At 36.2% G+C, this 109,152-nt stretch overlaps 4 protein-coding genes and 1 long non-coding RNA gene across 5 annotated transcripts; all 5 read right to left on the minus strand.

Moving 5' to 3' along the window:
• Positions 1-15,217: 15,217 nt before the first annotated feature.
• LOC127165925 (uncharacterized) lies at positions 15,218-21,730 on the minus strand. The gene is made up of 3 exons (XR_007827838.1): positions 20,831-21,730; positions 20,359-20,444; positions 15,218-16,069 (listed from the first exon to the last, which is right to left on the minus strand). It is a non-coding gene; the product is annotated as an uncharacterized LOC127165925 (long non-coding RNA).
• Positions 21,731-26,609: 4,879 nt separating this feature from the next.
• Positions 26,610-68,396, minus strand: dnah10 (dynein axonemal heavy chain 10). The gene is made up of 79 exons (XM_051110888.1): positions 68,074-68,396; positions 67,847-67,942; positions 67,631-67,737; positions 66,635-66,740; positions 66,431-66,546; positions 66,116-66,335; positions 65,670-65,827; positions 65,304-65,534; positions 64,129-64,319; positions 63,263-63,461; positions 62,949-63,143; positions 62,695-62,865; positions 62,420-62,596; positions 61,042-61,215; positions 60,698-60,864; positions 60,384-60,535; positions 60,111-60,275; positions 58,825-59,032; positions 58,586-58,742; positions 57,797-58,276; positions 57,528-57,686; positions 55,595-55,711; positions 55,399-55,501; positions 55,135-55,313; positions 54,828-55,039; positions 54,525-54,681; positions 53,382-53,615; positions 53,168-53,290; positions 52,850-53,083; positions 52,377-52,600; positions 52,021-52,290; positions 51,740-51,923; positions 51,527-51,661; positions 50,802-50,954; positions 50,501-50,689; positions 48,852-48,998; positions 48,547-48,738; positions 48,348-48,466; positions 48,041-48,199; positions 47,823-47,958; positions 47,620-47,742; positions 47,341-47,472; positions 47,036-47,252; positions 46,764-46,883; positions 44,891-45,036; positions 44,641-44,793; positions 44,293-44,553; positions 43,903-44,075; positions 43,404-43,497; positions 43,057-43,221; positions 42,135-42,323; positions 41,806-41,977; positions 41,141-41,344; positions 39,855-39,935; positions 39,580-39,777; positions 39,079-39,240; positions 38,811-38,985; positions 38,306-38,487; positions 37,252-37,388; positions 36,934-37,151; positions 36,589-36,810; positions 36,367-36,514; positions 35,120-35,399; positions 34,655-34,884; positions 33,838-34,111; positions 33,506-33,610; positions 33,260-33,414; positions 33,010-33,164; positions 32,506-32,689; positions 31,004-31,204; positions 30,708-30,917; positions 30,511-30,606; positions 29,986-30,157; positions 29,781-29,912; positions 29,446-29,657; positions 29,148-29,315; positions 27,224-27,404; positions 26,981-27,126; positions 26,610-26,871 (listed from the first exon to the last, which is right to left on the minus strand). Exons 1-79 carry the CDS (start codon positions 68,297-68,299, stop codon positions 26,725-26,727), a joined length of 13,842 nt encoding a protein of 4,613 aa, XP_050966845.1. The 5' UTR covers positions 68,300-68,396; the 3' UTR covers positions 26,610-26,724.
• A 1,099-nt stretch (positions 68,397-69,495) lies between these two features.
• Positions 69,496-75,558, minus strand: vamp5 (vesicle-associated membrane protein 5). Its single transcript, XM_051110861.1, has 3 exons — positions 75,367-75,558; positions 72,595-72,738; positions 69,496-70,621 (listed from the first exon to the last, which is right to left on the minus strand). Exons 1-3 carry the CDS (start codon positions 75,367-75,369, stop codon positions 70,427-70,429), a joined length of 342 nt encoding a protein of 113 aa, XP_050966818.1. The 5' UTR covers positions 75,370-75,558; the 3' UTR covers positions 69,496-70,426.
• A 3,201-nt stretch (positions 75,559-78,759) lies between these two features.
• Positions 78,760-84,501, minus strand: vamp8 (vesicle-associated membrane protein 8 (endobrevin)). The gene is made up of 3 exons (XM_051110566.1): positions 84,301-84,501; positions 80,917-81,081; positions 78,760-80,419 (listed from the first exon to the last, which is right to left on the minus strand). Exons 1-3 carry the CDS (start codon positions 84,325-84,327, stop codon positions 80,246-80,248), a joined length of 366 nt encoding a protein of 121 aa, XP_050966523.1. The 5' UTR covers positions 84,328-84,501; the 3' UTR covers positions 78,760-80,245.
• Positions 84,502-84,917: 416 nt separating this feature from the next.
• ncaph (non-SMC condensin I complex, subunit H) lies at positions 84,918-92,796 on the minus strand. The gene is made up of 18 exons (XM_051110565.1): positions 92,660-92,796; positions 92,025-92,243; positions 91,841-91,931; positions 91,652-91,741; positions 91,448-91,565; positions 91,142-91,287; positions 90,226-90,415; positions 89,968-90,047; positions 89,570-89,772; positions 89,138-89,283; positions 88,919-89,025; positions 88,341-88,460; positions 88,078-88,185; positions 87,864-87,998; positions 87,672-87,782; positions 87,451-87,527; positions 87,246-87,321; positions 84,918-85,352 (listed from the first exon to the last, which is right to left on the minus strand). The coding sequence occupies exons 2-18, from the start codon at positions 92,234-92,236 to the stop codon at positions 85,293-85,295; spliced, it is 2,070 nt and encodes a 689-aa protein (XP_050966522.1). The 5' UTR covers positions 92,237-92,243; positions 92,660-92,796; the 3' UTR covers positions 84,918-85,292.
• Between the last annotated feature and the right edge of the window lie 16,356 nt (positions 92,797-109,152).

A 109,152-nucleotide genomic window follows, 5' to 3' on the forward strand; every position in this document is an offset into this window, starting at 1 on the left:
ACCTAATGTCACCCTTATTCTTAAATAGCACACATAAAACCGACGCTGTGGAAAAAACAGTAAGAAATTAAATTGTGAACGACTTTATGGATTCTGCTCTGAGGTCAGGACAATGCTGAGATATATACGCATGCAGAATTATCTCCCCTGTAGTGTTTCCTGCTCTGTGCACAAGTGTAGTCTATACATCATGCTAATACATCCACCCAGAAGGCTGATGCTGTGATCTGAGAGCTCCCTCTAGCACGCAGAGAGCTGGAATCATTGGGAATGCAAAACAGGAACGTTCATCACCTTTCCTATAAGAGTACTGACTTATTTATCGCCTTCGATGATTTAATACATAAATGTGCCAGAGGGGAAAATTCCAAGGCAGCGACTAACCACTTCACTGATGCTGAAACTAACATGACAGGTGTAGAAATAACTGTAGTGTACAGGGGAAAATCATATACGATTATTCCCCTATTATGCCCCTTTTCACAAGCTGTAATATAAGTCTCAGGTGTCCCCAGAATGTGTGAAGTTTCAGCTCAAAATACCCCACAGATCATTTATTATATCATTTTGAATGCCTATTTTGAGAGCACTCTGTTTTTGTGCATGTCTCTTTAAATGCAAATAAACTGCTGCTCCCCGCCCCCTTCTCCAGAATAGAGCTGTGCCTGTAGAGCTCCTACCTCACATACTCTGAAAAAAAACATGTTTGGTTTTGATTAACATGTCTATCACGCTGAAATCATGCGCTTTAAAGCTGTATTAGTAGAAACTTCTAATATAGGGTTTTCTGAGCACACACATCTGAAGCATCACTTTCATGTCTTATTGCGCTTAAACTGTCAAATACACACAAGTTTATGTTAAAAACACAAGAGTTACAAAAACAGTTGGTTATGTCTGTCTGTCTTTAAAGAAAGCAGGTTTTGTGAATGAAGCACAGGAGAATATATTTGGTGAAAAACCAAAAAAGCTGTCTTAAGGAAAGTGACCTATCCTTGTCGTCATCTTTTTTGATATTTTTAACTTAAAAAATACATTGCTTATGTATTTAAATTTAGCTTGGTGATGCTAATGCAAACACTCAGCCCCGTTCTTGCTAAACAGCCTCCAGCAAGGCAAGCGGGCATGTTATGATTACTCCTGCGGTTTGTTGGGACAGAGTAATGAGATTCTGTTTTGGAATTGAGACAATTTCAAATTGAGGCCTTTGTTTCAGCAAATATTATATATTCAGTGCAGCAGGTTGAAACAAAAACACGCGCACACACACAGAAGGACAGAGAAAACACCGTAAACAAGCAAAATAAATTGGTGCCTGAGAGAGATGAGGTGTAGTGAGATTTCTCTGCAATAATTCGAAATTAATTTTCACTGTATCAGAGATGTCTCTGGTTTACTGTTTGCTGAACTGACATGGGTAGAATCCAAAGATAACTTAGTTAAAATGAGAGACCTTAATCAGATTACGGCACATACTTGTCTAATTTCATCAACAGAATGGAGTGTGACTTTTACCATGACCTTCAAGAGCAGAGCATATACACTGCAGGAGACTTGCAGATGCAATATATCTTGGCATGTCAACTTAAAGACTTTCTTATTGAGCAAACACAATTGATTGATATGCAAGTCAATAACCATTTGAGGGGTGATCTGTTTGTTTGTATGACTGTAATGATTGCATCCACGTGATTGGTTGCTGAGAAGCGCAAAGCGGGCGAGCGGAGGAGGAGTGGATTACATATCAAGACATGCGATGAAATGAGGACAGACAAGAAGTAGACAGATGGACATGAAATGAGGTGAAGGGAGGTAAAGGGAGACTGATGAGACAGGTGGAGGATAAATGAAGAGAAAATGAGGAAAATAACGAGTAGCCTGTTAAATGGATTGGCGGCACGTTTAATTAAATCAGCCTTCTGTCCTGTTGTGGAGAAACTGACAGATCAATGTCAGCATACATGTACAGTATCAAAAGTTTGGATACGCCTGAATGAATTTGCTGTGCTTTTGCACTAAGGCTTATGCTTAAAGGAATAGTTCACCCAAAAATGAAAATTCTGTCATTAATTACTCACTGTCATGTCGTTCCAAACCCTTAAGATCTTCGTTCATCATCAGAACACAAATTAGGAATTTTTGACTAAATCCGAGAGCTTTCTGACCCTGCAAAGACAGTAATGCAAATGACACGTTCAAGGCCCAGAAAGGTAGTAAGGACATCGTTAAAATAGTCCATGTGACATCAGTGGTTCAACCGTAATGTTACGAAGCTACAAAAATACTTTTTGTGTGCGCAGAAAACAAAAATAACGACTTAATTCAACAATTTCTTCTCTTCCGTGTCAGTCTCCACCACCATTTACAAGAGTACCACGACTAATGGTAATCCATTTCTGAACATATATGCTAAATGGTCACCGTTATTTTGTCATTGGTGTGGAAAAGCAAACAAACATGGTTAAATTCAGTGTAATGGAAACAGTTACTATAGCAAACTGAAGATTGCTTAAAAGACTTCTTTTTCTTTTCTTCAGACAAACAGCCCTATCAAGTATAGAGTGCTTGAGAAATCACAGTCTTAGTATCCAACCAAATTCTATAAATCAAATCATCTAGAACATTTTTCAATCAACAGTAAACAAGAAGCTCATTTTATCTCCCCCAAGATCTTGGTAAAAATATCCTCACTCTAATTTTCACACTCTTTCAGTCGTGACACGACACACTTGATCCCATCAGTTTCCTCTGAGTCATCAAACTGAAATCCCATGGTAGCTGAGTGACCTAAATATCTCCAGGAGACTGGCAGCATAACAGGTGAGCGAGGGGAAAAAAGGCGTATGAATGCGAGTAAAGCGAGCTGGCAGGGTCTCAGACCTTACGGCCTTCTTGGCTGTTTCAATTGGCCTGTGGATCAGGCGGTTACAACAAGGAGGCAGAGACAAAACTGAGATATCACGTGCTCGCAACAAGTTTTTGTTTAGAAGTGTTGCTGAAGAAGATTTACACTGTTTTCATTTACGTCACAATTTGGGCAGTTACCCAGATGTGGTAAATAATTTACCCACCCCCTTGTCATCCAAGATGTTTGTGTCTTTTTTTCTTCAGTCGATAAGAAATGATGTTTCCTGAGGAAAAAAAATCAGGAATTATCTCCATAGTAGACTTTAATGGTTCCCCTAAGTTTTAACTTCCAAAATGCAGTTCAAATGCAGCTTCAAATGGCTCTAAACGATCCCAGCCGAAGAAGAAGGGTCTTATCTAGCAAAACGATCAGTCATTTTCGAAACAAATTGACAACTTACAAATTGACAACTTTTCAACCTCAAACATGAACTCTGCATGAACTCTGTTTTTTTTTTCCGGTTCAATACGGACAATACAGTTGGGGTATGTCGAAAAACTCCCACCTTGTTTTTTTCCCCAACTTCAAAATCATCCCACATTGCTGCAGAAGTACCGACCCAGTGTTTACAAAGTGAACATGCAAAGAAGATCAAACACCCTTTACAAACAAATGGTAAAACAGTGATGTAGGGCGATTTTGGTGTTAAAGAAGAAAACGAGACGGGAGTTTTTCAACATACCCTAACTGTATTGACCCAGATTACACAGACTACACATATGCATCACAGAGATGAGACAAGACAAGCATTTGAGGTTAAAAAGTATATTGTCAATTTGTTTCGAAAATGACAGATCGTTCTGCTAGGTAAGACTCTTCCTCCTCAGCTGGGATCGTTTAGAGCCCTTTGAAGCTGCATTTAAACTGCATTTTGGAAGTTCAAACTTGGGGGCACCATTGAAGTCCACTATATGGAGATAATTCCTGAAATGTTTTCCTCAAGAAACATAATTTCTTATTGACTGAAGAAAGAAAGACATGAACATCTTGGATGACAAGGGGGTGAGTAAATTATCTGTAAATTTTTGTTCTGGAAGTGGAATACGTGGTAAAGATACATATCAGAATACGAGCAGTATTAAGTAAGATATTCAATTAAGAATTTCACCTACCTGACCGGAAGTGATAAGAACAAACACAAATGTTGTCAAGATTCTTGCCCTGGAAATCCTGGTTCAGTTTGGCCAACCACAAACACCTTTTGTTCCTCAGACAGTTTTTAGTACTCTTCTCCTTGATTTGCTATAACTTTTGGCAGTCTATAGTACTTCAACTGGTTTTCCTGGTCCGACCGATTAGTGCATCCAAAAACATGACAATAATTGACCATTTTCAGCAGCAATAATCAGCAAAATATGCGAGTTTCATTCAGTTCAGTGGTATTGCTTACGTTCAGTGCTGCCAATATGGCCGACTGATGACGTGTCGTAAAACACTGGAAACCTAAACTGTTTGTATTCCCATTGATCTCGTTGCCAATAAAAGTCCATATATTTTTATATTCCAAATTATATTATAAATCCTTTTTAATGCTTTTCTGAGTACTTCAAAAAGAACCTGTCAATTTTAAAACATCTAATGTAGGGTGGGACGATAAATCGTTTCGTGGATCGATTCTGCGATTTTGAGAATGCATCGCGATTCTCTCTCGAATTGATTCTGATGGCACTGCGTGCTTTAGAAACAGCCTGAAACAGCTCTGCTTGTTTCCAGTTCCTTACACACACACCACTTGAACCTAAAATAGTTATTCATTAAGTTTAAAGCGAATTACAAGAGTGTTCACAGTGGGCTGTGTTTACATTTAACCAAACATTACTCAGTCAAACTCACAAGCACTCTTCTTCGTGACCATTTGAGTATGCGGTTAAAAACCAGCCTAGAGCGCCATCTGCTATTAAAAACTAAGTTAAGAATCGATTCCAAAAAGAATCGCGATGCATTCGGAAAATCGCAGTATCTATCCAAGAATCGATTATTGTCACACATGTTCATCACGATATTCTTCACAAATGAACACAACTTTTAATGACTTTTTAAAAATCTAAATACAACCAGCAGAAGCAAAAAGCTAAATGTAGGCTAGAAACCAACTACAATATGGTTGCGTGACTTCCATGTGATAACAATTATGCTTAAAAGAGCTCTTTAGCGCCAGATTTACTAAACAGGACAAACTAGCATGAGCGTGAAATTCTGTGTGATCTACAGTCTCCATTCATTCATTTATTCATTCAGCTTTTGTATTCCTTGAAAAAAGGTCAGACCAGTTTAAATGAGAGTGAGTAAATGATAACAGAATTTTCACTTTTGGATTCCTATTCCTTTAGAGGACAAGCAGGCCATCTGCATGTGGTGAAAACAGAAGATCACATAGTTCGATCTTCATAAACTTCACATCCCCCTCATATTTATCACAGTTCACACACAGACCTGTTGTTATAGGATCACGCTTCTCAGAGATGCTGATGAGAAACAACCAGGCCACAGAGAGTTGTTTTTAACACCTCCCACATATCTCAGGGTCGTCACCCTTGCAGAAGTGGGCCGTGTCTTAACTTGAGACGCAGCTGTAGTCACGTCTCAATCATGTGATTTTTTTCAAATTCCCAGCTCGGGAAATGCACATTTGTGACGCAGGTGTCTACAGTTTTAAATACATCCTCATTGTCTGTGATGTTTATTCGTTGGAGAACCCTGAACAGGGTCTTTAAAGCGTATGAGTCATCATGTTCAAAATAGTAATACCAAGCTAAACTCTTTCAAATACCAGCGGTGAATCAAATTTTGTGTTCTAGTTCTTTTGAAACGGTTGCCCTCAGGTCATACCTCCAGCTTTGACTCAGCCACTGAGAGGAAGCTGCTGTTTTATCTTTGATTACAGCACTATTAGATCAGGTCTAGGTGTCGCAGGATGACTTTAAGGCTGGTGTCATGTGGATTTTCACATTTTCTGGGCTGTTTTTAGCGCTCTAGGTAATTGGTGACGCACATCAGGAGATTCATCCTCGTCTGCCCACCTTCGCACCAAAACATCAGTGCGTATAAATAGCAAGCGTGTCTAGGTGCTATTATTACCTGCGACCTCTTCCCAGAGCTGGAAATGCGGATTGATCCAGCTGTCTCCCCCTGAGAAGCAATAGGAGGGCTGCAAGAGGTCATGCCACTCGTTTTAATTGCATACCACTCAGGTTAGATAGGATACTGACGTAAATGATCAGTTTAAACTGAATAGATCTAATTTGTTGTCATAGAAATGAGAGATTTCTGCATTATTTTACATGTATTTGCATGAAAAAGAAACATTTAGCATTTAGAATGGAAAGATGCACAACTTAATATCATTATGGACTTTAATCTTATGTTTTAGAATGTCTCTTATGCATAGTAGGACACTTATTTGATCTATAAAACTGTAAAAACAGAACTATTGCAAAATATTATAACAACTTAAACTAAGGGTTTTAATATATTTAAAAATGTAATTTATTCCTGTGATAGCAGAGTCGAATTTTCAGCAGCCATTACTCTAGTCTTTAGTGTTACATGATTCTTCTAAAATCATTCTAATATGCTGATTTGGTGCTCAAGAAAAATATTCTTAATATTATCAATATTGAAAACAGTTGTGAGATATTTTCTTTTGATTATTTGATGAATAGAAAGTTCAAAAGAATAGCATTATTTGAGTTAAAAAAAAATTGTGACTTTACTACCACTTTTGATCAATTTAAGATAGAAGATAAATGAACAAAAACTTTCAAACAGCATTTATTCAAAAATCAAAAACGTAGAACAACAATTATAAAGGATTATTTGTCTTGATATATATTCTCCAAAAATGTTTTGATGTGCTGAGTCTTTCTAAACAAGCAGTCATGATACCGTACAGTATCATATCTGAAAAATAGTACTTAGTATTTAAATTATTGATCCATGATACACTATGATTCATTCTCTGCATCCTCAGAGGCTTCACCTACTATAACCTTGGATGATTTATGTACACAACTCCACATTCAAATTTCACACCAAAACCACATTTCACACCAAAATCAAATATAGCTGCTGTGTCTCCTTAAAGTTCTGTGCTGAATTCACCAAATGGTAATTGTTTTGACTCACAGTTTCCACAAAAATATTAAAGGGATCATCGGATGCAAAATTCACTTTTACATGTTGTTTGAACATAAATGTGTTGGCAGTGTGTGTAGACATCCACAGTATAATGATAAAAACACACCCAGTGTTTTTTTTTTTTTTTCAAATCCGTATGAATCATAACCCCTTTCTCACATCAAGCCATTCTCTGATTCTTGGCTGTGACGTCACACAGACCAATGTTGCTCCCACGACTGTTGATTGACACGGCCGTCTTACCTTAGACCCACCCTGAGTGAGCTCTAAACAGTCCGATTGTTTCGACACTGGAGCAGGAGTAGGTGTTTTATTCTTGGATATAACAATGAACATAGCAGTCACATTTACTCCCGTCATCTGAGTGGCTGAAGACGCAGTGGATTACTTTAGTTTTTAAGGGAATGTGCCTCACGTTCTGCATAAATGCATCTATGTTTGTGTGAATCATTAGTGATCCAGCTTCACCTGCAGAAGAAGTGATTATAATTTTTTTATGAATCTTCAAATCACCTTTCCTAATAATGTGCCAGTTAGCAAGCTCCGCGGCTAGTGTACAGTCTCTCAGAGAATGGCTGGTCACCCCAAGGAAGAGAGGGGCGGGGTGAGCAAAGCTCATTAGCATTTAAAGGGACATTCACCAAAACAGCTTGCATTGAACAGAGCTGTTTTTGTCAAGGTAAAATGGGTGTTGTTTTACACTACCACTGAGAAATTTTAACCAAAGTATGTAATAGATTTTTCATCAACTTGTGGAAAAAGGGCATCCGATGACCCCTTTAAGCAGCATAACTGTTTTCAACATTGATAATAATAAATACGCTGAATACAACAAGACACTGTGCAGTGCAAAGTGTGGAAAAACACAGTCTTTGCATTGCCTTCCTTCTGATCCCAATATTAGGAAAGAGTGGATGAACTTTCTCTTTATTTAAGTTACAGACAGCATCAGTAAACTTGGTCATTTGTTCACTTCATTTTACCTCAGATTTGTGTACAAAAAAGGCACAATTCAGTGCGGGATTTTCAGAAAGACTGAAACTAAAAGACGATGCTGCGCCGACTATATTGGATCTGACAGTATTGTTGCAACACACAAGTGTGAGTAATTGTTTTTATTACATGGTCACTACTGCTTGTCTGTTATTACAGATTGTTTGATATGTACTGAATATTTATGCATCCATCTATGATGGATGTAGGTTGTCAAACACAACTGTTAGCTAATCATAGCAGTGGGCGTTTACTTCCAAGTCTACAATCCAGCACACCAATTCAAACAGAGTCCCGATGAGGGTGGTCAGAAGAGGACAGAAAATGACCTGTTACTTCTAAATTATGATGTGTTTTTTAAAGTAAAAATCTTGATAACATTACAAGTGGAAATCAGAGAACAATACAAAATAAAAAAACAAAGTTTTTTCATGACCCCTTTAAGTATCAATAACACAAGCATAAGTCAGAGTATAATGCAAAAACACTAAGTGCAAATTAGCCTCCAAGCACAAAGGCGAGTCAGTCCTTTAAAAATATTTACTTGAGGTTTTATCTATATAACGATAATTGGCCTTAGTCAAGGCTTCTTAGTAAAAATAACTTTCTTATACAATCCTGTTTTCAGTTACTTCTTGTAAATGTAAATTATGAACATATCATTGCTCTGTTCAGCTCGATTCTGATGTGATGATTTATGTAACTCTGACACAACCATTCAGGTCAGAACTGTTTGGCTCAGTTGGAGCACCAGCTCTAGTTCCTTGGAGGAAAAGGGGAGGATGGGGAAAGATCCATAAGGAAAACTCAATTTAGCTGCTCATTTTCACTTTTATCCGCCCTCTGTGCCACCTGTACGTCAGAAGGGGGCCCAGTGGTGGGTAAACGCGTCAGGCCCAGCTGTCATTTACCCAAGCCTGTCTGCTGTGATCCCTCCATGGGCCACTTTAATTACTCGTCACCTCCTCCTCTGTCCCTGTGCTGCCTTTTCCTCCAACCGGTCTAGTGAGATGGGTCACACAGCAGGTGCTGGTAATTACTCATCCAGAAGCCTTCAGTGTGTCCAACAGCATGAAAAAAACATGGCCCTTTTTCCATCTAGAGCAAGGCCTGTCAGGACCCAGATGACCTGCTTGTTCAACATGGCTGAAATATCGTTGACATCATAAGACTAGAAGCTTTTATTAGCTTTATGTAAATTCTGACGCACAAACAAACATAACTGTGAGCCATTTTCATTCATATTTGAATAAACAGCACTTCCCTAGATGGCTTGAGATCCTCAAACAGGAAATTTAAAAATAGTAAGGCCAGAAAGAGATGCATCATTTTTGGGGGGATAAACTGAATTTACAGTAGAATTACTTTTGGCCTTCTTCTATATTTATGTGAAGATGCAGAATTTTTTTTTTTATCAGATTGAATAATAAGCCTCAGTTTCTATAACTGTTTGCCACCCACAATGTAAATGAAGTTGCTCCTGATGTAAATTCAGAATAACAAAACTGTGTGGTCTCTATAGTAAAAAAGGTCACATACCTTGGTGATGGTTATTGATGTCCCGCAGCTATTTCTACAATTTAACATACTGATATAGCTTTGAATGTTAGCGAAATGGTGCTGCGATAAAGATGTTTGGAAAGTGTATGGGAAAAAATATAATAATAATAAAATATAATTCTCAAATGTAACATTATTATTCATTTTTATACAGAGTAATATAATTAGGGGTTCAAGCGTGTAGCGCTGAAACCCTATTGTAATTGTAAAGAATAAAAAGAATAAATGGGACACACAAAGTCAGTGTCCCAAAAGGTATTTGCAGACTAGTTCTAGGTTTTTCACAAAATCAAAACCAAACCAGAGATTCTCTGGAGAGTGACTATCAACAATTATCAAAAAAAAAAAAACTGAACTTTCGAATCACCTTCACAAAGGGATGCCAATACGTTCGAAAGGGGCAGGGCCACTTTTAGTAAAATGCCTATAACTGAGATATCATCACCAAACTTAGAACACTTATGTAAGAGCTCAATCTAAGGTCACAGGAACAGAATCACAGAACCTGACCACTTGGTGGCACTATTAGAGGGGAAAAACATAAAAATGGCTATAAATGCACAAACATTTGTCCTTTCAACATGAAAATCAGTGTGCATAGTCTTGATCTAAAGTGCCACAAGTGTCAATAAGGACATGTGCGTATCTCAAAAAACATGGCCGCCATTGGCCGACTAAATTTGAGCACCTGTTAGACAAGGTTAATGGAGTCCAATTGGAATGAAACTGGGCCTGTTCGACTCACGACACCAAAGGTCTGAGAGAAATTTGAAAGAATTTGAAAGAAGTGCATATTTCTATGGTAAATGACCCGGATTTGCCAAAAATGTTTTTTTAATTATTGATCTAGGTGGGTACAGCCTTGCTAAATATATAATGTAAACATATAATGTAATGTCTTTTTCCTTATATGCTTAAATGCCTTAAACACTTGAACCCTGGTAATCGCTGCTTGCAGCTATATTTATTGTAATAACTGGTCATAGATCATGAGATTAATCACAATTATTTAATCTCTTTTGACAGCTGTAGTTTTATTTCTATATATCTTTATATAGCTAACAGTATGCTAATGGTGGGAAAATAAACAGAACTAATTATTCACAATACAGTTGCGTTAAATGTTTAATTTACCTCAAATATTGCTTAAATGACAATACTTCTTGCTTAAAATGATTGAATGATGAAAATGATGAATTAACACTTATTTTTATTTATTTACTTTTTACTTATGAGTTAATGTTCACCTATTGATTATTGCTGATGCCTCTAGTAATTATGTGTCTGATTTTCGACCTATTTTGGGTTAATTTTATGCCATATGGTCATTTTTAAACAATAGGTGAGTTAAATAAAACTACTCAGAAGGTTGGGTTAAACATGTTGCCTTGACTGGGTCAAAACAACCCATTCGCTGGGGTTGGCCCTATATTTTACCCAGTGCTGGGCTGCATTTAACTGCATTTTTTAGAGTGCATATAGAGGCAACCTAGTAACACAGACTAATTGTTCATAGTTTTTTTTTCTTCCCTAAATGCATATTCAAGGCAACCGACGAACCTTGAAATGGTGATCTTACAAATTATTACACTGTATTACGCTGCTAAAATAACATTTACTGCTCATGGTTGTAAAATAGAAAAATGTTGCCTGATAAAGCTGATTTATGGATCACTGAAAACAAGAACATGCTTAGGATAAAGATATAACGCAAAATAAAAATGAAAAACACAATTGCATAAAATATAGTCTGATTTTTTTAAAGACACCATGGTACTAATTAAATATAACTGTTATTATAGCTTACAGTCCCAGTATGTAAGCTATATAACAGTACAGACATGATAAAAATCAATGAAATTTCAGTTCTTTCTTTCTGAATTCCATTGATCCTGCATGGGCAACGTGTGCCGTATTCACGTGAGTGACTCAGGAGAGCAGTTGACCCTCGTGCAAGCATACGCCATTGAGTGGAGCCTGGATATGAGCCAGCTTTATCTGGGCACTGACCCAATTACCTGCTCATGCTTTTATTACTTTTAAAAAATACAGGATGGGGAAGGAATAGCTTATAGCCTATCAGATACTGAAGAGGCACCATGAAATGCCCTTGACTGTGTGCACATAACCCCAATGGAACCAACTCATTTTATCTTTGACTTTGTGTGTCCCATTTATTCGTTTTATGCAAGTGCAGTTCACTACATATTGGTCTGATAGCCAATATGTCACACCCCCTTTTTCCAAATTCCCCAGTGCTTGAGCATTTCCTCCTCATTTGGTTCAATCCTCACATCTATCGTCGATCGGGTCTGTCACGCTTGTGGAATGTATTGATCTGTATCACTCGTGACCTGCTGCCTACTTAATCAAGGGTGAACTGCACTACCCCGAGGGATTTCGCTCGCACTCAATTCACAGCCAGAGATAGCGACTAGACCCTCTTTTGCTGGAACTCTGCCAAATGACGCCCCTGCACAATTATATTTACCCGGCTTAAATTTAGCAAGCTTGACAAGAAAACAGTGATCAACAAAATCTGTGCAACTGTTTTTTTCCCCATGTAATCTGAAAAGAACTGACTTCCAGTTTCTTTCTCTGGCGTTCTTTCTCTTATAATTTGTATGCCAATGTCTCAATTTTGGATTGGTAGACATAGTAGCTCCATGCCAGAATGCATCTCGGAAGAGAAAGCAGTCCCTCTTGAGTACAGAACTGAAAGTTGTCTTTGGATAATAAGTAGGAGTTGGAGAGTTGTAGAGACATATGCAATTACAAGTCTTACATCCCATGGTGATGAGAAATGAAATCTCAAGAGAGGAATGAAATCTTAAGAGAGAAATTAAATATCAAGAGAAAAATTGCCATAAAATGTTTTCTAAATTCCATCACTTTTACAACCAACTGAAACCACCTCTCAGTCGCCTTTTTGATAGATTGGTATACATACAGTGCTCTCCACAAATATTGGCACCCCTGGTAAATATGATCAAAGGTGGCTGTGAAAATAATTCTGCATTGTTTATTCTTTTGATCTTTCATTCAAATTGAAATTCACAAAACTCTAACATACCATTGAAGTAAACAATGGAAAGTGGGGGGGAAATCTTATTATGAATTAAATGTTTTTCTTTAGTTCACATTGGTCACAATTATTGGTACCCAACGTCCTTTTCCCAAGATAACAGTGCCAAGTTTTCTCCTATTATGCCTGATGAGTTTGGAGAACACCTTACAACAGATCAGAGACCATTCCTTCATACAGAATCTCTCCAGATCCTTCAGATTCCCAGCTTCTTCTCTTCCGTTCACCCCACTCATTTTCTATAAGTTTCAGGTCAAGGAACTGAGACAGTCTTAATTGGCAGAACATTTTTGTACTGATTTTGATGTATGTTTTGGATCATTGTTCTGATGGAAGATGCAGTCAAGTTTTTTTATCTGGTGTTTGATAGAAACCATGATGCCTTCTATCTGAACAAGATGTCCAGGACCTCCAGCAGAAGATACAGGCCCACAACCATCAGTAAAGTAAAGATCCAGCAGTATATTTAACCGTGGGCATGGAGTACTTTTTATCCGTGTTTGCACCATTTTTTAGTTTCATCTGACCATAGAAGCCAGTTCCCGTTTGAAGTTTCAGTCATCTGACAACTGAATATGCTGGAGTTTTTTTTTTTTGGTTGAGCAAGGAGGATTTTTCTTGAAACCCTCCCGAACAACATGTGGTGATGTAGGGGCTTTTTGATAATTTGTTTAGGCTTTCTGACCCCAAAACTCAAATAATCTGCAATTCGCCAGCTGTGATCCTTGTAGAGTCTTTGGCCACTCAAATTCTTCTCCTTACCATGCATTAGGATGATATAGACACACATCCTCTTCCAGGCAGATTTGTAACATCTTGAGTTGATTGATTTTTTAATTATTGCCCTGATGGTGGAAATGAGTATTTTCAATTCTTTAGCTATTTTCTTACAGCTACTTTCTATTTTGGGCAGCTCAGCAATCTTGTTCTGCACATAAGAACTATATTCTTTGATTTTAATCCTTGTGATGGATGATTAAGGGAATTTGGCTATTGTGCTCTTCATATTTATAATAGGAATGCAATTTTATGCTCCTAGTCTCCCTGGTGTGCTAAAAAATATAAATATAAATGGGAATAAACTTCAGAGATATTTTACTTATAAGAATTTCTAGGGGTGCCAATAATTTTGGCCAACATGCATTGGAGAAAAACATTTATTTCAGAATGTGAGTTTCCCTCACTTTCAATATTTTTACTTTAATGAAAGCTTAGAATTGAGTGAATTGTTTGAATGAGCGATCAGAAAGATAAACAATAAAGATTTATTTTCATAGCCACCTTTGCTTGTATTTACCAAGGGTGGAGGCCACTGTATATACAGTAGCCTATTACTAGGAATGCAATAAATAATCGATTCTAGTCTAAATTATGAATTTTTTAACAATAAATAAAATAAAAAAATTATATCATATGCACAGCTGTCAAAAAAAGGGGGGGAGGGGGGTCAAAAATGGCACACTCGCGTTAGGCAGGAATACACTACATGATTTTTAAAATCTGAACTGACAAGATTGTAAAACTTGCTGTCTAGTTACAAGGAAAAACTGGGCATCATACATTAAACAATTGAAAAGTTGCCTCTGTGCTAGAAGACACAATAAGTGCTCTAAAATACAATGTTTACTATCCTTCAACTGGATAGAATCATATGCTGTCTCAATCTGGAGGATGCATCCTTCTTTTTTTTAACACTTTTAATAGTTTTTTTGCACGAAAAGTATTCTTGTAGCTTTATAACATTACGGTTGATCCACTGATGTCACATGGACTATTTATCAATGTTCTTACTACCTTTCTGGACCTTAAAGGTGATAGTTACGTTGCTGTTTATGCAGGGTCAGAAAGCTCTCAGATTTCTTAAAAAATATCTTAATTTGTGTTCTGAAGTTGAACGAAGGTCTTACTGGTTTGGAACAAAATGAGGGTGAGTAATTAATGACAGAATTTACATTTTTGGGTGAACTATCCTACAAATAGTATATGGTTTCGATAAATTCAAATATCTTAAAAAAAAAAAAAAACACTTTACAGCAGTTCAAATGTTGACCTATATTTAGACAGGTTGTGAACCCTGTTTTGTTTTCAGACAGTTCAAGTGCTTTGATCAAGCCGAACATTGTTGATAAATAATCTGTCATTTATCAATATTAGAACAAGGTGCGTAAGTTTTAGTTTTGCTGGAAACTGCGCACACAAACAGACTACAGAATAGAACTGAACACTATGTATCTCTCAACACTTTTCTTCAAAAGTTCAAACTTTTTTTTAGCTTAACACACTGTCTTAACAAGAGGCTGAGAAGAGAACGGTGGGTTTCACTGTATCTTTATTTATGGGATTTTGTGTTCTCTCCAGCTCTTCAAAAATAGCACTTGGAATGAGGATGTAAGCCACAAATCTCTTCGACCAACAAATCTGATGTGTGCAACAGATTTATTTGCCTTTCAAATCTCCACACATTTGCTGCCAGACAGCTCGCAGTAAAGATTCTCCAGCCTCTCGTCTCATTGGCTGCAGTTCACCTGTTCTTGTGCCAACTCTAGATCTTCTTTCTAAACCTTCAACCTTCCAGTCCACACATAGATTTCTGAGACCTTATTCAGCTTTTGTTTCATCATCCTCCAAGGTTTTAAAAGGGCTATAAACCATTGCCCTAAACTACACTAAATGATGTCTTTAAAGGCATTATTTAAACTGTCCCATTATACCAACTAGGCCCATAACTTCTGTCCTCACTTCAGCATAACTGCTGAACTGCTATTCTCTCTGTTAAAAGGCTTTTGTGAGCTAGCCAGGGTCTCGTATCTGATTAGATTATGACTTTAAGTGGAGCTCTGGGCTGTGACTTTGAATATGTTGCCAGAAGGTAGTTAATCTTGAAGATAGCTGGAGGTGAAAGGGACAAAGGAAGGAGAGGCGCCTCAATACTAATCAGCACAAAAGTCAATCAAAACTGAAGACTCAGCCATGGGGCAAATTTCAAAGTGATGTGAGGCAGATTTTAGAGGATGTGATCTCAGGCCAATAAAGAACGAGTCATTCATGCCAAATAGAAACATTAAACAACTCAGAAACAAAAGAATCACTGTATCGACATCAATGGGGATTCAACTACAAGTATTTCTTTAACTTTATGGTTATATTTGTATAAACTTTCAAACAGATTGTCTTAAGTGAGTAAGTCAGTGAATCAATCAGTCCACTAAACGAAGAAAGAAAGAAAAGAAAAGTTGTTCCTCAAAGAGTGTTGTGGTCATAAAGAGAGGCTTCCTGTTTTATTTAAGTGCAGATGGTCTTACTCTGAGATAAGTATTTTGGATTTTCTCAGCCTTTGTGATCTTGATATCCATTTTCTCCACCTAATTCTCCAGCTGCTGCTCTGTCTGGAACACACACACACCAAAACAACAAAATTACTACTGCAATGATTACTGAAATCCTCATGAAAACAGAACAAAATCATATATTATACAAAATCAAGGTCAATGTTTCTTAAAGGGGTCATCGGATGCTAAGTGTGTTGGCAGTATATGTACAAATCTACCCTAAAATGATAAAAATCCAAGAGCTGCTGAAGATGCAGTTGATTACGTTTGTTTGTGAAGGGCATGTGCCTCCCGATCTACATATATCCGTCTATGTTCAGGCGAATCATTCGTGATCCAGCTTCACTTACAGCAGAAGTGAGTATAAGGGTTTTTTTTATGAATCTTTGCGATCGCCTTTCCTAATAACGTGCTAGTTAGCAAGTTTGGCGGCTAAACGCAGCTAAAGTAAAGAGGCTCGTCACTCCACAGAAAGAAGAGAGGGGCGGGGCAAGCAGAGCTCATTTGCATTTAAAGCAGCCTCGACCAGAATGAGACATTTTTTGCAGAGCTGTTTTTGGCAAGGTAAAAAGGGTGTTGTTTTACACAACCATTGAGAATTTTTAACCAAAGTATATTATAGACTTTTCATTAAGACCCTAAAGAATCATATCAACTTGTGGAAAATGGGCATCCGATGACCCCTTTAATATCAACATTATCACAGTTAATTCCCTAAATTACAATGCAAAATACATTGAAAGCACACTTGTTTTTTGTCCAAGCTCTTGTCCAAGGTCCTGAAAATCAGCTTAGCCTGACTGGACTTTTTGTGGTGCTGAATTCTGAGTAAAAAAACTAAAGCATGATGATTTTGTTTATACTTTCTTTATCTGTTCATATTACCCTTCATAATTAACAGGCAGACATTTCCGATCTCTTTTTTCAGTCCTCTTAATTAGCCACTTTGAGCTCTTTTATATTCAAATGTTATCTCTGATGCTCTGGCATATTTAATTTACATGAAACTTCTAATGTTTCCATTATGCTTTACTCCATTGTACAGACACAGTTTGAAGTGCATTTCTTTCCACATATTCCTCACATCTGAAAGAAGAAAGGCTGATTGAGCTAAAGCACATTTTCTTAATGGTATTATGCAATAATCTCTTGTATAAGCACTTAGATTCTTCTACTGTAATTCTATGCACGATTCTACAAGTAAGAGGAACAAGAACAAGGATTTCAAAAAGCAGTGCATCTATAATTTTCATAAAGTGTTCCTCATTTAAAAGATTATACATGGCCAAGATGTCATAATGGTCTATCTACTATTTAAATGTTTTAGAGTTTGATTCCATAGTGTTTTAATAGGTATAAGATTGGTCAGTTGTTTGTGTGACTATTTGTGACCCTGTACCACAAAACCATTCACGAGGGTCATTTTTTCAAAATTACGATCTGAAGAAATAAGCTTTTTATTGATGTATGGTTTGTTAGGAGAGGACAATATTTGGCCGAGATACAACTATTTGAAAATCTGGAGTCTGAGGGTGCAAAAAATAAATTAATTAAATACTGAGAAAATTGTCCAAATAAAGTTCTTAGCAATGCATATTACTAATCAAAAATTAAGTTTTGATATATTTACAGTAGGAAAACAGAATAGCAAAATTTACAAAATATAGGATTTACAAAATATCTTCATGGAACACAATCTTTACTTAATTTCCTAATGATTTTTGGCATAAAAGAACAATTTTGACCCATACAATGTATTATTGGCTATTATTACAAATATACCCATGCTACTTAAGACTGGCTTTGTGGTACAGGGTCACATCTGTCAAGCAGAACAATTCTTACACAGCTGTTAATAAATTAGTTTAATAATAAATAATAATTAATATTAATGAATATAAATTACCTGCACTGTAAAAAAGTGAAACTGTGCAACCAGTTGCTTAATATTAATTACTTTAATAATTTATTAATTATTTTATCTATGTTAACTTGAATAAACCATACAATTTTGTGCTAAGTTACTAAATAAAAGTGTGTGCTGTCTCCTAGATATCTACACTCCTGAATACCTCAAGGCTTTCCGTTAGACAGGTACTTCAGGTTTCAAAATTTGTCCTTGTAGTAAAAAAAAATAATAAAAAACCTTGCAGACAGTTTTCTTGGCAGTAAGTTTGAAATATTCCATTTTTGCTGATGTACTTGTATATGTAGTCAGCTGCATATTTTTGCATTTTTGTGAATAACAGCATCGTCAGCATACATTTGACAGACATTAGAGATTTTATTAACATATATGCTGAACGCCAATATGGAGACCCGTAATTGACCCTGTGAGGGGCATCATAATCTAAATATCATGTAAAGTTGCACTTCTCACACTGTTCACTGCTGCTTAATTGCAGTTTCATGGTGACACTTGACGAAAAGCTAGTGTGACGACTGTTTTATTTGTTTATTTATTTATTTTTTGAGGAATATATAAACAGCCATTTTTGACATTCTCCAAAAAAAGGCAGTAGGCAAAAAGAGGCAGATTTTTTTTAATTTACTTACAAATGACAACTAAGAGGCAAAACTCTTTTTTTAAAAACCACACAATAAAACTTGTTTTTAAAAACACAATAAAAAAGAACTTACAGTTTTTGAATTGTGCTTTTTTTGATACCAAAATAACAGTGACAAGGAGGAAAACTACATGAACCAGTGGTTCATATACGTTATGGTTAAATACATATACAGTTGAGGTCAAAAGTTTACATGCATCTTGCAGAATCTGCAAAATGTTAATTATTTTACCAAAATAAGAGATCATAAAAATGCATGTTATTTTTTATTTGTGACCCTGGACCACAAAACCAGTCTTAAGTTGCTGGGGTACATGCAGTAGCCAAAAATACATTGTATGGGTCAAAATTATTTTTTGTCTTTTATGCCAAAAATCATTAGGATCTAAGATCATGTTCCATGAAGATATTTTGTAAAATTCCTACTGTAAATATATTAAAAATTCATTTTTGATTAGTAATACGCATTATTAAGAACTTCATTTGGACAACTTTAAAGGCGATTTTCTCAATATTTAGATTTTTTTTGATATTCAAAAAAAAATACTCAGATTTTCGATATTCAAATAGTTGAATCTTGGCTAAATATAGTCCTATCCTAACAATATACATCAATGGAAAGCTTATTTATTCAGCTTTCAGATAATGTATGAATCTCAATTTCAAAAAATTGACCCTTATGACTGTTTTTGTAGTCCAGGGTCACATTTAGTACTGACCTGAATACGATATTTCACATAAAAGTTGTTATATATTGTCCACAAGAGAAAATAACAGTTAAGCTGCCTACTGTTCTTCAGAAAAATCCTTCAGGTCCCACAAATTGTTTGGTTTTTCAGCATTTTGTGTATTTGAACCCTTTCTAACAATGACTGTCTGATTTTGAGATCCATCTTTTCACACTGAGGACAACTGAGGGACTCATATGTAACTATTACAAAAGGTTCAAACGCTCACTGAGGAAAAATGATAATAAGACCCAGGGGGTGTAAACTTTTGAACAGAATGAAGATGTGTACATTTTTCTTATTTTGCCTACATATCATATTTTTTCATTTAGTACTGCCCTTCAGAAGCTACAGAAGTTACTTACATGTTTACCAGAAGACAAAATAAGTTAAATTTACCCTGATCTTCAAATTCAAAGTTTTCACCCTCGGCTCCTAATGCATTGTTTTTCCTTCTGGAGCATCAGTGAGCGTTTGAACCTTCTGTACTATGCCCTCACTTGTCCTCAGTGTGAAAGGATGGATTTCAAAATCATACAGTCACTGTTGGAAAGGGTTCAAATACACAAAAATGCTGAAAAACCAAATAATCTATTGGACCTAAAGGATTTTCCTGAAGAACAGCAGGTAGTTTAACTGTTCAGGACAAACAAGGGACTCATGAACAACTAACACTAAACAAAAAACAGCTGTGGAATATTCAGGTAACAACACAGTATTAAGAATCTAGCACATTTTAAATGGGGTAATTTTTATAAATTCAACCAATTATTTTCTCTTTTGGACTGTATGTAAATGTTTTTCATGTGAAATATCTTATTCAGGTCAGTACTAAATAAAAAATAACATGCATTTTGTATGACCCCTCTTATTTTGGTAAAACAATTAACATTTTGCAGATTCTGCAAGGTGTATGTAAACTTTTGACCTCACCTGAACATTTGCAGACAACAACCTCAGACTTGTTCTCCATTTGAAAAGGTTAATGAAGAGCAGAATAAAAGCAGTATGTGAATGTGGGTGTATGCTAAATACGGTACTCATTCCTCACCTTCCATGACAGCCTGCTTCACTGGCTCTAATTCTGGACACTATTTTGGTCAGGTCACTGAAAGAAGCATTGGGACAGGTCACCACCTGTGAGAAAGATAATAAGAAAATTAGGTCTCTGCCATGAGCTCTGAAGAAGGGTAAGAAGTTGTATGTTACTAAAACTTACTGTACCTCACATATGAAGTTTTGGAGGATTGATACAAAACTTAATTTCAGAAATCTGGTCAACTTAAAGTGAGTTCTCTTTAATTTATAAGTTGTTTTTTACCATGAACAGTTCACAAAGACAAGTTATTGATCTGAATTAGTCTGAAACACTACCATGTATTATTAACACCATTAGAAGTGGTAGAAATAATTCTGTTCAACTGTAAGAAAAAAATGGACGTGGTTTCTAAAATATATAAATAAATGAATTGAGGAATCAAATCAGAATTGATTCAGGAGTACTAATAAAGAGGAAAACTTACTCTTTTTTTTGAGACATCAACTCTCACGGTTCTCTTGATTTTGTGGGATTCATCAAACCATGTTGGTTTGTCCACTCCATTGTAGTAGCACACATCAAACACAGTCTTTCCATGCAGGTAGCCAGCTTCTTAGTCAGCACAGAAAGGCCATTTATATGGCTGAAAGCCAAGAAAAGCAGAAGCAATGATGAGAAGATGAAAGGACACTCACAGCAATCTAATCAAATCTGCCAAACTCCAGTGGGCCGATTGTGATCTTTTATACTCACAGTCGTAGCTGTCTTTCAAGATGCATAAATCATACCCATCTCAGTCTTCAGACTTAAAGAACCATAAGTCAAAAAAGAGCACATATCCACCTGTCTCATTTATAATTCTGTGCAAAAGCTTAATCATCTTATGGCCTCAGGAGAGCGTGTCTGAGTGGTGATTACGCAGAAACAAAAATGATATGCTTACAGGCAGGATTTATACCACTTTTGAAGCCAAGCAATCTTGGATTTTAATGATCACTAATCAGTCCACATCATTTTTGTATCTACACTTCCATCCATATAATCAACGTATAAATATCACAAGTCAGTGTGAACTGAACAACTCTCTGCCTGAAAGTAAGACTTGGCCACGCATAACCCTGCATTATTAATTCTGTATTCAGTTATCAGTATTTCTCTAACCTTCACTCTTTCTGCCAGTGTTTCCATAGCAGCCACTACCCAGACAAAGAGTCTCCATAGTGGGTGAGATCTGTGTCATTCTGGCTTCTCACAGTCAATGTAATCACCACTGAGGCACCTATCGAGTGAACCACAGATGCTGTATTTGAGAGAGGAATTATATTTCAGACTCTGTATTATTAAGAAATTATGAAAAAGTTTGGACTCAGTAGGCTATTTTTTATTTTTTGTAATAAATTAATACTTAGTATTAATACTTGTTATTTAGCATGGGTGCAAAAGTTAATGTGAAGACATTTATAAATCTTTCAAAAATATATACATTTTAACATTTAAATATATGTTTCTTAAGCACCAAATGACCATATTTAAATAATTTCTGAAGGACTGCTGAAGACTGCAGTAATGTAAAGAGTAAACGTTTTTAGAAAGCATAGGAGACTACCTTTAAAAATATTTAAAATTTTATCCAACCCTAAACTTCTGAGGCAGATACAGTAGCTTGCATAAATACGTACATACATACTTACATAGTGAGGATAATCAGTGTACATTCCACTAGTATGGTATATATCACAACATGGCAGCAGGCAACTTACAGAATTAGTGATGACAATGAAGGCAAAACAGTAACTGGCCTCAACCTCCAAGCCATTACGTCACCCGTCCCAAGCCAGCCAAGAGAACTGAGTGTGCCGGAACAGGGATTTTGAACTGTAAGGGGACTTTGCCGAACAGCTTACATCTGGTATCTGTTCCTACAGTTTGAAGATTTAGAAACTAGATCATCTTCTCTTAGATGCACATACAAAGAGCCAGAAAAGCAGACTTTGAAAACTCCTAAAATTATAATTAGCATTGTTATTTGCAGTATTACTGATCTTAGCATGCTAGTATTAACCCTATTAACCTTACGAGCACGGAAGTAAGCCTTTGGGCTAGAGATAGTGGAGTGTATGATGGTTACAGACTTCGTTTTTTGTTTTTGGCTTCAGACTATGATTCCATTCAGCTGGAGTATACCAAATAAATTTTGGTTTGACTATACATTGTTGTACCAGACTAAACTGTTACTTTAGAAGTAAAGATAATATTGGTTTTACACTGCCCTCCAAAGTTTGGAAACACCCCTGGCAAAGTGTGGTTTTGGACGATATCAGCATAAATCCTTGTCATTTTTTGGTGCAAATACATTAAAGTAACTTCACATTATCACTGAAGACCAGCAATAATAATTTTTATTTTGATTACATAAACATGTCGAAGTCAGACATGCCCCTTTGCCAGCTGTGATGCCTGGTTACTGGTTTAAACTTGGCCCAGGTTTTCAAAAAGATTTTTTGGGTCAGTACACCTTAATAGCTTCAACAATTGATTGCCAATTAAGAACACAACGAATTTAGGCCCAGATTATGCAGAGCTGTAATAGCTGCGAATGGCGGATATTTTGATGAATCGAAAATTTATGTATAACCTGTTTATGTAATAAAATATGTTTTCGTGTGTGTTGTCCCTTATCAGTGCAAAGTTATCACAAATTAAAAAGGATTCATGCCAATATTGTCCAAAACCCCACTTTCTAGGGCATTTCCACTCTTTTGGAGGGCAGTGTACTTTTTAATGTCAAACGCTCGTCTTGTCTTACTCTGCCTAAACTGTTTTTGTTCCGGGTCATGACAGTTAGGGTATGTCGAAAAACTCTCATGTTCTCCCTCAACTTCAAAATCGTCCTAAATCAATGTTTTACCTTTTTTGTTACGGGTGTTTGATCTTCTTTGCATGTTTACTTTGGGTCGGTACTTCTGCAGTGATGTAGGATGATTTTGAAATGATTTTTGAAGTTGAGGGAGAAAATACGATTGGAGTTTTTGACATACCCTAACTGTCTTGAGCCAGAATACACAGAGTGCAACGAGAGCAAGGCAAGACGAACATTTGAGAATAAAAAGTATTTAAATTGTATTTTTTTATGAAAATTACCAACCTCATTGGGATCGTTTGATCAATGTTTTTTCCTCAGAAAACATAATTTCTTTATGACTGAATCTTCATCTTGGATGACAATAGGGTGAGTACATTATATGTGAATCTTTGTTTTGGAAGTGGACTTCTCCTTTAACAGCTGATAGAAAACAAACAAAATGACTACTAAAAAACTGTCAGTGAAAATTATCCTCAGACCATTATATTGTAAACTCTACTGACACAACAATTTATCAGTGATAATTTACACAGTGGTATTTTACTGGGATTCATGCCCCAGCAAAAACGGTCCAAAGACACCCCTGGCCAAAACGTTAGCCAAACTACTCTGAACGTTCCCTGTTAGCTGGGATACTACATTAGCTGCAGTATATAGTATGTATACTGTACATAAGTACCAAAAATGAGCAGTATACAACAGAGTTTTAGGTGTTAAGTACTGTATCCCATAATGCAATGCACTTGACCTTCCATGTCTAGTGTGAGTGATGAATCATATTGAAATCAGAGGTTTTGCATCTTTTTCTTGACTCATCATTTGATCAGACTGCCAAACTTTAAGATATTCAAATAACTAATTCCTTTTTTTATGTTCCTCAGTTGGTCTTCTGAGATTTCATCACATGTACTGCCTAATAACACAAACAGAAAAGGGCAAGAGAGCCAAGCTCATTTGTCCCCGAAAGACTCCCTTGAATTGTTGTCATTAAAGTTTAACGCTTGTGGCACAAGCTATCACAGTTTGACGGAATATAGCAAGCCGCATTGCCGAATGTCTCATCAAAATCTGCTGAATAAAATAAGTATAGCTCTGCTTGTTTAATTCAGTCTAAGTCACATCAGCAAGATTGATCACCTCCCCAAAAGTGAGCTCATGTTCCCTAAACTTAACATGATGATGCTGTCTGATGTAGTGCTGGGTCAAGGAAGCACAAGAACAGCCTGAGGATACATCTGATTAATGCACTGAAAAAAAACTTTAGACATCTCACCTGTCTAAAGCTTCTACACCTGATGCTGTCTGATGTTGTTACTAGATAGAGCAAAGTGTGGCAAGATAAGGCAGCTTAGAGAGTATGCTCTCAGTGTCATATATAAATGATAATCATAAGAGGGGATTAAGGCCATGAGGATAAAGATAGGCTGGTCAGCAAGACCCAGTTAGCCCCTGCTGTTTGATGCTCTAACTACAACATCTTGCTCCACTAAACATAATTTTGAGTTTTTAAAATGTGTTTAGTATAAAACCTAAACATTTAGAAAAATGTAGTATATAACCTTTATGATTTTTACTGTTTTTCATCTAGTATTGATTTGATCAAGTGACTATAAAATGGAAATATTTTTACTTAAGTAAAATAAACCGTGCATCTTAAATTGAATTACTTCGTTTATATAGTTTGACCTGAAGCTTCATAATCATTACCTAGTGTTTGTTGGCACTCATTTTAATAAGGCAAATGTGGCCTGATCGCCCCCTAGTGTCTGATTAGTGGAACAGCTGAGGAAGCATTCTGCAAGTCTAAGAAACATGAAGAATTTATCATTCTAAAGCATTAAAATGATTTAATCTATTTATATGATTATCTGTAAGTTAGAGGAGGAGGGCCAATCTCTTCAATTCCTAATGAACTACCTGCACAAAAAAACTATTGCATTCTGGTAAATGCTAGTTAGCTTTTCTAATTAGTTCAGAGCAGTGTTATTTTAACAATATTTATTTACTATTAGTATTCATTAATATCTTCAATTTAAATTTACATTTTAAACAATATTTTAAATTAAAGTTTCTTTATTTATATATTTTCAGTTTTCATAATATTTGTAATTTTTAGTAATTTAGTTTGTCTTTTTTTTTTTTTAAAATAATTATATTTAGAATGTTTTATATAGAATGTTTTTTTAAAGAAGTCTCTTCTGCTCACCAAGCCTGCATTTATTTGATCCAACGTACAGCAAAAACAGTAAAATGTTGAAATATATTTACCATTTAAAATGACGCTTTTCTATTTGAATATATTTTAAAATGTAATTTATTCCTGTGATTTCAAAGCATCATTACTCCAGTCACATGGTCTTTCAGAAATCATTCAAATAGTTGCTGCTCAAAAAACATTTATTATTATTATTCTGAAACCAGCCGAGTAGAATTTTGCCAGGTTTCTTTGATGAATAGAAAGTTCAAAAGAACAGCATTTATCTGAAATAGAAATCTTTTGTAACATTATAAATGTCTTTATCATAATTTTTGATTAATTTAAAGCATCCTTGCTAAATAAAAGTATTTATACTTTATTATACTGACTCCAAGCTTTCGAATCGTATAGTGTACAAAGCTTTTTATTTCAGATAAATGCTGATCTTTGGACCTTTTAATTCATCAAAGAATCCTGAAACAATAATATTAATAATAAAAATGTTTCTTGAACAGCAAATCAGCATATTAGAATGATTTCTGAAGGATCATGTGACACTGAAGACTGGAGTAATGATGCTGAAAATGTAGCTTTGATCACAGGAATAAATTACACTTTAAAATATCAAAACAAATAGAAAAGAGTTCTTTTACATAAAAAAAAATCTAAATTTTATTGATTTTGCTGTATTTTTGGATCAAAGAAATGCAGGCTTGTTGAGCGGAAGCATTAAAATCTTACTGTTCAAAAACTTTTGGCTGGTAGTGTAAGTTTATGTTTTTGAAGAATATATTTTGTATCTAATATTTACATTTAATATTTATTGTATTTAATATTTACTTTATCTCAACAAAATTAGCAAAAAAAATTTAATAGCTTTAGTTAACAATAACAACATTGGTTCAAAGTACCTTCACAAAGAGATAATACATTTTTTGGCAGGTTTTATAATAATAAATTGTGATTGGCTTAATATAAAATTTTGAGGTTTTTATACTCATTAGCAACTCATAGGAAGTGCCATTAAGTAAAATGATTCTTATTTAAAATTTAATGTGAAATTAAGTAAAAAGTCACAAAATCTTATGATCTTCTCTGAGCACAACAGGTCGTAGCAGTAGTAATTGGTGTGCTGCCACCTTGTGATGAACACTTCAACAGCAATACAGGTCTTTTGGCATTGTAAATTAAACAAACAAAACATTCTATTATTTTATTACTTTATTAATCATTTTAAAGTTATTATAAATCATCTCATAAATAATTTCATTCTATAACTGATAGTATAATAAAAAAAATTCATACTATTTCACGACTATCAGTCAGCATTGAGACACAGGCATACTCCCTGCAGTACCCAGTGAGAAATGTGCTTGGTGGTAAAAAGATCAGCCTCAAACACCAGTCCAACACCCATAGCGTTCCTCCTCATAGAGGTGGTGTAGACTGGAGTCCTCAGTGTGTTCTACAAAGTAAATCAAACACTTACACATTACAAGTATACCCAAAAGAACATTCAAAGACGTTATGAACTGGACACCTGATTAAAAAAAGAAGAAGAAGAAGCATCTTGCCTGGAGTTTGAGCCGGCGTGCTTCAATGGGAATGATTTTGAGAATAGGTAGTTGAGACACTAAAACTCTGGGTTTGCTCCGCACCAGACAGCCCTTTTCAACGTCCCAGTCTGCCCCCTCCAGATACAGGCCTGATACAAAACATCCTAACAGAGAAAAGAAAGAACAGGTGTTTTTAACCTGTGCTTGAGTCTCAATGTCCTCATCTTAAATTTTTATGCGCAGGGTGTTGCATGCTCTCACCCTGTCCTGGTCGCTCTTTAACCTCGTCCTCACTCCTATAGTGTGTAACCTGTGTGTAGAGAGTAGAGTGATCCAGAGGCCAGCCGTTCTTTCGGCAGGTGGCCTGGACCAGTGCTGTCAGGTATGATTCTGGGATATGCAAGCCTGACAGCCACATCACAAAGGGCTCTCCCTCTTCCACCTACATAAATGAAAACAATGAGAAAAACATTTATTTATTTATTAAAAGAGAAGTTCACTTTCAGAACAGAAATTTACAGATAATGTACTGACCCCGTTGTCATACAAGATGTCCATGCCTTTCTTTCTTCAGTCGTAAAGAAATTATGTTTTTTGAGGAACACATTTTAGGAACTATCTCCATTTAGTGGACTTCAATGGTGCCCGCGAGTTTGAACGTCCAAAATGTAGTTTAAATGCAGCTTCAAAGGGCTCTAAACGGTCCCAGCCGAGGAAGAAGGGTCTTATCTAGCGAAACGATTGATCGTTTTCTAAAAAATATACTTTTTAACCTCAAATGCTCGTCTTGTTTAGCTCTGCCATGCGCATGTGTACTCTGTGTAATCTGGGTCAATACAGTTAGGGTATGTCAAAAAACTCCCATCTCATTTTCTCCTCCAACTTCAAAATCATCCTACATCGCTGCAGAAGTACCGACCCAGTGTTTACAAAGTGAACATGCAAAAAAAGTTCAAATGCCCTTTACAAAAATAGGTAAAACTAGACAAGATGAGATTTTGAGGTTAAAAAGTATATACATTTACATTTTTTTTTAGAAAATGACAGATCGTTTCACTAGATAAGACCCTTATTCCTTGACTGGGATCATTTACATTTTGGACGTTCAAACTCGCGGGCACCATAGAAGTCCACTATACAAAAAAAAATGCATGAACATCTTAGATGACAATGGAGTGAGGACATTATCTGTAAAGTGTTGTTCTAGAAGTGACCTTCTCCTTTAAAGTATTTATTTAGTAGCCCATTTGATAAAAATGATAAGAATTTCATTTATAGGAGCTGACATAAAATGACCATAAGATGGGGTTCAAAAATCCACACAAAATATTTGGCATTCAAAATCTAATACAAACCTGGATACATGATGTTTAAATTAGCGTTACATAAAATGAATAAGAAATATTTAAGATTCTAAATATATATTTAATATTTAAAAATGTACAATAAAATAATAACAGTTCTAAAAACAGACAATAGGGGGCAATAACACTTCTGTTGTTCATCCAAGTGCACAGATTTTCAAAAGTACTGCTCAAAGGTTCGGGGCCAGGAAGTTTCTATTGAATTTTTTTAAACAAATTAATACTTTATATTATTACCAAAATTTCTATTTCAGATAAATGCTGTTCTTTTGACATTTTTATATAAGTATCACTTCTGCCTCAGCAACATTATGCAGCACAAAGCATAAAGAAATGTTTCTTAAACACCAAATCAGCATATCAGAATGATTTGAGGTCACATGAAGGATCATGTGACACTGAAGACTGGAGTAATGATGCTGAGAATTCAGCTTTACCATCACAGGAATAAATCACATTTTAACATTGACATAGAGACGTTATTTTAAAATTGCAATAATATTTCATAATATTACTGTGTTCACTGTGTTTTTGTACTGTGTTTTCAAATAACATCATTGGTTAAAAATATGTAACTTACAAGAGAAGAATAAGGTGAAAAAAAAAAACATTAAAAAGTCTTACCAACACCAAACAAAAAAGTAGTGTATCAGCCATTGCAAATAATCAGGCAATTAATTGGTCTGTCTCTACTATAGACTGATCTATCCTATCCTTGCTGGTACATTTTAACAAAATAATAGGTCAATAAGTAACAAAAAGCTAAAAGAGTGTCTTCAAAAACAAAAAGTTTTATATATGGTGAGATATTAGATTCTCACCCATGAGCTGTACTGTTCATGTCGTCTCTTGAAATGGATCATCCAGTTTCCCAGAGATTTTAGAGTATCTGGTGCCAGTTTCCTCCAGATAACAGGAATCTGTCCGTTGAACAGAGCTCTCGCCACCTCATCTAACTCACTGCTCATACCAACCTCACCAGCCAGGGCCTGTAGACAGAAAAAACACAGTCTGCTGTGAAACCTACCAATTTTTAATATCTTATTTAATGAAAAAAAAGGATCATAAACAGTTAGAACAGTTTTTTTTTTTTAATCTCTTTATCTTCACGTCACTCACTCGCTGTAGTTCAGCCAGAGAACGACTCATCCTGAGGATTAGTTTGTTAAAGCGTTCCAGCTCTTGTAGCAGTACTACAGATGTTGGAGAGATCTCCAACCCCAGCTTCTTGCGAATCACGTCCAGGTCAAACACTTCGGGTAGTTTGTTTTGAATGTCTCGTCCCACCTGGCTGATGTACTCATCTCTACTAATGCCACCGCCAGAATCACCTTTAGATTTTACATGGCAGTGAATACATTTAAAGCATTTCTAAAACATGGACTGATATGTCAAATATATTATATAATATAGTGATCATATTTCAGTATTGTAAAGTAATGTAAACCAGGTACCCGTCTGTGGTTGTAGCTCAATAAGATGAGTCCATATGTCTCGGGCAGCCTGTGTGTAGTATCCGATCTCAGCATTAGGGTGCAAACCAAACACCTCTGCTGTGTTAGCAAGAGGCAGCGACTCTATCTCATCTGCAAAACATGGAGAGTTTGAGTATCTGTCACATTCAGTCTTTCTGATCCTAGATTGTAGGAAGTGACATACCAACATAAACCTGCTTGGGTCCGTCTGGTGGGATCTTGTAGTCCACATCTTTATTGTGAAAGAAGTGGAAGGGCTGGAAGGTGTCGAAGATGAAGTCGCCCAGATACTCATCCATGTAAACTGTGAGGATCCTACGATCAAAGCTATCAATAGCCCTGCCGCCATACATCACCTGAGACAAAAGAGACAAAATACTTAAAACTATATTTGACAAATGTTCCTATTTTAGTATATTTTAAAATGTTTTTTAATCCTGTGATGGCAGAAGTCATTATTCCAGTCTTTAGTGTCACTTGATCCTTCAGAAATCATTCTAATATGCTGATTTATTGCTCAAGACATATTTACTATTAGTTGAAAACATTTTTTTATTTTATTTTTGTGGAAACCATCATTATTTAGGATTCTTTGATCAATGGAAATTTAAAAAGTACAGCATTTATTTAGAATAAAAATCTTTTTTTTTATCATTATAATTTTTTTCTACCTATGAAATGACATGATTCACTTAAATGTGATTTTTACCTCGCCAATTAGGTATTTGAGACTTCCCCATGGTATGATAGCATCTCCTTGATTGTGAGCTTTGGTCAGGTAGGTGTCCAAAATTTCCATACACACCTGAGAGACAATGAAACAACATTGAAACCAGTGAAAAGTGTATTAAACTAAGCTTAAACTACCTGAACGTTTCAATGACTTTTGAGTTAGAGCAGACTTACCAGGAAGTCAGACTCGTTGAAATCATAAGGCACATTCCAGCCAATCTTGCCATACTTGCGCCGTTCCTGAACCACAGCGTGGAAGAAGGCCAGCACATAAACCAGACTGCGAAAGGCTGGGTGAGGACAGTTCATCAGCTTATCATTGGGGATCTTAAAATACGTCGCCCTCATGTTCAGCTTCAGGCCATTTGGTGGTTCTGTCACAACCTGAAGGTGACATGAAAAAACAAACGAGTTAACATGGAAATGAAATATTCACACATTAAATGTTCACACATTAAATGTGTCCTGACCTTGAGGGACTTCTGCAGGATGCCGATGGGAAAGTCTTTAATGGGCTCCGTGGTGAGCCACAAGCGGAAGTCCGGATGGGGTTTGGTGATTCTTTCCAGTGCTTTCTCTAGATCCTTCAGCCATTTCACTAACAGGTGACAGTTTTGCAGCATCAGCCACTGGCCTCGTGCCACTGCCGTTTCCAACAGTTGCAATGCAACCTGAAACAGAAATGCCATATTTGTACCTTTTTCAGATTGTGTTCTAGAGTACAGAGTAGATTTCCCAATTATATCTGTTATCATATTAATCAAATATCATAACAAATACAGTTCAAAAGTTTACATACACCTTGCAGAATCTACTAATTATTTTTACCAAAATAAGAGGGATCATACAAAATGAATGTTATTTTTTATTTAGTACTGACTTGAATAAGATATTTCACATAAAAGATGTTTACATACAGTCCACAAGAGAAAATAATAGTTAAATTTATAAAAACGACCCCATTCAAAAGTTAATATATGCTTGATTCTTAGTACTGTGTTGTTACTTCAATGACAGTTGTTTTTTTTTTTGTTTAGTGATAGTTGTTCATTAGTCCCTTGTTTGTCCTGAACAGTTACTGTTCTTCAGAAAAATCCTGCAGGTCACACAGATTCTTTGGTTTTTCAGCATTTTTGTGTATTGTAACCTTTTCCAAAATTTTTGACCTCCATCTTTCACACTAAGGACAGTTGAGGGTTCAAACGCTTACTGATGCTCCAGAAGGAAAAACAATGCATTAAGAGCCAGGGGTGTAAACTTTTGAACAGAATGAAGATGTGTACATTTATTTTTACTTGCCTAAATATCATATTTTTTTTATTTAGCACTGCCCTTCAGAAGCTTCCCAGAAGACAAAATAAGTTAAATTTACCCTGATCTTCAAATCCAAAAAGTTTTCAAAAAGTTTCCTTCTGGAGCTTCAGTGAGCGTTTGAACCTTATGCAATAGTTGCATTTGAGTCCCTCAGTCATCTTCAGGTTAAAAAGATGGATCTCAAAATCATACATTCATTGTTGGAAAGGGTTAAAATACACAAAAATGCGAAAAAAAAAACAAAGAATTAGTTGGACCTGAAGGATTTTTCTGAAGAACAGCAGGCAGTTTAACTGTTCGGGACAAACAAGGAACTCATGAACAACTATCGCTAAACAAAAAAAAAAAAAAAAAAAAAAAAAAAAAAAAACAGCTGTGGATCATTCAGGTAAGAACACAGTACTTAGAATCAAGTGTATGTAAACTTTTGAACAGGGTAATTTTTTATAAATGTATCTATTATTTTCTCTTGTGGACTATATGTAAACATCTTTTATGTGAAATGTCTTATTCATGTGAGTATTAAATAAAAAATATCATGCATTTTGTATGATTTCTCTTATTCTGGTAAAATAATTAACATTTTGCAGATTCTGAAAGGTGTATGTAAACTTTTGACTTCAACTGTAGGTCTGTATGTGTGGGAATACACATTTACCTTCTCTTGTCCCTGCCCCATAGCAAGAAATTTGAGTCTGTTGGCCCCAAAGCCAGAGCGTTTGGCTAACTTCATCAGATCACTGGCTGGTTCTGAGCCTGGACTCAGAATAAATACAATGGGAGAGTTTGGGGAGCTCTGGTCAAAGATGGCTTCAAAACTGATCACAGGAGGCTGCACGTATCTGAGTGACATAGTAAAGAAGTGAGAAAGAGCAAGTTAGCACTTATCCTCCTAACAAATGGCACTGTTTATGATTGTCGGACATTAAAATCTTTAATGTCTGTAATATTAAACATTAAGGCCGGAATTTACTACATGACTTTTGTCCTCATTTTGTCTGGAAGAGTCAGTGCTAGTTGCTGTAAGTCAGAGCCAGTCTGCAGATTTTGAGATGTCAGAGTTGACAGATTGCACAGAATTGTACAAATGTTTTGAAGATGTCTTAAGAGTTTTTTAATATGCTAATGTTGGATGTATAAGTGAATTTCTGTTTCCTCTTACTTCTCTCCCATGGTAAGCGTGACGTAATCACTGACGGCTCGATAGACTCGGTCCAGCCTAAAGCAACGAATCAGCAGAAGCTTCTGGAAGGGAGTGAGGTTGTCCTTGTACTTCGTGGGGAAAGAAGCCTGCTCTGGAGCATCCAAGTCATACCACTGCAGCAGAAACAGAAAGACATTATGGGTCAGACTCTGTAAGTGATCTCACAGTGGGTTCGTCAAGCAGGTATTTGATGATTTCTTCCACTCACTTTCTTCCATTCTTCAGGATTCTTTTCTATATCATCAGCTAAAGTGCCGAATTCAGTAGGAAAGAGTTCCATAAGGCGCACTATATCCTCCCAGCCCTGATCAGGCAGCCATTCGCACAGCTTCTTACGTTTGCTCTTTTCCAAAGAGAGATTACCTGGAGAGAGAACAAAGATTTGGTTTTGGTTTTATATTGTGAAAGATAAAGATAGAAAAAGAGAGGGAGACAAGTCTTCTGAAGCTTTTACCTTTGAGGAAGAACTCTAGTTCATCCTGGGGTGCTCTGCCCTCAGCCTGCTCAATCTTAATGGTCATGTTGAAGGAGAAGAGAAGTTTGTGTCTTTCAAACAGACCTAAACAACAATGCAAAACGAGGTTTGGTTGTAATTCACTGAAGAATTAACAGTGATTTCATTTAAAAATGTTCCTGTTATCACTAGCTGGTAATGTTCATGAACTAGAAAATGTCTTAATCAGATGCCATGTTCTTTAGCAGTTAATTATATAACAAAACAATTTATTAACATTTCAATTTGTGATAAAAATCCATCAGACTTTAACAGAACTTTAGCAGGCTCACCAGTGCAGCCATAGTTATAGACATTCTGTGTAAGTGCATCCATGATGTTTTTCAGTCTAGTGGGCAGGATTGCATTGGGCAGAGACTTGGAGAGCGAGAGGTCAAACACCTCTAAAAAGGAAGCAAGTGAATACTGATACATGGTGTTGACCAGAGCCATCTCAGCCAGCACAAAGAACAAGACAGCTCCCCGCTTGGCAGCCGGACGGTAGCCGTCTCTGAGTGTCTCAATATCATTGGCTGTCTTTTCTGCCAGCTTCAGTTTTTCGAACACCTGGAGTAAAATAATGATTGTTAAAATTCTAAACCACCTCTATCCTGTTTAATTTCATTAATCAGTATGTACACTACCATTGAAAAGTTTAGTGACAGTACAATTTCTTTAAAAAGAAATTAATAATTTTATTAAGCAAGGATGCCTTGAATTGATCAAAAGTCACAGAAATATTAAGCAGCACAACTGTTTTCAACATTGATAATAGTACGAAATATTTCATGAGCACTAAATCAGCATATTGGAATGATTTATGTAAGATCATGTGACACTAAAGACTGGAGTAATGGCTTCTGAAAATTCAACTTTGCCATCACTGGAATACACAACATTTAAAAATATAATAAAATATAAATATTTGTAATTTTGCTGCTGTATGATTGATCAAATAAATGCAGCCTTGTGAGTGAGCATAAGAGACATCTTTCAAAAACAATTAAAAATCTTACCAACCCAAACTTTTGAACGGCAGTGTACTGTGATAAATATTTAGGAAATAATTAGCAGGCCATTATGCATGTGTGTGATGTGCAATGAACTAACCTCACTGGCTTTGGTCTTGGTTTCTTCCAGAGTCTGTATAAGCTCTACATTATCCAGCATGTTTCCTGTGGAGGTGGCCAGCTCTCTCAACAGGGAGTCCTCTAGGTCTTTCAGCAAACGTTTGTTCTCACTAGTCTCTTGAATAAGCTGCTCTCTCTGCTCCTCCTTGTCTTTCTGCTCAAATCCCACAATAACACTCAGCAGCTGGTCTTCCAGGCCCTTTAGGGTTACTGAAAAGCAGTTTTAACAGAGAGAAATTAAATGATAAGCTGTGAAGTCCCAGATTAAATGCATTTTCACATCTAAGTCAGAAAAAAGATCTTGACTTCTAAAAACCAGATGATTTCAGATTATGATCCAAAATTGGCACTGGACTCAGTGTGGGTACATTTGTGATAAATTGTGAATGTTGTATACTTCCATTTGCATGGAGACCTGTGTGTATTGCATAAAGTTTGCTCTTACCTGTATAATTGATAACCATGGCCTTCCCAAACACTGCAGGAGAGAATTTGGGGTTTGCAAGTTTGGTATTGAGGTAAAGTTTAAAGTTGGGATCATAGTCAACTTCCTTATCTCCAAGTACGACAACCTGACGTTCTTCTGGCCCTTTCACATTCTTCTCAAGGACATTGTCAATAACCGGATCAATATATTCATCCACATCTTGGAAAAGGAAGGGGAAACCATACTTAATGGCCAACTCCAGCCCCTTTAAGAAGTCTGGGTCATTGAATGATGAGATCTGCAAATCAGAAATTTATTATTAAAAACACCAAGACTGATTACAAATAAATTAAGCAGACTTAAAAGATTAGTTCACTTCCAGAATAAAAAATTTCTGATAATTCACCCATTCCTGACATTCAAGATGTTCATGTCTTTCTTTCTTCAGTCAAAAAGAAATTAAGGTTTTTGAAGAAAACATTCTATGCTTTTTTCTCCATATAGAGAACTTTAATGGTGCCCAGTGGGTTGAAGGTCCAACTTGCAGTTTCAATGCAGCTTCAAAGTGCACTACACGATCCCAGCCGAGGAATAAGTGTCTTATCTAGTGAAACCATTGGCCATTTGCTAAAAAAAAAAAAATGATATACTTTTTAACCACAAATGCTCATCTCGCACAAGCTCTGTGTGCGTCTTCATGCATTCCGCATGGAATCACGTTGGAAAGGTCATACACTGTTTGTTCTACATCTGTGTACTTTGGTTAAAATGTAGAGTAGGGCGAAAAACTCCATCTCTGTTTCTCCTCCAACTTCAAAATCACCCGACATACCTTTTTTTTTTTTATCTTTTTTTCTAAAGGGCGTTTGACTTTCTTTGCACGTTTGCTTTGTAAATACTGGGTTGGTAGTTCCGCCTACGTCACACATGCATGATTACGTAATGTGTGAGGTTGAGCTAGTGCAAGACGAGCATTTGTGGTTAAAAAGTACATTTTTATTTTTTTTTAGAAAATGACTAATCGTTTCACTCGATAAGACCCTTATTCCTTGGCTGGGATCGTGTAGAGCCCTTAGAAGCTGCATTGAAACTGCAATGTGGATCTTCAACCTGTTGATCCCTATTGAAGTCCACACCTGAAATGTTTTCCACAAAAACCATCATTTCTTTTCAACTAAAGAAGGAAAGACATGAACATCTTGGATGACATAGGGGTGAGTAAATAATCAGGATTTTTTTTGTAAAATAATCACTGGAAGTAAAACCTTTAGATTGTTCTTCTCTTCCTTCTTTTTGACCCAGTTGAGGGCTTGCTGCTGGGGGTCAATGCACAAGGGGAAGCGGCTGGATCTGGTAGTCAGGATGCCATTTTGCACTGAAAGTTCATCTGGAGGAAGACCTTCAGATCCCCATCTAAGAGAATGCACAGTTTTTTTCTCCATAAACAGAATGCACAAATATTTATTCTTCATCGCCTGGTGACTCACCTGCTGATCTCCACCTCATCAGTGAGGAGGTTTTCTATTCGGAAAGGCTGGCTCAGGGGAATGCCTCTCTCCAGGACATCTGCCTGCCACACTTCATACACCATTTCATTACGAAAGTCCCAGCTGAATGCTCCCTCGTAGCTGAGGAAGGCAGCGCAGATAAGACAGTCTCCTAGAAGACGCACTCGCCGCTGCTTCAGCTCCTCCAGGTCCTCCGTCCAGCTACACACAGATAGACATACAGTACATGACTAATGACTAAAATGTCATTTAGCTTGGAGAGAATAATATAAGCCATGATGTCAGGAATCTGAAGATTTTTAGGGTTTTAATGAGTAAGCTGACCGCTTATTCTCTGATCCCAGGCCTGAGATGAGTTTGTCTGCAGCAATGAGTCTTCTCTCCATGACCTCAGCCTCCTCCTGCAGAAGTTGCTTTTCTGTCATGGCAGCCTCATATTTGTCTCCAAGAGCTCCAAGCTCTTTCTGGATGGCACTGAGCTCATTCTGGATTCGCTCCAGCTCACGTTTGCTCTGGAAGAAATTCCTCTCCAGACGAGCTACCTTTAAATGTAAATTTGTGATTTAACATCAGCTCGCCTTAAATGAGATCATGCAGTTGAATTCATGCATTTATAGTGTCAATTATATAAGCATATCAGACCTTCTCTCTCTTAGGTTTGATGTCTCTGGCCACATCACAGAAACCCATGACTGCCTCCACGAACCTTAGCATGCCAGAACCAGCTTTACTGATGGCTTGCATCTCCTCCAAACTGGTGTTGAGGTTTCTTAGGTAGGCTGGTTATATGGCAAGGAGAGGGCAATACAATAGATCATCAGAATTTAGGATTAGTTCACTTGCAGTATAAATAATTTAATAATTTAGTCACCCCCATGTCATTCAAGATGATCATGTCCTTCTGTCTTCAGTCAAAAAGAAATTAAGGTTTTGGAGGAAAACATTCCAAGATTTTTCTTCAACGGGGATCAACGTGTTGAAGGTCCATATTGCATTTTGAACGCAGCTTCAAAGCACTCTAGATGATCCCAGCCGAAGAATAAGGGTTGTACCTAGCGAAACGATTGGTTGATTTCCAAAAAAAAATTTAAATGTATATACTTTTAACCACAAACGCTCGTCTTGCACTAGCTCTGCGATGCACATCTGTGATTTCACGCATTTGTAATCACGTTGGAAAGGTGACGCATGGTTTGTTCTTCATCTGTGTACTCCAACATCATAGTTTTACCTTTTCTTGTAAATGGTGTTAGACTTTCTTTGTATGTTTGCTTTGTAAACACTGGGTCGGTATTTCCGCCTACGTCATGCATTACCTTTCTAACGTAACTACGTGATGAGTATAGACGAGCTAGTGCAAGATGAGGATTTGTGGTTAAAAAGTATATCAATTTTACCAATCGGTTCGCTACATAAGACCCTTACTCCTCGACTGGGATTGTGTAGAGCCCTTTGAAGCTACATTGAAACTGCAGTTTGGACCTTCAACCCTTTGGCTCCCATTAAAGTCCACTATATGGAGAAAAATCCTGGAAGTTTTTCCTCAAAAACCTTAATTTCTTTTCGACTGAAGAAAGAAAGACATGAACACCTTGGATGACATGGAGGTGAGTAAATAATCAGGAAATTTTTATTCTGGAAGTGAGCTAATCCTTTGAATAGCATTAAGAAGTTCAATACATGGAGGGTAATTTACCTTTGACAGTCTTGACTTGATTGCCACTGATTGAGTCACAGTCCATTTCCATAAGCAAACGCAGGAAGTTGGCCTCTGACATCATGCCCTTTGCTGACTTCCAGTTAATCTCTTTATAGCCCCGCATCACCAGGATGCACTCGCAAACAACCTGCACCTGTTTGGGTGGCTTGGCAAATGATCTACAACACCACAAACAAGAGGGTGGAGGACATATATAAGGGAAAAGCACAGAACCATAAATCTGAGATAACAACGGCCTGCAAAGAAACTGAACTAATAGACCAGAAAAGTACTTTCCTGTCATATAAAGGAACTTAATTTTCTGCATTACACCTAATTAGAATTTTATGTCATTATAATATTTAAAATACAAATGCAATATATTTTATTTAAAATTCAACAATGAAAAAGAGTCCTGCATATGATTTACAAGAGTGATTTACAAGATTACAGGATTGTTTTGTTCTGATTTAGTGTTAGAGTCTAGAAGCACAGTGGCCACCTGATTTCCGTGACGTCAGATTTGTCCAGGTCTTGCAGGGCGAGACGAGCAGCCTCTAAAGCAGGAAGAGCATCAGCTAGAGAATTTTCAGCATCTTTCTTTTCCACCACTATCACCTTATTTTGTTCCTCTATCTCTTTAGCCTTCTCCTCTGCCAGGGCTTTCTTCTCCTCCGCTGAAAGAGACAAAGTTTACAATCTATTTTTATCTTGATCTTGAATTACCCATAGATACACATCAGAAGTGTTTGTATGTGATGTTTACTAACCGACAGCAGTATTAGAGCAGATCTCTTCTAGAAGGCTCTCACAGGCTGAAGTCTTCTCTGCCAGCACCACTTTCTGTTCAGCTAGCTTGGTGTTGAGCTCTGCTAGCTGCCCACTTGCCTCCTTCAGCTTATCCAAACCTCCTTCTAGACGTTTATATTGTGCTGGATAGTGCATACAGATCAGTGTTAAGTATTATTTCTATACTATTATAGTCTTTATTAATATTTGGACATTTGTGTTATTTTTTCATTATATCAATTTTCTCATTTTTATTTTTATATTTTGTTTTAATTTCATTTTAAATTTCTTTCTTTTTATTAGTTCATTAGTTCCAACTTATTTTAGCTAGTTTCTATTATTTTCTCATTTTTATTTTTTATTTTTATTTTTTTGTTTTAATTAAAATAACATTGAACACTAAAAGCACTGATAGATGCAGTATATTATTTCAAAATCATAAACAAATGTTCCCAAACAGCTCAAGAGAAATTTGCTTTTACCCAGTATGTATTTATCTTTATCGTCCAGCAGGTTGGAGTAGGTGCTAATGAAGTCCAGGTAGTTTTTAGGGGTGACGTAGTTGCTGCGACGCAGTGTCTGCTGGAACAGCTTACTATAGTCGCCCACAGAGCTGTGCACCATGCACACATGAGCAATCACCGCCTCTGAGTGACACTCTGGGATCATTGGATTCTCACCTGAAATGATACACGATACTTAAACTAGCATGAATGAGTTACATTTTTGTTGGATGTACATGGCTTTATAAACAAACCTAAGAAGGACTTGGCCACTGCGTGTAGGGCCTGAGGGGGCCAAGGGGAGAACCAGTCAATGCTTGTATTATTAACCAATCCTGGTGTAGGTGAAAAAAAAACAAAAAACAAAGAACACATGAAACTCTGAAATGTGTTTTAAATCTCTAAAGTAGGGCTGTCAGTTGATTAACATTTTTAATCTAATATTATAAATTAATCACAAAATAAATTTGATTGTGAAAATACTCACAAAAGATTATTTAAAGCTATTTTTGTGTTTAAATGAGAAAGTATCAAGGAAACATTACAAATTGTAGCTTTAGAAATATTTAATTTGATTCAACATAAAAAATTATTACACAAAAATGTAGGCTGCAACAGCCTTACGTGAACTATGAAACATAAAAGAAGTTAATTTGAGAAACATTTCAGTATTTTAGTTCATATAATGAAAGTCATTGGTAACCAAAACAGCTTTGTTACCAACAGTCTTCAAAATACTTTCTTTTAGGTTCCACAAAAGAAAGGTTTAAAATGACATGAGGGTAAGTAAATGATGATAGAATAAAATTTTTAATGTTTTTATTATTATTATTTTTTTTTTAATGAAATGATAAATAAGAAACTAAATCTGCCAGCAGGTGGTAAATGTCTTTATGAGTCATTTACTCATTCGATACAATTCATTCAAATAGCTAATTCATTCAGGAATGAAGTAAATGGCTCTCTTTATGAACTGGCCTTTGAATCATTGATTCACATGATTGGTTCAAAACGTGGATTCATTCAGAAACTTAACACCACTGTGTTGGTCGGAGACGCGTAACAATTTTGTATTTTTTTACTTTAAAGGTAATATGTTCTCTGCAAAATTGATCAAGAACACATAATATAGTGTTTAAAATATATTACAATATCAACTTCTTATTTACTGAACTGTTGTATAAAATCACATTTAAGCTTGTGATAGATCGGACAAAATCAGCACTTGTGTCATATTGCTCTTGCTGCCAGTGTGATATGTGATATATATAAATATGAGACAAAACACATACAGGGGCATTTTTTTTTTGCACCTATATTTTGAATTTTAGGCCATTTATGGAGTTGTTGCCCTGCATTATATTTATCAACAGTTAACTGTATGAAATTTAAGATAATGTACAGGTCTGGGGGTAGGGCTAGCATGGTAACTGTGTTAAAATATTTTAATCATGTTACTTTTTCATAACTAATTAATTAGGTTAACATGTTAAACTGACATCCCTACTCTGAAGTAATTTTTGATATATTGTTCACGCACCTGGGAAATTCCTGCAACGGGTTCTGAGAGTGTCTCCTACAGGTGACATGGCCAGCACTATGTGCAAGTTGTTGGCACTCTTATTGACAAAGTATTGCCATACACTCTCTTTTGACGGACCAGAGCCATTTTTCATAGCCTCATCTCGCAGCTGGTTCAATACTGACTCCTTCTCGTCATCAGGGAACAGTGCTGGAACCATTCCTGACAACACACAGTAACAGCTGTTAGCATTTCATTTTAACACAATCCATAAAACTGTGACATTCGTCCATGTTTACATCCAAAGGATTTCAAGGTCCCCTTACATGGAAGTCTTCACCACATTTCTACAGTAGCCCCAAACGGACAAGCTGCTCTACAGATCGTGTACTGTCACTGTTGTTCTTGCGAATAGAACACCGACACGACGAACAAGTAACAATGATATTTGCAATAACATATCGGTTTACTGAATAATTAAGTACATATAACTCCTTAAGTTACCACTGGCTACTCTCTGCTGTCTCAGACGACAATATCTTTGTCCTGTGTTGGGCACCTTAGCTTCTCTATATGCATTTCGCACCCTCACCCGCTAGGTGTGGCTAAAATTTACACACTGCACCTTTAACAAATGTGTATCTTACATCATTAAACTTCTTTAAGTCAGTTGTTTTAAATACCTGATGTAAGCATGTTGTTGATGAGCTCCAGAAACCCTTCCTCAGCCACATGGGCATCGGTAAACAGGAAGACCATTTTCTTATTTTCTATACCCAGTTTAAGGTACAGAGTTTTTAGATCCTCACGAAAGTTAGTCTCTGAGTATCCTCTACTAAGCACAATTTCATACACCTATAAACGAACAGCATAAAATGATTCATAGCATTCATAGTTAGAAAGAATGAAGGGAACGAAATAGATCAAAATGGAAAAAATACAGGAAAAATTAAATTTTTGCATTTTAAAAATATATGAAAAATGACAGAAATAGTTTGAGCCAATGAATTACCTCATAACCAGCAGTGAAGGCAGCAAGCTTTGTAAGAGACTGTTTTCCTGAACCACCTACGCCAACCAGCAAGGCATGACTACGGTCCATTCTGATGATGCGGTGAATGACAGTCAGGTGTTCCAGAGCATCATCAAAGAGCACCAAGTTCATTCTGGTTTTATTTTCATTATACTCCTCCAGGATCTCCTACAGGTGTCAGAGAAAAAAAAAGTGTTACAACCAATAATAAAAGCTTCAGACTGACAAGCCTGTTCATTTTCAGATATACTAAATATATATATATATAGCTTGAATACAATGTATGTCTCTTTGGATAACATCATCTGCCAAGTGCGTAAGTCAAAAGTTTACATACCTTGCACAATGTGCAAAATGCTAATTATTTTTTACCAAAATAAGAGGTATCATACAAAATGCATGTTATTTGGTATTTAGAACTGACATACATATAGTCCACACGAGAAAATAATAGTTGAATTTATAAAAATGACCATGTTCAAAAGTTTATATACACTTGTTTCTTAATATTGTGTTGTTACCTAAATGATCCACAACTGTTTTTTTTTGTTTTTGTTTTTTTTGCTTAGTCATAGTTGTTCATGAGTCCCTTATTTGTCCTGCACAGATAAACTGCCCACTGTTTTTCAGAAAAATCCTTCAGGTCCCACAAATTCTTCGGTTTTTCAGCATTTTTGTGTATTTGAAACTTTTCCAACAATGACTGTATGATTTTGAGATCCATCTTTTCACACTGAGGACAACTGAGGGACTCATATACAACTATTACAGAAAGTTCAGACACTCACTGATGCTCCAGAGGAAAAAAATGATGCATTAAGATTTTACTTTAACTGTTCAGGACAAACAAGGGACTCATGAACAACTAACACAAAAAAAAAAAATAAAGACATCTATGTACCTGAAACAGAGCTTTGGATGCATCATAGTCCAGTATATCCTCATAAACTCTTGGCTCAGACTTGAGAGCTGTTCTGTAATCTCCAAACAGAATGGGGTCTCTCATGGCTGAATCAAGGTCTGATCTGAAGTGCTCTTCAATCAGATCTTTTATATGCCCCTGGACCTGTAGAGAGCAAAGTCGTAGCATGTTACAATAAGTGTGTAGTTTAAGATGGAGTCAATTACAGGCTTTTGTAACATGCTACTTTTGAAAAAAAGAATTATCTAAAAAAAATTTCTATAAACATTACAGATACATTTATCATTTTTATAGAACTTATTACGAGTGTCAGGAAGGACGCATACCGTGATTTTGTCAGTTTCATTGATAAGTCTGTCATGGAAGACTCTTAAGCATTCATTTCTCCATACACGGACAAACTGGGTGACTGTACAGAACCTGGTGCGGGAGTTAACACATGGTTATTATTAAAATAAATCTGTCACAAACTGGTCATAAAAGACACTGCATAATGTAAAATAGTGAAGCATAGTGGTATATATAGCAGTGGTTCTCAACCTATTTAAATATAGCCCCCAGTGTAATATAATATTAAAAGAACTATAACTATGATGAATCTATTAACTATTATTAATTATTTTAATTTCAAAGCATAACACTGTTTCAATATATTAACACTAATATTAAAACTAATTAAATTAATATTATTATTATTATTATTATTATTAATTTATTTAGGTTCATTTTTTAGGGTTAAGAACCACTTGCACTTGTATGTAAATATTGCAAACATCATACTAAAAAGAACTTCCTCAGTTCTTTCTAAATCAAAAAACTCTTAACCTTTCAGGATTGGTCAACGTCAAGCCATGGTAGACTCTGGAGAGATCTCGCAGGTTAAAGATGTAGTGGAACTTGGAGGGTGTTGGCGGTAGGTCCTTAATTATGGTTTTGTACAACTCCAGAGTACAGAAGGTCAACTTGTCACAGATGTTTTGAATGCATTCCTCAAAGGGCTAAAAATATAAAAGTAATAATCCTGATTAGAATCTTTCATTTCATAAATAAATTAGGGCTGGGTAAAAGACTAATACAAGGATCCAATCACAAGTGTAAAAGAACTGCAAAATATTAATAAGATATGATTGTGTTGGCAAAAAATATTTTTTTGTATGATTGCATGACAGCAAATTCAATTTGTTCTGATATGGAGAGCTGAATTATTTCTCGCACCTTGGCGTGTCCTTTAAGAATAGAAGAGTAGATGAGATGCAGGGACTCTTCCTGAGGGAAGGGGATGTTGAACACACTAAAAAGAGAGATGAATCGAGTGTCCACTTCATTCCTACCGCCCCCAGCCTTTCCCATGGCTGCAATGAAGCCCAAGTCCTTTATGAGTTTATAGTTAAGCTCCTTTCCTCTGTCATACATGCCTCCTCTGTCCAACAGCAGCTTTAGGAGAGCTATAGGCTGCTGAGTGCCATATTCATCCACCTGAGATCAAATAAATGTGAATACATGATGAGCAGTGAGGTGAAAGCTCAGCTTCAGATATGACCTTCAGATTAAATCCAATCTTACCCTTGGCATGTTGAGATCATCCATAAACACAAGGAGCCTTTTGCCCATTGGAGGACCATACGTGTCCTTGGTTCTCTTTTCAACACTTGCCTCCAGAGTCCTCTGCAGGTCCATAGATGTTGTTCTCGATGAGAAATTAATGGTCATCATTATCTGGGAAAAGGTGAATCTTGTTATGATGTGTGTTAAGGTCAACTGAAGTGCTTTTATCTTTAAATAGCTTGTGTGATAGTCAAGGCAATGGACGTACAGTTGTGTCTGTATTGAGATTACTCAGGAAGTTCTGAATGGTGGCTGTTTTAGAGGTGCCAGACTCTCCAACCAGGACCACTGGCCTTTTCACTTTCACCATCTGTTCCAACAGCCAGTTAGCACGAGTGGTGTCCACTGTCGGGACTGACAGAAAGTAACGGATGAAGCAAGACTTTATTGTTGAAGCATACTGAATAAAAATAACTACACTACCTGTCAAAAGTTTTTTTGTTTTAAAAAATTCTCTTCTGCTTACCTAGTCTGCATGTATTTGATCCAAAATACAGCAAAAGCACTAATATTGTGAAATATTTTCACTATTTAAAATACCTGATTTCGATTTGAGTATATTTTAAAATGTAATTTATTCCTGTGATCAAAGTTAAATTTTCGGAATCATTACTCCAGTCTCAGTGTCATTCTAATATGCTGATTTGCTGTTCAAGAAACATTTATTATTATTATTATTATGTATTTAAAAGAGTTGAGTACATTTTTTGCAGGATTCTTTTATGAATAGAAGGATTCAAAGAACAGCATTTATCTGAAATAAAAATCTTTTTGTAACATTATATACTATACCTTTCAAAAGTTGGAGTCAGAATATTTTCTTTTTTTAAATACTTTTGTTTTTATTAAGCAAGAAAGCTTCAAATTCATCACAAGGAATGATAAAGATATTTTGTTGCTATAAATGCTGTTCTTCTTAACTTTCTATTCATCAAAGAAACTTGAAAAAATTATACTCAGCTGTTTTCAACACAATAAATGTTTTTGAGCAGCAAATCAGAATATTAGAATGATTTCTGAAGGATCATGTGACTAGAGTAATGATGCTGAAAAATCAGCTTTGAAATCACAGTAATAAATTACATTTAAAAATATATTCAAATAGAAAAAAGTTATTTTAAATAGTAAAAAATTCTAAATTGTATTGGTTTTGCTGTGCTTTGGATGAAATAAATGCAGGCTTGTGAGCAAAAGAGACTTCTTTAAAAAAAAAAGATTATGGAAAATGTGATTTGTTTTTTTTGGATTCAGTGATAGTTCAAAAGAGCATTTTTTGAAACACAAGTCTTTGGTAACATCATAAATGTCTACTGATCAATTTGTGTTCTTGCTGAATAAAAATATTCATTTCCTTTTTTTCTTTTTCTTTCTTACTTAACTCAAACTTTTTAATAGCAGCGTACCACAGTTCCCACAAAAATATTAAACAGCAAAAACTGTTCAATGTTTATAATAATAAGAAATATTTCTTAAGCACCAAATCAGCATATTAGAATGATTTCTGAAGGATCACATGACACTGAGAACTGGAGTAATGGCTGCTGTAAATTCTACTTTGCCATCACAAAAATAAACTAAAATATTTTAAAACACAGAACAGTTGTTTTAACGCAATATTCCCCTTTTTGATGAGCATTAGAGACCACTTTTCAAAAAATAAAAACACAATATTTTCAATCTTTTCACCGGTAGTGTAGATTAGTAGGGAGTTTAGCGTTAGAGGAGGGGAAGGGACATGAAACAAAATGTCACAACTACGTGTGAAGGATAAGCATGAAGACGAAGGTCAATGAAATCAAGTCTTTAATATACTCCAAATGGGTAAATCCACAAGCAAGGCAGGAACACACGTACACATAGACAAGACTGGACGACAAACACTGAACTGAAACCAACTTTTAAAGACAGGTGACACAAGGCTGGAGGCAACTTAATTAAGACACAGGTGACACAAGGTTAACTAATAATGACATAATGAGGGCAGGAAAAAAAACATATATGGGCACATGAGGGAAAAACCAATACAAATAGTCCAGGGGTGAGAAGCAAAGAAGCAAAGAGAAGAAATAAAGCTGCCTTACCAAGGATGTCAATGAATTTCATATCAGGGTTATGAATGTATTTTGAGACCATGGAGCTCCAGGGAACCCACTTCTTTTGGTTTCCGTCAAAATGAAAATCATAGAGGGTTGGCAAGTAAACTGCAAAATTATATAAGAGTACAAAATAAATTAATTATACATTTTATAAAAGTATGCATACAGTTTTAGGTGTCATAAGAAATACTTCTTCAATTCACTGCCATTGCCAAGCATGGCCAAAAATATAATTTTAAACCCTGCTTCTGCCTCACCTGGAATCTGTCCAGGGCCAGCAAGCACCTTCTCATCATGAACACTGTTCAGAGCGGACAACTTTTTTATGAACTCATCAAACTTCTGTCTGCCTTTGTCCAGGAGCGAAGCCCCAAGTGAACAGTAGAGTGCCTCTAGAAAATAACACTCCAGCTCCTCAGAAATAAAGTCCTCATTCTCCAGCAGCGACTCCAGCATGACAGTCAGCTGCGTTATCTAAAAAAGAGAAAAAAGAGGAATGTGCTACATGCCATAAAAATCACTTACACTGTAGATCTGTTCAGGTCTCTGTTGACTCACTCACCATGTTTAAATCTGTCTGTGGGATGACAGTCTTCAGTTTCTCTGTCTGTTTACCATCAACTATACCATCCACTATCATATCAATGGCACTCGGTACGTACTTTTCAAACAGTTTGCGAAGATCTGTCTGTTCCTGTTGAAGCAGTAAAGTCATGTTGAAAATATAGTCTTGAATATCAGTGCCAAATCAAGTGGAAACATAACCGGAACCGTTCCTTACTGTTCTTAGAACTGTTTTTGACAAAAGCGGCTAAATTTCAGCTGTCAGAAAAAGTCTTACTTTGAGGGCTCTGCTGCTGACCCATTTTTCCCAGTAGGGAGCATAGCGAAGGTTTTTGGGGTCCACAAACACCATTCCACAACGAGAAACAGTAGCAGGGGAGGCATACTGCAGATCTCCAACCTAAAACACATCACTTATCAAGACCACGACAGTTACATTGAGTTCTTGTCCTTTGACAAAATGAAGAGTTTACATGGTACCTCAAAGAGCAGAGCACAGTGGCTCTGTAGGCGAATTCTCTCTCCATTAGCCAGTGTGAGAAGCTTGTTATCATCCATAACTGAATTCATGTTCTCCACCCATAGAGCATCCACATCTCCATCAAACAGAATGTACCTATGAAGCAGAGCCAAGGTCATGGATCAGAATTCCTTTGATTTAAAATACATGCAGATGAATTATTTATTAGGATTTTCACCTCCTTTCTTTTTTGTCTGTAGGTTTATTGATGTCACGGAATATGTTAGACAGGATCCCATCAGTCCAATCTCGGGTGACTGGATCAAGGATTCCATACAGCTCGATCACACTCATAGCTTTAGGGTTCAGGCTGTACATTTTGGTCAGCAGGCCCAACCTACAGATAAAATTTAAGAGTTACGTGCACTTGCCTGGGAGAACAGCTTGTTTCTGAACATGTTGCAGAACTTCTAGACATTCTGTATAAAAACAGGTGTCTCACAGGCACTGTTGCATAAATGTAATATTTATAAGTAGACAAAGACCTAGTCTGTGATTGGCAGAGTGTGTTGATCACCACAGATTTCCCTCCTCCTGTCGGTCCAACCACCATCGTTGTGTGTCTGGTCATCATGGTCTCATACATTTGCACCACTTTGTCCACCTACATTCACAAATTAGTCAAGAATTATTATATTCAATCATTACAGTCCTTTTAGAATGAGCTTTGAAGGGAAGAATCACCTGGCTGGGCAACACAATATATTTATTCTCTTCCAGGGTGGCCTCTACGGCATCATTAAAGCTGGGGTAACGCACACGTGGGCAGTCGAGCCCGGGGAACAGATCTGAGATAAGGCCCAAAAACAGAGGAACATCCTCAAATACAAACTTGGGCAGGTTCATATCTCGAAGAGCCCTCATCAGAACTACATCCTAGTAGGAGTAAAGAAAAGAGAAATGAAGAGGAAGAAAACAGGAGTAAATTTTTGATGACAGCTCACTGAGGTGGGTTGGAGGATGAGAGGATGATGCAGAGAGATCAGTACCTCACTGAGATCAGGTGAACCTCTCTTCAGCTCCCCTGCCATTACTAACACGGATTTCAGTGCTCTAAGCCCAAAGTCATAGTGTGACTGTTTAGACAGCTGCTCCCGAGCTAGTTTGTACAGCACTGTCATCTTCTTTGCCAAAACCTGCAAGTAAACCATCTATGAAATTAGTTTTTTGTTTGACTATTTACACACAATGAAAAACGGCTGTCTGAGGACTACTCTTCAATGTTCATGTGAATGTTTTTGATTTAAAATTTTTTTGTTAATTATTCTATATTTATATTTGTGACCCTGGACCACAAAACCAGTCATAAGGCTCAGTTTTTTTAAACTGAGATGTATGCATCGTCTGAAAGCTGAATAAATAAGCTTAGGACAATATTTGGCCGAGATACAACAATTTGAAAGGTACAAAACAAAAAATCTAAATACTGAGAAAATTACCTTTAAAGTTGTCCAAATGAAGTTCGTAGTTTACTAATCCAAAATTACATTTTGATATATTTACGGTAGGAAATTGACAAAATATCTTAATGGAACATGATCTTTACTTAATATCCTAATGATTTTGGCATAAAAGAAAAATCAATAATTTTGACCCATACAATGTATTTATGGCTATTGCTACAAATATACCTGTGCTACTTAAGACTGGTTTTGTGGTCACATTTATTCTGATTAGCAATGTTTTTGTGAGATCTTATTGATACCATTTTAGAAAATTATTCAAAAGTTGCAATGTCAACTTTTTTTGAATAAATGTTTAACAGCTTTTTATCGCTGTATTTCCACACAAGTAGGGAACACAACACTTACACATGTTAGTTTTCTTTTTTACATAGACATTTTAAAGTGACAGTTCACCCTAAAATTTCAATTCTGCCATCAATTTTTTACCCTTTTGTCATTCCAAAGTCATAAGACTTTTGTTTATCTTAAAAACACAAATCAAGATATTTTTAAACAGGACATTGGACGCCCATTTTCCACAAGTTGATATGATTCTTCAGGGTCTTCGTAAAATCTCTGCAACATACCTTGTTTAAAATTCCTTAATGGTTGTGTAAAACAACACCCTGTTTACCTTGTCAAAAACAGCTCTGTTCACAGTGACCCATTTCAGTGCATGTCCCTTTAAATGATAATGCTGCTCATTCCACCCCTCTCTTCTGTTTTTTTTTGTATTCGGTGGCGCATTACCATCAAAAACAAAACTAATCCACTGCGTCCTCAGTGGCTCTGATGTTGAGAGAAAATGAAGACTCTTATGTTCACTTTTACATCCAACTACAAAACACCTGCATTGTTTACAAGACATGATGCTACAGCTGCTCAAGCTTAGAAAAAATGACGGGCAGCGTACAACTGGCTGAGGGCAGAAATATGCTAATATGAGACAGTCCATCAGTGGTTGTGGGCGGGGCCTGCTCAGAAAATTATAACAACTTGATGATTCAGACTGTCTATGTTCTTTGGGGATTAAAAAATAAGTAAATTTTGATTTACTAGATTTCGTATCATGGTAGGGTGGTTGTGTCTACACAGTGCTAAAACACATTTATATCCAAACACCATGTAAAAGTGAATTTTGGGTCCGATGTTAATGAAATCTTTCATTATCAAAGTGATGGTTGAGTCCCCACCTTAGCCAAGAGGAAGCCTTCAGAGAAGAGCATGATTTCACAGATCTGCTGCAGGTCTGGCACAATGACTACCACTGGTCTGAATAGAGCTTTCACTGACTCGGGAAGTTCTGTGCGACCAGCGTAGCCAGGGTTCATCGTGATGAAGATCCCAATACGGTTATCTAGACTGATTTCTTGACCTTCAAACTATCAACACAAAAAACACAAGACACACAGAGTCTGAAATAATTATAACAATTATATTTCAGTATTTCACTACAAGAGTGGCTCTGGAATAAAATTTAATTAATAAACTCACATGAAACCTCTTGAGGTGCAGCATGAGAGCGTTTCGGATGGTTTGGATCTGGGAGGAGATGACTGAGAGCACTGAGGCGTCAATGCGGTTGAACTCATCAAAACAGCCCCAGGCTCCACACTGAGCTAAACCAGAGAGGATTTTCCCAACAGCCTAAGGGATAAGAAATCAAAATCTAATTTAATAACACACATTTAAATGACTAGGATCAGTTACATTTTTTTAAAGAAATTAATACTTTTACTCAGCAAGGACATGTTAAATTGATCAAAAGTGACATTAAACCCTTCTAAACATTTACAAAAGAGTTCTATTTTTAAAAAAATGCTGTTCTTTTGATCTTTCCATTTATCAAAGAATTTTGGAAAATAAAAATGTGTCAGTTTCTGCAAGAATAAAAAGCAGCACTTTTTTTTTAACCATGATAATAAGAAATGTTTCTTGATCAGCAAATCAGTATTTTAGATTTTATGTGGGATCATGTGACAGTGAAGACTGAAGTAATGACTTCTGAAAAAAATTCAGCTTTGCCATCACCAGAATATATCACATTTTTTTATATCTTAAAATAAAAAACAGTTGTTTTAAATCATAACAATAATAATTAACTTAATTTGAAATACATCATAATAAGTTTGTTGAACTAAACTGAATTATTCCTAATGTTAATGTAAGCAAGCAAAGCAATAATCTTACATTAGTGTGTTTAGGCTGAGATCTCTTACCATGTAGTCCATTCCCTCTCCACAGTTGGTGACCACACACAAAAGCCCCAAAGCTTTGGCCAGATCTTTAGTGGATTCAGTTTTCCCTGTACCCGCAGGACCGGCTGGTGCTCCACCCAGGAACATAGACAAGGCCTGAGAGCACAATAGCATGTATTAATTAGGAATACAAAACAGGCCATTTAGTGCCAGACAACTGTGTTGTCAGAGTACCTGAGTAAGTGTGAGATAGATACGGTCAGTCAAGGGAGTAATGACCAGCCGGCCGTTCAGCCCCATGTACTCATAGCCGTAGGAGAACTGAGCACTGCACTGCCGCACAAACAGCTCATCAGGCTCTTTAACCCAGTAGAATCTCAACTGACTCTCCCATTCGAACTCACGTGCATCGGTGATACTGCCCACAGGAAAAAGTGTGTGTTAGGGAGGAAACTGCAACCATTTATATTACAAACACTTTGGAGGTATCAGGTGACATGACTGTAAAGTCTTACCTATCTCTGACAAAAGTGTCCACAATGTCTCTAGCATGGACATCAATAATGAGGACAGTGTTGATTTTCCGTCTGTCGTTTTTTTTTAAGGGTTGTGTGATCCGCCTCACCAGGTCATCGATCTGCTGGTGCATTCTTTTTGCATACTGTTTCAATGCCTGTTTTTCTCCTTGACTCATCCTTTTGAAGACGTCTTCCACCTCCCAGGTCCACCACACCTGGTTTGCCGCCAGCACCACCATTCCCTGGTAGTCAAGCATCCAGTCCACCCTGACAGGCAGGCAGAAGACCAATCAAAAATTTTGATTGATAGCATTGGCACATGATGGTTTAGTCCAGTCTAGTAATGCCCTCACCTAGTCTTTCGATGGCTGTAGTAGTAAATAGCTTCTTTGGTGATGAGTCTGTTGGTTCTCCTCATCTCCAGCAGCACTCCAGTCATCCAGTCCTCCACACGGCCCTCTGCAGGTACAGACTGTTTGAGCTCCATCACCTCCCCCTCGGCAGAAACCATTGCATTTGCCACTATCTCTCCATTCATTCCCGTATCAAAACGCAAAGCTGCTATGTTGTCGTACATCTGTGGATGAGGAAAAACAGGATGAGCGATTCATGGTTTGCCATGGAACAGCTTTTTTTTTTTTTTTTTTACTTTTTTTACTGGAAGACTGAGTTATTTTTGTTAAAAATGACATGGTCAAAAGAATTTTCAAAATTAAATGCATTGGAATCATTCACAATAAGACCAACAACCTGCACTTACAAAACAGATAAATTCTATTTCAGGCCTACTTTACAAGTGATGCTTTTCTTTTGTACACAAAAGTACCTTGATCATGTGCTCCTGCACACAAGTAGGCTCACTGCTGCCCAGAATACTGAGCAGCTCATCGTCAGAAATGAAGAAAAACCGTGGGAAAGCGTTCCGCTTGGAATCAAGGTAATCATTAAGACTCTTTTGACACCTCTCCAAACCATCGCTTAGGTTTTGCAGGTCAGCCAGACGATTTGGAACCAGACAGCATCTCTTAATGCCAGGATCCTTCACTGTGTCGGTCATTATCTGGTGACATCCAACAGAGGATAAGGAATTTACATTCTTTTTAAAATAACACAGTTGAATATTCTTTGTTGGTGCAGAACTCACCTTTTTGAACATTTTGTCAATATTGTCAAATTTTTTTGCTTCCTCGGGTAACTGAGAGCGAATGTCACCTCCAATGAAGATGCTTTCGAGGTACATCCATTTTTGCTGTACTAACATCCATACCTACACATTTCAGAAAAACAGTAAAGAAACATGAACATAAGCCAGTATGGTTTTAAAGTCAAGTCACTGATTGTTGATTGTTTCCACTGACCTCAATAATCTCGCTGATGAGTGATAGATTCTTCTCCCACTGCTGTACAGTGGCCAGGAAGGGACCAACATAGTGGCTGCCTGCCATACTCTGCAGATTCATTGCATCATCATCCAGGCGCTGAAGGATATCATCCACAGCGCCAAGAATGAAACCATGCTCCTGTGTGCCTTTTAAGAACCGCTGCACATTGAACTTCATAGTTTCCCATGCTCCCTCCACTTCTTTTACTCCCTGCAAATATGCACACAAGCAAACTCTGTAATCTAATATCACAATCACTTATGGAAGTTTACTGTCAATGGCATAATCTCAATAAACAGCTCAGTCTTTCTAGGGACAGTCCACCCAAAAATGAATAATCTGTTCATTTGAATAATCGGAATAATCATGATATCTGAATAATCATTTACATTTATTTACCCTCACAGTGCTCCAAACTGACTTCTGTGGAGCATAAAAGATGATATGTGACCCTGGACCACAAAACCAGTCACTAAGTAGCACGGGTGTATATTTGTAGCAATAGCCAACAATACATTGTATGGGTCAAAATCATCAATTTTTCTTTTATGCTGAAAATCATTAGGATATTAAGTAAAAGATCATGTTCCATAAAGATATTTTGTGAATTTCCTACTGTAAATATATAAAAAGGTCATTTTTGATTAATAATATGCATTGCCACGAACTTAATTTGGACAACTTTAAAGGCGATTTTCTCAGTATTTAGATTTTTTTGTCAGATTTTATTTCAGATTTTCAAATAGTTGTTTTATAATTTGGGCCAAATATTGTCCTATCCTAACAAACCATACATCAATGGAATGCTTATTTATTCAGCTTATTTCAGATAATGTATACATCTCAATTTAAAAAACTGACCCTTATGACTGGTTTTGTGGTCCAGGGTCACATATTTAGAAGAATGTTGATAACCAAATACAATAGAATGGAAATCTAAACTGTTTGGTTATCAACATTTTTTCTTTCTATAACAACTATCTTCTTCTGTGTTCCAAAGAGGAAAGGAATGCATAGGCTTGGAATGACATGAGGGTGAGTAAACAATGACCACATTTTTAGGTGGGATATCCCTTTAACACTATCCCTTTGTTGAAATTCAATAATGAGATTTCTAACCTTCTCAATGCCGAGCTCCTTCACAGCTGAGGTGACGATTTCACTGATGACATTGCCATACTTGTGCAGCTCCATTGAGAACATGTTCTCCAGAGTGAAGGTGTTTGGGTTCATTTCAAAGCTGGTGCTTGTCCTCTCCATGAGATCCTTCCAGTGCCTGCAGAAACCAAGTGAACACTTGAGTTTCATAAAGCTTAAACATATAGCTAGTGCTTAATCTTACAATTAAGCTACCTTTCTGAAGATTCCTTAAGGCAGAGACATGTTACTTTAAGCTGAAACATTGTAAAACAACATCTTTACCTGTCCCTGAGAGCCTCATTTTTTAGGTCCAAGAGGAGAGGAAGTGACTCTTTAAATTCCTTCATGCGGCCCTCCAGGAAGAAAGATACAGGAAGAGCTCTCACATCCTTCGGCAGCTTCCGCAAGCTCTTGATAAGTCCCTCTATACCCTCCTGCAGGAGCTTGATGTCTAGATTCACCCAAAGAGTCTCAGACCACTCTGCCTTAGCCTCCTAATGAAAATATACACACTTGTGTTACAACTGTTCAGAACATTTGACCAACATAGTAATTAGTCAAAGTTTACATAATGAATTGTCATTCTAACCTTCTGTTTTTTGTAAATCTCATAGATCTGTCTGAGGCCTTTCATCTCCTTCTGTACATTGAGAAGCTCTGGGTACATAGTGATGGGCAGGTTGAACAGTTTCTCAGCTTTAGCCAGTTCCTGACGGCTCGCCTCTACCCTAGCCAGCTCTGCCTCGTAGGTAGTCATGATCTTCAAACCTATAAGAGTACACATAAACAAAGGTGATGTTATACTATGTGGGTAAGATGTGAAAAACAAAACCCAACAGGATAATGCTCTTGCCTTTCTCTAGATCGTCTCCCACAGCTCCAGGCCCATGCATGTTGAAGCTCTCTGCAAATATGGAGAGCTCCTGTTTATACTCTTCAATTTGGTTTAGAGTGATCTGAGAGAGAATGAATGGAACATTTAGAAATCAAAGATCAGATGTGTTGCTTCATACAGTAATTTAGCTTGATTGGTAAATGATTGGTCCTACCTCTGCAAAGGTCTTTTTTACTTTTCCCAGGCTGCGGTCAACCCATCTAGATTCTTTAAAAAGTTCACTCCACAGAATGAAGATGTTTGCAGACAGCTGCACCTCTTCCTCCGTAGTCTTGAATTGTAAAGCAGATTAAATGTATACTTTTATTAGGCAAGTATGCATTAAACTGAACAAAAGTGACAGTACCAACACTTATAATGTCAATAGATTTCTATTTCAAATAAATTATGTTTTTTTAAACTGTGTTTTTAAGGAACCCTGAAAAAAAATGCTATCACAGTTTCCACAAAAATAAGCAGCACAACTGATTTCAACACTGAAAATAATAAGAAATGTTACTTGAGTACCAAATCAGCAAGATATAGCAACAAATAAGAATATAGCTGCAAACAGCGATTACCGGGGTTCAAGCGCTTTAAGGCATTTAAACATATGAAAAAAAAAACATTATCTAGCAAGCTTGTAACCACCTAAATGAATGATTTAATAAAGCATTTTTTGGCAAATCCAGGTAAAGTACAATAGAAATATGTTTTTTAACATTTATGACTGATACAGCACCAGCTGTGTTCCAATCTCCTTAAAACGTTGCATGCTTATTTAGAATCACCTGTTGCATGTGCTCACCAGCTTTCTTTTAGGCTTTATAGGATTTTAGGTAAATTTGGACAGTCCCCTTTTCTAAACGTTTCCACATCTTTTCAGTCATTTAACAAACGATTTGATTGACAGCAGTGGTTCTAGAGGCAAATTTGTATGGAATGAGGAGTTGTATCATTTGATACAAATATTGTGTGTATTTGTGAAAAACTGTGCAATGTACAATCGTTTATGACCTTGAAAAATGCAATATCGCCCCCCCATTGGGCGATTGCTTTCAAAGTTCTCACAGACCTTTGGGGCCGTTCAGTCATTTTACTAAAAGTGTCCCTGCTCTTTTCGAACGGTTTGTTGTCCATTTACAACGGCTTGATAATTATGAATATATCCAAAATACCTGAAAATTTCGCCAGCCTCACGATCGAATCTGAGGCATGCATTTTGTCTGACGTGAGCCAAGGATTCCAATGACATAAGACAACTGAGCCTGCGCCTGACGGTTTAGGAGTTATGAACGTTATCGTATTTTGGTCGCTGTAGCGCTGTCAGGCCGATTGGGCCGAGCCTTGGTGACATTGTTGGCAGTGTGAATACTACCATCCCTCCAAGTTTCAAGTCTCTACAACTTACGTTTTGGTCTACACGATCAGTTTTACGTGGAGATTGCTGATCTGTTTCTGATGTGACTGCTTATCTAGTCATTGGAAATATACAGTTGAGGTCAAAAGGTTACATACACCTTGCAGAATCTGCAAAATGGTAATTATTTTCTTAAAAATAAAAAGTATCATACAAAATGCATGTTATTTTTTATTTAGTTTACTGACCTGAATTAGATTTTAAATAAAAGATGCTTACATATAGTCCACAAAAGAAAATAAGTGTGGAAAAATGACCCCATGTTGTTACCTGAATGATTCACAGCTGTGTTTTTTGCTGTTGTTCTGTTTTGTTTGATTAGTGATAATTGTTCCCTTGTTTGTCCTGAACAGTTAAACTGCCCACTGTTCATTATATAGTGTGAATACTACCATCCCTCCAAGTTTCAAGTCTCTACAACTTATGTTTTGGTCTACACGATCAGTTTTACATGGAGATTGCTGATCTTTACCTATTCTAGCAAATACCAAACAGGGTTTCATGGCTACTCGCTTGAACCGCTAAAAAACTTGTAATGACTCTTTTTGAACAGTAGTTTTAATTTTAGTGGCTTGACTGGTACAAATTGGGTTAATACAAGCACATTTTATAATCTTTCATGAAACAAATAGGTGTAGGACCAAAGGAAACATGGACTGTTGCTCTAGCATCTGATAAGTCTACTCACCTCCACATTGTACATGCTCAGGGTCCTATACCTCTCTTGAATATCGCTGATTCTCATCTCCACTGATAGAGACATATCTCTAATGTCTGTGATAGTGCCCAAAACAAATTTCAGGTCCTCCAAAGTATTGGGGCTCCTCTTCAAATTATCTGATAATTTCTGTTCACAGTAAATTCATTCTTTAAAATCTCACAATCTCAACATTTCACTTACACGATACTTGAAATGATGCAGAAATAACATATAAAACATGCAACATTTGTCCTCACCAACAGCTCATTGCGTAGGTTGAAAAGCTCCTCTCGGGCTGAGTCATTGAGTAGCCTGCCCAGAGAAGTGACCCATGCTTGAGCGTTCTCCTGGATGGCACGGGCCAGTGGCTCCAGGTTCAGTCTGATTATGTGTTCGTGCTTCACCAGAGGCTGCTTTGCCACCTCATTGCTGACCCTGACATAGAACTGAAACTTCTCATCGTACATCACGCATGAAGGCTTCTTGGCTGCAAACTTTTCCATGACTATAGCCTTGTCGAGTTTCCAGAGAGAGCGATAGTTCATCCAGGTTTTGAGGTAGACACTAATTCCATTAAGGAGACGCTGCATTGTCTGGGAGACGACTGTGGCTTGTTCATTTATCTGTGGAAGCTGACATATTTCACTGTAAAAAGTGAAGATGAACGGTTTGTCTTCACCATCTACATTTTGTGGAGGGCACTGGATGCAACTGCCATGCATCCAGCGAACAAACAGCTAGAGTTACAAACAGGGAAAAAAGTGATATGAGTGACAAAAGATCTACTTTGCACTAAAACTGTGCTAAATATGTGAAGTAGTTGCTTTCTAATTGCAATTTATGCACAGCAGAGCAGTGCTTTTAAAATATATTCAAATAGAAAAGAGTTATTTTAAATAGTTAAAATATTTCAGAATTGTACTGTTTTTGCTGTACTTTGGATCAAATAAATGCAAGTTTGGAGAGCAGAAGAGACTCCTTTAAAAAACATAAAAAATTGACATAAAAAAAACTTCTGACAGGTAGTGTAGTTCATTGTCACTTACCCTGGTGCTCTCCACACAGTCACCGACACACTGTCTAATAAGCTTGTACACTTCACTGCTTTTGGGAAGCAAAGCAATCTCAGGTGCAGCTAGGATGGTATCGATTTGGAAGAGTGGAGTAGTGCCCATCAGTGCGGTATTAAAAGCTTGAATATTCCTGAAAGACAATGGCAGTTGTAAGCATAAGCATGAGACCTTCAACGTAAATGCAGCTGAGAAAAACAATCAAATAAACCTACTGAAGCACCATCTTGGTAAGTGAATCAAATATCTTACGCTCCCAGTAAGCATAGAACTGAGCCATTTGTTTGGATTTGCCAGTGCTGGTTCCCATGATCAGACTCTCTATCTTGGTGAGGAGCGGACTGATAGCTGCATACTTATTTACAAGGAGGTTCACTGCCTTTGCCCTCTCAGACTCAATGAAGTCACAGAACTCCTTTATTCCTGAAATAACAGGCAGATAATACATTGCCACTTTATTCTTGATGTGTCTGCTTATTGCAATGTTTCAGATGTGACTGCTTATCTAGTCACTGGAAATATACAGTTGAGGTCAAAAGTTTACATACACCTTGCAGAATCTGCAAAATGGTAATTATTTTCTTAAAAATAAGAAGTATCATACAAAATGCATGTTATTTTTTATTTAGTTTACTGACCTGAATTACATATTTTAAATAAAAGATATTTACATATAGTCCACACGAAAAAATTAGTGTGGAATTTATAAAAATTACCCAATGTTGTTACCTGAATGATTCACAGCTGTGTTTTTTGTTGTTTTGTTTTGTTTGATTAGTGATAATTGTTCCCTTGTTTGTCCTGAAGAGTTAAAGTGCCCACTGTTCTTTAGAAAAAAAATTCAGGTCCCACAAATTTGTTGGTTTTTCAGCATTTTTGTGTATTAGAACCCTTTCCAACAACGACTGTATTATTTTGAGATCCATCTTTTCCCAGTGAGGACAACTGAGGGACTCATGTGCAACTATTACAGAAGGTTCAAACACTCACTGATGCTCCAGAAGGAAACACGATGCATTAGGAGTCGGGGGTGTAAACTTTTGAACAGAATGAAGATGTGTACATTTTTCTAATTTTTGTCCATTAGGACTGCATTTCAGAAGCTACAGAAGATACTTACATGTTTCCCAGAAGACAAAATAAGTTGAATTTACCCTGATCTTCAAATTAAAAGGTTTTCACCCCCCAGCTCTTAATGCATTATGTATCCTTCTGAAGCATTAGTGAGTATTTGAGTAATAGTTGTATATGAGTACCTTATTTGTCCTCAGTGTGAAAAGATGAATCTCAAATTCATACTTTTGAATGGGGTCATTTTTATAAATTCATCTTGTATTTTCTCTTGTGGGCTATATGTAAACATCTCTTATGTGAAATATCTTATTCAGGTCAGTACTAACTGTATGATCCCTCTTATTCTGATAAAATAATTAACATTTTGCAGATTCTGCAAGGTGTATGTAAACTTTTGACCCCAACTGTAGCTCATAAGACTCTTAACCTGGTAGGTATCCGGTTTTATCTGCCACTGGGAATTTGAAAAGGTTTGCCGTTTCAATGGATTTAAGTTTATCTTCAATGTCTCGTTCATTCTTCTGAATTTGGTTCACAAGGGACTCAAATTTTGAAGTGGCCTGGTTTCCACGTTGGATGAATTGTGGTATACCTGTAAAACAAGTTTAAATGAAGTTCAGTTCAAGAAATTACACTGGTTAGAACTTTCAGAAGTCAAAACAGTGGGGCAGCAATAACAGGTATCCCCTGTGTAACGTACCCAGATGATTCCAGTTGACTCTTCTGCACCCAAAACTTAGCACTCGCCTCAGTTCCTGCACCTGATCAGTCATTAGTGAGAACTCGGCATCATTTAGATTATCCATCAGAGAATGGTAACGGTTTACTAACTTCTTCAGTCCTTTTATGTACCTGCATGCAAAAGAGACAGATTATATAGTATATAAATAAAGAAGTAATAAAAAGTGTCAAAACACACTTAATAAATAAGTCTAGTTAATAAGTTTTAGTAAATCTATTTAGGAATTAATTATCCATGTAGTACATTTTTTAGGAAAAAGTTAGGGAGACTACCTCAGAAACTTGTCTTCCTGCAGAGCAACATTTTGTGCCTCACTTGGTGTTAAGATGCCCAAGTGATCCAGATACTTGGTCTCAGATACGATCTCCTGCAGTTCAGGTGCAAAATTGACAGAGTAGCGCACATCCCGTTCCACATCCTTCTCTGAGCCCTGAGCAGTCTGCAATCACAGCCATATTCACACATAATAACATTAAAGTCATTTCAAAGCACTTTTTATGTGCATGTTAGCTTCAGAGTACAAGGGGAACATAAACCCTGAGAATACTGGTCTTAATGTTGCAATGGTCATTATACATCTTTTTCTCACAGCTGACAGACAGCCACTGCAACGTACGTTATTGGGCTGTGAGGTGTCTAGACAGACAGCCCCAGCACTGTCGACCATGATCAGCACACTTCTCTTCATCAGGAGGGGCAGAGTCTGAGTAGTCTCTGCTTTCCATTGGTTAAAGAGTTCCACCTCATAGTCCCTCATACACACAGCTGCCTCTAAGAATTTGGATACCACCTGCAAAATGAAAAATAAAAAAATGTCATGACATTTTCATACACATGCAAATGTAAGCAAGAACGTTGGCGTATGCAAAGTTTTGTGAACTAGGAATTGCAAATAGAGCAAAAGTACACATTTTCCAAATTGACATATCACAGATTCCTTGAACGTGGGTTGCTGTTACCCTGAATACAATGTTCTGAATAAATATGATGGATCACCTGACCCTGACTAGACAGGCTTTTTGAAGGCATTTACATAGAAACTACACTGTTCTAACAGTAAGTCACAATCTTGCGGTTTTTTGCAAAACATATTGGAACAGAATACAGGGGCATTAAGGTGTGTTTTAAAACTTGGGATTATTTTATTTAACCAAACCAACTTGAAAATGCAGCACTGGTAGGATACTTAAAAAACGGTACCATGCAATGATCAAAGCCTACTATGCAAACCCAATGAAATTTTATAAACCTCTTTTTATATTTATGTTGAACACCTTCAAGGTTTAACACTCACCTCGTCATTCAAAAAGTAACAAAAACTTTACTTAAATGAGAAGTTCACTTCCAGAACAAAAATGTACAGATAATTTACTCCCCCTTGTCATCCAAGATGTTCGTGTCTTTCTTTCTTCAGTCATACAGAAATTATGTTTCTTGAGGAAAACATTCCACAATTTTTCTCCATATAGTGGACTTCTATGGTGCCTGCAAGTTTGAACTTCCAAAATGCACCGAAACAATCGGTTATTTTCTAAAAACCTCAAAGGCTCGTCTTGTCTGTTCTCTGCGATGCACGTGCAAACTCTGTGTAATCCGGGTCAATACAGTTAGGTTATGTCCACAAACTCCCATCTCATTTTCTCCTCCAACTTCAAAATGGTCCTACATCGACAAGACAAGCGTTTGAGATTAAAAAATATATTAATTGTAATCTTTTTTGGAAAATAACCAATCGTTTCATTAGATAAGACCCTTCTTCTTCAGTTTAGAGCTCTTTAAAGTTGAATTAAAACTGTATTTTGAAAGTTTGAACTTGTGGGCACCATTGAAGTTCACTATATGAAGAAAAATTCTGGAATGTTTTCCTCAAGAAACATAATTTCTTTACGACTGAAGAAAGACACAAACATCTTGGATGACAAGGGGGTGAGAAAATTATCTGTAAATTTTTGTTCTGGAAGTAAACTTCTCCTTTAATCAAAATGAAGACTTACTGCTTTGCCTTCTTCACTGTCCATCATCTCATGTGCCTCCTTGAAACGTCTAATGGGACACCTCATGCGGTCTAGCAGGAAACGCTCCCAAATAATGGCTCCTGCCACAGGTGGATGATTCTTATTGAGAGGTGGGTTATCTTTGAGCTGTATAAATATGTCCTTTAGAAGGTCCATCTAGGCAAGAACAACACCAAAGAAGACACATGAGAATACCATGTCAACATTTAAATCAAACATGTCCATCAGATGTTTTTTGTAGCGTCCTAGGGCACCTCTTTGCAGTACTGAGCAAGAATATCATTAAACTTCTTCATCAACTGATTGTTGATGGCATCTCTGGAGCGGATGTGTTTGAATTTCAGCAGCAGGTCAAAGGCTGACGAAGAGGAGCGCAGCGTCTTGAAGGAGTGATCAATGAAATTGATAGCTTCTCTTTCAATGGCCTTAAACAAAAAGATACTAATCAATACAGCATAAATATCAAAACCAAATTAAAAAATGAGTACTTGTTGTCACAAAGTTGTACCTGAACATCCGTTTTAAATTCTTGCATGACCATTTTCCAACTGCTCATTTTGCGGATGTCAAAAGGGTCAAAGGTAACTTCTTCAATGGGTTCGACGAGGCAGTTTACACGGTGTAGAACCTCATCTATTCGCTTTGGATCACCCGTCACTGCTTTTAACTCCGGTCCAAAAATAATGTAGAACTCATCCAGAGTCTATAAGTGATTATTCATTTGTGAGATGGTTACTGTCTGTGAGGAATATTTCCTTGGACAAATTTCTTTGTGTAAAATAGAGTTATTACATTAAAAAAACTTGTTCTGATTTGGCTTACCTGCAAGATGTTATAGAAGTCCTGACAGATCGAAGCCATGTAGTCTGTTTTTTCAAACAGCTTTTTGCGATCAAATTCCCAGCGGGGATCTCGGTCTGATTTCTCAATCCATGAACGGACCTCAAAATAACTGGCCCTCCACTGATCCAGGACTTGCTTTCCATCCTGAGCCTTGGCTTTGGCCACCACTCTCTTGTCCCTGCATAATATTAATGAATGTGTTTTTTACAATCATTGTGTGATTTTAATGTAGTTTTGTGTGGAACTTCTAAATTGATGAAACATTTAAAGGGTTAATTCACCCAAAAATAAAAATTCTATCGTTAATTACTCACTCTCATGTCATTCCAAAACACCTAAGACCTTTGTTCATCTTTGGAACACAAATTAAGATATTTTTGGTGATATCCAAGAGCCACGTGATATACCACGTTCAAAGGTAGTAAGGACATCATTAAAATAGTCCATATAACAACGTATGGTTCAACGTAATTTTTTGTTTTTTTAAAGAAAACAAAAATAACTTTATTCAACAATATATGTCCTCACTACCTTTCTGGGCCTTGAACAAGGTATTTGCATTGCTGTCTATGCAAGGTCAGAAAGCTCTCAGATTTCATCAAAAACATCAATAATTTGTGTTTCCAAGATGAACGAAAGTCTTACAGGTGGAACGACATGAGGGTGAGTAATTAATGAGTAATTTTTGGGTGAACTATCCCTTTAATAAAAAGTATTCTTATTCTTTACATTTACCCCAACAAAACTCATTTCAAACTCAAGTGCTACCTGCAACATTTTCATCTTTTTGTGTATTTCACTGCTGGTTGTGGTTTAAACTACTTTTACAGATTTTGCTTACTCACTTAAACAGAACACGGACATTCACGACCCTTGCAACCCGTTCAGACAGTTCCCAGGCAATGCGTTCCATCAGAGACTCCAAACGCTCATCTGTGTTGTAATGCCTGGACAATATCCAGATCATACGCAGCCCGTTCATCAGTTCAGGAATAGTGTCCAAGACCACTTCGAAATCTAGTCCAGTGACAAGGTTCTGTGAATAATAAAACATCGATGAAAAACACTATATTTTTTTGCCTTGTTGCTCTGCTGGCAAGGGGAACTCAGCAAATTCTGTCATTATTTGCTCATCTTTTTCCAAAATGCATACAGGTTTGAAATGTGAACGACGAAATGATGAATTTTGTTATTGGGGTGCTTTGTTGTATTTGTACCTTAAAGGGATAGTTCACCCGAAAATGAAAATTCTGTCATTAATTACTCACCCTCATGTCATCCCAAACCCGTATGACCCGCAAATGAAGATATTTTTGATGAAATCCACGAACTTTCTAGGCCCTGCATAGACAGCAACGCAACTGACACACGTTCAAGGCCCAGAAAGGTAGTAAGGACATCTTTAAAATTCTCCATGTGACATCAGTGGTTCAACCACAATTTTACGAAGCTATGAGAATACTTTTTGTGCGCAAAGAAAACAAACATTTCCATACTTTATTCAACAATTCTTCTTATTCAACAACTCTCTATAATGGCGGAATAAGTGATTTGGAGGAGAAAAAATGCTGAATAAAGTTGTTATTTTTGTCTTCTTTGCGTAAAAGTATAATTGTAGCTTCGTAAAATTGCGGTTGAACCACTGATGTCACATGGACTGTTTTACAGATATCCTTACTACATTTCTGGGAACATTTTAGCTGTGTTGCTGTCTATGCAGGGTCAAAGAAATGTCAGATTAATCAAAAATAGCTTAATTTGTGTTCCGAAGATGAGCGAACATCTTGCAGGTTTGGAACAATATTAGGGTGAGTAATTAATAACAGAATTTTCATTTTGGAGTGAACTAACCCTTTAAGTTGTGTCTTGAAAATTGAAACTACTGATTCCTGAAACTAAATTTTGAGATGTTCACATTGATTACTTTACTGTAAACCTGCTTTGAAGCAGTTGGTGTTGTAAAAAATGCTTTATAAACTTGACTTATTTCTTTAAAAGACTACCCACAGTTACTCCTCACCCTGAAGTGTCTCTCCATCGTGGTGAGGAACTGTACATTATTTACAGACTCCTCATGGTATTTGCTAAGCTCAGCTGTGGTCTTTTCCAGCTCCTGCATTATAAACGAGTCGGCACGGGTCATCACATAAAGAATCTTTTTCACCACTGGTAGGCTCAGCTGCTCACTCAAACTACTCAAGACAGCAACACGTTCACGCCAGAACTCAATTTCCGCCAAAGGACCGGGTCCCTTTATAGTAAAACAACAAGAAGTCAGTTAATTGTGTAAATGTTCTGTTTAGGTTGCCCATCACTGATCTACTGAGTAGAAAATTTCAACATAACAAGAATTTCATCCTGATTAGTTCATCTGAATTTCACAAACCTGTGGTTTCTTCCTTTTCTGCTCTTCGATGACAATTGTGATTTGTGTGTGCCAATTCATTACACACTGCTCTAGCTTCTCCACCATGCCTGGATTAGACAAGAGCGCCTCCACTTCACCCTGCAAATCCAAGTCTGGAATGTGCAATTTAAACTCGCCTGCAACACAGAGATCAAAAATATTAAGTAGCTCAACTGTTTTGAACATTGACAATAATCAGAATGTTTCTTGAGCACTAAATCTACATTTTAGAATGTTTTCTGAAGGATCATGTGACACTGAAGACTGGAGTAATGTCTGCTGACATTCTAATTTGCCATTACGGGAATAAAGTACATTATTATTGGTTTAATTTTCGATTAGGTAAATGCAGTCTTGGTGAACATAAGGGACTTCTTTTACAAACAACATACATATTCCTGACTCTGAAAGTGAAACTATAATACCTTCCAGCTGTTGTAGGGTTTGGTCTATGACTTGCAAGAATTTATGTGTGCTGTGGAGCAGATCGTCCCGGACCTCAAAAGCCCCACGGGTTTCTGGAGCCTGCTGTTTCTCTTCTCCTGTAGTCTTACATACTGTGTCCCCATCTTGAGAGCCAGCGACACCATGATAGCCACCATCAGAGAGCCTCAGCTGGTTCACTGAGAGAAGAGGGATGTACACCTGCAAAGAAAGCATTCAATAAAGATATGTACACTTAAATAGCATAATTAATGAAAACTTATTTATATGGGCAAATGAGACGTTTAGTCACTCACATGGTTGAAAAGCCCTCCAAGCGTCATCAAGGGGTGGTCATTCATCATGCCAAACTCAATAAGTTTGGGCATCAAATTATTAGCCTCATGTATATCTGCAGGTTCAGTGATAGTTTCTAGATAGGATAAAACACCAGACACGTCTGTTATAAGTGCAAATTAAAAAACACACACACATATTTTAAGAGTATGCAATGCACCTACCATTGGTGTTCCTCAGGAAGTAGAGAACATTGTATTTTTCAAACCTCTGTGGGATATTATTCACATCCACATGAAGCTCTACATGATACACAATCTGAACCTCAATCTTGTGATAGAAATAACAAAAACAAAATTTATCAAAGCATTAAAAAAACACAGCTGATCAGATCTCCTAAACATGTCCGAAAAATTATTTAAATAAATAATACACTACAAGTCAAAAGTTTTTGAACGGTAAGATTTTAATGTTTTTTAAAGAAGTGTCTTCTGCTTACCAAGCCTGTATTTATATGATCCAAAGTACAGCAAAAACTAAAATATTTTTACTATTTAAAATAACTGTTTTCTATTTGAATGTATTTTAATATAATTGTAAATTTATTCCTGTGATCAAAGCTAAATTTCAGCATCATTACTCCAGTCTTCAGTGTCACATGATCCTTCAGAAATCATTCTAATATGCTCATTTGCTGTTCAAGAAACATTTATTATTATTATTATTATTATTATCAATATTTTAAAAAGTTGAGTACATGTCCAAAGATCAGCATTTATCTGAAATAAAATTTTAGAACATTACACACTATAGCATTCAAAACTTTGCTGTTCTTCTGAACTTTCTATTCATCAAAGAAACCTAAACAAATTCTACTCAGCTGTTTTCAACATAATATTAATAAAGGGTTTTTTTTGGCAGCAAATCAGAATATTAGAATGATTTCCGAAATATCATGAGACTAATGATGCCAAAAAATTCAGCTTTGAAATCACAGGGATAAATTATATTTTAAAACATATTCAAACAGAAAGTCATTATTTTAAATAGTAAAAAATATTTCAGAATTTTACTGTTTTTGCTGTATTTTTGATCAAATAAATGCAAATGCAAATAAATTTTGATTAGCAGAAGAGAGTTATTTTAAAAACTTTTAAAAATCTTACTGTTCAAAAACTTTTGACTGGTAGTGTAGATATAATTAATAAATTGAAAATTACATTGGGAGGTGGTTTATTCCCATTTGTTGCTTCTGACAGCCCCTCAACTGCAGGATCCTGACTCTGAGAGTCTTCTACATTTAGGGTGTCTTGGCCGTTTCTGCTCTCTTCAGTCATGTGTGGAAAATGGAGAAAAAGACAAAAACAATTTGTAACTTAGAAGAATTTCTATTTATCATATTGATAATGTTAACCATTTAGGAAGCACACACTCACTGTCAGCAGGGGTTTTCTCTCTGTTTGAGAGGAGGGAACCTTCAGATAAAACAGACGGACTTCTCTCCAAGTCATTTTCTGCATTTTCTATGGGTTCTTGAGGTGTATAGACAGGGATTTATACGTAAATAACGCGGTACCATTTTGTTGTTTAACATAAAAGAAAGTCGTTGACAACTGTAAACTGTGAGTGGCAAACATATATTTGCATTGACATGAAAACGTACCAACAGGAATTTCCACTTCAATCTCTTCTTCTCGTATATTCTTGAAGAAAAACAGCGCTGAAGGCGCCTCTTCCTCTGTGACTATGTTTAAAAAGTGTATGATTTTCTGCTCGTCCTCTCCATCACCACGACTGAGTAACTCCTCAAAGCAGCCTGAATCAGGCAAGTCAAACATCACACATACTGCGTTTTTAATCCACTCCACTCGAGGGTCATCGTGAGGCATTTTTGTTCTTCTTTGGGTGTGAATAACTACATAATAAAAGTTTGTAATTCGTGTGAGGAACTATTTAGACTTTAACTGTAGCAACCGAAAGCGTGCTCTGGCTTTAGTTGACGTTGCTATAACAACAATAACAATGCGCTTCACGCATGCGCTGTTGCCGGTGTTGTTACCAGATTTTGTTTATATAGAATATATGTATGTATATATATATATATATATATATATATATATATATGTATATATATATATATATATATATATATATATATATATACATATATATATATATATATATATATATATATATATTATAGCTATGTTTTTATTCATTTTATTCTGAACCCCATTGGTTATTAGAAATAGAAACAGGAAACATATTATATAAAATCTACCATAAATTTATTTTTATGTTCTGCATAATCAACATTCAAGTCACCTATAATTGTGTATTGTGTATATTTTAATTTTTAAAACCGTCGTCATGTAGTTAGACCCATGTAATTTTTACATGTATATTTGCTTTCGTATGAGCTCCCTGCTGGAAAAAAAAAAAAAAAAAAAAAAAAAAAAAAAAAAAAAACAGGTTGGTTGGCTGGTTTTAGCTGGTCATCCAACCTGGTCTGGAACAACCAGCTAAAACCAGCTACTTTCAGCTTAAACTAGCTAAAACCAGCCAACCATCTTATGCCGGATTCAGCTTTTTATTATTATTATTATTATTATTATTATTATTATTATTATTTATTTGTTTGTGTGTGTGTGTTGTTGTTGTTGTGGGGTTTTCCCCCCAGCCTTGATACGTTCTCTGCTGTCATCCACCTCTTTTTATATCAGGGCTCTTCAACAAAATTCCACCAGGTGGCGTTTTACCTTCTAACTCGAATTTAATATTTATTTAGCTATACTCATGAAAATGGTTAAATCGATAATTATGACTGGTAAAAGCTGTACTTTATAACGTGCTTCTTATTTTGACTCTTGCATAACACATGTCACTGTGGACCAAGTCATTATAAAAACTCAACAAGCATTAGGAAAGGAAACAAATGTAACAAACATAAGACACAGGAAAGAAAAAATGTCAGATACAATATTTTCACTTAAGGAACATTTATTTATGCATTTATATATACACACATACACAAAGAGCTGTTTTAGCAGCAAATTTTGGACTGTCTATCTCAAGTTATGACTACTTTTACGGTATTAACCTGCTTATACATTGTAATGGCTAAGGATGAAATTATTCAAGATTGGAAGGAACAAATGTTACATTTTAAGAACTGGATACTGAAATAAATTCACAGAAATAATCCCCTGACAAATACGAATTCTGAGGGAATAGTCACTCCTCAATTTCTATGTTTGTTATGGTCATAATAATTAATAATAAGACATTTTAAAACCTTTAGATACGTTTTAGCACAAGCGTGCCAAAGACACAGAATTTGTGTCTAAAATCAGGTTACTCCCAAATGCACATTTTGTATGTCTCCACAATCAAACACATCTGATTAAACTCATCAGCTCATTGATAGAGACCTGAAATGGGTCAGTCATATAAGGTAGACATCCAAAATGTGTACTGCTGTGAGTACCAAGGCTGGGAAACAAGCTTTTATTCATCTGTAACTAATATGCGAAAAACCAAACGCAGTGGAAATTTTTCAAGATTATTACATACATTTCACTGATGAAAAACAGAATCAAAAAAGTGTTCTTTGAAGAACAAGATTCAATGCCCTACTCCCTGACAAAGTCTACACAGTTTTCCCTGCTATACTTTAACCCGCATTTGGCACTGATTTGATCGAATTTGTGGCTAAAATGTGTTTAGTCCAACAACCATGCATGTAAACTGCTACCATTAATGCCACATACTATGTGTGTTACCATTAAAAAATGAAAGCATAAATTATAGTGACACCATGGTACCATTTTTATCACCCACCACATTATTTTTAAGCATCATTCTGACAGAAAGTTGCATCACAGATTTAGCTTGTACATTTAACGATCTATGAAACATCCCTCTTCTTTGCTTTTACAAAAGTACTAGAAGCAAGACTTTCAAGGGGTATTCTGAAGAATTTCAAACACTCATCTTCTTCTCTGCCAGCTTATCCTTTAGCCTGGAGATTGTGTTGCTGACGTGTCTTTGGATGTGTTGTTACTGTCCTCACTGCTTAAGCTCACAGCCACAGCCACAATAATGCCAAGCACAACTGCAGCTACAACTGCTCCGACTATGATTTTGTACTTCATATTCTCCCAGCGCTTCTTCTGTTTCACCTTCGTCGAGGTCTTTGAGAATTGTTCGCTCTAAAAAGAAAGAGGTACGATCATTAAAATAACTTAATATTAATGTATAGATTCTTGATGACACAAAAATTGAGCTTTTTTCAGAATTCGAACTGACTTTTTTGACTGTTACTAAAAGTCTTCATCTGAAAAATGAGAAAGGAAAAACATGCAAGGCTTTGTGCTTTTGTCTTGGGTGTTTTGTTTTCTTAACTGTAATTATAGTCTTTGTTTGGATAAGTAACTGACACCAACCACACACAGTGTAAATCAAAAATCACACTGTTTTTGTTTACTTAGGCCATAAAAGAACTGTACCTCTGACAGAGCCTGGTTTCTGCTAATTTTTTTTCCACTGCTGTCACCTGACAAGAGTTTTGGTTTCTTGCCACTATTGCCTTTAGCATACTCAGTTAGGGTGACATCAACACCGAACTGAATTGAATCAACACTGAACTGAGTTGAATAATGACATTACTGCATTCTGCTTACCACTGAATTGAACCCTTTTCATAATTTAATAATTAACTTGTGATATTGATAGTTATTCAGATGAATTAAAGGAGAAGTCCACTTTCAGAACAAAGATTTACAGATAATGTGTCATCCAAGATGTTCATGTCTTTCTTTCTTCAGTCGTGAAGAAATTATGTTTTTTGAGAAAAACATTTCAGCATTTTCTCAATATAATGGACTGCTATGGTGCCCCGAGTACAAACTTCCAAAATACAGTTTAAATGCGGCTTCAAACGATCCCAAATGCGGTTGTAAACGATCGGTTATTTTCACAAAAATAATACAATTTATATACTTTTTAATGTCAAACGCTCATCTTGTTTTACTCTTACTTTGTTAAGTGTGTTTGACCTTCTTTCCATGTTCACTTTGCACAGACTGGGTCGGTACTTCTGCAGCGATGTAGGATGATTTTGAAATGACTTTTGAAGTTGAGGGAGAAAATACGATTGGAGTTTTTTGACATACCCTAACTGTCTTTAGCCAGAATACACAGTTCATGGAGAGAAAGGCAAGACGAGCGTTTGAGATTAAAAAGTATTTAAATTGTATTTTTTAATGAAAATAACCAATCGGTTCACTAGATAAGACCCTTCTTTCTTGACTGGGATCATTTACAACCGCATTTGGGATCGTTTGAAGCCGCATTTAAACTGCATTTTGGAAGTTTAATCTCGGGGCACCATATCAGTCCATTATATGTAGAAAAATGCTGAAATATTTTCGTCAAAAAACAATTTTTTTACGACTGAAGAAAGAAAGACATGAACATTTTGGATGAAAAGGGGGTGAGTACATTATATGTGAATCTTTGTTTTGGAAGCGGACTTCTCCTTTAAACTAAACTGAGATGAATAACACAACTGTCCTCTGTGCAGTTTCTTTACAGCTGAAATTTGTTGCATAACTGATGAATTTTACAACAGTTAGACTATTTCCCTTTTTATTATTGCGTTTTTATTCATTTTTATGAAGCTGCTTTGATGCAATATGTATTGAATAGAGCGCTCTATAAACAAATGTGACTTGACAAAGACTTCCAGTGGGATTTTTAGTATGTTTATATCATAAAACATGAAACCAAAGTGAACTTGTTGCCTGACCTCATGCCATGTATTGCACAAACAGCCTGCTATACTATTGCACAAGTTTTGTTCATTTCATAACAAAAGGAAATGGCTTTCTAAAATTAACAAGGTAAACTAAACTCAGGATGCAAATTGTACACTCTTTTTTCCGTACACCCCACCTAGACACTATTTATAGACTTCAATTTGACATGCCCTTGCTTTACCTAGAAACACTTGAAATTCCAGTAACCCAGTTTATGGTCATAAGATTCTTCAACAAACCATAAAAGACCACAGGACCATAGAATGTATAAATAAGTGGCCATGCTTTTTGTCAAGCAGTTTTAAATAATATTTATTACATGATAAAACTATCAAGTAAAAATAAGCATCACATAAAAGTTCCACCTTTTCAAGTAGTTTATCAGCTCTGTCCTCAAGCTCCCCGAGTTTTTCTTGACGCTCGTCAACCTTGTTCATATTATCCAGCATGATAACTTTGATTTCCTCCACATCCTCCTGGGCCTGACGGAGGCGGCTTTGCCCATTCTCCTGGAGATAGATGAAATAGATGAAATAGTCACACAAAATGAATGGCAAACATCCTCTATGAAACATACATTATCAATAGCAATAAATTTTGCAATAACATAATTTTCCAATGAAGGACTTAATTGTGCTATTAGACGTTTAACAGAAGAGAAACGCAATCAATGACCCATTAAAAACAAAAAGACTTCCTGGATGCCTCCCATGATAATGGGCTTAGAGTTCTGTTTACAACAAGCACTGGGAATGGAATTCTGGAACACAGCCTCTGCCTCTCTCACAGTTTAACATGGAAAAGCGCAGGGGAGAGACATAGAAACTGTGCATTTCTTCAGGCTATTGCATCTAAACCCACAATGAGGCCCTTTGTGAAAACAACATGGCTGAGATCCACGAAATCCATGAGATCCATTTAGAGACTGTGACCTCCCTGTCATTAGCAGTCTCTCTACAGCATCAGCCATATCAGCTGAGTCAGAATGTTAATTCCTCTCTTTGTGCTCAGAAGGATGCAAGTGACTTGAGGTCAAGGTTTAGTTGATGAGTGGCCTGTCGTAGATGGGAAACTGTCACACAAAGTTCAATGAAATTATTCATTTTACAGGAAATTCCACTTATTATTCATTTCACATAAGAGCCGTACACAATAGAGCAGTGGTTCTCAACCGGTGTGTCACAGCCTAAAAGCGGATCACGAGTCTGTTCTAACAGGAACAGCAGGGATAAAATGCAGCTAACATAATAGAACTGTGTATAGGATATTAAAATGAATATGTTTGTTATGTTTTACAAGAAAGGAGAAACCCATATATTGTTTTTGTTGACACTGAAGGCTCTGAATGAATTTTAAAACTACAGTAATCCAGTGAACAAAATTTACACTACTGGTCAAAAGTTAAGATTTTTAATGTTTTTAAAAAGTCTTACCAAGCCTGCATTTATTTCATACAAAGTACAGCTAAACAAAATTTTAAATATTTTTACTATTTAAAATAACTGTTTTCTATGTGAATATATTTTGAATATATTTTAAAATGTAATTTATTCATGTGATCAATGAAATGATATGAATTAATACCTTTAAGGATGCTTTAAATTTATCAAAAGTAATGATAAAGACATTTATAATATTACAAAAGATTTATGTTTTAGTTAAATGCTGTTTTCTGAACTTTCTATTCATCAAACCTCCAAAAAATTCTACTCAGCTGTTTTTTTTTAACATATTAATAATAATAAATGTTTTTTGAGCAGCAGATCAGAATATTAGAATGATTTCTGAAAAATCATGTGACTAGAGTAATGATGCTGAAAATTCAGCTTTAAAATCACAGAAATAAATTATATATTAAAATAAATATTCAGTAGAAGATTCAAAAAGAAAATGTTTATTTTAAATAGTAAAAATATTTAAAAATTGTACGTTTTTTGTTGCACTTTGGATCAAATAAATGCAGTCTTGATGAGCAAAAAAGACTTTAAAAACATTAAAAATCTTACTGTTTAAAAACTTTTGACTGGTAGTATATATATATATATATATATGTGTGTGTGTGTGTGTGTGTGTGTATTAACATGATGCTAAAGCAAAACCAGTGATATAGTCTTGAATGGAAAACATCATAGAAAACAAGACATCATAAAACACAACCATAAAAGGTGCCTCAAACCGTAAATAAATAAATATTGCTGTATAAATAAATATGTAAATATCTGAGCGTTAAAGCAAAATGATGGTATAGTCTTATGGATTGGAGTTGGGTCTCACATTGCATAACTAAGTAAATATGGTACAGAAATATTCACATTTAAAACAGCAGAAGCACAAAGGATCAACCAAAAACTTAAAACAGTAGATTATAAGCATGTTATAACAGCAAGTTTATAACCAGTTTTTCGTCACTCTTTGCATATGAAAAGAACTACAGGATACACATCTCTTTTCTTTGCCTCCTTCCTTCCCTTCCTTCCTCTCTCATTTTAACTGCTATTATGAATATGGAATTTCCTTGAGACTAGGCAAAATCCCCTCTCTTGTGTGTTTCAACTCAACACTTGTAATGTTGTCATTTCAAGCCACCTGAGTTGAACCAACAATATGGGTTAAAAACCTTATTGCTAATGACATTCAAATGACATTTAACATGGGGGAAAACCCTAGGCATGTTCAGACAACCCATAAACTAAATGTTGTCTGACTTGAGGAATCAGTGCTATTTAACTAGGGAAGTACTGTATCATAACCCTTAAATTAAGTTTGAGTGAAAGCTGTAAATCTATATATAGACTGTCAAAACAATAATCGTCTAGTCATCAAAATGAAAAGTCAATGTATAATTTCACTTTCATAAAGCAAAGTGGCAGCTGGTATATATGAAAAGAGACGAGGAAAGGAACTAATCTGTTTAGACCACAGCATTTAACGAATTAAAAGTTACTGTACTAAAAACAGTTTACAGTTTTCAAATCGAGTCGTCAGCATTTAAGTTGCCTAACAAAGTTTGATTTAAACAGTTTGCTTTTAAGCGTCCTTCTGCTCTCACATGGCCATGTTTTATTTAAAGTACAGCGTAAGTATGTCCAGCACAAAACGAAACAAAAAGAACGAGCTTCAAAGACAAAACAACTTACCATTGTTTTAATCTGTCGCTGTTAATACACCACAAACTGTCACCGAATATACTGCATCTGAAAGAGACACCAGCAGCTGATAAGAGAAAATAACACAAGCTCGATATCTTAACAGCTCATGCGCGTCTTTACAAAACTCTTCCAAAGCTTTAATCTTCTGCTCGACTGCTGTAAGGAAGCGCCTCCTTTATCTGACTGGCATGAATTCGCACTGCGCAGCTGCGTGACATACTCGTACGCCCATCTCCTGACTTGCTATACTGCCTCTGTAACCGTGCCATTGTTCTTGGTCGTGTACCAAAACGTGCATTTTAAAGTGAGTGCACGTCAGCATTCGTAACATATTCACAAAAACCAAATCGAGATGTCTCACAAGGGTATACACAGTGTTGGGAACGTTACTTTGGAAATGTAATAGGTTACAGATTACAAGTTACTTGATTAAAATTGTAATAAGTAGTGTAACTGTTCAATTACTTTATTAAAGTAATGTAACATTACTTTTAATTACTTTTTGATTACTTTTCTAAATTTCTAATATTTTCAACTGTTAATCATTTTGAAACATTTAAACCAGGCAGAGTTAACCTTACAGTAGTGTTCAACACTGATTACTGTCAGACTTTCAAAATACTTTATCACTTGAATTAAGATTATAATAAGTAAGGGATGATATACATCTTTATTTTGCGATAACAAAGCCTCCATGAAGAAATCAGTTGCTAGCAAACGGCAAGTTCAAACTAGACATTTTAGGGATACAGTGCAGCCATACCAGTTTTCTTACACAACATTTCACCGCATAAATAATTAAGTAGTAGTACTAGTTTGTTAGTTATCTTATAATCCATTACAATGTACAAAAATAAAAAATGGCAGCGGCTGCGTTTGTATGAAACAATAGAGCAAGCCCACGATACCAGGATGACAGAATTAAGAAACTGCCCACATAATATTGAATTAAGCTTTAATATTTTATTAGCTAACCAAACGCAAAGCTTCCGCCAAGAAAAATTATCAAACATATAGCACTGACTTAAGTTGCCCCGAAAGAGTCTGAGCTGTGTAATAATTTAATTTAAAGCACAGCCACCACAAATTCAGACTTTTTTTTTTACTTACATTTTTGGGCTTCTTATGCCTTTTATTGTGATAGGACAGTAGAGAGATGACAGGAAAGAGCTGGGAGGAGAGAGGGGAGCGGGATCGGCAAAGGACCTCGAGACGGGAATCGAACTCGGGTCACCGTGAGCACAGTTGCGCTATATGTCATAGCAAGATCATAACATAAATAACCTCATAACAAGAAATAGTTTAATAGCCATGATACTGGGTTTGAAATCAAATGTTTGCATATTTATGACAGAAAACACTAGCCTCTAACAATGCCTTGGAAAAAAACAATCTTAAAAAATAAAGTTTATGCATAAATCCAAATAGGAAATAAAACAGTTATCGAATAAGCATGTGTCCTAAACTCCTGAAACATTGGTGTCTCATTTTAGAGCAGTCAATGCAATAAAAAAGAAGTCAATTAAATTTGTAAGTGGGGGTGGGTGTGTGAAAAAATTCAGATGTAATCCCCTTTGTAATCACTGGCATTTTTTAAAAGTAACTGTAATTTAATTACATATTTTTCTCAGTAACTGTAACTAATTACAGTTACATTTATTTTGTAATTAAATTATGTAATTCCGTTACATGTAACTAGTTACTCCCCAACACTGGGTATACATAATGTTAATCACTGCTTTTGTGAATCGATTCTTTTTAAAGAATCAGTTGAACCGATTCACAAACTATGCTAATAGAAAACTTACCACAGAAATCTTGAGGGGAAAGTTTGTTGAAGATGGTGTAGGAAAAACAAGATAAAATCACAGCTGGGGAAAACATGCTGGGATGATGATTTGGCTAGTGCACAGGCCTGTCTGTACTTGATTTTCCTTTGACAGTTATAAGATATAAGAATCTAGAGTACACAATCCACTTACCATAAAAACACATTTTTTTCCTATTGGTGTATCATGTAAGTTTACGTTTGGTGGCTTTTATTTCAGCTAATGTCAAAACTTGCTTTTCATCCCTCTCTAGAGATGCTACTTGGTGGATATACAGTAGAGGTCAAAAGTTTACACCCCCCCTTTTAGAATCATTCAAAATGTTATTTTACCAAAATAAAAGGGATCATACAAAATGCATGATATTGTTTATTTAGTACTGACTTGAATAAGTTATTTTACATAAAAGATGTTTACATATAGTCCACAAGAGAAAAAAAATAGTTGAATTTATCAAAATTACCCGGTACAAAAGTTTACATCCCCTTGATTCTTAATACTGTGTTATTATACCTGAATGACCCACAGCTGTTTTTTTTTTTTTTTTTTTTTTTTTTCTTTTGTTTAGTGAGTTGTTCATGAGTCCCTTGTTTGTCCTGAACAGTTAAACTGCTGTTCTTCAGAAAAATTATACTGAGATCCATCTTTTCACACTGAGGACAACTGGGGACTCCTATGCAACTATTATAGAGGGTTCGAATGCTCACTGATGCTCCAGAAGGAAACATGATGCATTAAGAGCCTAAGGGTGAAAAGTTTTGAAGATCAGGATAAATTGACCTTATTTTGTCTTCTGGAAAACATGTAACTAACTTCTGTAGCCTCTGAAGGGCAGTACTAAATGAAACAAATATTATATTTAGACAAAATAAGAAAAACGTACACATCTCCATTCTATTCAAAAGTTTTCACCCCCAGGCTCTTAATGGATGGTTTTTCCTTCTGGAGCTTCAGTGAGCATTTAAACCTGCTGTAATAGTTGCATATGAGTCCTTCAGTTGTCTTCAGTGTAAAAAGATGGATCTTAAAATCTTACAGTCATTGTTAGAAAGGGTTCAAATACACAAAAATGCTAGAAAGCCAATGAATTTGTGGGACCTGAAGAATTTTTCTGAAGAACAGCAGGCAGTTTAAGTATTCAGGACAAACAAGGGACTCATGAACAACTATCACTAAACAAAAAACAACACAGCTGTGGATCATCCAGGTAAGAACAATGAATTAAGAATCAAGGGGATGTAAACTTTTTAACCGGGTCTTTTTATAAATTAAGCTATTATTCTCTCTTGCGGACCATATGTAAACATCTTTTATGTGATCTTATTCAGGTCAGTACTAACTAAACAACATGCATTTTGAATGATCCCTCTTATCTTAGTAAAATAATTAACCTTTTTAACAATTCAGAAAGGGGGGTTTAAACTTTTGACCTCAACTGTACTAACTAAATAAATTAATATAAACCCATGCAATAATATTAGAAAATTGTTTCCTTTTAGTGTATTAACATAGTAACATCGAATAAGAGGAAGTTTAAAAACATGTCGAACACCGTTTTACTGAGAGATCAAATCTTTATTTACAAAATATCACATTTCCCAGATATTACAGGCTGTTTATGCTAAATAAGACTCAAATCCAAGGCACTTAATGAGTTTTTAAATTATTACTTGTAGTAGGTGATTTAACAAATGATTCAGTGTCTTCATCAGAAATGTTTTCTTTGATTAAAAGGTTTGTTTAATCAGGGAGAATAATACATAAAATGCTTAAAACCCTCCTATTTTTACATACAGGAAGATGTTAATGGAAGCAACAAGAAACATAGCATAATAAGACTTAGGTTAACAAACATTCAAACAGTCAAGTCATTCTGACTACATACAGACATCCAGTGTCTTGACCTCTCCAAAGCAAAGTGCAAAAAGCTACCCAGCAGACTAATTTAAGATCAGCCAACAATAACATTCAGAAAAGTGATTTTCATTGGCTGATTTGAGATATGTAAAAACTGCAACTTGAAAAGTACAGTACAGGCTCTAAAACATTCCTCCTTTCTCTGTTTATGAAACAAGAAAAAGGTATGCGTCTTGACTTTTGGAAAGCTCCCACAGTGCAAGGCCAAACTTTTGATGCAGTACATTAATATTCTGATTACAGTACTGACTGCATGTGGTACAGTGCAAGTGTTACACTGCATGTCAAATTCAATGCAGTGATTTATGAGAATATGGAAAATATCCATTGTTCCTATCTAAATTTTTCCCATCTAAATGACCTTGTTCAGGTGCTCTTGTTCCATTAAACATGTTTATTTATTCTATAGGACGAAAATCAGTTTCTCTGTTTTGAAGTTAGGGGGCACTGCCAATGTAAGACAGAAAAACTTACTCCAAACATCTAACAATTTTATAATTTCCTCAATGAAATGGTGTGTTTGTCTATTGCAACAGTTGTAAACACATTTTTGTTTGACCTTTACAAATAGCAATCATGGGTAAAAGCACAAAGACAGTAACCTATCAAATACAAAATAGAGACACTTCGAGATCTAAACGTTTTCCATTACAAGTAACATCTTATGTGATCTAATCTAGTCTTAAATATACTTCATAATTCAATAGATAGAACTTTCACCCATAACCTTCCCTGGATCAATGCCAGTGTATGTCTATTTCAAGGGTACCTTCATTATGAACAATATTCCAAGTACTTTTATACAGCTGTGGCATTTAATCAGGCTTTAGAGAACCATAAAGACAGCTGAAGTGGTCACTAGGATGATCTTTCAGGAGGAGAGAAGTACAAAAACAGCATTTTGTCAACAGACTTTTTTTTAAATCCTCCACTTCAAGGTTTTCGAAGCTGTCATTATGAAAGCTGCTCATTATAAGGGGTTATGTGAGATAAGAAGGTATGTAAGCAAAATGTGCAAATAAAAGGCATGTGTGTGTTATGTGGGAATTCCTGAAGTTTTGACTTGTGTTGGTGTGTGGACATGGTTGCATATATCTATGTGTTTGTAACTGATAAAAATCCTATGGTGGTGTGGGTTTGGGTGCGGGTGAACTGGTCGGGATCACACCAGTAGCAAGGAAGATGATAATCAGAACAATGATGAGGACTATCACAACAATAACCACAATCAGCTTCACGTTCTTCCACCAGTAGGCACGAGCAACCTTCTGAGATGTGTGCCTGAAGTTCTGAGCCTAAGAAGCAGAAAAAGACCAGCAGAGTGTCAGCTAGTGTGGGGACTATAGCTGCATACATTAACCTATCAGTTAAAAGTTTTTTTTTTTTTATTCAGCAAGGACACATTAAATTCATCAAAATATACAGTAAAGGCATTTATAATGTTATAAAGACTTCTAGTTCAAATAAATGCTGTTTCTAATCATTATAAATGGAAGCACAACTATTTTTAATATTGATAAGTATCAAATCAGCATTTTCTAAAGGATCATGTGACACTGAAGACTGGAGTAATGGCTGCTGAACTTTTAGGCTTACCTTTAAAGAATTATTTACATTATAAAATATATTAAAATAGAAACAGTTATTTTAAATTGTAATATTATTTCACAACATTACTTGTTGTTTCAAAAATAAAATTATAAAATGGTAATCTACATAGTTAAAAAACAGTTTGCTGGATAACAGCTGTAATGTGTGATTAGAATCAAAGTTTTTGTACTGAAAGACTCACCCCAGCTTGCAAGTCTTCAGATTTGCCCATCAGATCATCCAGCCTTTCTCCACGGGCCAGGATCCGATCTACATTGTGGGTCATAATGTCTTTGACCCCATCCACTTGAGACTGCAGAGCTTTAACTCGATCCGCATCCTGTGAAGACTCTCCTTCTTTTGGCTCCTGTGTTGAGAGGAATTAAAAAACAAAACATGATCAAAATAGCACCAAGCATATGGTTATACAAATCCGGAAAGTTTGTAAAAAGTTCTGTTGTGCAAAAGCCCATAAACTTAAGTTATAAAATGCAAGTTTTAAAATTCTACAGAATTGGTAGAAAGTCAGAGTTGAAAAAGAGATCTTGGAAAAAAAAAATCCACAGATTTTGTATGTATGCAAATTGTATAATGTCCGAGGTACACATTTCTAGTTACTGTGCAGTTAATTCTCACATTGTATTTTCAGAAAGTTTTGGAATATTTGTCCTCTTCCTAAATTTGTCACCACAAAACAAAGTAATATATAATTTAATAAGAAGGGTTATATTGACCTATTAAGATCTACCTGGTAATATATTTTTTGCTATTTTATTAAAAAGTTTTCAGAGGTAAATCAATATTAATTATAATTTTAACAATATTTCAAGTGTAATTTATGAGATTTGTTGTATTTTGAATCCAAGTTTTCTTTGTAAAAGGCAAAAAGTTAAACATACTGATTTCAAAGTCAAGGATTCATTAGTTTGAATATAGACTAAACCAAATCATATCACCTTAGTTGATAATTCAATTTACTTTATTTTCGACAAAACATCCCATGTTTTGGTTGTGACTGAACATTTTCGGCAGCGACAATAATGTTTTGGCAGCTAACTTACTAAAAACTTACTAAACTTACTATACTTACTAAAACACTAGTAAAACATACTAAAATACTAAAAAATTTGCATAACTGTACTAAAATTTTGTTTATTTCCCCCAAATAAAGCATTATGCATTTCCTTTTGTCACTGCTGAAACAAGGATGACAAGTCATGGTCGTAACTGTTACGCAAGTGACAATTTTACATAGCCTACTTTTGGGCCCAGCTCAAAGATGCTAATCAGCACATGGTTAGCTGGCACAGTTTTGAACGGTTGTACACACAGAAAAACTACATTTTATGGAATAACTCCCAGAAAAACAGAGGTCACTAATGAAACTTCAACAAATGTTTTGGTCATGACTGTTATGGTAGTGACAATTTTAGATTTTTTTGTGCCCAGCTCAAAGATGCTAATCAGCACATGGTTAGCTAGCACAGTTCTGAACAGTAGTACACATAAAAACTAAACGTTATGGAATAACCCCCCCCCCAAAAAAAACGTGTGCATAATTGCAGAAAAAAAATGTGTTTGGTAGTTTGGACTTTTTAACACGTTTACCTCAAAATGATGGGGTCTATCTACTGACCATGTAGCTATGAGAGAGTGACAAATGAATATTTCCTGATCATAAATGCAGGGGTGTAGTTAAAATCAGTCTCACTTTTTTGGTAGTGATATGAAAATGTGGGACACATTTTTTTTAACATAAAGTTTTATAATTTACAAAGAAAATATAAAATATTTTTTTTAACTTCACTCTTTTACAAAATCAAAAAAAGATATTTTTAAAAGCAACAACGGAATAAAACGCAAAAAATATTTCAATATCATTTTTATAAGTTAAAAATGTAGGGGTTAGAGTTTGGGACAACCATCTCCAAAATTGACAATACTAAATAAATGATGATTTTATATATATTAAGCTTACTGATCTTTTAAATATTATTGTGAGTTTCAATAAATAACAGAAGGATCTTAATAAACATCTTAGATTTGTATACTTAAATGCTTTTTAAATGTGTTTTTTGGTTGTGTGTTTGTATGTGTGCAACACTGCACAATATATAATAATTGACACACACAAAAAGTATAAGATAACATTAAAACCTTGTCTTTGTATGATTTTTTTAATGCTTATGAGTATATGGAGAGCTGCATTTAATCATTCTGATAGAGAAATTCATGATTTAAGCAACTAAAAAAACAGTAATGGCTGTTATACAGTGCTGCCCATTTCTATATTCAGTAAAAATGTCTCTCAATTAAATAAACTACAGTACATTATATAAAAAACAGTGCTCAGTAATGGCTTCAGATGTGAGAACACATGTGTGATATTGACAAAAGCGATGCAAGATAGCTTTACTGCATTCACACATCAAAACACCAATAAATTACTGTAACGCTGGTAAATGCAGCATAAGAACCATAATAACCATCATTGGCATGGTTCATTTTACCATTTGGGTACTTTTCTCATGTTAAGCCACGTTAAACACCTTTAATTCCTTATGCACTGCTGAAACTTCATAAACAAAAGGTGTTACCAGGAAACTAAAAGCAATGCTGCGTCACTACCTGTTCTGCCCTTTCTATTCTAGTCAATGGCTGTGTCACAAGGGCCTTCAGAATGGCTGAAAGCTATTAGGTAACACTGTATACTGACAGCCTGAAGTACCATTATTGTGGCAAAATGGGGCTGTGTGATATCTATTACTATAATGTGATGGCAAGAACATAAAAAAGTAAAAAAAGCCTCCATCTAGTCATCCATCTTCTTTTAAAGTCCAATACCAGCAGCCAAATGTTTTCAAGAACAAACATCACGATTTCAAACGACCATTTCCTCAAAATACTGTCGAAGAACGGTACTTTAACCACAGTCTCACCTAAAAATACAGAGGGTTTCTTATATTGTGGTACTGTTGAAATTATTTGAAAAAACAAACGGTTGACTGTTGATTAACTTTATCTCAAGCAGCCCAGCCTGCGGATCTCACACTTCAACAGTCAAGGGGAACGTGTGATCTGATCAGCATATTTGTATACTGTAGTTAAAACATACAAAAGTAAGCATTTAATAAGTGTAGAGCTCAATAGTCAGTTGTGTCTTGTAAACCGGTTATACTCCACAGCTCAAGGTAAATCCAATCCATCTGTGTAAACAAATCTGTACAAGAAAGTTGCAATGCAAATTGGATGGAGCTTAAGTATAAAAGTGTTATCTAAACAGCACATTTGTTTTAAAAATCCCAACCAAATTATCTACGTTAACTCAGCAGGAACGTAGAAACTAAGCATAACTTGAAAAACGAGCTTCGCCCTGTTTTGAGTGCGTCAACCCACAACCGGTAAAACTAAAATAAAAAATATCAACCTAGTCTAACGTTAACTTTTCTACCACTAAAAGTAACATGACTTACACGGACACAGACAGGAACTGAGTTTACATAGTTGGTTAGTTAGTTTTACATTTAGTAAGCGATGCAACAACAAGAAGCACCTGCTGCTGACTGTCGTTCGTTTCTTAACTTACCGTATTATTTGGATCAGCCAACCCCATGATTGTACTGTTTGGTGTTTTAATTTACTCCACGAAAAAAAAAAACTTTTACACTTTATCCTTCCGAGTTAAAATGTTTGTAACTGTTTCTTCGAATGACCGACAGATGCAAACCGCGTCAACACTTCCTGGTCTCTAATTCAGTCTTTTCCTCCAGCGAATGATTTGGCTTCGGTCCACCTCTGTGGCGCCACTTCTCATAACATCCTCAAGAGGGCGCTGGACTGATGACGCATAAACACCTCTAAGGTGCTATCAACATTTTTGCGTTTCAGGTATGACAACATTGTTCTCGTAAGACCAGACAAGTCAGTGAATCATTTGATTTTCTAAAAATGCTGATGTGGTTTTTTTTTTCGTTAGTGTTTATGTCATTAAGTTTGTTTTTAGAGTAGTTTTAACGTAAGTGACATCAGGGCAAAACGATTAGACTCCTATGAACGAAACTAAACTTTTCTTCCGCCAGTGTAACAATTGGCTCCACCTAAATGCCTCAAGCATTACATGTATTCACGTCAATGTCATATACTAGACACAATCAATGCATAAACTGATGAAGAATTATCCAACAATACTTTAATAACTTTTATTTTTCAAAATCAGATGTGGAACATCTCAAAGAAACCTCAAGTTATAAAATGAAGTTTTACAATTTAAATAAACATTTTTAAAAAATAGACAACAATAGCTTCATATTTTTACTATTACAGAAGCTGCTAAAACAAGTTATCAAAACAGGCCAGTCTTTTTTTGTTTCCTGGTGCATGCTTATGACATCTTTTAGTTTCAATTCAAATTCTGTGGTAGTTCCCTGTACAACATTTTTAACATGATCCTGACATCATCCTTCTCCCGACTACTGTTTCGGCCACACACAGGTATTTTACATGACATGAAGACATAAGAAACTGCATTTACATTTTGATACAAATAAAGATTCGTGTATAAAAGATCTGCATCACTTTTCAGTGGCCTTGTTTAATGATGATATCAGTCATGCCGTCAATCTTGTGCAGCTCCAAGTTCTGTAAAGGAAAAAAAGAGTTTTTAGATTTACAGCAATCAAATGTTAAGATGATTCAGGAGATCAGAAATACATAAAACATAAGCTACAAAACATTCAATGCATACTAATGCAAGACAGAACTAAAAACAAATATAGCTGCAAGCAGCGATTACCGGGGTTCAAGAGCTTTAAAACATTTAAAGGGGTTCCCACACCTTGGTTAACTTCAAATTCAAGGAACTTTAAAGGACTTTCCAGGTCCAATACCCTCAAGGACTTAATGTGTGGATATATTTCAAGTGAGAGCAAGGTTACATTGTGTTACCTTGTAAGATACATTTCAATGATGTTCAATAATGAACTGCCTTTAACTGAAAATTGAGTGTTTACTGTGGCCTTTTTGCATTATTAATGCACTATTCTCTATTTAATACTGTACAGCCACTTTGTCACAATTCTGTATTGTTAAAAGCTCTATATAAATAAAGGTGACTTGACATTGTTACAGTTTTCATGTGTCAAACACAACTATGCAAAAAAGCATTTTATTCAAACTTCACAGCCTATTTTTGCAATGTCTCACTGTGTGTCTGTGAAATGTTGAGGTACTATCATAGTAGTAAAATAAATTCAAGCACTTTCAAGGACCTGTATCTATGTATGTTCATTTCCAAAAACTTTCCAACGCCTTAATTTTTTTTTTTTTCAGATTCACAAACTTTCAAGGATTTTAAGGACCCGTGGGAACCCTGATTTAAGCAAATATGGAAAAAGACATTGCTTAGCAAGTCTTTAACCACCTAAATCAATGATTGAAAAAAAAAAAGCATTTTGGTCAAAACGTAATTTGCCATAGAAATATGTTTTTTTAACGTTTATGACTTATAGTGCCAGCTGTGGTCTGAACCCCTTAAAACTTTGCACGCTTGTTTAGAATCACCTGTTGCATGTGCTCAGCAGGTTCGTGAAGTTTTGAGTTTCCCTTAGGCTTTATGGGATTTTGGGTACATTTGGACAGGGCCCTTTTCTAAATGACCCCATTATACCCCCAAAGGGAAAATTTATTATTGGCCTAGAGAGTCCAGAGAATTGTACTGCAGTGTTTTTTCCAGATTGAGCGAATAACCTAGGACTATTGTTTTTTTTTTTTTTACATCTTCTCAATCATTTAACAAACGATATGATTGACAGCAGTAGTTCTAGAGGCAAAGTTATCCATAATGAGGAGTCCTATCTTATGACGCAAATATCGGGTGTATGTGCGAAAAAACGCACAAAATACAATCGTTTATACTCCTTGAAAAATGTGATATCGCATTTCAAATTTCTCTCAGACCTTTAGGGCCGTAAGGTGAACAGGCCCTCTGAGTTTCGTTCCAATCGGCCTCCGTTAACCTTGTCTGACAGGTGCTCAAATTCCGATATGTCATGCCGTCGAAAGTTCAACTTTTTTTTTGATAACTACTGATATCCACTCTCAACAGAATCTTTCTGCACTGGTTTGATTCCGATTGGGCCAAAAACCTAGGACTAGGTCATCAAAGTAAGTTTTTTTTTTTTTTTTTTTTTTATATGCAAAATACCTGAAAATGATGGTTTAGGAGTTATGAGGAGTTACGATTTTCGTACTTTTAATCGCAGTAGCGCCCACATTATTCCGATTGGGGCGAGCCTTAGTCATGTTGTAGGCGGTGAGAGCACTACCATCCCTCTAAGTTTCAAGTCTCTACGACTTATGGTTTGGGATGCAGGATCAGTTTTACACGGAGATCGCTAATCCGCGAACATTCTAACAATTACAATAGAGTTTCAACACTACACGCTTGAACCCCTAAAAAACAACCTGCTAATATCAACACTGAATTTTAAACAGACCTTTTTGAAATCATTATATATAGCAAAAAGTACCCACTTTCTCATTAGCCAGGTGCAGAAGGGCCACAAAAGCCAATGGTACTGAGAGATTGGTAGCCATTGTGGAGGGAAGCCTGGGGGAAATGAGAAATGTATGCACAGTACATGCAAGAAAAATGTCAGTCCTCCATAGATATTATTTCTTCTATGACCAGCAACAGCGAAAACATACATAGCATAGCACCAAGTTTTGAAAACTGTACCTTTGTACAAGATTCCTGACAGACTGGCTGAATGATTTTTCTCCAGGTACTTCCGTCGTCTCCTCAATGTCTACCTTCTAGAAATAGCAATTTAAGTAAGTCATTAAAACAACAACAACAAAAAAAAATCTAACATAAATATATAAATATAGCTTCTACACTTAACTGCTGAAAAATAAAAATAAAAAAGCTTCATTAAGCTCAAAGTTACAACTACAAACCTTTGCTGGTTTTTCAGGACTCTCTGTTAGGAGACCCCACATAGTGGTCTTTAGCTTTTTCATGTCCATCTTCTTGGCTGTCTTGGCATAGTTTATCTCAATAGTGTTTACCTAGAGCAAATACAATTAATTAATGAGTTATCTATTCAAAACATTTGAAATAAAAACTAATAATAACTGTAGTGTACGTACTTTGTGAGGCTCAGGGACGAGACAGTCCTCTCCGTATGTAGAGATGTCATCTGTGTCCAGAGAGAATGGTGTTGGTTGGTCTGTTGGGGAGTCAACAGATCCTCCAAAGCCGTCAGCATCCTCACTGTCAACTTCCTGTTCACAGAAAACACTAACTGTTGAACAGACCATCTTCAGGACTAGCCGTGACATCTAACAGTAGTGTGCGGTGTACCTGAAGACCAGGGCAGAAGTTGGCTGTGTCATTGGCGTTATTGTAGTCATACTCTCCTATGTCCTCACTCAGCTCTCCCGATAATCTCTTCTTTCCTTCTGCACTGAGCTGGAGTGAGAAAATAAATGATTTGTAAGATGAACAACACAAACCTGGCAGTCAATCTCAGCACGGCATTTTTCTAATGTTGTTGTAGATTTGCCACAACCAATATTCTGTAGGGTAGTAATCCAGACAGGAATATTTGACATTCAAGCACTTACTGTGTTGGAGGGTTTAAGGCTGAGCTGTGACAGGTTACTGGGTGGATACTGGAAGTCTGCTGGAAGTGTGGTTTTCTTGTTACTGGTGTTCAAAGCTGATTTACTAATAGTGGTTGCTGCCTGAAAATAACAAGCATTTCACTGTCAGTTTGTCACCAAGTAATCTGCAGCTACGATTACGACTAATCTACGATTAAGCGCAATGGTCCAAAATAAATGTTTTTATTTACATATTATTACATACTGTGTGCGTGTTTATTATTTACATATAAATACATGCACATGTATATATTTAGGTTTTTTATATATTAAAATTATTTATATATAAATTATATGAATATAAATATATACATGTAATTACATGAAAATATTTTCAAAACATAACTGGATGTGCGTGTATTTATACATAAATATACGCAGTACGCACATATATTATGTAAACAAAACCTTTTATTTTGGATGCTTTTAATCACAATGAATCGTTTGACAGCACTAGTATGAATTGCTGTTATAAAGTGTTTGTTCATTATGGAAGTCATGAAAATACATAATATGAGAATTAACAAATGCAGACTTACTCTAGTTGTTCGAAAGTAATTATGAAAGTTGATATCTCCTTTAAAGTCAATTACGAGAGGATTCTTTGGTGCTCGTTTCCGAGGTTCTTTGTCTGGTTTGTGATCCTCTATACAGGATAAATTAGAAATTTGTGAAATGGCACAAAGCAAGCAAGAAATTAAGAAACTGATCAAATCAAAACTAGGAGTTAAACACTTCTAGACTAATCTTTGACTTACGCTTATGTCCAGGTTTAAAGAGCCAGTAGCCAGGCCCGACCCAAGTGGCCATTGTCCTGGGACTGAAGTATGAATACTCTCTGGGCTGATCAGACAACTGCAGACACATGGTGGCAATATCCACCTCGCCAATAGGAATAACACCTCTGTCAATAACACAAATACAACTCACAGTGAATGGACATAAAACAGAAGACATTCTGATGCAAAAAAAGACTGGTTATTCTGAATAGTCAGAAGCATAAAATAATAACATGAAATGTAGCAGCTAAGGTAAGGTCGAGCTTAGCCTTCGGAATGATGTCTAAATAATTGAAAATGCACAATATTAAACTGCAACTATTCACTTATTGTGAATAGAGGGTGAAACAGTCGGTTTGCAACACAACAGTTAGCAAACACGATGGTGCAATACATTTTGTAAGTACTAACCGTCCTTTCTGAGGGCTCTTTGAACAAGCTTCTCTGTGTTCCTTAAACTCCTCACAGTCTCCCTGTCTGCCCTCGTCCACATCTGCATCAAAATTATCCCCAAAATCTGGAGCCTCATCCTCATCTGGCTCAATGTCTGCATTGACATCAAATGCATGCTCTCCCTGCTTCATCTTCTCAAGCAGCTGGTTGAGGTTTGTGCTCTATATTGGCAATGTGAAAGAGACGATGACATCAATATAAAACACTTAATATCACATGTACACCACTGATAGGTACAAATAGGATCATTTTTTTCCATCAAGGACACATTAATTTGATCAAAAGTTACAGTAACAACATTCATAATGTGTCCACTGTGTCCAAGAAGGGAAAAAATATATAGAGAATGGTCTCACCTGCTCAGGAGTCCATCTGGTAAAAGAGAAATCCTCTAAGGATGGACAAATTGGCCTGTCCTCTAGTGTCTTTAGATGTCCTGGAAGAATCAAAAAGGCATGATTCCATTCCCTCATGTTGTCAAACACCTCAGTGTGATCATACCTCACAACACATGCAGAAATGTTTAGGCTATGAATACAGAATGTTACTTTGTAAACCCAAGAGCAAACTGTCCCACGACTTTGAACAGAGTGTGATGAGCAAAGACAGTTTACCTTTAAACGGCGAGGCAGGAACATGCTGATGGGGCACCCGCTCAGGAGGCGGCTGTGACTTCAGCAAGGTCATATGTGAAGGAAAGCGCAGCTCACAGCGACTGTCTTCACTGAACAGCACAGAGAGGAACACTCCTGCTGTACTGTTTTCATCAAAGGAAGCAGCCATGCGCTGGAACATGGGGTCCACCTGCACAAAGAATGTTTTAAGTTTTCCTGTATATTATGCCAACTACAAAAATGCTTGGGGACCTCACAAGATAAATTAGCTTGTTTAGGACATTAAAGAAACACGCCCAGGCAAGTCACACTTTTCAATGTATGTACTACATAGCAATCTCAACTAAGATTCATGACAGTTAGGGTAGGTCAAGAACTCCCGGTTCATTTTCTTCTCCAACTTCAAAATCGTACATCACTGATTTACCTTTGTTTGTAAAGGGCGTTTGAACTCTTTGCACATTCACTTGTAAACACTGGGTCGGTACTCCTGCAGCGATGTAGGATGAAGTTGGAGGACAAAATTAGAGTTTTTAGTTTTTCAATATACCTTCAATATAACTTGAACCAGAATACACAAAGTTCATGCAGACCTAGACAAGATGAGCATTTGAGGTCGAAAAGCAACCGATTGTTTCGCCTGGGATTGTTTAGAGCCCTTTGAAGCTGCATTGAAATTGCATTTTGGAACTTCAAACTTAGGGGCACTACAGAAGTCCACTATATGGAGAGTAATTCTCAAATGTTTTCTGAAGTAAGAAAGACATGAACATCTTGGATGACAAGGGGGTTAGTAAATTGTTTGTATATTTTTGTGAACTTATCCTTTAATATCACAATTTTCTATAAATCTACTTTGAAAGAATGTGTATTATGAGAAGTGCCATACAAATAATTTTGACTTGTCTCGACTTGCCTCACACTTCATCTCTGATTCAGAGAGATTGATGTTACTGAGGTTCTGCTCCACTGTCTTCTTCTGAGGTCTTTTTTTAGGCTGTTTAGCAGCCACCTGCTCCTGACCGCCCTCGGCTACCTCACCCTCCTCCTCACCATCTTGACCTGGAATGAGATAAGATTTTAGTAATACTGTGCAGGGTCCTAGGACAGAGCATTACATCATTTCTCCACCAAGAAGACAATCAACTAACCCTCTCTGATCAATCCAATCTATGAAAGTTCTAGTAATATTTAGAAACCCATGAACTGAACAAATACTCACTCTCTTTTGGTTTGGTCTCAGATCCCAAGCCTCCCAGGACTCTGTAAGCATCAGCGTGGACCGCATCCACCCTCACCGCATAGATTTTCGTGCTGGCGTCCAGGGTCCCCGCTGCCACCTAGATCAACACAAACACACATTTGCAAAGTTGTTTCCGATAATGCATGTAAGCTAGTGCTAAATACAAATTTGCCAAGTTTCTACCTTGAAGTTGAGCTCAGAGTCTTTCTGCTTGAGAATATCTGCCATGTAATCAATGAGGTGTAGGCCAAACGCATTCTTTGTGGTAATTTTCTGCAAAGGAAAGGTGACAAGTAATAGTCCTGTTGCATCCCAGATGCACACAAAGCAAGAAAACAAAGTAAAATGCAGCGTACATAAATATCAACTCACATTTTCAGTGGAAAGCTTGATGCAGGTTGAATAATGCTCAGATATCTGTGCAGATGACAGCTTGGGAACAGCAGCAGGCGTGCCCGTAGTACTACGATGAAAAAAAAAAACAAGTTTCTTTGTTGTCATGTACTCTGTATTGTCTCACTTTCATTTGCAGCTGAACACCAGGGTTTTAATTTACCTGTGGCTACCGGCCTCGTTGATAGAGGAGTCGGTCACTCCGTGAAGGTCAATGACCCTGGATCTGCGTCTTTGACGTCTCTCCTGTTCATCATCGTTTCCTTGGATATTGTCCAGCAGAGGTGTGCTGGTGGCTGACAGAGCGGCTTTGTGTCCTATTGCCGGTGAGGACCACTGTCGTGGCCGTGGCGTCGGGGTACTGAATGCGCTCATGACGAAACTATTAAATAATATTAATGTGTTATACATCCATACAACACCATAGAGCGAATTCATCAAGTGCAGCTTGCTAAATAATACATTCGGTCTACTTTAACACGGGTAAATCCGGAGACCTCACCATGTAAACAACTTCTAGTAACATTCATTTAGCTGCTTCAGATAAGAACGAACAGCTAACGAACATATCCATAATATAAATGTTATAGAAAATCATTAGGTTTAACCCCAGAGCTATTTTTCAAAAGCGTAATTCATACACGCACACACTTCAGCCTCAGGATTCAGTAAAGCGTTTTATGAACCCATGTTAGCTAGCGCTAAGCATGCTTCTGAATACAAAACAAATTGAAATTACAAACTTAGGCTTTGAAAACGTACATCAAAAGATATACAAACAACAAAAGTTCAAGTTACCTGCGATTATCTGATTATTTTGAAGCAGTACAATTGATTCAAAGTCTCTCTATTCCGTCTGTTCAGACAACCATTTGAAAATTAGCGCCGAACGGTTACAAGCGTCATCCGTGACGTCATACGCACAGACGTAAAAGTGAGATTGTACGCAAAATACTTGATACTTTCATTTTATTCCACAATAACAGTCAATAAAATACATATTTTATTAGATTCCATTTGTTTTATTATAGGTTATATTTGTTTTCTTTAACTAGTATGCATTAAAAGGTAAACGTGAATAATAAACATAGTTAAAGTAATGTCTTTGAACAAATAACTTGCTTTTATTTCTACTGATTTCAAGAAGGTAATATTGGAATTTGGTAGTAAATGCAATATGAGATAGCAGCATTCTACCAAACTCTGTACTACAATGTAGTATCGTGTTGTTGACCGGTGTAGACTAAAAAGTTAATGGATTTCTTGTTATCCGCTAGATGGCAGTAAAGTCGCAGAAAATGACATTCAAGACACATAGTGAGACTCCTATTTCTGCACCCGGTTTCACAGACAGGGCTTAAACCTAGTCCCAGACTAAAATGTAAGTCTGAGCTGTTTCAACTAAAAGAAACTTGCACTGACTTATCTTAAAATATATCATTTTGTCTCAAGATGCGCATCAATTTCTAAGGCACATTATAAAAATTACTTTATTGTCCTAATTGAACTAAGGCCTAATCCTGGCTTAGTCTAAGCCCTGTCTGTAAAACCAGGCCCTAGTGTTTAAACTGAATAATTAGATAGAATAAAAAAAAAAACACACACCAAATTTCCAATCTTACAGTCTTGTCCTTAAGATCGTTTAGCTATACTCGATGCACCTAAATATTTGAACAACATTTTATGCTTTTGATCTTTAGATTATTAATTTCACATTATAGGGTAAGATGGGCAAAGAAATCCCAGTAAAAGATATGTATCTAAAGATATATCTGAGATTTAATAGAAGATATGTCATAATAGGAACACTATGAATGCAAATTGAATGTAGGTTTTAAAGAAAAGCAAAGATCTCTGAAATGTATAGCCTATCTAGTTCTAATTCATGGAAATATTGTATAATAACCCCATTAATTACAATAAATATTAAGTGTAAAAACAATAATGCTAGTAACAGGATACAACTTGGGGCCTTATTTGCCAATTCTGGGGGGGACATCTAATCCGAAGGGTTTAATTTCTTTTTTATTATTATTATGAAAAATAAAAACTACAATTTTTACTTCATAAATGTAAAACCAGTGATGTGTCCACAAATCCCTAATTAACAACCAGACACAAAAACCTTTAATATTCAACATAATAAAATGTCAGAGATCACTATTTTCCAGAGACACAAAATTAGATCAGTTAACCTCAAAACTGTTTCGACTGACGCGTCCACAAATCCTTCATTAACAAACAGACAAAAAAAAAAAAAAACTTTAATATTCAACATAATAAAATGTCATAGATCACTACTTTCCAGAGACACAAAATGAGATCAATTAACCTCAAAACTGTTTAGACTGACTAAATCTCACAAACACTGACATTCAGATGAAATGGCAAAGTTAAAAATGGCATAGCCATTTATCAAAAGTGTTGTGATTAGATTTTGTGCCATCTAAGGTCAAGAAAAAAAAAAATCTGTCATCTTGTCCCATCTTACCCTATATTATATTATATTATGCTGAATCTTGTAAAAATATCATATAATTTTGGCCTTTAATTGTAAATAAATGTATTAATCATGTAATAGACACCTTCTGAAGTGACCACAAGATCTCATTTAAAAGGGCGGTTGTGTTAAGGCGAGAAATGTGAAATGGGATTTTCAAAATCATTCTAAATTGTTTTATTGGGTCAGAGTCATGGATAAACCAAAACTCCTCCGTTTACCTCTATTTAACAGCACAGTAGATAAAAGAGGTTTATCTACAATATTGCACCTTTAGGTCTGCATTGGTAACCTTCTTGGATAAGAGGCAAATACCTGCAGTGTGATTACTGTGATATATTTTAAATGGATTGCTGCAGGATTTAATCGAACCATCAAGAGAATACCTTCCTCCAAAACTGGAAAACCGAATAGGCAAGCAAGGGAACAAGTGTGCACATGGCCAGTGTATATCATTAACTATGGCATTTACCCACGTTAAATGTCAGTATAAGGCTAGCTGGCGGGACTGATCGTGAACAAGCTGCTGATAAAACGGGCCCACTGATTGCAATAAATGAGCATAAACAGATCCACTTCATTAATTAATGCTGATTTGGCTTTTCTTTTGCTTGCTTGTGTTTCTGTTTATCTTCAACCTCTCCGTCTTTCTTCTTTCTTCCTTCCTTCCTTCACATAGAACCATATAATCTCACTTTTTCCTGTGAGCTATAATGGCTTAAGCAGCTTATTTTAACCTTAAAATCAACTGATGTGTACTAAAGCGAACTATAAGCCTGCTAACATTGACTTTGGTGGCCACACCGCTTCACACCACAGAAACCCAACTCCTGCAGTCCTGCAGATAAAGATACATATTGATTCTTTGTGGACTGTGAATTGCTTGAGGAAGGAAGATGCCTCAAGGTCTTTACTTTCTGAGTCAACTGGTGAGCGACCTCTAGTCAGTCTTGGGATTGACATATTCATTGCATATGTTGCTACAGCAAACCTTCAAGGATACACACTGATAATCTATCAGTGCAGGAACTGATAATGAGACCACAGAAGATTTACAGGGCGAATCAAGGCTGACAATGTTTTTCGCAGTGTTAAAATGTCACTTTAGAGTTGCAGAAACAAACGTAAAGGCAGTCACAGCAGGTATGAGGAGAAGATAAAGGCCTTGAACTCCCAAGTAACAGCAGACAGCATTTTTTTTTTTTTTTACATATAACTAGTGGAGTAAGCCTGTGGTTAAAGGTGAGAACAGCATGAAAGACATTTCAGAATTGTTTATGATTGCCATAGTCCTCTTCTGACACAGCCTTCAGTTATCAGATATTTCAGATATTTATCTGTTGTAAATATCTTAATATCCCCTGCTTAACTGTAGGCACAGTGCCAGTTATTTAAGAACATTGACACCTTGTTCTGTTTTTGTAGAGAAAATATGGAACATTCTAAAACTGGCTGAAACCCTAACATTAACATAATACATAATTGTTATGTTGTTGTTTCCTTATTCTGGCTTCAGTAATTTCCTTAACTGTAATTTCCTGCTCTGCTAGTTTTTTCATGTGCTCTTTTTTCCCTGAAGAGTTTCTGAGGAGAAAAAAACCCAAAACAAAACACTGAATTAGAAGGATAGGCTGAACTGAATTACTCTGAATTAATTAAGATAATATACAGTTGTTTTTTGAGCTATAACTCAATAAAATGTTTGGTGGACAGACTTTGTTCATCTGTTTTTATTCCGGATTCATTATAGTCTCATCTGACAACATTTCTCTTTCAAGTATGTTAATTTTGATCTGCATGACTTTACAAAGATAAAGAATACAATGGCCTATTCACTGCAAAAGCTCTGGAGGTTTCTCATGAGTGATTTTCCTCGCAGGTGAGAGGTTACATCTTGATTTTAACAGGTTTTTCTGCTGAGTGCAGAGTTAATTAAGGGGGAGTCTGAGAGAAAGAAATGTCATTGTGCTCCTTGTGTCCCCACCAACCAGCAAAATGCAGTTTATATCAGACTGTATTATCGTCTCCTGAAGCTTGGTATTATTGGATCAAGCTGAGTTGTGTTTTAAGCATTAAAACAAATGTAAGATGTTATGTTTTCCAGGTTCTAATATATATTTGAAAAACATTGCTCTAAAATGTACATAAAGGTTACTAGCCCTACAAGCCTTAAATAAGCAGTTGAAGACACCAATGTAAGTTAAACAAGACATAGAGTGTGTAACGTTAAGTTAGTTCAAGTTAGCAATTATATTTGCCCCCTGGAATTGATTTCCAGGAAACTTTTTTTTTTTACATTTGTGAGGGCAGTTTGTATAATCATATTATTATAATAACTATATGATGATTAAGTTTACCCATTTACTTTAATCACTATTTTAAACTGTTGTCAATAACAAAAGACTGTTTTAAATTGTATCTAAATTATAGGCCTAGATGTAAAACACAGGAGCTCATAGGCCTGAAATAAAATCATTATTGTACATTATTGCTCTTTATATTGTAATAATAGTTATTAAAAATCGACATAGAACCAATATAAAACGTTTTTGTTTCGTTTTTGGGCACGTCACATTCTGGCTTCATAGTCAAACATGTCAGTCCATGACATTAGCCAAGTCTAGCACAAGTTATGCCAAAACTCTCGTTAAAATCACTGCAGCTATGGAATTATTTTTATATTTGCATCGTATCTGCACTGTTGTTTATGACGAGCGAATTCGCAAGCGTGCGCACTCATCAACAACTCCGGCATTTTCACCTGACTAAACTAATGTAGACGCCTCTGATCTGCCAATATATTGCTAAATTCAACAGAAACGCGTTTGATTGGTTATAAGGTTCAACGGCGCTCAAAACTGGGCGTATAAGCAATTTGATGAAGTGTATGCAAATCTAAATGTAATTTCGCGAATTGGCTTCTTTCTATTCGAACTGATTTCGCTTTCTATTCATTTTCAAATTTAGTTTTAATCGCGACAGCCGTAATAGGTTGTATACATAAATTGTGTAGGGGCATTTTTTGGTCCGTGTAACGGTTTGCGGTCCGTGTAACGGTTTGCAGTTCTTTGTTCAATTTGCACCATCAAAATTAACCAGATAAAAATTGGCTTCAAACTTTCATTTTCCGTTTTTTTCAAATACCTCACAAACGAATAATTGTCTCTCTGTTTAATTTTCTAGTCTACAAGTTTAGGTTGTGGCATCCGAATAAGATTTTTGAACAAACATAAAACATGACTCGTTATTCTGATTTTCCATTTTTTTGTGTTTTGCGCTCGCGGTTGGTCCATACCATTACCGCCGGGGGAGGGGATGGGGGATTAGTTTACAGTCTGCAGCGGACCCAGAGCGCTGCCGCTTTATGCATAAGAAGGGTGCGATTTGCCAGTCTATGCATCCCTGCCTCTGCTGAATTATTTTTATCCCTGGTGGGGATAAAACATCCTGCGAACCTGCTTCCAAGTCCCGATCTAAAACAAATGATTCGCAATACGGGCTTTAAAGTCCCGTTTGAATCAAATGATTCGCGATACGCGCTTTAAAGTCCCGTTTGAATCAAATGATTCGCGATACGCGCTTCAAAATTCCCGTTTTGAATCAAATGATTCGCGATACACGCTTTAAAATTCCCGTTTTGAATCAAATGATTCGCGATACACGCTTTAAAGTCCCGTTTAAATCAAATGATTCGCGATACGCGCTTAAAAGTCCCGTTTGAGTCAAATGATTCGCGATACGCGCTTTAAAGTCCCGTTTTGAATCAAATGATTCGCGATACGCGCTTCAAAATTCCCGTTTTGAATCAAATGATTCGCGATACAACTCATCCATCTTTTTGCCTTCTTGTATTAAGTGTGTCTACGCCCAGTCGTTGGCAATGATGCAGATTGCGTAGCTTCTTCTGTCAAGAGCGCGAACCGCCACCTACTGTTCTTAATCTATTGTTAATCTATGTTTATTCTGGATCCCAGCCCTGCAGTGTTTATCTTAAACCCTAGTTAAACACACATGAAAAGAACAGAGACAGTGCTGAAGGTCAGCTAGATCTTCAAATATAAATTAAAATGTATCTAACATGAGCATACATAAAAATGAGAAGTGCATTTATAGAACATAAGGCACTTGCATTGGTAATTACACACACAAAATATCGGATAAGAAGTAGATATCACAGTCCTCTAATGGTTTAACAAATAAAAGGGGAACAAATGTGAGCACAGGTGTCATTTATAAGGCCTGTGAAGGTATCCTATTTGGCATGAGATTGGGTGGGTGGAGGGACTAAAAGGGTTTAGCACTTGCTCTGAGGATGCAGCACAGAAACAAAGAAAACTTTCAAATAACACCTGATTCAGCTATGAATCAGAATATTATTTGAAAACTACAGTGTGTTGGAGTAGGGATGTAACTAAACTCTGAAAGTCTGTGGTCTGGATTAGACGGCATTTCTTAAATTTTGAATATTTCTTCATGGCTGTATATTCTGTCCCCTTACCTTAACCATACCTCTAAACATAAAAAAAACTCTATGCATTTTTTTGGTTTAACAAATATATGAATAAAATAAATAAATAAGTAAAACATCATTCTGTATAACCTATAAGCTAATTTAGGTTACGAATAAATTGTATAGATAAAGCGAGCAAACAACACAATATCAAAGGAGCTTGAAACTCCGAATCAGTAAACCACGTGCGTCGTAAAATGATTTACTGTTTCGAAGCGCTTCAGTCGGATCGCGAATCAGTTGATTCAGAACGGGACTTTAAAGCGAGTATCGTGAATCATTTGATTCAAACGGGACTTTAAAGCGCGTATCGTGAATCATTTGATTCAAACGGGACTTTAAAGCGAGTATCGTGAATCATTTGATTCAAAACGTGACTTTAAAGCGAGTATCGCGAATCATTTGATTCAAAACGGGACTTTAAAGCCTGTATCGCGAATCATTTGATTCAAAACGGGACTTTAAAGCGCGTCTCGCGAATCATTTGATTCAAAACGGGACTTTAAAGCGCGTATCGCGAATCATTTGATTCAAAACGGGACTTTAAAGCGCGTATCGCGAATCATTTGATTCAAAACGGGACTTTAAAGCGCGTATCGCGAATCATTTGATTCAAAACGAGACTTTAAAGCCTGTATCGCGAATTATTTGATTCAAACGGGACTTTAAAGCCTGTATCGCGAATCATTTGATTCAAACGGGACTTTAAAGCCCGTATTGCGAATCATTTGATTCAAACGGGACTTTAAAGCGCGTATCGCGAATCATTTGATTCAAACGGGACTTTAAAGGCCGTATTGCGAATCATTTGTTTTAGATCGGGACTTAGAAGCAGGTTCGTAGGATGTTTTTAACCCCACCAGGGATAAAAATAATTCAGCAGAGGCAGGGATGCATAGACTGGCAAATCGCACCCTGCTTATGCATAAAGCGGCAGCGCTCTGGGTCCGCTGCAGACTGTAAACGAATCCCCCATCCCCTCCCCCGGCGGTAATGGTATGGACCAACCGCGAATCAGAATAACGAGTCATGTTTTATGTTTGTTCAAAAATCTTATTCGGATGCCACAACCTAAACTTGTAGACTAGAAAATTAAACAGAGAGACAATTATTCGTTTGTGAGGTATTTGAAAAAAACGGAAAATGAAAGTTTGAAGCCAATTTTTATCTGGTTAATTTTGATGGTGCAAATTGAACAAAGAACTGCAAACCGTTACACGGACCGGTTTGCAGTTCTTTGTTCAATTTGCACCATCAAAATTAACCAGATAAAATTTGGCTTCAAACTTTCATTTTCCATTTTTTTCAAATACCTCACAAACGAATAATTGTCTCTCTGTTTAATTTTCTAGTCTACAAGTTTAGGTTGTGGCGTCCGAATAAGATTTTTGAACAAACATAAAAACATGACTCGTTATTTTGATTTTTTGAGTTTGCGCAGCCTGTACAGCATGCAGCGGACCCAGAGCGCTGCCGCTTTATGTATAGGCAGGGTGCGATTTAGCATGTGTCTAACGTGATCACAATTTAATAAAAACATTGTAAGTTAGGCCTATTAATTGTAATGATTTAATTTCAAACAACGAATAAATTGTATAGATAAAGCGAACAAACAACACAGTATCAAGGGAGCTTTTTGAAACTCCGAATCGGTAAACCATGCGCGTCGCAAAATGATTTACTGTTTCGAAGCGCTTCAATCGGATCGCGAATCAGTTGATTCAAACGAGACTTTAAAGCGCGTATCGCGAATCATTTGATTCAAACGGGACTTTAAAGCGCGTATCGCGAATCATTTGATTCAAACGGGACTTTAAAGCGCGTATCGCGAATCATTTGATTCAAAACGGGACTTTAAAGCGCGTATCGGACCAACCGCGAGCGCCAAACACAAAAAATGGAAAATCAGAATAACAAGGCATGTTTTATGTTTGTTCAAAAATCTTATTCGGACGCCACAACCTAAACTTGTAGACTAGAAAATTAAACAGAGAGACAATTATTCGTTTGTGAGGTATTTGAAAAAAACGGAAAATGAAAGTTTGAAGCCAAATTTTATCTGGTTAATTTTGATGGTGCAAATTGAACAAAGAACTGCAAACCCTTACACTGACCCATTTTTTGCCCCTTTACTTTGAATTTATGGGGCAGTTTTGTTAATTTTGGTGGCATTTTTGCCACAAACCCTCGTTCATTTCCGAAAGGTGTTGATGGTATAACTGTTTTACCACCCAATACGTACCCAACAAACATGAGACGTCCACCCGACGTGCAGATCATGTCTATATTCCGACAAAGACGTTGAAATGACGTCGTTTGGACGTCGTTTGCTCAGTGGGTATCATCCAAAACCCCAATATTTTTATTGTTTTACTATCCATTACATTTCACCATTCTAAAATCCAATGTTTATTTTTCATAATAGTCCATATATTCCTCAGGAGTAGAGATCACTGGCCTCCTTTCACTTAATCAACCTTAAACAGAGTTTGTCTTAAGTTTGAAAAAGTCTATTTATTTATTTATTTACAGCACTGGAAAATATTTTCTTTTTTATGTTATGACATTTAGTAGCTTTATTTTTCACATGATAGATTTTATGTTTAAGTAGTATTTTTTGAATGACTGTGATTTACTGTGAAAAAACCTTTTGCAAAATCACGGAAATACTTTACCATAACTGTCAGTTATTTCCGTCAGCTTTTGTACATTTGTAGATTTTAGGTGGGCAGTGATTCAGGTTCATTCAGCTGTCATCTTGCTCTCATTTCTACTTTATTCAAAGGAAATTGCATTCAGTTTTAGGTAATAAAAATTCATCTTGAAGGAGGATCTCTCTGCACAATGTCTTCCTTCTTGACCTCTGAAGGGGTAGGTTGAGGGGATGGGTTGTGCTTTTTGGGACAGAATGACATATTTCAGACATACATAAGCACATGTGCACTTTCTATTTCTTAGCCTTTTCCATGTCTTTTCATATTTCTATTACATGTATTATGCATACAAGGCTGAGTTGATCTACAAGACATTTCCTTTCTGTCCAGACACATTTCTCTTAATCTTATATTCTCACTTTCCCCTTTGCTACTTATCTCATTACAGATTCATAATGTGGGTCTGGTTATTAATGTGAGAATATTGCAACCAAATTCGGGACATTTAGGCCTCCTCCACATGAATGCAATCACTTCATCTGCTGCCATCCGCCCCCTCTTTTGCATTTCGTCCCCACACCTCTGACATTCTCTTCTTTGTCTCCATTTATTTCCTTCACCTTACAACAATCCAACAGTCCTTATATACAGTAGCTGTCAAAAATATAAAAATAATCAGCATATAATCACCAAATTAGATTCACTAGAGTATAAGTTTACTGCATTATGCAACTTACAATATTTACTGGATTATATTAAACCTTTAAAGGGGTAGTTCACTCAAAAATGAAAATTCTGTCATTAATTATTCACCCTCATGTCATTTTAAACCCGTAAGACCTTCGTTCATTTTCAGAACACAAATGAAGATATATTTGATGAAATCTGAGAGCTTTCTGACCCTGCATAGACAGCAATGCAACTACCCCATTCAAGGCACAGAAAGGCAGTAAGGACGTTGAAATAGTCCATATGACATCAGTAGTTCAACCGTAATGTTATAAAGCTATGAGAATACTTTCTGTGCACTAAGAAAACAAAAATAACGACTTTATTTACTTTGCATTCATGAGAGTGCTGACACAGGAGCCGGCGTTCTGACGAGGAAGACGCATGCTGTACATAAAACAGTCTTTGTAAACATGTCTGAAGATTTTAATAGAGAGGATGACATGCAATGTTTTGTCCAGCCTTACTTATTTGAACTAGAATATACAGAGAGATGGATGTTCTACGTCAGAATGCCAGCGTTGCTGTCTGTGCAGGGTCAGAAAGCTCTCGGATTTCATCAAAAATATCTTACTTTGTGTTCCAAAAATGAATGAAGGTCTTACAGGTTTGGAACAACATGAGGGTGAGTAATTAAAGGAGAAGTCCACTTCCAAAACAAAGATTTACAAATAATGTACTCACCCCCTTGTCATCCAAGATGTTCATGTCTTTCTTTCTTCAGTCGTAAAGAAATTATGTTTTTTGAGGAAAACATTTCAGAATTTTTCTCCATATAATGGATGTCACACCCCTGGACTTTCTAGTTGGTTTCTCCCATCATTTCCCCCTGCAGCTCTGTGTGTTTTGGTCTCTCCCTCATTGTCTGCACCTGTGTGTGTTAATCAGTCAGTGTATATAAGCGTGTGTTTTCCCTCTTGGTTTGTTGGACGTTAAATGTTACTTCCCTGTGTTCCTGTTCCTGAGCTTCGTTGCGGATTATTAAATGTATTTTGTTTATATCTCGTCTTCGTCTGTCTGTTCCTGCCTGCATCGTGACAATGGACTGGTATGGTGGCCCGATTTTGAACGTCCAAAATGCAGTTTAAATGGGGCTTCAAATGAACCCAAATACGGTTGTAAACGATCCCAGCCGAGGAAGAAGGGTGTATTCTAGCGAAACGACTGGTTATTTTCATTTAAAAAATACAATTTAAATACTTTTTAATCTCAAACGCTCATCTTGCCTTTCTTTCCCTGAACTCTGTGTATTCTGGTTCAAGACAGTTAGGGTATGTCAAACTCCAATCATATTTTCTCTCTCAACTTCAAAAATTTCTAAATCATCCAACGTCGCTGCAGAAGTACCGACCCAGTCTTTGCAAAGTGATCATGCAAAGAAGATCAAACACCCTTAACAAAAAAGGTAAAACAGCGAGGATGATTTTGAAGTTGAGGGAGAACATGAGATGGGAGTTTTTCGACATACCCTAACTGTCATGAACCAGAACAAACACAGTCCAGGTAGAGTAAGACAAGAGCGTTTGGCATTAAAAAGTATATAAATTGTTGTATATAAATTTTTATTAAAATAACCGATCGTTACGCTAGATAAGACCCTTCTTCCTCGGCTGGGATCGTTTAAACTGCATTTGGGATCGTTTGAAGCCGCATTTAAACTGCATTTTGGAAGTTCAAAATCTGGGCACCATATGAGTCCATTATATGGAGAAAAATGCTGAAATGTTTTCCTCAAAAAACATAATTTCTTTACGACGAAGAAGAAGGAAAGACATGAACATCTTGGATGACAAGGGGGTGAGAACATTATATGTGAATCTTTGTTTTGGAAGTGGACTTCTGCTTTAATAACAGAATTTTCATTTTTCGGAAAACTATGCCTGTAAGTCTGATCCTTGCACTGCAGTTTGATATATGTTCTGTTGTGGGTTTACTTGTGTTATTGCATGCTGATTTATTCAGTGAGTTCTCTGTAAAAAAAAAAAAAAAAAAAAAGCAGCAGAAGAAAAAAGTATATCCATTATCATGCAATTACATTATTAAATGTAATTTTCTTCCACCACTTTTTAGCTCTTTGAATATCTTTCTTTTATTTTGCATGACTATTAAGCTTTTCTTTGCCATAAAGACTTTTAAGCCTACACACCATGATGCCTTTTATCAATTTTCCTGGTACAGTTAACAAACACCTCAAAAGAATGTAAAAGTACATGAAATAGTCTCTCTAAACATTGTGTTTTATTTATTATATTCATATTTCAAAGGTTTTTAGATGTTCATAGATGTGTGTAATGTATGTAGATTTTGGTTTGCTTGCACACACGCACACTAAGAGTTTCTTATGTCACTGAGCTCTTCATTTACTACAATTATCTTATGCCCTTTAGATTTTAGGGTTATTTTAATAATTAATGTCCTCATAGTGAGAGCAATTATGTAATTCTAGCAACTAATTGGATGTAAGGGTTAGAGACTAGAGGCAAGCATTACTAGAGACTGGCAGGATGCACTAAATCAGAGGTGTAGGGGTCACCCCATCCTGCTTCTGTCTTGAGTGATAGCTCAGTAAGTGCTTTGCAGGAGCACAGAGGAGATGAATACTGATGGATGGCAGGGACGCTGTGAGGAGACAAGCTAAGCTTTCTGCAAATCACAGACACACTGCCACCTTATATCTGCCAAACACTGGCAAAATCCAAAAGCAAGCTCCCAAAAATCACCAAGGCAACAGAACCGGCCTTAGCGTCCAATTTTCCATTCGGAAATTGTCATTTGGAGTCTCTTTGATTAACTGCAGTAAGAGCTTCTCTGTTGCACTTCAACACGCATGCTTCTTGTTTTAGCTTAGGTTTGGATGCGATCGATTCAGTCCTTCATGTGAAGAAGCATTCAAAAATGTTCGCCAAAGTAAAATCCAAACAGATCTGTTCTGCTTAGTCTATTGATTAATGCAGCAACGTGTCAAGGTGGACCTGGGGTTTCTCATGACTTTTTGTGCTCTCTATGAAATGCAGGCAAATATAAACATAATTCTGTTTTAGATCTTTTACAAACATTAATGTGAACATTACAATTAGGACTGCAGACGTTGATCAAGCCTTACGAGATGAGAACTTTTAAGATAAACAGCTACATTTCTGACTTGTTTTTAGAGATAATATTTGGTTGCTATGATTCCTTGTTTAATTTTATGTTTCTCCTTTCTCTCTTTGTTTTCCAGCCTCATGGGAATCATCATAGTTAAAACACAAGACTTATAAAACTGTTTCTTTAAACACTGCATTGTTTTTAGTATGATATATTAGTGCGTTATCTTTAATATTCCATCAGTATAAACAAAGACAACTGGTGAATGTCTCGATAAATGAGTAAATACCTGTGTTAAATAGTAGCCATAACCTGGGTTGTTTTACTGGCTGTTTTTGAAAAACTTTGAATGTGGGCTTTTAAAAAAGGATCTTTTTTGATGGCATTCTGGATTTTAATTAATTTTATGCAGTTCTTATCACAAGCTGAATCTGTGCTCTCTCTTAATCTTTCATGCAGATATAGTAGCATATTATCTTTGTGTGTGCACAGATGAAGAACTTTATCTTCTTTTGATACGTTTTGTTATCTTTAATCTCCCCAGAAAGCAATAAATCTTTCAGCACAATAATAAAGTGTCTCGTTTAGTGATAATTCTGTACAACTTATGTGCGCATTAAATTTCACAAAAGGTTGATGAGCACATAGATTTTGGTTTAGCTTAAGTCATAAACTTAAAGGGTTAGTTCACCCAAAAATGAAAATTCTGTCATTAATTACTCACCATCATGTCGTTCCAAACCTGTAAGACCTTCGTTCGTCTTCGGAACACAAATTCAGATATTTTTTTATGAAATCTGAGAGCTTTCTGACACTGCATACACTGTAAAAAACAATTTGTTGAGTAAACTTAAAATAATTTGTAACCTGGCTGCCTTAAAATTTTAAGTTCAGTCAACTCAAAAAAAGTTTATTCAACTTGAAATGTTAAATTATACTAAGTGACAACTTAGTATAGTATATGAGTTGAATCAACTTACCCATCTGTTAAGTTTAGCAAACACAAATATCTAAGTTGTTACTTAACATTTCAAGTTGAATAAACTTATTTTAGTTGACTGAACTTAAAATTTTAAGGCAGCAGGGTAACAAATTATTTAAGCTGACTCAACAAATTGTGTTTTTTATTTTTTTACGGTGTAGACAGCAATGCAACTGACACATTCAAGGCCCAGAAATGTAGTAAGGACACTGATAAAATAGTCCATGTGACATCAGTGGTTTAACCGTAATGTTATAAAGCTATACAAGAATACTTTTTGTGCACAAAGAAAACTCTCGGATTTCATCAAAAATATCTTAATTTGTGTTCTGAAGATAAACGAAGGACTTAGGGGTTTGGAACGACACGAGGGTGAGTAATTGATGACAGAATTCTAATTTTGGTATATTGAGGAACATGAGTTCAGCATGAAAACGGTTGTACACAGATTTAATGCAATGTATATGTGCTTAAGCTACTATACATCTACACCTAGTGAATGAGACCAGGTGTTTTAAGTAAACAAGCACTATATGGTAATTGCACACAGAGACATGTTTGAATTGGTATCTGATTAAGCAGTTAAAATCAGCAGGAGGGTAATGGAAAATAAGAAAGTATGGATTTTGTGGTCAAATAAACAATGGGAGCAAAGAAAGTAAAATAGAAACAGAGAGAGATGAATGGGGACTTTTGTGGAGTTACAGTAACATTTCTGTCTGTGTGGCACTTAGAGGGAACACCTGCTGCAGTCATACATCTAGGCATCCAACCATGATGCTGTCCTTTTGTTCACTTCAATTGTGCCTTCTATTCTCTTGCAGGTTTCCTCTGAACATGAACATGTTTTTTTTCTCAAAAACTTCCTCTTTGTTTTTTGTTTTTTTGGTAGAAATGAATGTCAGAAAGATTGTGTGTAAATCTGAGTGCGTGCAATCCTTAATACTCCACTGCATGACCCACTCAGTAGTCTGTGTAATAGCATGGTGCCCATGACAATCTGGACAATGACGACATTGACTGAAAAGCCTCTAGAGAGGCAGCTCTATGTAGATAACTGTATTTGCAAAACAGAAGGCTGGTTAATGCAACTTCAGTGTAATGGTGTTAAGGAAAGATACAAACTCATAAACAGACTGGAATCCTGTGGCCAGCTGCATAAAAAGCTTAGATTAGTCTTACAACGTAATCATCTAAATTTTTTTCTTTAAGACTAATCATAACCAACAAAACAAGTGTGTTTACTCCTTGCCTGACTGCTAATTGGTCAAATTAGTTCTTAAAGGAGCAGTTCACTTCCAGAACAAAAATTTACAGATAATACTCACCCCGTTGTCATCCAAGATATTCATGCCTGCCTTTCTTCAGTCGTAAAGATATTATGTTTTTTAAGGAAAACAATTTTCCTCAAAAAACAATTTCTTTATTCAGTTTCTAAATTTTTATTCTGGAAGTGAACAACTCCTTTAAGACAGTAAGTTTATGCAACTAGACCCCATATGACAAAGAAGTAATAGGAAAGACTGAGTACATAACACGCACACCAATTCAACGAAAATCAGTTTTTTGAAATAACCTGTTTAGCCAACAATGCAAGTAAACCACATTTACAACACTTTATTAAAAACTCTAGTTATTACTCAGTGATTACATCAAAGAAATGGACTGTCCCACTTTTAATCTATGTAGAAAACTCTTTTATGAAGTGAACTCGCTTAAAGAGTTATTTAGTATAATTTTGGCAGAAAAAGTTTTTGATTTTTTTTTTTTATCATATGTTAATGTAAAAAATCTTGTGTAATATAAATTGTGTTTGTTTGTTTGCTGGCTTTTATTGTATTTGTTATACTTGTATTTTTAAAATAGCCTAAGATGCATTAAATGGCATTAAATTAAAATATACTACTACTACTACATCAAAGAAAGTGTGTAAGCATCTATGTATTCCATTTAGAGAATTCAATTTATTATTTGAATTATGTTAAATAAGGCATTAAAAACCTGGAGTATTCCAAACTTGTTCAGACTCATATTCTCCCCTCATTCTTTAAGTTTCTATGTCTGTATCAGAAGTCAGAATGCACAATATATTTCCTCCTTCTACCTTGCACTGGGTGGATGTGCTTGAAACAAAGACGATTTGCTGAAAAACTGAAAAAAAAAAAAAAAAAATCAGACCATCCATGAGATGAGTTTGGTTAGGATTAACCTATGTCTAGGATTAACAGTGGATGGACTTTCACACTGGTGGAAACATTTTTTTTTCATTATAGACTCATATTTGACATTTAAGTTAAAATACCTCAAAGGCACAGTATATAATTTTCGCTGCTAGAGGGCGCATATTCAAAACAAACAAATGGGTATTTTGCTGACACCTTGTATGAGTGTGGAATCATAGGAGTTGTGGTCTTCATCCCCACAGCCGATGTAATCTGACGGGATTACGTTAATGGAGGAGCTAATGTATTTAAGATTTATTAATGTCACTGTAGTATGATGTAGGGTCGGGGTGAAAGCCGTGGAAGCGAAACAAGGCTAATGGGAGATGAGCGCAACACACCGCTCGAAAGCAGCGGAGCTTTTATTATGCTGGGTATCATCATACTGGGTACATTTCGAGTGTGTTGAAAGTTCTGTTATAATGTTATGCTGTGTGTTCGTCACCTGTCTAATAAAACGCAAATGTTTTCTACAAAATAAAACTGGAAATCATAGTGTATGGCGTCACTGGCAATGACAAGCGACAGGCCACTAGTTAAAATCGCATATTTCTGTGGATTTAAACATTCTTGGAAACACTGAGATGAAGTAAGTACACAAGTCAAA

The sequence above is a fragment of the Labeo rohita genome, chromosome 5 (assembly GCF_022985175.1).
Source record: "Labeo rohita strain BAU-BD-2019 chromosome 5, IGBB_LRoh.1.0, whole genome shotgun sequence".
NCBI classification, from domain to species: domain Eukaryota; kingdom Metazoa; phylum Chordata; class Actinopteri; order Cypriniformes; family Cyprinidae; genus Labeo; species Labeo rohita.

What these genes read in the sequence shown, in the direction of transcription:
- dnah10 (XM_051110888.1), bottom strand. Translation starts at nt 68,299, where the DNA reads ATGCCTCACGATGACCCTCGAGTGGAGTGGATTAAAAACGCAGTATGT. An exon ending in ATGAAACTGACAAAATCACG is followed by an intron (nt 43,222 to 43,403) that starts GTATGCGTCCTT and finishes TGCTCTCTACAG; the next exon opens with GTCCAGGGGCATATAAAAGA. An exon ending in TCAAGTCAAGACTGTCAAAG is followed by an intron (nt 37,389 to 38,305) that starts GTAAATTACCCT and finishes CCATATAACCAG; the next exon opens with CCTACCTAAGAAACCTCAAC.
- vamp5 (XM_051110861.1), bottom strand. An exon ending in CTGATAAACTACTTGAAAAG is followed by an intron (nt 70,622 to 72,594) that starts GTGGAACTTTTA and finishes CTTTCTTTTTAG; the next exon opens with AGCGAACAATTCTCAAAGAC.
- vamp8 (XM_051110566.1), bottom strand. Translation starts at nt 84,327, where the DNA reads ATGGGGTTGGCTGATCCAAATAATACG. An exon ending in TGGCTGATCCAAATAATACG is followed by an intron (nt 81,082 to 84,300) that starts GTAAGTTAAGAA and finishes CTCTCAACACAG; the next exon opens with GAGCCAAAAGAAGGAGAGTC. An exon ending in CTGAAGACTTGCAAGCTGGG is followed by an intron (nt 80,420 to 80,916) that starts GTGAGTCTTTCA and finishes TCTGCTTCTTAG; the next exon opens with GCTCAGAACTTCAGGCACAC.
- ncaph (XM_051110565.1), bottom strand. Translation starts at nt 92,236, where the DNA reads ATGAGCGCATTCAGTACCCCGACGCCACGGCCACGACAGTGGTCCTCA. An exon ending in TCAAGCTTTCCACTGAAAAT is followed by an intron (nt 91,742 to 91,840) that starts GTGAGTTGATAT and finishes TTTCCTTTGCAG; the next exon opens with AAAATTACCACAAAGAATGC. An exon ending in TCCTGCCTCGCCGTTTAAAG is followed by an intron (nt 90,048 to 90,225) that starts GTAAACTGTCTT and finishes TGATTCTTCCAG; the next exon opens with GACATCTAAAGACACTAGAG.